Source organism: Sminthopsis crassicaudata, chromosome X, assembly GCF_048593235.1.
Source record: "Sminthopsis crassicaudata isolate SCR6 chromosome X, ASM4859323v1, whole genome shotgun sequence".
Classification (NCBI taxonomy): domain Eukaryota; kingdom Metazoa; phylum Chordata; class Mammalia; order Dasyuromorphia; family Dasyuridae; genus Sminthopsis; species Sminthopsis crassicaudata.
Genome location: NC_133623.1, coordinates 68,496,303 through 68,640,481, shown reverse-complemented (window position 1 = coordinate 68,640,481; position 144,179 = coordinate 68,496,303). Strand labels below are relative to the sequence as shown.

Here is a 144,179-nt window from a genome sequence, read left to right as displayed (position 1 = left end):
AATAGATGCTACTGATAAATTTAAGGAAAAGTCCATTTATTCCTATCTCTAGTGTTTTTAATAGGAATGGGTGTTGGATTATATCAAATGCTTTTTCTGCATCTATTGAGATAATCATGTGTTTTTGGTTAATTTGATTATTGATATACTCAATTATGCTAATAGCTTTCCTAATATTGAAACAGCCCTGCATTCCTGGTATAAATTCTTCTTGGTCATGGTGTATTATCCTGGGGATGATTATCTGTAATCTCTTTGCTAATATTTTGTTTAAGATTTTTGCATCAATATTCATTAGGGAAATTGGTCTATAGTTTTCTTTCTCTGTTTTCATCCTACCTTGTTTAGTTATCAGTACCATGTCTGTGTCATAAAAGGAATTTGGTAGGAGTATTCATTCCCTATTTTTTCAAATAGTTTATAAAGCATTGGAGTTAATTGTTCTTTAAATGTTTGGTAGAATTCACATGTAAATCCATCTGGTCCTGGGGATTTTTTCTTAGGGAGCTGATTAATTGCTTGTTCTATTTCTTTTTTTCTAAAATGGGACTATTTAAGTAATTTATTTCCTCTTCTGTTAATTTGGGCAATCTATATTTTTGTAGATATTCCTCCCTTTCACTTAGGTTGTCAAATTTATTGGCATAAAGTTGGGCAAAGTAATTACTAATTATTGCTGTAATTTTTTCTTCATTAGTGGAAAGTTCTTCCTTTTCATTTCTGAGACTAACAATTTGATTTTCTTCTTTCCTTTTTCTAATCAGATTTACCAAAGGTTTATCTATTTTGTTGGGTTTTTTTTTTCATTAAACCAACTCAATTTTATTTATTAATTCAATAGTTTTTTTTAGTTTCAATTTTATTGATTTCTCCTTTTAGTTTTAGAATTTCAAGTTTGGAATTTGATTGGGGGTTTTTAATTTGTTCCTTTTCTAGATTTTTTTTTAGTTGTAAGCCCAATTCACTGATTTTCTCTTTCTCTATTTTATTCATGTAAGCCTCTGAAGATAAAATTTCCCCTTATTGCCACTTTGTCTGCATTCCACAAATTTTGGCATGTTGTCTCATTATTGTCATTCTCTTGGATGAAATTATTGATTGATTGTGTATATGATTTGCTGTTTCATCCATTCTTTCTTTAGAATGAGATGATTTAATTTCCAATTACTTTTTGGTCTATTTTCCCCTAGCCTTTTATTGAATATAATTTTTATTGCATCATGATCTGAGAAAAATACATTACTATCTATGCCTCAATGCATTTAATTTTGAGGTCTTTATGTCCTAATTTATTGTTAGTTTTTGTATAGGTTTCATGAACTGTGGAGAAGAAAGTGTACTCCTTTCTCTCTCCATTCAATTTTCTCCAAAGACCTATCATAGCTAACTTTTCTAGTATTCTGTTTACCTCTTTAACGTATTTCTTATTTATTTTGTGGTTTGATTTATCTAGTTCTGAGAGTGCAAGGTTGAGATATCCTGCTATTGTAGTTTTGCTGTCTATTTCTTCTTGCAACTTTCTTAACTTCTCCTTTAGGAATTTAGATGCTATATCAGTTGGTGCATATGTTTAATATTGATATTGCTTCATTATCTATGCTACCCTTTAGCAAGATATAGTTTCTTTCCTTATATCTTTTAATTAAATCAATTTTTGCTATCCTTGCTTTTTTTACTTCACCTGAAGCATAATAGATTCTGCTCTAGCCTTTACTTTTATTCTGTGTGTTTCGCTCTGCTATAGAGGGTCACAGTCAGTGGTGAAACTCTGCATAAGGTATAAGACCCTTCAGCCCAGAGGGAACCTGCTAACAATGTCTGGTTCAGTTCCCCATCTCCCCAAAGGGCTCTCAGCCTTCTTGAGAAGTCAGGGTGTGGTGACAACCTGTGTTGAGATTGAAGCAGAGTGATAGCAAGTGGAAGAGTGATAGTAAGTGGAAGAGTGATACCAGGTGGCAAACTACATAGCAAGTTGTTTATGTGATCCTAAGTGCTCAGAGTTGTTTTTGTTACATAACAAAAAGGGGAAAGCCCTTGAAATAAATGGACTCCTTTTCCCCACCATCCTCGGGAGTCCTCCCTCATCACTTCTCCACTAGGAAGGTATATTTTAATCATCCTGGTATGGGGGCTCCAGAAAGCAATGGCATGCTTTGTGACCCCAGCTAGAAAGCAGAACTCAATATTTTAGTCACCCCAATTTGGAACACAACACTCTGCTTTAAATGTGTTTCTTGTAAACAACATATTGTAGGATTCTGGCTTTTAATCCAGTCTGCTATCTGCATTTCCTTTATGTAAGAGTTCACCCCATTCACATTTATGGGTAAAACTACTAATTCTGTATTTCCTGCCATCTTATTAACCCCAAATTATTCCTTTCTCTTTCCTTTTCCCCTTTCTCTCCTCCCCAGTATTTTTCTTATGAGCACTAAGTAGTGCCTCAAGCAGTCTTCCCCCTTTAGAGACCCTCCCTCTTTCTTATATCTTTCTTCTATTATTTCTGTTTTCCCTTCTATTTAATCTGCCCCTTCCCTTTTCCCCTTTCCCCTTCCACTTTTCTATAGTATGAGAGAAGTTTCTCTGTGAAACCAAATAGGTCTAAAATTCTTTCTTTGTGCCAAATTTGATGAGAGTAAGATTCACACAATGCTTATCATCCTCCTTTCTTTCCCTCAATTATAAAAGGTTTTCTTTGCCTCTTCCTGAGATGTAACTTCCTCATTTTACCTCCACTTTCCCTTTTTTTCTGGTATAATCCTCTTTTCACCTCTAGTTTCTTTTTTATGTTATAACAGTAAAATCAAATTATACATGCACTCTTTATAACAGAATAACAGAAATACAGTTCTCAAGAGTTCTTTTCTTTTTACCTTTTTGTTTCTCTTGAGTTCTATAATTGGAGGTCAAAATTTTTGTTTAACTCTGATCTTTTCATCAAAAATAAATGGAATTCACCTATATCATTGAGTGTCCATCTTCTTCCCTGAAAGATAATGCTCATTTTAGCTTGATAGCTTATTCTTGGCTATAATCCCAGTTCCTTTGCTTTTTGAAATATCATATACCAGGCTCTTTGACCCTTTAAGGTGGAAACTGCAAGGTCCTAGGTAATCCTTATTGTGGCTTCTCAGTATTTGAATTGTTTCTTTCTGGCTGCTTGTAACATTTTTTCTTTGGTCCTATAGTTCTGAAATTTATTTATGCTATTCCTTGGAGTTTTAATTTGGGTGTTTCTTTCAGGAGGTATTCAATGAATTCTTTCAATGGTTATTTTACTTTCTGATTCTATGACATCTAGGCAGTTCTCTTTGATGGTTTCCTGAAAAATAGTGTGTAGGCTCTTTTTTTCATCATGGTTTTCAGGGAGTCCAATAATCCTTAGACTGTCTCTCCTAGATCTATTTTCCAGGTCAGTTGCTTTCCCAATTAGGTATTTTACATTTTTTTTCTTTTTTTTTTCATTTTTTTATTTTGTTTGACTGATTCTTGTTGTCTCATTTAATCATTCATTTCCATTTGTTCAGTTCTGAATTTTAGTGAATTATTTTCTTCATTTACTTTTTTTGTTTTCTTTTGTATTTGTCCATTTGAAGTTTTAAATGAGTTGTTTTGTTTTATGGAATTTTTTTCCATTTCACAAATTCTGTTTTTTAAGGAATTACTTTCTTTTTCTGTTTCACAAATTCTGTTTTCTGGGAGTTGTTTTCTTTTTCCATTTTATTAAATCTATCTTTTAATGAGTTATATGCCTTTTCCAAACCCTCTTGCAAAGTTTTTATTTCCTTTCCCCATTTTTCTTCTAGCTCTCTTTTAAGATCCTTTTTCATTCCTTTTAGGAGAGCCTTGTGTGATGGGGACCAAGTTATATCACCTTTTGGGGCTTCACCTGGAGGCAATCTACTTTTAGTCACCTTGGGGTTTGAAATCTGTTCTTCTCTTTCACCATAAAAGCTATTGTCAGAGTTCTTGTTGTTTTTATGATCATTTTTTTTAATGTTAAGGTCTGCTTTTAGGGCAGGGGAGGTTTTCCAAGCTTCCTCTGTAAGCTGTCTTGGCTTCGTGCTGGGTCAGTGCTGACTCTCTCCAGGTGCTGGGTAGGCATGGCCAGTTTTCCTGAGATTCTGGTGTTTCAGAGTTCGTTATTTACCTTTTGTGTTTGTGTTAGATGTTTTATAACTTCTCTGCTTATCTAAATGGCTTGCAACAAGGGCAGAGTAGCCAACACTGCTGCTGTAGATTTCTCTCCATAGATTCTCCACCACATGGAGTCTGCATAGCCCTGCAGGATCTACACCACCCCACAGAGTCCTCACCCCTTTGGGACTCTGCACTCTCTGCGCTGGCATCTGTTCTCAGCCTGCTTTTTCTTGGCTGCCTTTTTCCATTTCTGCTTGAAACAGACCTTTTCTGGCAATCTTCTAAATTATCTATCTAAATTCTCCTAAATTGTTACATTCTCACTATTTGTGGATTTTGCCAGTCCAGAGCTAATTCAGAGGCTGGATTTGCTAATTAATCTGAAGGTTGTAGGAGAAAGTCAGAAGGAAACGTGTGTCCTCTCCACCATCTTGGCTCCATGCCCCTGTTCCATTTTTTTAAAGAACAATAACATTCTATTACTTTCATATAGCATAACTTATTCAGCCATTCCTCAATTGATTGGCATCTACTCAATTCCAAATTCCTTGACCCCACAAAAAGAGTTGCTACAAATATTTTTGTACATGTGTGTTATGGGAGAAACCTGCTAGTGGCTGCTGGGGATCTAATTCTGATCAAAAGAATAGATCCCTTCATGTTAAGAGGATGATAATGATACAAGGAGACTGAGAAGCAGTTGCATTCTCTGACTTCTCTTCCCTCTTGCCTCAAATTTATTTCATTTCCAATTCACAAGCATCACCTGCATCTGTAAAGACTGATTTGCAATTCCTTCAAGTGTGTTATGATTCACAGCTGTGGGAGGCTTGGGCTTTTGGAGAATTGACCCACCCCTTCACATTTACCTGTGGTCCTTAACACATGTGAATCTTTCTTCCTCTTTTATGTCCTTTTTAGGATACTGAGGCAGTAGGGGCTCTGCTGGATCAAAGGGTATGCACAGTTTTATAGCCCTTTGAGCATAGTTCCAAATTGCTCTTCAAAATAGTTGAATCAGTTCACAACTCTGCCAAAAATGTATCAGTGTCCCAGTTATTATTCATTATATATAAAATATAAAATTATATATGATATATAATTTATACTAATTATTATTCATTATGAAGTTTTCTTAATTTTATTTTTATTAATATCTCCTTTGATTTTTAGAGTTTTTAATTTGATATTTAATTAGGGGGGTTAAAATTGCTTTTAATCTAGAATTTTAGTTGCATGTCTAATTCATTGCTCTCCTCTTTTTCTATTTTATTCATGTAAGAATTTAAAGATGTAAAATTTTCTCTAAGAACTGCTTTGGCTGCATACCATAGGTTTTGGTATGTTGTCCCATTATTGTCATTCTCTTAGATGAAATTATTGATTGTTTTGATGATTTGTTGCTTGATCCACCCATTCTTTATAATTAGATTATTTAATTTCCAACTGCTTTTTAATCTATCTTTCTCTTGAAAGAATTTGAATGTAATTTGTATTGTGTAATGATCTGAACAGAATGCATTTACTATTTCTTCCTTTTTCCATTTGATTGTGAAGTTTTTGTGCCCTAATACGTGATAAATTTTTATGTAGGGGCTTTGTATTGCTGAGAAATATATATATATATATATTCCTTTCTATCCCTATTCAATTTTCTTTAGAGGTCTATCATATCTAAGTTTTCTAATATTCTTTAACCTTCCTAGTTTCTTTCTTGTTTATGTTGTGGTTAGATTTATTTAATTCTGAGAGGGAGAGGTTGAGGTTCTTTACTAGTATAGCTCTCCTGTCTATTGCTTTTTGTAACTGGCTTAACTTTTCTTTTCTTTTTTTTTAATAATTATAACTTTTTTATTGACGGTATATATGCATGGGCAATTTTTTACAACATTATCCCTTGCACTCACTTCTGTTCTGATTTTTCCCTTCCCTCCCTCCACCCCCTCCCCTAGATGGCAAGCAGTCTTATACATGTTAAATATGTTATAGTATATCTTAGATACAATATATGTCTGTAGAACCAAACACTTCTCTTGTTGCACAGGAAGAATTAGATTCAGAATGTAAAAATAATCTGGGAAGAAAAGCAAATGCAAACAGTTTACACTCATTTCCCAGTGTTCCTTCTCTGGGTGTAGCTGATTCTGTCCATCATTGATCAATTGGAACTGAATTAGATTTTCTCTTTGTTGAACATATCCACTTCCATCAGAATACATCCTCATACAGTATTGTTGTTGAAGTATATAATGATCTCCTGGTTCTGCTCATTTCCTTCAGCATCACTTCGTATAAGTCTCTCCAAGCCTCTCTGTATTCATCCTGCTGATCATTTCTTACAGAACAATAATATTCCATAACATTCATATACCACAATTTATCCAACCATTCTCCAATTGATGGGCATCCACTCATTTTCCAGTTTCCCATCACTACAAAAAGGGCTGCCACAAACATTTTGGCACATACAGGTCCCTTTCCCTTCTTTAGTATTTCCTTGGGATATAAGCCCAGTAATAGCACTGCTAGATCAAAGGGTATGCACAGTTTGATAACTTTTGGGGCATAATTCCAGATTGCTCTCCAGAATGGTTGGATTTGTTCACAACTCCACCAGCAATGCATCAATGTCCCAGTTTTCCCACATCCCCTCCAACATTCATCGTTATTTGTTCCTGTCATCTTAGCCAATCTGACAGGTGTGTAGTGGTATCTCAGAGTTGTCTTAATTTGCATTTCTCTGATCAATAGTGATTTGGAACACTCTTTCATATGAGTGGAAATAGTTTCAATTTCATCATCTGAAAAATTGTTCATATCCTTTGACCATTTATCAATTGGAGAATGGCTTGATTTCTTATAAATTAGAGTCAATTCTCTATATATTTTGGAAATGAGGCCTTTATCAGAACCTTTAAGTGTAAAAATGTTTTCCCAGTTTGTTGCTTCCCTTCTAATTTTGTTTGCATTAGTTTTGTTTGTACAAAGGCTTTTTAATTTGATGGAATCAAAATTTTCTATTTTGTGATCAATAATGATCTGTAGTTCTTCTTTGGTCACAAATTCCTTCCTCCTCCACAAGTCCGAGAGGTAAACTATCCTATGTTCCTTATCTCTTTTAATTATATCTATTTGTATTTGCTTTATCTGAGATCAGAATTTCTGCCCCTGCTTTTTTTGCTTTGGCTGAAGCATAATAAATTTTGTGCCAGTCTTTTACCCTTACTCTGTATGTATCTCTCTGTTTCAAATGTGTTTCTTGTAAACAACATATTGTAGGATTCTGGTTTTTAATCCATTCAGCCATTTGCTTCCATTTTGGGGGAGAATTCATCCCATTCACATGGGATGATAATCAGTTGTGTATTTCCCTACATCCTATTTTCTCCCCTGTATATACTTTTCTTCTTTCTTTCCTTTCTCTGTCCTTTAAATAATTTTTTTTTTCCTTTCCTGTTTACCTTTCTTGAGTCCTGTATTTGAAGATCAAGTTTTTTTTTAGTTACTTATATTTTTTTCAATAGAAGTGTTTGAAGGTCCTTTACTTCATTGAAGACCCATCTTCTCCCCTGAAAGCTGATGCTTAGTCTTGCGGGGGTTTTGATTCTTGGTTGTCATCACAGATTCTTTGCCTTCTGGAATATGGTATTCCAGGCCCTCTGATCTTTTATTGGATATTCTGGAATTTTGCAATGGTGTTTCTTGGAGTTTTCCTCATGGAATCTCTTTCCAAAGGCGATTGATGAATTCTTTCAATGACTTTTGTCCTCTGGTTCTCGTATATCAGGGCAATTTTCCTTGATGAGCTCTTAAAGAATGCTGTCCAGGTTCTTTTTTTTTTTTTTTGGTTGTGGCTTTCAGGTAGTCCAATAATTTTTAAATTATCTCTCCTGTGTCCTGTTTTTCCAATGAGGTAATTTATATATTCTTCCATTTTTTTACATTCTTTTTAGTTTGTTTCATGGATTCTTTATGTCTCATATGGTCATTAGCTTCCATCTGCCTGATTTTTAATGTATGATTTTTTTAAAGTTAGCTTTTATATCTCCTTTTCCTTTTAAAAGATGTTTTCTTCAGTGGATTTTTTTTTGCATTTAGCCAATTGTATTTTTTAAGGAATTGTTTTCCTTTTCTAAGCTATTAACTCTCTTTTGCATACTTCTCTTTTCTTTCCCCAAGTTTTCTTCTACATCCTCTCTTACTTGATTTAAAAAATCTTTTATGAGCTCTTCAAAAAATGATGTTTTGCATGTGGGCATTTTGTCCTCTTCTGAATTGGTGGGAAAAATGGAAAACTGTATGACAGAAACTAGGCTTAGATCAATATCTCATACCCTCTACCAAGGTAAGGTCAAAATGGTTTAGATTTTAAACATGAATTTAGACATAAAGGGTGATACTATAAACATATTAGAAAAGCAAGAAATAGTTTGCCTGTCAGATCCTCGGAGAAGGGAGAAATTTATGACCAAACAAGAAATAGAGAACATTATGAAATGCAAAATGAATTATCTCTACTGTATTCTAAACAGTATTAATCAATTAAACAGAATTATATCAAACTTCTGCATATAAGTCCCCAAAACTGTGAGTTGCAGATTTTAAGTTTACTTGCTTAATTATAGGAAGTTAGCTAAAGACCCTCCACCCTTGTTTTGCTTTGTCATTGTGAATAAGCCCAGGGTGGCAGAGATCACAAGATCACAACGACATCAAAATTATTTTTGTAGCTCTGAACTAAAGGATAGTCCCTGCTCTAAAGTACCTTATGATTTAATTTCAGAGACAACATACATAAAAACTATATACAAACAAGACATTTGCAAAAACAATACAAAAAATCCCCACCAACTTGGTGATAATTAATAGTAAAAAGCACTAACATTTGTGATCAGGAGTGGTTCCTTGTAGAAGATGGGCTTTTAATTGGGACTTAAAGGAAACCAGGAAAGCTGGAAGGTGAATATGAGGAGAGAGAAAGTTCCAGACATAAGGGATAGCAAATGAAAATGCCTGGATTTGGGACATGGAATGTCTAATCCAAGGACATCAGAAAGTCCAGTCCATGGAGAGGGGGATTAAGGAGGAGAAAGATAGAGAGACAAAGAGAGATAGAGACAGAGAGGCAGATGAAAGAGAGAGAGAGACAGAAACATATAGAGAAAGAGACAGAGACAGATGAGAGAGACAGAGATATAAAGAGAAGGAGATAGGGAAGCAGATGAATGAGACAAAAAGAGAGAGATAGAAAATACAGAGAAAAAGACAGAGACAGGATTAAGGACACATGAGAGATAAAGGGAAAGACAGAGACAGAAAGATTTCAAAATTACTTATTAAGTGTGTCAGGAGCTGCAATATCAAGGGAAATAAGGAAAAAAAAGTTAGGAAGGAAATAACTCAAATTCTATTCTAAAGTCCCAGTCATCACATATTTAGCATTAGTTAAAAAATAAAGCAGTAGCTCAATGAACCAGACTAAACAAGCAAGAATCGGCAACAACAGATTTTCATATCCTATGTTCGATAAACCTGAAAATATAAATTACTTAGGAATGAAATCATTATTTGATTTTAAAAATTACTGGGATAATTGTCACAAGCAAAATAGATAAACTAAGATTAATTATAATCTTAATATAGATGCAATCCATTTTTATAAGCATAAAACAAGAAACAGAACAGAAAACAAATAATTGGTTATTAAACTGGCCATACCATGGGGTCAAGGAATCATGATTGGTCGCATTGAATGAAGGTGAGTTTGCACACTACTGAGATGAAGATCACCTCTCTCTGTTTCTAAAGAATGTTTATGTAAATTTATGGGTCCCAGATGAATTCTGAGGTTTTAATTTTTTTTTTCCAAACACAAATTTTAATTTAGAAGATATTCACAATGTCAATATACATTTTATTGAAATAAATGCTGCTAATTGGAAGTATGTTTGGTTATTGTTTTTAAAATTATCCTCTTGGGAGTTAGTAGGACCAAGAGAACATTATATGTAGTGCTTTCTTCTCTAAAGTATAATGTTCTCTGAGAGCAGGTTTCTTGGGGAACTTCTGGAGGCAGCCTTAGTTTCAGTTCAGTTCAATAATCCCAAATGCAGCCAGGAGTTAAATAAAGTCCAGATCCTTTATTTTCTCCTTCAAAATCTTGACTCTTTTCCTGGGGCCCAGTTAATTTTAGTGGAGGCCTATCTCTCTCCTTGATTCCTGAGAGCTCTCTCTGAATATGTCCATCCAACACAAAGGTGGAAGTTGGAATGAATCTTGACTCCTCCTCCCAGAGAGTGAGCTTGTGGGTTTCTGTGTGCTTGGCCTGGAGAGCTTCTTGCTTATATTTCTGTCCAACTTGTGAATCCCCTTGACTTGTGAATCTCCTCCTTGTATATGCTCTCTTAAAGGTGTGAATCTTATGGAATTATAGTAAGTACTAAGTACATGTAAACTAGAGAATCGTTATCTCATCAATTCCATTGAGTACCTTGTTTCAAGTTCTGTCCCACAACATCTCCTTGTAGGATCAGATCAATCATACTGAACCATGCTAAATTAGATAATTATTGTCTCTATCAATTTCAGTGACTTAGCACCTTGTAAGAATCCTAACAAATATACATAGCAACAACAAGATTATGTGATGATCAATTGTGTCTCTTTTCAACAATGAGGTAATTTGGGCCAATACCAGTATACTTGTGATGGAAAAAGCAATCTGAATCCTGAAAAAGGACTGTGTGGACTGAATGTAAATCCCAACATAGTATTTTCATCATTTTTGTTGTTGTTATTTGCTTGCTTGTTTTTTTCTTTCTCATTTTTTGCCTTTTGATCTCATTTTTCTTGTGTAACATGATAAATGTAGAAATAAAACTTCACATATTTAACCTATACTGGATTGTTTGCTGTCTAGGGGAGGGGGAAGAATGAGAGGAAGGAATAAAAATTTGGAACACAAAGTTTTGCAGGAGTGAATGTTTAAAACTGTCTTTGTATGTATTTTTTAAAATAAAAAGATATTATTATAAAATAAAGATTATTAAAAAGAAAAAAATTTTCCTAGGGGAGGCAGAGCCAAAATGGAGGGGAAAAAAGGCAAGAGTTCACCTGAGGTCTGCCCCAAACCCTTCCAAATATCTTAAAATACTGACTCTAAACAAATTTTAGACCATCTTATCCCAAAAGATGGAATAAAACAATTTTTCATGCAAAGATAACCTTTGTAATGCTATGTCAGCAGGAAAGATCTATTGTAACAGAGTGGGCGTGCAGCACAATCTAGTCCAGGTTGCACCAGCAGAGTTTTTGTGAGAGCAAACCAGGAAACCAAAACAAAATTTTAGACTATTGTGTCTTGTGAACCTAACCTATTCTACTGATCCACTATTCTGTTTCTTAGCCAGTACCAAATGGTTTTGATGATCACTGCTTTATGATATAGTTTTAGGTCTGGTACAGCTAGATCACCTTCATTGGCATTTTTTTTTCATTGCTTCCCTTGAAATTCTTGACCTTTTGTTCTTCCAAATGAACTTTGTTATTATTTTTTCTAGGTCTGTAAAATAATTTCTTGGAAGTTTGATTGGCAATAAGTAGACTAATTTAGGTAGAAGTGTCACTTTTATTATAATATCTCAGTTTACCCATGAGCACTTGATATTCTTTCAATTGATTAGATGTAACTTTATTTGTGTGGAAAATGTCTTGTAATGGGTATTCATATAGTTCCTGACTTTGTCTTGGCAGGTAGATGCCTAAATTTTTTATATTATCTATAGTTATTTTAAATGGAATTTGTCTTTGTATCTCTTGCTGCTGGACTCTGTTGGTAATATATAGAAATGCTGATGATTTATGTGGATTTCTTTTGTATCTTGAAACTTTCCTAAAGTTGTGAATTTTTTCTAGTAGTTTTTTAGTTGATTCTCTAAGTGTACCATTATATCATCTGCAAAAAGTGATAATTTGGTTTCCTCATTACCTACTCTAATTCCTTTAATTTTTTTCTTCTCTTATTACTAAAGTTAACTTTTCTAACACAATATTGAGTAATAATAGTGATAGGGGCAATCTTATACAATTACATTTCTTTAAAATGTTATACTCTTTTCAGACAACGGACTTCACTAAGATCACTGCAACTCAAAACTCTTGAACCAAAGCCACCCACTAGCTTCAACCTCCCCAGCAGCAAAGATTACAGGGATGGTGGACTAACATAGCTAAGGAAATTTACAAATTATTGTGGCAGTTCAATTAAGTAGAATAATATTACAAAAAGGCTGATATAAAAATACTTTTTAAAGGAAAAGGAAAGAAACAGTATACTACGGTTGAAAGAGTGATGGAAACATACATGAGATTTGAGGAAGTTGTCAAATTACATCTGACATTTAGCAGCTACAAAACCAAGGGTATGTCACCAAACTTGTCTAAGCCTCAGTTTTTCAGATTTAAAGCAGAGATAATAACACCATCTCAGGGAGATTATAAGGTTCAAGTGAATTATGAATGAGTAGCCCACATGAAGCTCTTAGCCAACTTTCACTCACACTGGGGCAGATAGGGTCCCAATAGGCATCTGCTTTTATTTCCCCTTCAGTGTAGTAGACATAAAACTTAAGCGTTTGGGACATTGTCATGACTAATGAATTTCCCCCATGAACATCAGTTGATATCATTTAGCTAACCTGGCATTCTTAATATTCAGAAATATGTATTAAATGCAGTGGTAGAATTGGCACAAAATTAACTCCAACCCCCAGAGTCACCCTCTAGTACACAAAGAGTTTAAGAGAAAGTAAGCTCAAGAGTAGAGAATACAGATGGAAAACAGATTAACACCCAGTTGCTTGAAGACTTTTTGCAGAATCCTCACGTGGAATCTGCCCTCTCCTCCTGATGCTAACATTCCCTGCTACCTGGTGGGATTCTGCTAGGATACTAATGAAGAATACAAATCCGCTGGTCTTTTATAATTCACAAGGCCCTACTTTGATTAGAAGTATAAGGGGACAGGAGATGAGACTGAGAGGATGTATCTTCATACCCCCACCCCAAGTTATTCCTTCTGAAAAACTATCAATGAATTGCTGGAAAATGAAGTGCCCTGAAACAAAATGAAATCTGAGTTTCTCAGACCTGCCAGGAACTGGACTATATTCTTCAAGTAATGTGGATGGACTTCCTATCACACTTAGTAAAACTTCCAGAGATGATTCCCAGGTTTGCTTCATATCTAGTTAATACATCTGGATTTCTCATTCAGTTTACATGGATTCTTACCTGATGAAGATAAGACTATGAAATAGTTTCTATATAGTTTCTATAGGATAGAAGATTGATGGACTTAATTCACATTCAGAGTTACACACAGAGGATGTTTTCCTAGCCTTAAAGTGCTAGGTCATATTAACTGGTATCCCAGAGCTGTAAAGATTTGGAACCACTTGGCTCAGAACAGCCCTTAAAAGGAGGTAATAAATTTATGCTTAACCCATTTTACAATTCAGAAAATAGAGAGATGAAGTGACTGCTGAAATGTACTAGCAAATTTCTATCTATACATATGTTTGATTTTTACTAATGTTTCTATACCACTTTTTCAAGCCTAGACAATGAACAAGACTAGAATTTTAGCACTTTCTCTGAATATTTAGTTGGCAAGAAAGTTTACAAAGATTTCAGCGGTAAGATCCTAAACTTTTTTTGAACTCTTCCCAGGGAAGAGGACAAAGTGATAGCTAAATTGTCTGCCTGCAGAGGAAGGGAAGCACCACTTGGTTTGGGGAAGGCCAAATGTAGTGGATTAGATGAATTTTGCTTACTCATCAAGGAAGCTGGGCAGGGAGAAGTATTTCAACAGAGTAAGATTGAAATCCCCAAAGGTATTTTCTCTGGAGTTTGGGGGACTGAGTGCTGAGATGAGGAAAGTGGAAACATTGAGTGACTTAACGCTACTCCCATGGCCATCCCCATAACAACTCTCTTTCCAGGCAGATCATTTCCCCTGTCTGGGCCTCATTAATTCCACTGCAACAGTGAACACCAAAATATTTGCACTTACCATTTTGAAATTAAGGTGAGAGTTCTTACAAGGGTCTTGTGAAGATCAAATGGGGCATGGGAAAGGTGCTTTGGTGGTTTTTTTTTTGTTTTGTTTTGTTTTATTGTAAAGCTTTTATTTTTAAAACATATGCACAGATAATTTGACAACATTGACGCTTGCATAACCTTGTGTTTCAGATTTTCTCCTCCTTCCCCCACCCCCTCCCCTAGCAATTCAATATATGTTAAAAATGTTAAAATGTGTGTTAAAACTAGCATGTATAAACATATTTATACAATTCTCTTGTTGCAGAAGAGAAATCAGATCAAAAAAGAAAGCAAATGAATAAGAAAAAATGCAAGCAAACAACAAGCATGAGAATGTTATGTTGTGATCCACATTCCTTCCTACAATCCTCTCTCTGTGTGTAGACAGCTCTCTTCATCACAAGATCACTGGAACTGGCATCAATCATCTCATTATTAGAAAGAGTTACATTCATCAGAATTGATGGTCCTATAATATTGATGTTGCCATGTACAATGATCTCATGGTTCTGCTCATTTCACTTAGCATCAGTTCATGTAAGTCTCTCCAGGCTTCTCTAAAATCATTTCTTATAGAATAATATTATTCCATAATATTCATATACCATAACTTATTCAACCATTCTCCAACTGATGGGCATCCACTCAGTTTCCAATTTCTTGCCACTACAAAAAGGGCTGCCACAAACTTTTTTCTACATGTGGATCTTTTTCCTTCCTTTAAGATCTCTTGGGATATAGGCCCATTAGAAACACTGCAGTTTGATAACTTTTTGAACATGGTTCCAAATTTTTCTCCAGAATTGCTGGATCTATTCACAACTCCACCAACAATGTATTAGTGTCCCAGTTTTCCCACATCCTTCCAACATTCATCTGTGTCTTTTCCTATCTTAGCCAATCTGAGAGGTGTGTAGTAGTATCTAAGAGTTGTCTTAATTTGAATTTCTCTGATTAATAGTGATTTAAAGCACCTTCCCACATGATTAGAAATGTTTTAATTTCTTCATCTGAAAATTGTCTGCTCATATCCTTTGACCATCTATCAATTTGAGAATGGCTTGGATTCTTATAAATTTGAATCAATTCTCTATATATTTTAGAAATAAAGCCTTTATGGTTCTGATAAAGGCCTCATCTCCAAAATATATAGAGAATTGATCCTAATTTATAAGAAATCAAACCATTCTCCAATTGATAAATGGTCAAAGGACATGAACAGACAATTTTCAGATGATGAAATTAAAACTATTTCCACTCATACAAAAGAGTGTTCCAAATCACTACTGATCAGAGAAATGCAAATTAAGACAACTCAGATACCACTACACACCTGTCAGATTGGCTAAGATGACAGAAACAAATAACGATGAATGTTGGAGGGGCTGTGGGAAAACTGGGACACTGATGCATTGTTGAAAGAATGCAACCATTCTGGAGAGCAATCTGGAATTATGCCCAAAAAGTTATCAAACTGTGCATACCCTTTAACACAGAAGTGCTTCTCCTGGACTTATATCCATCCCAAGGAAATACTAAAGAAGGGAAAGGGACCTGTATGTGCCAAAATGTTTGTGGCAGCCCTTTTTGTAGTAGTGGGAAACTGGAAAATGAATGGATGCACATCAATTGGAGAATGGTTGAGTAAATTATGGTATATGAATGTTATGGATATTATTGTTCTGAAAGAAATGGCCAACAGGATGAATACAGAGAGGCTTACAGAGATTTACATCAACTGTTGCTGAGTGAAATGAGCAGAACTAGGAGATCATTATACACTTCAACAATGATACTGTATGAGGATGTATTCTGATGGAAGTGGATATCTTCAACATAGGGAAGAGCTAATCCAATTCCAATTGATCAATGATGGACAGAATCAGCTACACCCAGAGAAGGAACACTGGGAAATGAATGTAAACTGTTAGCATTTTTTGTTTTTCTCCCCAGGTTATTTTTACCTTCCGAATCCAATTCTTCCTTTGCAACAACAACAACAAAATTCAGTTCTGCACATATATATTGTACTTAGGATATACTATAACATATTTAATATGTATGGGAATTTCTACCATCTAGGGGAGGGGGTGGAGGAAAGGATGGGAAAAATTCAGGACAGAAGGGAGTACAAGGGATAATGTAAAAAATTACCTATGCATATGTACTGTCGAAAAAAATGTTATAATTATAAAATTAATTTAAAAAGAAATAAAGCCTTTATAAGAACCCTTAAATGTAAAAATGATTTCCCAATTTATTGTTTCCCTTCTGATCTTGTCTGCATTAATTTTGTTTTTACAAAAAACATTTTTAACTTAATATAATCAATATAATATAACCTTCTGTTTCAACTTTTCCCCTCCTCCCCACCCTCTCCCCTAGATGGCAGGTAGACCAATACATGTTAAATATGTTAAAGTATATGTTAAATACAATATCTGTATACATATTTATAAAGTTATCTTGCTGCACAAGAAAAATCAAATCTAGAAAGAAAGAAAAAACCCTAGAAGGAAAACAAAAATGCAAGCAAACTATAACAGAAAGGGTGGAAATGCTATGTTGTGGTCCACACTCAGTTCCCATAGTTGTCTCTCTCTTTGTAGCTAGCTCTCTTCATTATTAAACAATTGGAACTAGTTTGAATCATCTCATTGTTGAAGAGAGCCACATCCATCAGAATTGATCATTGTATAATTTTGTTGTTACCGTGTATGATGATCTTCTGGTTCTGCTCATTTCACTTAGCATCAATTCATGTAAATTTCCCCAGGCCTCTCTTACATCACCTTGTTGATCATTTCTTACAGAACAGTAATAATATTCCATAACATTCATATACCACAATTTATTCAGCCATTCTCAAATTGATGGGCATCCACTCAGTTTCCAGTTTCTAGCCACTAAAAAAAGGGCTACCACAAACATTTTTGGACATACAAGTCCCTTTCCCTTCTTTAATGTCTCTTTGGTATATAAGCCCAGTAGAAGCACTTCTGTGTTAAAGGGTATGCTCAGTTTGATAACTTTTTGGGCATAGTTCCAAATTGCTCTTCAGAATGGTTAGATTCATTCACAATTCCACCATCAATGTATCAATGTCCCAGTTTTCCCACATCCCCTAACATTTGTCATTATCTTTTCCTGTCATACTAGCCACTCTGAGAGGTGTGTAGTGGTATCTCAGAATTGTCTTAATTTGCATTTCTCTGATTAATAATGATTTGGAGCACCTTTTCATATGACTAGAAATAGTTTCAATTTTTTTCATCTGAAAATTGTTCATATCTTTTTACCATTTATCAACTGGAGAATGGCTTGATGTCTTATAAATTAGAATCAATTCTCTATATATTTTGGAAATGAAACCTTTATTGGAACCTTTGAATGTAAAAATATTTCCCCAATTTATTGCTTCCCTTCTAATGTTGTTTGCATTAGTTTTGTTTGTACAAAAACTTTTTAACTTAATCTAATCAAAATGATGCATTTTGTCTGGGACACTGATACATTGTTGGTGGAGTTGTGAAAGAATCCAGCCTTTCTGGAGAGCAATTTGGAGCTATGCCCAAAAAGTTATCGAGCTGTGCATACCCTTTGACCCAGCATTGCTGCTATTGGGATTATATCCCAAGGAAATACTAAAGATTGGAAAGGGACCTGTATGTGCCAGAATGTTTGTGGCAGCTCTTTTTGTTGTAGCTAGAAACTGGAAGATGAATGGATGTCCATCAATTGGAGAATGGTTGGGTAAATTATGGTATATGAAGGTTATGGAATATTATTGCTCTGTAAGAAATGACCAGCAGGAGGAATACAGAGAGGCTTGGAGAGACTTACATCAACTGATGCTGAGTGAAACAAGCAGAACCAGAAGATCGCTGTACACTTCAACAACAACACTGTATGAGGATGTATTCTGATGGAAGTGGAAATCTTCAACATAAAGAAGAGCCAACTCACTTCCAGTTGATCAATGATGGACAGAGGTAGCTACACCCAGAGAAGAAAGAATGGGAAGTGAATGTAAATTGTTAGCACTACTGTCTATCTACCCAGGTTACTTATACCTTCGGAATCTAATACTTAATGTGCAACAAGAAAATGGTATTTATACACATATATTGTATCTAGGTTATATTGTAACACATGTAAAATGTATGGGATTACCTGTCATGGGGGGAAGGAGTGGAGGGGGGGGATAATTTGGAAAAATGAATACAAGGGATAATATTATAAATAAATAAAATAAATAAATAAATAATTTTTAAAAATAATGCATTTTGTGATTAATAATGATCTCTAGTTCCTCTTCGGTCACAAATTCCTTACTCCTCCACAGATCTGAGAGGTAAACTATCCTAGTTATTCTAATTGATTTATAATCTCATTCCTTATGTTTAGATCATGAACCCATTTTGACCTTGTCTTGGTATACAGTGTTAAATATGGTCAATGCCTAGTTTCTGCCATACTAATTTCCAATCTTCCAGCAGTTTTTGTCAAATAGTGAATTCTTATCCCAAAATCTGGGGTCTTTGAGTTTGTCAAACACTGAATTACTGTAGTTATTGACCATTTTGTCCTGTGAACCTAACCTATTCCACTGATCAACTAGTCTGTTTCTTAGCCAATACCAAAGGGTTTGGGTGACCACTGCTTTACAATATAGTTTCAGATCTGGTATAGCTAGCCCACCTTCATTTGATTTTTTTTCATTAGCTCCCTTGAAATTCTTGACCTTTTGTTCTTCCAGATTAATTTTGTTGTTATTTTTTCTAGGAAAGTAAAATAGTTTCTTGAGATTTTGATTGGTATAGCACTAAAAAATAGATTACTTTAGAAATGAGCAGAACCAGAAGATCACTGTACACTTCAACAACAATACTGTATGAGGATGTATTCTGATGGAAGTGGAAATCTTCAACATAAAGAAGATCCAACTCCCTTCCAGTTGATCAATGATGGACAGAGGTAGATACACCCAGAGAAGAAACACTGGGAGGGGAATGTAAATTGTTAGCACTAATATCTGTCTGCCCAGGTTGCATGTACCTTCGGATTCTAATGTTTATTGTGCAACAAGAAAATGATATTCACACACATGTATTGTACTTAGACTATATTGTAACACATGTAAAATGTATGGTATTGCCTGTCGTCGGGGGGAGGGAATAGAGGGAGGGGGGGTAATTTGGAAAAATGAATACAAGGGATAATATTATAAAATATATATATATATATATATAATAAAAAAAAATAGATTACTTTAGGTAGTATTGTCATTTGTTCCTATACTCTCTAGTGTTTTTAATAGGAATGGATGTTGGATTTTATCAAATGCTTTTTCTGCATCTATTAAGATAATCATATGATTTTTGTTAATTTGGTTATTGATATAGTTGATTGTGCTGATAGTTTTACTGGTATTGATCCAGCCCTGCATTCATGGTATAAATCCTGCTTGGTTATAATCTATTTTCCTGGATTCCTATTTTTCTATAATCTTGTTGCTAATATTTTATTTAAGAGTTTTGCATTAATATTCATTAGGGAGATTGGTCTATAATTTTCTTTCTGTTTTCACTCTACCTGGTTTAGCTATCAGCACCATATCTGTGTCATAAAAATATTTCATAAGATTTATTTGGGAAAGGTTCTTTGTAATTCTCAAAGCACAGGTTATCTCCAAAGTATTTCTTAGCATTCATAGATTGTCTTTGGGAAATTCAAGATTTCAGACATGTATTTGGCCTAGGGACAGACTTATGGGCACCTGAATATGAAGTCTTTGAATGAAATTATGGATTCCATGTTTGTTCCTTCTCCTGACTCAATTGCTTTAACCACATCTTGTTTTACACATTGTTATTAAGTTAGCTTCCATCTCTCCCCCTTTATATTATTTCCTCCCTCCTTATTCTCTTTATCTTTATAGACAGACAGATACATAGATAGAGGTATATATATATATATATATATATATGACCTAAAAATTGGTTATTCGGAGCAAAGGAGGAAAGAATATCCCCTTATTGAATACATCTATTCTGAAAATTCATCTGTGCTTTAATCTATTACAATTTAGAGGTGTATATTGAAGAACAGAGATTTTAAAACAGCCCTTCAATTACAGATAACTTCCATAAGTGCAACTCAGACGTTAAAATTGTTTTGTTTTCAGTTTTGTTGTACTCAAAATAAATGAATACATTTCTATATCTCTCTTTTTATATATTCATACACTTGTATGTTTCCATATGTAAGTACATATATACATATATGTATTTTCATATATGTTTATGTATGCCCATATGTGTGCCCATCAACTTTCTCCTCAGATGATTCAGACTTCCATTGTCATTCACTTCCTTTATTAGAATGTTAAAAAGGGAATTGGGGAAGAAAAATCGAACCCACTGTCTGGCTTCTACTTTGTCCATTGCTCTGGTTTATTCCTGTTGTCAAGACTGTCCAAAACAATATGGCTCATGCTCTAAATGTTAAACTAATTACATCCATATGTTTGTATTTTCGTTTCTGACATTTATTTGCAAGGTGCTAAGGGAAATTAAATTATCACAAAATTAGAAAAAATAAAGCCTCTTAAAAAAAAAAGAAGAAGAATGCTTCCCCCCCTCCCACCAATGGCTGAGGGATACTTATAAAATTGGTCTACTAAAGAGTTATTACTAGAATCAGTAACTCAGGATAAGATTTCCTTGGTAACAGACAAGTTGCCATGACAACCAGAGATGAGGGAGCCTAGCTGATGCAGCTTTCAACAACACAATTGTTCCTCTGCAGGGTCCACAGCCCGAAGGGAGGGGCTGCAGCTAGAGCCCATTTTGAGATTCTGTCCTCCTTCAAAGACTTTGCTGGCATTCTGCTGCCCTCCATCCCCACAGGCCAAAAAAAGAGAGAATTATGATAAAGTAAAATCAGTATTAATTGACACAGAAGAAGCATATTCATTTTAAAGCACTCCCTTTAGTCCTCCTCCCCCACTAGCACCCATATTTCCAGGAAGGTGAGGTGTGGCTTCCTAAGACCTATGTTGATTTTTTCCTTGCTGTAGAGACTTTGTCACATCTCCTTTCAATTAGCAGCAGAAATGGCTTCTGTACAATCACTTCAGAAAGAAAAGGTGGGAGATGGGCATTGAAAACTTGTTCCTTTCTGTCTGGGACCAGTCCTTGGTTAGAGAGTCTTGGTTTTGCAGAGATTATATCAAATTATACTTTAGAACTTTCCCATCTTGACCCTTCAATGACCATAAAACATAGCAGATCTTCATTCAACCAAGACAGAGAAGGGAAAGTGTGCCAAGGAAGGACTTAGGTAGGATGCCAAGCTTGTTGTCCTGTCATCCCAGTGCTTGTACCAGGCCAATACTTGGTACATAGGAGGTGTTTAATAAATGTTTATTGATTCATTGATTCAAGTCCAAAACCAAAGACCTTTCATCTGAATCACAATGAATGAGTGGAATTTGCAGGGTGAGAGCAGAAGGAACATAGCTTGGTATGGGACTGGCTAGCTACAGTGGTCTAAATGAATTTTTGCTTACCCACCAAAGAGGGAAGATCAAGGTGGTGGATGGGGGGAGATTCCAAAACTGCAAGGATTAAGTCCTCTCTGGAGGTCAGGAAAGTGAATGATAAGAATAATTAGAATAATAGTAATAGATAGAGTAATTTGGGTTTAAGGCAGAAATCTAGTTGGTAAACCTCAAGATATTTTGGGAAGTTTCAGCAATCCAACAATAGCAAAGATCATTACATTTATTTGGGCAGAACATCAACAGGTAAAGAAAGAGGAAAACAGGAATACAGTGTTGCCCTATCCTCAGTGGGGAAGTGCTTTCAAAGAGCTCACAATCTAACGAAGAGAGAGAAAAGAAGGAAACCAGTTGAAAAACCTTTTCTATTAAGGGTCTAATATGTGCCAGAATGGAGATACAAAGGAAGATGAAAGAGAGTCCTTGGCCTCAAAGAACTCAATATAATCAGCTAAAAGAATTCATTATAAGATTAAGTTTAAGAGCAGGAAAAGAAAGGAGGACAAGGAATTATGAAGCTCAAAAGACTCTTATCAGGTTAGAGTTTATAAGGTGACAGTCCTGGGTGCTTTCTGGCCCTTAAGATAGGAGGATACTAAAGAGGTATGAGTTTTAGGAGGTAATATGGTATTGCAGGATAATAAGATTTCTAAAATCATGTTGAGGGAAAAGGGAGAAAGGAAGGAAAGGCAAGAAAGGAGAGAGAAAAGGAAAAAAAAAAGGAGGGGAAGGGGAAAAAAAGGAGGGAAGGGGAACAGAGAGAGGAAGGACTTATTAAGACTCTCTTCTGTGCCCGATGCTGTGCAAACCATTTTATGGTGTTTTTTTTTTTTAATAAATTTTTGATTTTATAAATTTTTTTATCTTATTTGATCTTGGGGGTCGGTACTTTTATTATCTCCATTTTACAGTTATGGAAACTGACACAAAAGATAAGTGATTTACTCAGAATAACACAGCTAGTAAGTATATGAAGCTGGATTTTAACTCAGATATTCCCTAACTTCAGGCTCATAAATTTAAACATTTAACCATCCAGCTGATCAACAGGAGATACAACATACAAAAGACTATATATAAACAATATCCATATACAGGATAAATTGGTAGATAATTACAGAATGAAGCCACTAAACATTAAGGGGAATGTTTTTCAGAAAGTGGGGTTTTAGCTGAGAACTGACAAATGCTTTATTTTTTGCCCTTTCCTGTGATTTCACAAGTGTGGATTAATTCCCCATAACTAAATTCTATCAAATCAGTGTGCTAGAGTAAGGTCAAGTCTCTGCAGAGAGTGACTAACTCAGGATATCAGATTTCCTTGGTAACAGACAAGTCGTCATGACAACCAGAGATGGGGCCCAGCTGATACAGCTTTCAACAACATAATTGTTCCTCTGCAGGGTCTCACAGCTCGAAGGGAGGGGCTGCAGCCTAGAGTCCATTTTGAGATTCTGTCCTCCTCCAAAGACTTTGAAAGCATTCCCCTGGCAAAACAAAAAAGGAGAATTAGGATAAAGTAAAATCAGGATTAATTGACACAGGAGGAACACATTCATCTTTAAAGTATCCCCTTAGCCCTCCTCTCACCATCATCCACATTCCCAGGAAGGAAAGGTGTACCATGTGACTTGTGGCTTCCTAAGATCTATGTTGACTTTTTCCTTGCTGAAGGGACTTTGTCACATCTCCCTTCAATTAGCAACAGACATGGCTTCTGTAGAGTCACTTCAGAAAGAAAAAGTGGGAGGTGGGCATTGAAAACAAGGGCCAGTTCTAGGTTAGGGAGTCCTGGGTTTGCAGAATTATTCAGTGCCTTCAATGACAATAAAGCATGGCAGATCTGTATTCAACCAAGGCAGAAAAAAGAAAGTGTGCCAAGGAAGGACCTGGATAGGATGCCATGCTTGTTGCCCTGCCATCCCAGTGCTTAGGCCAATGTGTGGTACATAGGAGGTGTTTAATAAATGTTTATTGATTCATTGATTGAAGTCTAAGACCAAAGAATTTGCAGGGTGAGAGCAGGAGGAACATAGGTGAAGCTGGCCAGCTGCAGTGGTCTAAGTGAATTTGTGCTCACCCACCAAGGAGGGCAGCTCAGGGTTATGGGTAAGGGGAGTTTCCCAAACTGCAAGGAGGTCAGGACCTCTGGAGGTCAGGAGGGTGAGTGATGAGATAGGCATGGAATGAAGCAACAACTGGCTGTGTGACCCGGCCTTAGCCCCCTGGTCATCCCGAAAACAACATTTTTCCAGTCAAGACATTTCCCTTCTCTGGGTCTCTGTTCCTTCACCTGGGCAATGAATACCATAATACTTTCACTTTTTATTTAGGAGTTAGGGTGAAAACCCTCCCAGGAGGCTTGTAAAGATTGAATGTGGCATGGGAAAGGTGAGTTATAGTCGTGAAAATGCTTATGATCTGTAGGATATTCTTTAATATTCAGATATTCTCTTAGAAAAATCAAGATTTGCAGACAAGATTTCAGGATCATGGGCAGACTTATGTGCACCTGGTTAGGTGATCAAATGGCTTGAACAGAATGATGGACAGCATAATTCTTCCTCATGACTCAATTCTTGCAGCCAGAACTGGTTTGTTAGTCTTTGTGAATTTATCACTGACTTGGTTTTTGCTTTTTTTCTTTCTCTAGAGAAATAGAATAGGGAGCTATTTCTGTCTGTTTCTGTCTCTTTTTCTCCTTTTCCTCCATTAGATTGTGAGCTACTTGAAGAGTTCACTTGATTGTCTTTTTACATTTTTTCAGCACTCACCACTGTGCCTGTCATAAGGCACTTAACAAATGTTTTTGATCAATTTATTAATATAAAATATATTGATTTTACTGACAAAAATAGGTATATTTTTATGATTCTATGGCTTCCAATAGATTCCGGGGGATTGGCCAGCTTATAATCAAGAAGTAGTAAATGTTACATTTTTCCTAAATGTACTTCTCTTTCTGACTCAGTAATACCTGGGCCTCCCAGAATAGAAACCTAATCAGAATAAAAAGTAAAGTGGATTGGGGGAGTGAGTCTATTAAGATGATGACCCCAGGTTTTCATGATGGTTTTGATAATCAGCAGTGTTTCAGGGATCAAAACAATGGGACTTCTTTTTGCTTATGCCAGGTATCAGGAGATATCGAGGTAAGCTGCTCATCATTCCTTACAGTACAGTTCCACTGTAATCATATACCACACCCTGTTCAGCTATTCCCCAATTGAAGAATATATCTGCAACCTCCAGATCTTTGCCACCACAAAGAAATATTTTAGATCATATAGGTTCTTTTCCCTATTCCATAACTGTCTTTGAAAATAAACCAAGTAATGGTATTGCTGGATCAAAAAGCATAGGTAAATTTAATTATTCTTTGACATAATTCCAGATTGCTCTCCAAAATAGTTGGTCAGTTCACAATTCCATCAACAATGAATTAGTGTCCCAATTTTTCCACATCTTCCCCAACATTTGCCACTTTTCCCTTCTATCATTTTAGCCAATCTTCTAGATATCTCAATGTTGTTTTAATTTGCATTTCTCTAATCAAGAATGATTTAGAGCATTTCTTTCATATGACTATAATTGTTTTGATTTCTTCATTGGATATTGCCTGTTCATAGCTTTTTGACCATTTATTAATTGGAGAATGATTCTTATTCTTATAGATTTAACAAAGCTTTTTTATATGTTTTAGATATGAGACATTTCTATGATAAATTATATAGGAAATTTCCCCCCCCAAAAAAAATTTCTGCTTTCCTTCTGATCTTGTCTACATTTGTTTTATTTGCACAAAACTTTTCAATTCAATGCAAGCAAAATCACAATTTCCCACTGATTTCAATGAGATTTGTCAAGGTTTTTATAAGAAAAGAATCCCAGTTAAAACTTTTAATAAATTATACTTCATTAGAAATGTTTGCATTTTATTTTGTTTTATTCTGAATTTCACATCCAGAAAAAATAAAGAATATTGGCACATAGAAAATAGAACAAAATATAGAACTTACCTTATATAAAAATTCATTCAGTGCAGGTGTTTAGTTTAGTTTGGTCTTGGGGGAAAATTTTTCTGCAAAATCACTTATAGAAAGAAAATAATGGGATTGTAGCCAATGATCTCCAAGTTTTCCTTCTCCTTTAATATCTTAAAATTCTAAGACCTTAAACCCTTTCCTCCCTCCATGCACTGCAGTCAGGGAAGGTTTCCTTCAGATTTTTTGTGAAGGACTCCAGGTACTCAGTTTGAAGAGGACCTGTTTGACAGGGAAACTGGATTTTGTTTGGGATCCTGAGAGGCTGAGGAGGTGACTAAATGAACTGAGAACAGTGAGCTTACAAAGGAAAATTGGGCTTTTAGAGTCCTGAGCCAGCAAGGGCATCTAGTAGCTTGATATGAAGAGCACTGGTTTGCAAGTTAAAGGTCCTGCCTCCTACTTCAAGGCTCCCTTCCTAAGCCTCCCTTTGTTCCTCTATACAATGAAGGGAAGAGTTTTCCTGGAAGATCTGAGACCCTTCCAGCTATGGAACCTATGGCCTTCATTCTGAGCCTGGACCTTTCAAGTCACTTCAGTAAGCATTCACTGAGTTTCTACTGGGAGGTGACAGGGCTCTTGTTGCTTCCTGATATGATTTATCATAAAAAGTTAACTATATGATAGCCTTTGAGTAGGGAGAGATGATTAAGTTTGTAGGAATAGAGAGGCAAAAAGGGAGAAAAAGTCAATATAAAATAAAAATAAACAAGAAAAGATCAAAAGATCAAAAGCAGGAATGGAAACAAATTAGATAACTTCTTTAATAAATATTTTAAACCTAGATATTACAGAAACTTAGTGTATTACTTATGCTTCTCTTTTTTTCTTTTTTGTATGTTTGAGTTTTTCAGTGATTGCTAAATCCATAATCCAAACATAAAACGCTGAATTGTTTTTAAACCCTTAGCTTTAATGACTTTAGTCTACTGGGGGTTGTGAGTGGGGAATGGAAGTAAAGTGGAGTGAGGACAAAGATGATCCAATGGAAAACTCCAGTGATTATGCAACGCCAAAGTTATTAGTCTGTGTGAAGGGGGTGAAACTGTGTCCCCTTTAATCTGTAAAATAATCACTCTGCCCCTTTGATTCCTGGCCTCTCAGACTCCATAGAGTCTGAGAGAGGGCATATTTTCCAGGCTGGGCTTTTCTGAGGCAAATCACATCCCTCCCCATTGATCTTTTGGGGATGCCGACCCTTTTCAGGAAATTACAAATTCTTTCAAGCCTTCAAAGGGAGTTTCATTCAATTGGGAGATGTGGGTCTGATATTGAGTGGCTTGAAACTCCCAAGTATTGAGGCCTGAGAGCATTGGCTTTCTTTTCAACTGGGAGCTTTAGCCTCAGACTCCTATAAAGGACAATTCTGAACCCCACATTTTTGCAGCAGTCTGAAGTAGAATGCTTTGCTCCTTGGCATAGCTGCCTGCCAGTACTCCTGCCCGCTGTGAAAAGACCCTCTTCTCAGTGCCAATAAACGTCCTTTTTGCCACTAATATTTCGGGTTCATGAATTCTTTCCCATAGGACCTACACCGACCAGAAGGGGATTCCCACCTCGACTCTCTGCACTGCCACTAGAACAGCATCATGTGGAAGAAGCAAATGAGGAATCCAGGAAAGAAGGGACTTCAGTTAAAGCACATGGAGAATCAAGGATTTCCAAGCATGGGAGCCTGTGTGAGTAAAGGCATGGTGGTGGGAAAGAGCAAGGAGAGAGGAAATAGTTCCATTCAGGGCTAATATAGAGCAAACAACTGCTGCTCAGCAATGAAAATGCATTTGGTTAATTAGTACAAGGGGTAAACACAGGGGCAGCAGGAAAAAGTGGACACAGAACAAAGGTTTGAGAATCAGAGAGCTTGAGTTCAAATTCTAACTCTCCATGACTCTAGGAAGTGAAATCTTCTGAAGACTCATTTTCCTCATGTGTAAAATGATGGGATTGGACTAGTTGACCTCCAAAGTCCCCTTGCTATTATGATATTTATATTCTAATATCCTCCCAGATCTAATTCACATAATGTGAACATTCCACATCCACATCCCCCCTCCAAAAAAGGAGGGTCAAACCAAGGGCCTGTCACTGGCATCTTTATCCTAATCTAAATCCTAATTCTGAGCTGCTGAATTTGACAATGACCTCTCTTGTCTATAGGGATCTTTGTTTTTTATAAGGCTTGAAGCATGTTGCCCTTGCTTGTTTGGCTGAGCCAGATCATTAGTTGCCATAGTGACTGGTCTGTCTCCAAGGTTACTGTCAATACTGAGTTGCTGACCCTCATGCCAATTCTGTATAGGGCTTGTGTTATAATCTCTAAGTCAAAAACAAAGGTGGGCACAGATATCAATTACTTGGTGCCACAAAATAACAGGAGACGTGTGTGCACACCTAGATACTTCATAAACCCTTCTACATATACTGAGAGAAATAGGCAAAAAAAATAGAGACAGAGATAGAGGAATACAGAAGCTCCTTTAAAAAATATGTAAATCAGCTGTGGCTACAAGACTTGAGAAAGGAGAAGTAACAAATGTGCCCATCATGAACCCACCAAAATTCATGGGTCATCTCCTAGCCACGTGCCAGAAAGTCTGTCCCCAGCCTAAATCCATAACAGAAATCTTACCTTTCCCTGAATTGTTGATGGTATATTAAGCAATTCACAAGTGCTTTAACATTTTACAAAACCTTTTTCATGGGTCTCATTTAATCCTATAAGACCCTTGTGAAGTAGAGCATTTGAGTATTATTTTCCATTTTCTAGTTGTCGTTAAGTCACAAAGAAGGATTTATGAGATGCTATCTATGTGGTAGGCACAGTGCTAAACTCTGGGAATACAAATAGAAGTCAAAAGAAAGAGTCCTTGCCCTCCAGAGCTTACATTCTAATGGAGAAACTCAGCACACCAGAAGAAAGTGTCAAGTAGGGCATGAGTGGGGGAGAGGTTAGAGAGAAGATGTGTGGGAGCATGGCAGAAAAGGAAGTCCTGGGACCTGGAGCAGGACCTGAGAAGAATGAAGGCGTGAAAATGACCTTTCCTTAAAGTAGAAGTGAAGGCAGGAACTGAGTGATCAGAGGAAGGGACTGCAGAGTGGAGGAATGTTCCAGATGAGAAGACTGCCAGGTGATGGTGGAGAAAGATGTCCAGAGACTCAGCAGCAACACTTGAAGCTTTTAGTCTCTCCCTTCTGTACAAAGAGGAAGGGACACTTATTAGGTATTGGTACACTTCAAGAATGCAATGTTTTATGAGTGCATGTAGTGAAAGAAAATCATCTCAGTGAACCACCTTCATTCAGCCTGCACTTCAGAAGGCTTAGCGAAAGATCTTAAAGCTAGAGCTGGAAGGATTTCAGGGCTATGAAGTCCAACTCTCTCATTTTGCAAATGAGGTAAATAAAGCTCAAAATGTGAAATGGTGTCAAATGTGGTGCTGTGGTAACAAACGTGAGAGGCAAGATTTGTTCTTTCTACTGTCTAACTGTCTCACAGGGAGCTTTCGGCCCCATACTCATGGCTTCCCCGAGAAATATCAAAACTTGGAATCTGCCTAAGTCACCAAAACAATAAATAAATAAAAATAAAAGACTCTAGTTCCCAATAAGTATAACAACACTGAAAACATAGAACAGGCTTTATTTCACCTGATGGAAAATATAAGATTCACAGGAGTTGTGCTTCATTACAGCTCCTGACACTGAGTGGGCAGCCAATAAATGCCTGTTTGATTGATTGGGTCCATAATAGTCAAGAGGGCGCTTCTTTCCTTTCCAAGGGTTGAGGTTCCCCACTGAACAAAGAGAAAGCACTTGGGGTAAGTAGAGTCCATCTAGCCCTACCTAATGGGCTCCAACTTCTTAAGGACTTCTTTCTCTAGACTGATAGTACTCATCCGTCCCACTCAGCCCAAAATAAACGTTGGGTGACCTACTCTACAGAATTGTAGGGGAAAAGAACGTTGCAAATCCGACAATTTATACTGATGAAAGGTAATATTAGCTTTTTCATTCTCATTAGGCCTTTGTTGTTGCATGATCATTCTTGGAAGTGTTTTGCTCACTGATGGAAAGGCAGATCCTGATTTATATTCTGTCGCCAGAGACCTTGAGTACCATCTGTTGAGTGAGGCTACACTGCCATCTAGTGGCCAAAAACCTAATTCCACCATTTGCCAATACTATCCATTCCAATCAATAAGCATTTATCGAGTACCTACTGTATTCCAGGCAGTAGGGCTACAAAAAAAAAAAAAAAAAAAAAAAAAAAAAAAAAAAAAGAATGTATCAACCCCTATTCACAGGAGCCAAAAAATATTTCTTAAATATTGACAGTCTGACCTGCAACTCTGCCATTTCAGAGAGGAAGATTATTTATCTAAAGTAGGGACTGGGATGGCAAATGGGGATGTCCCAGGGAGCCCATCCCCACAGGTGTAAGAACACAAGGAGAGCCCACAACCTCCTTTGGCACTGAATGATCCCTGTGTATGTTCTGGTTCAGTAACTTCATTCCTGTAGCCTGGTTGGGGGCAGAGTAAACTACTGAACTATGCATTTCTTGAGAAATGAAATGTTTTCCCATTGGACACATCCTGATAAAGGCAACAGTGAAGCTTGTTTATAGGGCTGACCTTTTCAGGGTGTGAAATGTGATTTCAGAGACACAGAAAGTGCTCTATCCTCTATCACAACCTGGAGGTCCCTATTCTAGGGAGAAAACAGTGTATTTTCAGTTCTCTCCTCCCTCTTTCTGAATAAAAGAACAGAAATCAGTGTCTGTTGCTTATTGTAGAACAGTATGGGAGTGGAACAGGGGCAATGTCTTGCCAAAGAACATGTTAGCAAAATCTCTGAAGCAGGAAAGAAGTCCCAAGGTGATCTCAGGCACAAATCAGCAGGTGGCTCCCTGATAGAAAAGGGGAGATTGGTAAAGAGGGGTTCTGAGTGAGTTTTGTAATGAATTACTGCACTCTTTCGGTTTAGATTCAGCCAAATTTTGCATTGTCCAGTTTCTCTCTATTTTATTCTGTGGATTTGAATGTAATTGCTCTAGATCTGGTGCATAATTCAACTTTACTGTAGATTTAGGGATTGAATAGGGTCTGGAGAAAAATATTTAATTGGAAATTTTGTGTGATTGAATGACCAAAAGGTGTTCTGTTCCACTTGAAGGAGGTATAATATGCCCTTGACACAATAATCCCATCCCACCAAGTCTTGATGATATCTCCTGTATGAGGCCAAATTTGCCTCCTTGAATTAGGTTACTCTGTCTATTAACCTCATTTTTGTATATTTTAGTTGACCATATGTGAACAGGCCTTGATTGTTATCTATCTATCTTCTTAGGTATCAATCTCCTGGAAATTACTGGTTCCCTTGACTTTAGTGCTATGATTTGAGATTGGAAGTCAGGAAAGAATTTGGAGTTGGATACATAAATTTGAGGATCATCTTCATGGAGATGATTATTGAACCCTTGGGAGCTGAAAAGTTCACAAAATGAGAGTATATAGCTCAAGAAGAAAAAAAGATCAAGTCAAGACTCTTAGGAGATACCCTGGCTTGATGTGACCTGGATCAAGGTCCAGGAAAGGAAACTTCTAAAAATAATTAAAGCTATCTTTATAATAATATTTCTGTTGTTGTGTAGATCCTCTGTCCTTCATCTTTTTTCCTACAGCATTACAGTATTGTATCATATCATTTGCCATAATTTGTTCAGCCATTCTTCAGTTGATGGATTCAGTTGTTGATTTCCCCACATCCCCTCTAGTATTTATCATTTTCCATTTTTACTATTTTATTTAATCTGATAGATATGAAATTTTATAGGAGTTTAGGGCTGTTTTAATTTACATTTTTCTAATTCTTAGTGATTTAGAACATGTTTCCATAGGTTTTTGATAGCTTAGATTTCTTCCCCTGAAAACTGTCTATTGATTCATCCCCTTTGACCATCTATCAATTGAGGAATGGCTGTTATTTGTGTAAATTTGACAGTTTATTCTTGGGGATTTGAGAGAGAAGAGTTTCAATTGAAGATTGAGGTGGGATACAAGGGAGCTTTTGATGAATGATCTCAATTTATAGAAGTGGAAACTCCTGTGAGAGAATTAGGCTCTACAGATAGACTCTACAACTACAGGTTGTAACCTTTGTAGTACTCAGCCAAGAGGGAATCAGGGAAAGGCCTGAGTTACATCCAAAAAAGTGAATCCCAAGGGATGATGTAATGATGTAATCATGGATGGGTGATTCACACTCATGTGGAGTATTAGGTGCTCCAGATAGGCTGTGCCCTCTGTGGTACTAGACAGTGAGGAGTTGGGGAAGGGACTTATATTTCAGTTGACAAGGTATAAAAAGACATCTCTATTGATTCCAAGTATGTCTATTCTATAGTCACCTAACTTCTGCAGTTCTGTAATTAAAAATGTTTAACTTCATCTTTCCCAAGTCCAAGGGAGTTATTTCTCACAGTTATTTCTCTGAAAGGTTTTGTTGGGGTTTTTTTCTTTTTAGTTGACACTAATATGTTATATTTTGGGCTATATAAGGCACACTTTTACTTGACTACATCCTTATCCTGGTAAGATTAATTGAAATAATATTTATGTTGGAATTGGAAGATTTTATAAAACGTGTTCATTCTAATCTCAACTATAATTGGTGACTATTTAAAAGTTGAGCTTAAGCAAGGTTTGACAACCACATTTATATATTGATATATTGATGGAATATCCTGAGAATCATCTGATAAAAGTAATGGTTGCCAAACACATGGTCATATATTCGAATGACTTTTTCATGAGAGGTCAATTACATTTATTAATTATGTGTACAACATTGTACTAACTACTATGAGATGAACAAAACTAACTTACTTAAACAGGACTAGCACTTATTGCATAAATTAAGTGGCAAGCACTTATTGCATAAATTAGGGCTAGGAAACACTCAAACCCTTGGATTTTGATCAGGATCTGTTCATTCTTTCTCTTCTTTCATTCTTTCTCTCCCTTTCCTCCCTTATATTAGTAAGCAATATGATTGACCATCAGTTGTCTAAGAAGGTGGGGGTTTTTAAGTGGGGAGGAAATGTTTTCTGACCTCCAAAATTAGGGACGAAGATGCATAAGTAATATTTTTTGAATTATAAACTCTAACTTGGCAATGACAAAGTTGTTTTACTGCTAGTTTAATCTAGCATGGTTTAGGTTCCAAATAATAGTTGGAAATGAAAAATATCTTAACTGGGATGTTTAGTATAGCTTAATATATGTGCTAGTTTGTGTAGCTGTTTCCATATTCTGAGTTCATTGTATATTGTTCTTTTGTAATTGAAGATCACACTAATGATGATGAAAACTGAAGAAAACAAATATGAGATCTGTATAGACTTTATCACACTGGGAGGTGAGGGGTGGGGAGGACAAGGATGGCTGCAAGCTACCTATCTATCAGATTGCCTTCTTTTCCCTAGAGCCAGTCTTCAAGGTTTGATTTACTCTACTTTACTATACTAAACAATAGTTAAAGTAATGGTAATAATATGCAATTATGTAGCATCTATTCTCCAGACTCTGAGAGTTGTTTGAATTATTATCTCATTGACCTATCCATGATATATTTTTGTTTTCAGATTGGTAGATAAAAATCCCCATGAGGACATTTTCATCAATACTTATTATACAAACTTCATTTAAATTTGTTAATATTTATTGACTAGTGAGTGCTGGGTTAAGTTCAGAATAAAGAATACTTAGAAGTCAGCTAAGTATTTTTGTCCCAACTCACAATCAAATCTGTTTTTATTGTTAACTTTTTGAATGTGCTTTTTTGACCTTGTTCCAGCATTATATGTGCTCTTGTAAATGAAACTTGATATATTTTAAGTTTTCTACAGGACTTCTAGCAGTGCTGCTTTATTGTTTACAGATTTTGCAGAATTTAACACTGATTTTGAACAACTATGAAAGTTGAATATTCCCAAGTTACTCTTTTTTTTTTTTTTTTGGTACCTATAAAGTGGTGAGTTGACTTTGAGCTAACTCCATTTGGCTTTCAAAACACAACAGAATGAAAAAGAAATTAATTAGAAATACAAATTTATCATTGGCTTACAGTATAGCCTTTCAAACCTAAAGGCAGTTCCTTGTCTTTCTACTTGGGAAAATAAATACTTAGATCCCTGAAAAGATTTTTAAAAATAATATAAATACAGGGGTCCATTTCCCAGTCTGGCTAAATTCTACTTAATTCAAGTAGTATTCATAGAATCATGACACTTAGTTCTGGAAGACCCTCCAGATTAATTTGATGTACTTTTATTTACTTTACCTCATTTTGTTTCTTTTTTTCAAAACAGCATTAATTTTGTAATACTTAGAATTTAAGCTCCTTGAGGTCAGGGAGTGTTTGCTTTCTCTTTGTATCGTGTTTAGCTTTGTGTCTTTTTCTTTAAAAAAAAATGTATTTATTGCATTGAAAACAAAGTAAGAAAAAAACAGAATAGAAAAAAGAAAGACAGAAAAGACAAATAAACAAAACAAAGCATTGTCATGTTCCCAGCAGAACATCAGGGAGGATTCAAAATATATAACAATAAATTTCCACTTCAAGAAAACATAAAAAATAATAGAAGAAATTACATTCATGAGTGTCCATCTTTTCTTTGCTTCCTTATAGGTTATTCTTTTGCTCTCTGACATGTACTTTTTTTTTACTTTATTCCTTTTTTACCTCTTTCCTCCCTCCTACCTCCCCCAAGCAGGTTGGAACCTGCTTGTTAAGCACAGATATATACACATATAGAGATATATACATATATAGAGATCTATACATGCACACTACACATACACACCCACCCACAGACCCACCCAAATATACATATATCTATATATACACATACGTAGAGCAGCAAGCATACATACTTACACTCAGACAAGACACACATATATGTACATATACATGCATTTACCTATATGTAAACATGCATCTAAAACAATATTAATGTGGCTGACATATAATGTAGATTTCTCTCTTCATTGAATTTTTAACTTTGACTTAGGGTCAATGATTACTAGACCTACTTTTTTTTCTAATAAATTCTGCTCCTGATGATTGATATAGTATTTGTACATATCTCATATTTCCCATCCCTGCTAACTCTTCTATTTTAATTCTGCTCCTTAACTTGCCTTGCTATTACTTAATCTCCCCTCACCCATGGATCCCACCCTTGTCTTCTTCCCCTACCCTTTCCTTCCCTCTATTTCTTGCTCATTAATCCTTGTCCCTCCTCCCCTTATTGACTTATAGATTTTGGAGGGTACTATATCTTTCATTACATGTCTGGGTATATATATCATTTCCTATTTAACCCAATCCTGATGTGAGTGTGTTTTCAGAATTACAAACTCTCCTTCCCTCACCCTAATGCCTCTGAATTGATTCTTTCTCTCCCTCATTTGTATAACATAATTACTATTTTTATATTTTCCTAGATAGTATTGCTTTTTAGAGTCAGACCCTATTCAACTCTGCCCTAGTCTTTCTTTTGAGCTATCAGTATTAAATATATGGTATACATTTCCATGTACAACACATAAACAATTTGTTCATATTGACTTTCTTGGAATTGTAATCTTTGATATTGGCTTTTATGTTGAATTTTCTATTAAGTTCAAGTTTGGTTGAGACAAAGTCCTGAAAATCTGCAAGTTCTTTCAATATTCATTTTTTTCTTATTTTGATGATATGATACTTTTGGCTGTAGGTCTAGTTCTTTTGATTGCTAGCATATATTATTCCAGGGCCTGTAGTCTTTTATTGTGGTTGTTGATAAGTCTTGTACAATTCTAACTGTATGTAGCTCCAGCATATTTGAATTTTTGTTTGTTTGTTTCTGGCAAAATTTTCTCTTTGATCTGGGGGTTTTGAAATTTGGTAATAATATTCCTATATATTTTCCACAAAGAATCTCTTTAAGGTGGTGATAGGTGAATTTTTTTCCATTTATACTTTCCCCTCATGTTCTATCACTCCAGGACAATTTTCTTTGATTATTTCTTGCATTATTTTGTCAAAGTTCATTTTAAAGTCACAGTTTTCAGGTAGAGGTAAAAGAGGCTTTTTTTATTTCACTGTCCTCTGAAAATGAACCCCAATCTTCCCTTTTCCCAAGTTTTTATGGTTGGGTTCTTTCTTATTTGTTCATTTTTTAAAAAAATAAAAATGATTACTATAAGCACTCTAATCTTGGGGTGGAGGGATAGTCCCTCTACCTTCACTTCAGCTCTCCCCTCTGACATGGACCTTCAAACCAAGAGCTCCCCCCCTCCAGCAAGTGCCCACAGTCAACAGCATTTCTGCCCCACTTCCTACCAGAAGTTCCAGAATCATGCCCATTTATGCTGGGGCTTTCTCACTGAGATTTCCCTACTCAGATAAAATCACAAGTTAGGTCAAAAAATTACTAAGATATATATTAACCCAATTATCCAACATAAAATTGAGAAGTCAGGGGCTGGCTTTAATCAAATTACAGAAGGAAGACCTCAAATATTTACTCTTGGTGAAAATGTTTGTGTTTTGTCTTCTACCCTCTCCCTCCCAATGTGCTTCAGAGAATTTCTGAATGCAAGGAATGACCAGAAGTTCAAATAACTCAAAGTGAAAAATTGGTTAATTCTATATTCTCCCCTATAATTAGAATTAATTATAATTATCATTCTATAATTTTATAGAACTAATTCTATATTCTCCCCTCAAATATCATAGTGATATGCTGATAAGCTATTTCTGGTACACTAACTCAAACATCTCCCTCAAACTTGTCTAATAATTTCTTGCTTCTATTGGTAGGATTACCATTCTCCTACTCATAGGATCTAGAAGAATTTCATAATTGGAAGGTAGTCAGTCATGTAGCCTAACCCAGACTGGAAAAGGGTCCCCAGTATAATACAACCAACAAGTAGCTCTTTAGCCTCGTCTTAGAAAACTATGCGGAGGAAACTGCATCATCTCCTGAGGCAAATCCTTCAAACCATTCATTCATGGTTCTAAATCTAAGGAATTTTTTTCTGATATTAACCCAAACTTTTTTGCTTTACAATTTTTACCCATTTCTCCTAGTTCTTCCCTCTGAAGTAAACCAGGACAAATGTAATAATCCTATCCAATCCTTTAGATACTTGAGCATATCACACAGCTTCCTTGGGTCTTCTCCAGGCTAAACATCTACAGTTCCTTTAACACCACTTTCTTCATATTTTATAGACTCTAGCCCTTTCACCATCCAGATTGTTCTTCTGGAGGCTCTTAATCTTCCTAATGTTCTTCATAAAAAGAAGGCTGAACAAATTATTCTGGATGTAGTCTGACCAGGGCAGAATCCATTGGGATTTGAAGCTCCTTATTCCTAGGAAGCTCACCTACTCAATACAGTTTCAGGTCCCATTAGCTTTTTAGATTGCTGTATTATACTGACTCATAATGATCAGCCACTCTACTAAAATCCTTAGATCTTTTTTCACATAAACTACTATCTAATCAAACCTTTCCCCATTTTGTACTTGTAAAGTTGATTTTTTTTTTTAAATCTAAGTTTAAGATTTGACACTCCTATCAAAGTTCAAGTTAAATTGATCCTATAATAGTCCTAAAAATTCTTTCTGGGTCCTATTGGGTTATTTATCCCTTTCAGCTTTGTATCATTTATAATTTTGATTAAATTATTAAATAGAATAAAACCAAGGATTCTTCTGCACTTACTACCAATCTGATGTTCAATCATTAATAACTTTTTGAGTCAACCCTGGTGCAATTAAGTCATATAGGCTTAAATCTTCAGGTCATTTCTTTAAAGGTAAATTTTTATTGATATCCACTTTTTTGTGGATTTGATTCTGTCATTGTCTGAATTTTCCCCATCTCCCTCCCAGAGAACCATCTCTTAAAATAAAGAAAGTGAAAGAAGAAAAGAATCAAGCAAATCTCTTTGCATCATTGCAATTGTATATGTTGTTCTGCACTTCATCAGTTCATGCATCTTCCCAAACTTTTCCAAATCCTTCAAACCAATCATTTCTCATAGCAACACCAATAAAATAAAAATACTTAATTTTCAGATTTAATGCTATATTAAATTACCAAGTGAATATTTTAATGGCACTAAAGAAAATAGTTAGCAAAAAGATTTTCAAATCACAATGCAATAAAAATTATATTCAATAAAAGGCTAGGGGGAAATAGATTAAAAGAAATTGGAAACTAAATAATCTCATCCTAAAGAATGAATGGATGAGACAGCAAATCATAGACACAATCAATAATTTCATCCAAGAGAATGACAATAATGAGACAACATACCAAAATTTGTGGGATACAGCCAAAGTGATAATAAGGGGAAATTTTATATCTCTAGAGGTCTACTTGCATAAAATAGAGAATATAAATTGAGCTTGGAACTAAAAAAGGTAGAAAAAGAACAAATTAAAACCTCCCAATCAAATACCAAACTTGAAATTCTAAAAATAAAAGATTAATAAAATTAAAAGTAAAAAACTATTGAGTTAATAAATAAAACTAAGAATTGGTTTTATGGAAAAAACCAACAAAATAGATAAACATTTAGTTAATTTGATTAGAAAAAGGAAAGAGGAAAATCAAATTGTTAGTCTCAAAAATGAAAAGGGAGAACTTTCCACCAACGAAGAGAAAATTAGAGCAATAATTAGGAGTTATTTTGCCCAACTTTATGCCAATAAATTTGACAACCTAAGTGAAATGGAGTAATAACTATAATATAGGGCTTGCCCAGATTAATAGAAGAGGAAATAAATTACTTAAATAGTCCCATTTTAGAAAAAGAAATAGAATAAGCTATTAATCAACACCCTAAGGAAAAAATCCCCAGAACCGAGGACCTCACTAAACCATCGAATCAGTAGTAGCGATCGGGCGGTGTGTACAAAGGGCAGGGACTTAATCAACCCAAGCTTATAACCCACACTTACTGGGAATTCCTTGTTCTTGGGGAATAATTGCAATCCCCGATCCCCATCACGAACGGGGTTCAACGGGTTACCCGCGCCTGCTGGCGTAGGGTAGGCACACGCTGAGCCAGTCAGTGTAGAGCACATGCAGCCCCAGACATCTAAGGGCATCACAGACCTGTTATTGCTCAATCTCAGGTGGCTGAACGCCACTTGTCCCTCTAAGAAGTTGGGACGCCAACTTACATGTGGATTCTACCAAACATTTAAAGAACAATTAACTCCAATGCTATATAAAATATTTGAAAATATAGGGAATGAAGGACTCCTATCAAATTCCTTTTGTGACACAGACATGGTACTGATACCTAAACCAGGTAGATTGAAAACAGAAAAAGAAAATTATATACCAATATTCCTAATGAATATTGATAAAAAAAATCTTAAACAAAATATTAGCAAAGAGATTACAGCTAATCATGTCCAGAACAATACACATGACTAAGTAGGATTTATATCAGGAATGCAGGGCTGGTTCAATATTAGAAAAAATATTAGTATAATTGACTGTATGAATAACCACATTAAGAAAAACCATATGATTATCTCAATAGATGCAAAAAAAAAGCATTTGATAAAAATCCAACACCCATTCCTATTAAAAAACACTAGAGAGTATAGGAGTAAATGGACTTTTCCTTAAAATAGTCAGTAGCAGCTATTTAAAACCATCAGCAAGCATCATATGTAATGGGGATAAAATTAGAATCATTCCCAAAAAGATCAGGAGTGAAAATAGGCTGCCCACTATCACCATTACTATTCAATATTGTATTAGAAAAGCTAGACTTGGCAATAAGAGAAGAAAAAGAGATTAAAGGAATTAGAGTATGTAATGAGGAAACCCAATTATCACTCTTTGCAAATGATATGATGTTGTACTTAGAGAACCCTAGAGAATCAATTTAAAAGGTATTAGAAATAATCCACAATGTTAGCAAAGTTGCAGGATACAAAATAAATCCACCTAAATCCTCAGCATTCTTATACATCACTAACAAAATCCAACCACAGGACATACAAAGAGAAATTCCATTTAAAATAACTGTTGATAATATAAAGTATTTGGGAATTTATCTGCCAAGGGAAAGTCAGGAGCTATATAAGCAGAACTACAAAACAATTTCCACACAAATAAAGTCAAATCTAAGCAATTAGAAAAATATCAAGTGCTCATGGATAGGTTGAGCAAATATAATAAAGATGACAATACTACCTAAACTAATCTATTTATTTAGTGCTATACCAATCAAACGTCAAGAAACTATTTTATTGAGCTAGAAAAAATAACAACAAAATTCAACTGGAAGAACAAAAGTTCAAGAATTTCAAAAGAATTAATGAAGAGAAAAGCAAATGAAGGTATCCTAGCTATACCAGATCTAAAACTATATCATAAAGCAGCAGTCATCAAAACCATTTGGTATTGGTAAGAAATAGACTAGTTGATCAGTGGAATAGGTGAGGTTCACAGAACAAAATAGTCAATGACTAGAGCAATCTAGTATTTGACAAATCAAAAAGCCCTACCTTTTGGGATAAGAAATCACTGTTGGACAAAAATTGCTAGGAAAATTGGAAACTAGTATGGCAGAAAGTCAGCATAGACCCACACCTAACACCATATACCAAGATAAGGTCTAAATGAGTTCATGATCTGGACATAAAGAATGATATTATAAACAAATTAGAAGAACATAGGATTGTTTACCTCTCAGATTTGTGGAGGAGGAAGGAATTTATGACCAAAGAAGAATTAGAGATCATTATTGATCATAAAATAGATAATTTTGATTATATTAAACTTAAAAGTTTTTGTACAAACAAAACTAATGCAGACAAGATTAGAAGGGAAGCAATAAACTGGGAAAACATTTTTCCATCCAAAGGATTTGATAAAGACCTCATTTCTAAAATATATAGAATTGTCTGTAATTTATAGGAAATCAAGCCATTCTCCAATTGATAAATGGTCAAATGATATGAACAGACAATTTTCATATGAAGAAATTGAAATTACTTGTAGCCACATGAAAAGGTGCTCCAGATCACTATTGATCAGAGAAATGCAAATTAAGAAAACTCTGAGGTATCACTGTATACCTCTCAGATTGGCTAAGATGACAGGAAAAGATAATGATGAATGTTGGAGGGGATATGGGAAAACTGGACTAATACATTGTGGGTGGAATTTTGACTACATCTAGCCATTCTCGAGAGCAATTTGGAACTATGCTCAAAAAGTTATCAAACTGTGCATACTCTTTGATCCAGCAGTGTTTCTACTGGATTTATATCCCAAAGAGATCTTAAATGAGGGAGAAGGCCTTGTATGTGCAAAAATGTTTGAAGCAACCCTTTTTGTACTGGCAAAAAACTGGAAACTGAGTGGATGCCCATCAGTTGGAAAATGACTGAATAAGTTATAATATTTGAATGTTATGGAATGTTATTGTTCTGTAAGAAATGATCAGGAAGATGGTTTCAGAAAGACCTGTACAGACATATATGAACTAATGCTAAGTGAAATGAACAGAACCTGGAGATCATTGTACACAAGATAATACAATGATCACTTCTGATGGACATGACTCTTTTCAACAATAAAGTGATTCCAGCCAGTTCCAATGGTCTTGTGATGGAGCGAGCCATCTGCATGGGGTCTGAGTGTATATCACAGCATAGTATTTTCACTTTTTTGTTGTTGTTTGTCTGCATTTTGTTTTCTTTCTCATTTTTTCCCTTTTTGATATGATTTTTTCTTGTGCAGCACGATAATTGTGGAGATATGAATAGAACTGCACGTTTAACATAATATTGGATTTCTCACCATCTAGAGGAAGGGGTGACAGGAAGGGTGGGAGAAAAAATTGGAACACAGAGTTTTGCAGGTGTGAATGTTGAAAACTATCTATACATGTGTTTCAAAAATAAAAAGCTTTATTAAATAAATAAATGAAAATTTTAAAGCTTTTGTATAAACAAAAGAATACAACCAAGATTAAAAGGAAAACAGAAAGCTAAGAAACGATATTTATTGCCAGTGTTTCTGATAAAAGCTAAAATATAGAGAGAACTGAGTCAATTTTTTTTATTTCTTTAGGGAAAAATAATATTTTTAAATTTTTTAATTAATTTTATAATTATAACATTTTTAACATTACATATGCATAGGTAATTTTTTACAACATTATCCCTTGTACTCCCTTCTGTTCCGAATTTTTCCCCTCCTTCCCTCCACCCCCTCCCCTAGATGGCATTCCCATATATATTAAATATGTTATAGTATATCCTAGGTACAATATATATGTGCAGAACCGAATTTTGTTGTTGTTGTTGTTGTTGTTGTTGTTGCAAAGGAAGAATTGGATTCAGAAAGTAAAAATCATCTGGGGAGAAAAACAAAAAATGCTAACAGTTTACACTAATTTCCCAGTGTTCTTTCACTGGGTGTCGCTGGTTCTGTTCATCACTGATCAATTGGAACTGATTTGGATCCTTTCATTACCAAAGATAGCCACTTCCATCAGAATACATCCTCATATATTATTATTGTTGAAGTGTATAATGATCTCCTACTTCTGCTCATTTTACTCAGCATCAGTTGATGTAAGTCTCTCCAAGCCTCTCTGTATTCATTCTGCTGGTCATTTCTTACAGAACAATAATATTCCATAACATTCATATATCATAATTTACCCAACCATTCTCCAATTGATGGACATCCATTCATTTTCCAGTTTCTAGCACTACAAAAAGGGCTGCCACAAACATTTTGGCACATACAGGTCCCTTTCCTTTCTTTAGTATTTCCTTGGGATATAAGTCCAGTAGTAGCACTGCTAGATCAAAGGGTATGCACAGTTTGATAACATTTGGGGCATAATTCCAGATTGCTCTCCAGAATGGTTGGATTCTTTCACTCCCAGTTTTCCCACATCCCCTCCAATATTTATCATTATTTGTTCCTCTCATCTTAGCCAATCTGACAGGTGTGTAGTGGTATCTCAGAGTTGTCTTAATTAGCATTTCTCTGATCAATAGTGATTTGGAACACTCTTTCATATTAGTGGAAATAGTTTCAATTTCATCATCTGAAAAATTGTTCATATCCTTTGACCATTTATCAATTGGAGAATGGCTTGATTTCTTATAAATTAGAGTCAATTCTCTGTATATTTTGGAGATGAGGCCTTTATCAGAACCTTTAACTGTAAAAATGTTTTCCCAATTTGTTACTTCCCTTCTAATCTTGTTTGCATTAGTTTTTGTTTGTACAAATGCTTTTTAATTTGATGGAATCAAAATTTTCTATTTTGTGATCAATAATGATCTCTAGTTCTCCTTTGGACATAAATTCCTTCCTCCTCCACAAGTCTGAGAGGTAAACTATCCTATGTTCCTCTAATTCATTTATGATCTCGTTCTTTATGCCTAAATAATGGACCCATTTTGATCTTATCTTAGTATGTGGTGTTAAGTGTGGGTTCATGCCTAGTTTCTGCCATACTAACTTCCAGTTTTCCCAGCAATTTTTGTCAAATAATGAATCCTTATCCCAAAAGTTGGGATCTTTGGGTTTGTCAAACACTAGATTGCTATTTTTATTCATTATCTTGTCCTGTGAATCTAACCTATTCCACTGATCAACTAGTCTATTTCTTAGCCAATACCAAATGGTTTTGGTGACTGCTGCTTTATAATATAGTTCTAGATCAGGTACAGCTAGGCCAACTTCATTTGATTTTTTTTTCATTAATTCCTTAAAATTCTCGACCTTTTGTTCTTCCATATGAATTTTGTTGTTGTTTTTCTAGTTCATTAAAATAGTTTCTTGGGAGTCTGGTATAGCACTAAATAAATAGATTAGTTTATGGAGTATTTCATCTTGATTATATTCGCTCGGCCTATCCAAGAACACTGAATGTCTTTCCAATTATTTAAATCTGACTTTATTTTTGTGGCAAGTGTTTTGTAATTTTGCTCATATAATTCCTGACTTTGCTTTGGTAGATATATTCCCAAATATTTTATACTATTGACAGTTATTTTGAATGGAATTTCTCTTTGTATGTCTTGCTGTTGGATTGTGTTGGTAATGTATAAAAATGCTGAGGATTTATGTGGATTTATTTTGTATCCTGCAACTTTGCTAAAGCTCTGAATTATTTCTAATAGCTTTTTAGCAGTCTTTGGGGTTCTTTAAGTATACCATCATATTATCTGCAAAGAGTGAAACTGAGTCAAATTTATAAGAATACAAGCCATTCTTCAATTGACAAATGGTCAAAGATATGAACAGGCATTTTTCAGATGAAGAAATTCAAGTTATCTATAGTCTTATGGGAAAAAGTGGTCTAAATCACTGTGGATGAGAGTAAATTAAAACAACTCTGAGATATTACCTCACACCTATCAAATTGGCTAATATAACAAAAAAGAAAATCATACATGTTAGAAAAGATGTTGGAAAGTGGATGCTAATCACCTGTTAGTTGAGTGATGAACTGATCCAGTCATTTTGAAAGTGATTTGGATATGTGTTGGAGTTCCAGTTCCTGTAGCGATGAAGGATGTGACATACAGGGGTCAAGTGGAGAAGTCCTGTTTATAGACTCTTCAAAGTTTATTGATCAGACACAAACACACACACACACACATACACACACACACACACACACACACACACACACACACACACATATATATATATATATTGATTAATGATTAAACCCCCTTAAGCCCCGGATCTTGGGTACTTAGACAGAGATGTGAATAGTTGAGATGCGCATCAGAGTAAAGTGTATTATACCATTATCTCAGGTATCTTTCTCCCAAATACCTTTAATCTCCTTGTGGACATTCCTTCCTGTCCTAAATTCAAAGGTTTAGTTTTTAATCCAAAGAGTAGTGTTTGCATTTTGCTTCAGTTGCTAGATTATTAATTTATTATATTGACAAGCAGTCTCTGCTATTTCAATAAGGGAGTTTTGGTGAGCCAAGTTACTGTAAGACTCAAAACCTGGAATGGAGCCTTACCTCCTGGCGCTCTACAGATATGTGCCTCAAGGAATAAAACCGAAATACCATTTGATCCACTAATACCACTTCTAAATCTGTATCACAAAGAGATCATTAAAAAGGGGGTAAGGACCTGCATATACAAAAATATTTAAAGCAGTTGTGTGTGTGTGTGTGTGTGTGTGTGTGTGTGTGTGTGTGTGTTGGCAAAGAATTGTGAAACTATGCTCACAAGATTTAAAAAGGAAGCAAGCTGATTTCAGAAAAATCTGTAAAGACTTATATGAACTGATGTAAAGTGAAGTGAGCAGAACCAGGAAAACATTATACACAATAACAGCAATATTTTGTGAGGATTGATTATGATTGACTTAACTCTTTTCAGCAATACAGTAATCTAAGACAATGCCAAAAGACCCATGATGGAAAATTTTATCTGCCTTCAGTCTGAATGCAGATTGTAGCATAATATTTCTACTTTAATTTTTATATTTTTCCCTTTTGTCTTGATTTTTCATTCACAACATAAATAAGAAAATATGTTGTATTGAACAGATATAACTTACATCAAATTGTGTCTTAGAAAAAAAAAGTGTCTTAGAAAAAGGAGAGGAAAGGGAGAGAGAAAATTTGAAACTCAAAATTTTATTTGAAAAGATGAATCTCAAAAAGTGTCTTTAAATATAGTTGGAAAAAATTAAATACTATTAAAAACAATATTCATACAAAATCAAGTATCAATGTAATTGTGTATTTTTTTTGTTTTGTTAGTAATGTACCTTTTTGTATTTGTAATTTTTATAACATAGAACCAGGATAAACTCAATCAGGCCATGGCAACTATGTATTGTATTAATTCCTGGACTAGAAAAAAGAGGCAAAAACAGTCCCAGCAATAAGCAAAAAAAAAAAAAAATGTATATATGAGCTGTCTATGGGATACATAAGAAATAATTAACAGGGAAAGAATTCAGAGGAGTTGGGAAAAGCTTCCTGTAAAAGATGGGACTTTTAGGTGGGACTTGAAGGAAGTCAGGGAACCCAAGAAGCAGAGATGAAGGAGAGGAAAATACCCAAGGTCAGAGATGGACTGTCTAGGTGGTGGAACAGCCAGAAGGCCAATGTTAAAGGACTGAAGAGTACATGGAAGGGAGTCAAGTGTAAGAAGATTGTGAACATAGGAGTAAGCTAGTTTAGGAAGGGCTTGGAATGCCAAATAGAGGATTTTGTGCTTGATCCTGGAGACAATAGGGAATAATTGGACTTCAGGAGTGTGTGTGTGTGTGTGTGTGTGTGTGTGTGTGTGTGTGTGTGTGTGTGTGTGTGTGTAGGGGGAGAGGGTTGCTGAATTTTGGAGGGGAGAAAAGACCTGGAACATATGAAGTAAAGGAAAGTATTAATAGAAACTCCTTTGCCAGATTTTATGCCAATAATACTGACAGATGAGTATTTACAAAAATGTAAAGTACCCACATTAAGGAAGTTGAAGCAACAACCACAGATGAACAGGTTGGGCTGGGGAAGGTAATCCAAGGAATGTATTGACAAAGGAATTCTTGCAACTCTTTAAAGAAAAAACTAACTTCAGTTTTACATAAATTATCTCATAAACTAGGGAAACTCCTCTGAGAAAAAATATGCCTTTCAATACTAAGTACTTATTAAATGTTAATTGACTAATCTTCATCCCTTTGTTCCATTTAAAAAATATATAATCTTAACAATTTATTTGGCTGTCTTTTTTATTTAAAAAAAAATCAATTAGCTGTTTGTTTAACCCCAATTTTATTCCTTTCTTGTTTTATTTTTCAGAATTTTTTATATGTTATATTATATATTTTCTTTTTCTATCTATTTCTCATCCAGGTTTTGTTTATTTGTCTTTCCTTTTGGTCTTTCTGTTTTCTCTTTTATTCCTGAATGTATTTGGAAAGATAAAATGTGCATAAGCATTGCTTTCCCTGAATCCTGAAAATATGGGTGTGTTGAGCCATTTTGTCAGTTAATTCTAGAGATGATTTTTTTTTCCTAATACATCTTGTGTCTATGAAAATTTCCAGCTCTCACCCAGTGCCTGAAACATAGTAGGAGCTAAAGAAATATCGATTGTCTGACTGATCAGATCTGCCGGGCAACACCCCCGCACTGCGTCACGATCTGCGTCCCATTGGCTGAATCAAGCCCCGTCTCCCAACGTAATGTCACAGGTCTCCTCCTTTCTGCGGTTTTTCAGCTGGGCTGGGGCATCCAATATTCTGTGAAAAGGGGCTGCTGGCAGCTCAAGCTCCGGTCGCTTCCTGCCCCCCCCCCCCCCGATCGCCCGCAGCTCAAGTTCCAGTCGCCTCCCCCCCCCCCGGATCCCCAGCATCCAGCCCTTGGTAGAGGCATCGTGGGAGTGCCCTGTGTGCGGGAGGTAAGACCCGTGGGGCATCTCTTTTGCTCCCTTCCTCCCCTCCCCAGAATCCCTAAGGGCGTCTGCCTGCACCCCAGACCCTCCCCCCAGGGCCTTTTGGACTGCCCCTATGGATGGATCCGTAGCTGGATGTGTCCAGATTTCTGTCTGTCTAGAGGGGTGGGGTCCTCCGGGAACACATCCAGTGACACCCCCTCCCACTTTGGGCGTCCGCCTCTCCACCGTGCCCACCCCTCCTCCCCCTTTCCCAGCCTTTCTACTGAGCGAGACCCCGAAGTTAGGACTGATGGGGGTGGGGAAAAAATCCGGGCTACTAAACACCTCTTATTTTGGTACCTTTTCATTTCATTCATTCATTTATTATTCGAGACTCCACAAAATCCCGATCAAATAAGCATTCCCATACATCACACTTCAGGAAAAAAGGGATTGTCCATGCACCTGTTGATCTGTGTAGTCTATTCATAGCTAAGGTTTTTGTTTTAATATTTAATAAATTTAATCTGTATTTTTCAAAGCTGCTATTGTTTCTTTGTGGCCTTCCTTCTCTTCTCCTTTGTTTAGTTTTTTCTTTTTTTTAAGATGCCTTAGTGATAGTCTTCCCCCCCTTTTCCTTCTCCCTCCTCCTCTTCTCCACCTTCTCCTCCCACCTAATTAAAAAAAAAAAAAGAGAAGAAAAGGCCTTTAAAAAATAAATATGTATAGTCAAGAAAAACAATTCTCCATTTTAGCTATGTCTGAAAATGTGTCATTTCCTCACCTGTCACGATATGGATTTCATACCTCGTAATGGGTCTTTTAGGCTCTTAATTGGTCACTGCATTGATCTGAATTTTGAAGCGTTTCACAAGGGCAAAACCCACCTCTTTTAGGCCTACTGAACTGGATGCAGAGATAGTATAGCTTTATGAAGCCAACCAAATATTGGCAACTCCCTATTTTAAACACTTAAAAATGCAAAAAAAAGGATGGTTCTTATATAAGACATCTAACCAAAATGGGAAGAGTAATTCTCTTATTTTAAAGATATTTTAAATTTCTTTTTTACAAGCCTTTGTCATTTCCTCCCAACAACAATATTGATGGCAAAACCCTCAAATAAAGCTGTATATTCCAGCAAAAGCAATTCCCATCATCATCATGTTCAAATAGGCAGGTATTCTGGATTTTCAGTCCATCACCTCTCTGAAAGGAGGTGGGTAGCATGATTCATCTATAATCCACTGGACTGCATTAATTAGGCCTCTAAAAGTTTTAAACATTCTTTCTGTATAATGTTGTCATTGTGCAAGTTATTCTAGTTCTCACTTCAATGTGTGGCAGATTTTTTTTTATTTTTATTTTTTGCTGAGGCAATTGAGGTTAAATGACTTACCCAGGGTCACATAGGTAGAAGTGTTAAGTGTCTGAGACCAGATTTGAACTCAGGTCCTCCTGAATTAAGGGCTGGTGCTCTATCCACTGTGCCAATCTGTGGCAGATCTTAAGAGTTCTTCCCAGTTTTCTATGAAACTGTCCACTTCTTATGGCACAATAAAATGTAATCCTGTCATTATATTCACAGACCAAAGTTTATTTAGTTAGTGGACACACCCATAGTTTCCAGTTTAGGGCTATTTCAAAAAGCACTCCTATAAATATTTTTGTATGTATAGGTATTTTCCCTATTTCTTTGCTCACTATGTGGTCCAAGTCCAGTGATGTTTCAGTTGGGCCACAATTTTGTAATTTGGGGGACACAATTACAAATTATTGCTCAGTATGTGTGGACCACACATCTCTACTAGCAATGTTTTCTCTGTGCCTATTTTCCTGCAGCTTTTGAAACATTTGTCATTTTGTTCATTAACAGTCAGAAGATATTTAAGATCTACTATATGCCAGCCACTATGGTAAGCACTAGGAATAGCCATACCAAAAAAGCAAAAAACGCTCCCTGTCTCAAGAATTTACAATCTAATGGAGGAAAGTAACACACAAAAGAAAAGGAAGAAGTGGGGGGAAGGGGTGTGTGTGTCATTTTTCATTTTTTGCCAGCCTGTTTGATGGCTGAGAGGTGGAATCTCAAAATTGCTTAACTTACATTTCACTAATTATTAGTAACTTGGAGCCTTGTATCATATAGTTTTTGATTGCTGAGATTTCTTCCTTTGAAGCCCATCTCCTCTTTATAGCCTTTAACCATTTATGTATTGGTGAATAGCTTTTAGTCTAATAAATTTGAAGTATTTCCATATATATATATATATATATATATATGTATATATATATATATGCCATTTAAAGCAATTCCATATATATATATGTATTATATATATATATATATGGAATTGCTTCAAATTTATCTGTATATGTGTATATGTACATACACACACATGTGAAATCTTTAATAGAGAAGTTTGCTACAATTTTTTTTCCTTATTAACCTGTTTCCCTTCTCATTTTAATTGCATAAGATTTATTTGTGCAAAAGATTTGTCAATTTTATACAATGGAAATTGTACATTTTCTTTTCTGTGGTTGTCTGTAGAGCTTTTTTGTTCCAAACCCCTTTCCTTATCTGTAGATATGAAAGGTAATTTCTCCTCCTTGCTCCTCTAATTTTTTCATACTAAAATGGGCTTGCTCTCTTTGCCATAGTGATGGACACCTCAGACTTTTTAGAATGCTACAAGATGTGAATGATGTTGCCACATGTATTTCAATGGGACAAAATACATATTGATAGCCAAAAACAAAAGGTACTGCCCATTCAATTCAGGATTGAAAAATCTCAAAATTTCTGTAATGACAGAGGATACTTGCCTCAACTTCAGAATGTCTATGGGTTATACACTATATATTCACCCCATGGTGCTCTACTCATTATAGCATTCAATTTGTATGTAATGAACTGGGCACCCTCTCCTAACCCAGGGGTAGAAATGTGATGAAGTGAATACCTCTATTATACCTGTGTCTCTTTTTGTTTAAGAATGATGCAATCCTCACGAATACCCTCAGGCTCTTGGATTGAACAGTTGAAAAGAATGGTAAAAGATAGTTGTATTTCTCTCAAAGAGCCAGCCTTCCTGATGGATTATTGGTAATATACAAAAATGCTGAATATTTTTCTGGGTATATTTTTTATTATGCTATACGACTGAAGGTGTTCATTTTTTTATTAGTTTTTTACATTGATTTCTTAAATAAACCATTAAAATACAAAGTTGTTTTTTTCTTTGCCAGTGCTTATGTCATTTCAAAATGTTTTGTTTTATTGTCTTATTTCTATGCCTTGGTACTTTTTGTCATTTTAAGGAAGTCTGCAGTTATTCCTATGCTTTTCTATTTGTTTGTTTTCAAATAGAAATTGGTATTGTATTTTATCAGAACCTTTTCCAGCATCTATTGCCATTCCTGGCATAAATGCAGCCTGATCAAAGTATGTATTACATAGTATTGCTAATATTTTATTGAACATTTTCATATATTCTTATATATATAATAAATTGTAATATAATATATATATAATATAAATGTTAGCTTATATTATTATATAAATATAATATAAATATTATCAAAATTGGACTACTCTTTTTGAAAACCTGAATTTAGTTACAAAGATCATATCTGTGCCATAGAAGGGATTTTGTAGCATCCCATCTTTACCTCTTTTCTTCAAACAGTTTATGTAGAATTGGAATTAATTGTTGTTTAAATGTTTGGGAGAAATCACTATTTTTGCTGAATTAAAAAAAACAACGTTCATTTTTGTTTTCAGTTCTAAATAATCACCATCCCTACATCTCCTCCCTACTCATTGAGAAATGCAAGTAATATGATATCAATTACATACAACATATTTTTGTTTTAGTTGTGTTGCAAAATAAGAAGCAAGAAAAATAAAGAAAATGAAAAAATATGCTTCAATCTGTACTGAGAGTTGACCATTTCTCTCTTTAGAAGTGATCAAGAGTGATTTAGAGAATTTTTATATGCCTATTAATAGCTTTGATTTCTTCTTCTGAATACTCCTTGTTAATATCAGTTGAAGAACGGTTTTTATTTTTCAATCATTTGCCTTAGTTACTTTATCCATATTTCTGACAGGTAAATTTTTCCATTCTCTCCTAGTTTTTCTAGATCCTTTACTGATTTTTGACCTGATGTTAGCATATAGTATGAGATGTAAATTTCTGCCTAGTTTCTGCAAACTGCTTTCCAGTTTTCCCAGCAACTATTTTCAGATTCTGAGTTTTTGCCCCCAAAGTTTAGATCTTTGGATTTCTCAAACACCAGGTTACTGTGGTCATTTACTATTGTGCATTTAATCTATTCTGTTGATCCACGACTATTTCTTAACTAGTATCAGATAATTTTTTAATGATTATTGCTTTGTAACAGTTTTAAATATGGCACTGTTCAGCAGCCATTCTTCATATTTTTTTCATTGTTTTCCTTGGTATTTTTGACCCCTTATTCATGCAGATGAATTTTGTTAATTTTTTCCTATCTCTATAAAATAATTTTTGGTAATTGGATTGGTATGGCATTGAATATCTAAATTGATTTAGACAGAACTGTCATTTTTATTATATTGACTTGGTCTATCCATGAGCAATTAATATTTCTCCAATACTTTAGATCTATATTTATATGAAAGGTGTTTTGTAATTGTGTTCATATCCTTCTTAGTTTTGTCTTGCAGATAGACTCTCAAGTATAAATGGAAGGATTTTTTTTTCTAGTTTTTCCTATAGATTTATGGGGAGAGGGGATATAGAAATGAAGTTAATTTTTGTTGGTTTATTTTATATTGTAAAACCTTGCTGAAGTTGTTTCATTATGAAATAATAGTGGGGAAATTGAGCATCCTTTTTTCCTTTCTGTCATTAAATAAAAGATTCTAGTTTCCCCTTTGTATATTATGTTTCCTTTTAGTTTTAGATAGACACTTTAGGAGAATTTTTAAAATTTTGTAAGCTATACTTTGTATGGGTTTTACCATTTATAAGTGTTGCACTTTGTCGCAGATTTTCCCCAAAATTCTTGAGATAATCATGTGGTTTTGGATTTTTTTATAGGATTGCATTATTTTTTTTTCCTAATGTGAATCATTCTTGTTTTGCATATATAAATCCAACTTGATCATAATGAATGATTTCTTGGATACATTGCTGTAGTTTGATTTTTATTTTAAAATCTTGACTCAATATTTATTAATGAAATTGATTTGTAGATGGCCTATGTTTTATTCTTCTTTGGTTTATGTATTTGTCATAAAATGATTCTGGTATAAAATGCTTTTTCAATATGTGAGAATAATTTGTATAGTATGAGCACTAATTGTTCTTTGAAAGTTTGCTAGAATTATCCTGTGAATCACTGAATTACAGTAGTTGTTCTCTCTCCTCACCTTTACATCCTTTACATCTAACTTTATTTCTTTTTCAGAGAGATTTCATTATTTAGGAAGTCTATTTGATCCTCTGATAGTTAAGTATTAAATATTTGTAAAAATATTCCTCTATTTCTTTTTTCTTAATTTTGGTTAGCCTAAATGTGAATAATATGTTTTGATTAATCTTTTAATTTCATATAATTTTGTTGTGATTTGCCCTGATTCTAATTTGTTGATTTGATTTGATGCCTAAAGATTAATTGGTAAATGTAAAGTTTATTAATTACATTTTAATTATATCTGTTTGGTTTTATTAATCTTTTCTTTTTTTAAATTAAAAAAAATTTTTGACAAGGCAGTTAGGTTTAAGTGACTTGCCCAGAGTCACACAGCTAGTAAGTGTTAAATGCCTAAGGCTTGATTTGAAGTCAAATCTTCCTGACTTCAAGGCCAATGTCATCTAGCTACCCCAATCTCTTTAATCTTTTCAAACAACCAAATTTTAGTTTCATTTATCATTTCTAAAGGGTTTTTTGGTTTCTACTTTGTCTATTTCTCTTCTAATTTTATTACCTCCCCATTTTTGCTTATTTTAGATTTGTTTATTTGGTGGATTTTTAATTTTAAAGCACATATTCAGTTCATTAATCCTATCTTTTTCTATTATGTGAATTTCTATTTATAGGAATATTTTTTCCTGTATTTTACAGGGCTGCTTTAGATATATACTGGAAATTTCCATGTGTTCTTTTAATTGTTACCAATTTTTTTTAACATATTTATTGGTTTCTATGATTTTTTTTATTAACCCATTCATTGTTTAGGATTTCATGATTAAGTTTTCATTTGACTCTGTGCTTTTGTTTCTGCTTCCTAAACCAATGATTATTTTTATTGTACATGACATATTAACTATTTCTATTTTTTACATTGGTTTGCTGTATTTCTGTTCCTAATACTTGATCAGTTTTTATTAAAATTCCACAAGGACCTGACAAATATTTCATTTCTTTTGCAGTCACATTTAGAAAGTGCTTATAAGTCTTTCAGCCCTGGTTTCCCCAGAAATTTGTTTAATTCCCTATTTTATCTTTTGTTTCTAGAAAACCAGGAGAGGGACATTCCAGTATACTGTCATTGTTGTGTCATTTGTGTGTGTGTGTGTGTGTTTTCTCATAGTTCAATTAATCTTTCCCTTATGAATTTGGATGGTAAAGCAATTAAGAATATAACTTTATTGTTTAGTATGGTTTGTTGCCTATTATTCCTTTCATCAAAATATAGTTTACTTGTTTGTGTCTTTTCATTTTTTCAATGTTTGCTTTTGTATTGTCTGATAGCATGCTTGAAAGTCCTGCTTTTTTTGGATTTATTCTATGTATAAACAAATGTTTCCTGTAATACTAATTTTATTCTGTGTATGTGTTAGTCTTTTAAATGTTGTTTCTTATCAGGAAAGACAAATCTATTATTCTTAAATTATGATTCCCCCATAGATCTACTATAAACACAAAATGATATCTCTTCAACTCTTGTAAATTAATTTTTAAGTTAAAAATTTATTCTAAAAAATTTGGACTTTAGAAACATTCCTACTAGCCCCACGATAAATTCATGAGTGAGAAAAAGAGAATTTAAAACTCAGTTAAAAAAGAATGCTAAAAATTGTTTTTACATATAATTGGGAGAAATAAAATAATATTAAAAACAGGAAAAAAAAGTGGAATGGAATCTTAGATTATCAAATTTGCAATTAGTTTCCACTTCAGGATTAACATGCTTATTCCAGGATAAAATCATGACCAAAAATATCAGACACCTGGAGATTTCATCAGCTTAGGTACTCAACAGTTTTTAAGAATCCTAAATTGACTCTTTCTTTCTCTGTTGCTAATCAGAATTGTAGCAAAACAAACAAAAACAAAATTTATTTCAAAGCCGCTGACCTTGGAGAGCTCAGAATTTCCAACTCTTCCTTCCTTACTTTTTGCTCTGTGTGGTTAAGATACAAAGAAGATTCAACTTCCTCCAGAATGAGGAAAATTAATATGATGTTCTATTATTTGACAACATGTGTTGTCAATCAGAGTAATATCATAAGCAAATGAAGAGAGTATGGAATAGTTTATCAGATTTGTGGATAAGGAAATTTATAAAAAAAAAATAAATGTTCAAAGGATATGAACAGGCAGCTTTCTGACAAATCAGTCATCTAAAAAATGCTCTAAATCACTATTGGTCAAAGAAATGCAAATTAAAACAACTCTGAGGTACCATCTCACACCTATCGGGAGTGGCTAATATGAAAGAAGTGGGAAAATGCTAGGTGTTGGATGGGTTGTGGGAAAACTGGGACATTAATGCATTGTTGGTGGTATTGTGACCTGATTGGGCCTTTTAGGAGACTGAGAGAAATGCTGAAAAGATGTTTCCACAGTATTGAAAGCTTTGAGGTAACGTGGGATAATGGGTAACACTAAGGAAGAGGCTTTCACATTGTGAGGGGTTAAGGAAGGTTAGGATTCACAGAACAATTAAGTGATCAATAGAAGCCTTGAATAAACAAGGAATTGGGGGGCTAAGAAGGCACAAGTAGATTCAGCCAATCAGAAAGGGTATTGTGGTTTTGAGAAAACCACAAACTTAAGATAATAGCCCATTCAGCCCAAACTAGTTAGGGGTCAATGACAGGACTTGACCCAATCACTACTGCCTGCTTAATAGATGAATTGAATATTAAACAACACACCCCATAGGAGGAGTTTTCCACCATTTTTGAACATGGGATGTATGATGGGGAGGGAACATGTTTTATACATCTTAAGGGGAAACATGTAGTGGGCATATCAGAAAGGTTGTAACCTGGATGAAATGGACTAATCCATTCTCTGAAAGGAGGGGATGGACCCCACTAGCAATTATAAAGGTTCTCCCACTTCTGTACTCAGAGCTCCTTCTTAAAGAGGAGTAGGCCCCACTTCTAGCCAGAAACATTAAGACTATTCCTTAAGATTCTTCTTTAATAAATTTTCTTTAATATTTGATTTTCAATGCCAGCAAAACTATATGCAAAGGGGTATTAAACACTGAATACCCTTTGATCCAGCAATATTATTACAAGGACTATATCCCAAAGAGATCATGAAAAAGATAAAAAGGATTTATTTCTACAAAAATATTTATAGCAGCTCTTTTTCTGATGCCTAAGAATTGGAAATACAAAGTGACCCCCATTATTTGGAGAGCTAAACAAGCTGTGGTATATGATTTTAATGGAATATTATTATCTATAAGAAATAAGCAGAATGATTTCAGAAAAAAATCTGGAAAGGCTTGCGCGAACTGATGTTGAGTGAAGTGAGTAGAACCAGGAGAATAATGTACACAGTAACAGCAATACTGTTCAATGAAAAAATGTTAGTCTCAGTCTAGTCTCAGAAATACAATGATCCAAGGACTAATGTTGAAGCATACTGTCCAATTCCAGAAAAAGAACTGATATTGACTGAATACAGACCGAGCATACTATTTTTTTCTACTTTCTTTCATTTTTTTTCTTAATAAAATCTTCTTGGACAAAATAACTAATACGAAAATATTTTACATAACTGCACATGTATAGCCTATATCTGCTTACAATCTAAGGGAGGGGGAATAGAAGGAAGGGTAAATTTTGGAACTCAAAGTTTACACAAAAATAGTAAAAAAAAATTTAAAAAGAAAAAAAGAGATTACACAAAATAAGTATTTATGGTTCATATGTAATTTCATCTTTAATATTTTACAAGATGGAGTAGCAAATATAGCCACCATCAACCAAAAATTTTTCATTTATGTTATTTAATATTTTAATTTTTCCCCAGTTACATTTAAAACAATTTTTTACATTCATTTTTAACATTTTGAATTCTAGTTTCTCTCCCTTATCGCCACTTCCAACCCCCATTAAGAAAGCACATGGGAAGTTTGCAAAACATTTCCATAAAAGTCATTCAATTACCAATTTTTCATGGAGTTTCCCATATCCTGGTCTAGGGAAGTTTGGGAAATACTATTCTATACAAAGAAAGGGAAAGAAGGAAATTGAAACACCTAAAGACCAGATTGCTATGAGAGTAACATGGCACTCACTGGCTCACCACAAAAAAATATTACTATATAATCCATCTCAGCACCTATTTTGTCAAAACTCTCTAGTTCAAAAGACACTCAGTCTGAACTGTAGGTATGATTATTTAATCACTGTAGCCTCTGGGGTATTTATTTGTTAACCTGGGACCCTTACTATTTTTTTTAACAGATAAGCAAGAACCATCTTGGGCTGGGCCCTTCCTTGGTGGTGGCAGGGAGTAATCTGTAGGTGGTGGATCACAATTTACATGGTTCTGATTTTCTAGACAAGATTACTGGAGGTACCTGATGTCCATCAAGAAATTATCTTTTAATTGTCAGAGAAGGGCATGATCAACCATACCTGAAGGCCAACCCACTTTCCCCAGCTAAGTATAAAGTAATAGGTAGGAGCTGAGGTAACTCTTAACACCTCCTTCTGTTTACAGTCTGGATTCTTACCTTTGCCTGGCCAGGTCCAAGCAATGCAAGGTCAAGCCAATCAGAAGGAAAGTTCACCTAGGTTTAAAAGACCTTGTGAGTCTTCACTTGGAGTCTTTGGTCATCAAGATAGGCCCCTGATCCTTTTTTTTTTTTTTTTTGTGGTTGCCAGTCTTAATCATGCTCTCAACTTTGACTTTCTGACTGAGATGCTCAGTGTAACAATTTATGTGTTACTGTTAATAAAATGTTTTCTTTTTCTGGAGAAAACTATGCTTCAGCATCTCTTTATTGCAATTTACTCACCATGGTTTTAAGGGCTCCCCAAATTCCTCAGCAGAACCCCTCCCTTCTTTGGGCCTTTGTGAAATTTTCCACAGAAGGAGTTCTCTGCCAAGAACTTGTGTCTGAATGCATTATTCCTCTGAAAACACGAGATCTTCTCTAGGCGAGGAGGTAAGGACCCCATTGGAAATAACATTATATTAAAAGTTGTAAGTTTGGACGTATATTTGGAAAAAATGGCAATGAAAACCTGGGTTTCTTTCCTGTGGCCAATCCTTTGAAGGAATGTTATCACCTTCAAGGAACATCTTCCCAAATAGAATTGGGAAGGTCATGGGTTCCCTTGAAAGAATTGTGTGATTTTTGTTGTTTTTCCAAGCCTGAAGGAATGAGAAAAGTCCCATCTTTCTACCCCAGATGTGATATCATGTGTTTTCATCATGGCCCTTCAAAATTTGGAGAACTGAAGGGACATATTGAAATATTTCACTCTGGCCCCTTAGCTGTGTTAAGGAGCAACCAAGAAATTGATTTCTATCCCACTCTTGTCACAAAAGGGACTGTTGTTTTTGTGTGTTTGAGTATGAGTGGACATAAGGCAAGCTGCTTTTCCCTCTCTTGGTCTAATCACCCTGGGGTTATGGCAGCAGCCTGCTTATTTTTGTTCTCCTTAGCAGCACTCAGTGAAAACATTTCTTGAATTTATTTAGGGAGAAAAAGAGACAGTGTTTGGTTAGAGGTCTGATACTGCCCTCCATTAGCTTAGTCTCCAAAGTACTGACCCCATTGGCAGCCACATTTATGTTGGGTGAATATGGCATTGTGAACTCCAGACTCATTGGGGGAATTCTTTCTCCTCCCAGGAGGTTTCATTTCATACCAAAAGCACTGACATAACCCATGGGCTTTTCCTTAGTCATTAATTAATCCTCAATTCTGATGCTAAAAAACTGATATCTAATTATTTGATAACTTGACCAATCAGAAAGGAATTCCTGCCAGGGTCTCTTGAAACACAATTCGATCCATAACTGAGCAATCGACCTGTGGCAAGGTTGTTCATCTAAGCGTGTGGTCTCTCGAACAGGTTTCTTGAAATTATTCAAACCTTAATCAGAGAATTCTGGAAGATTTTCTTCATAAATATTTCCCCTATACTTCAAATTGGTTTCGTGAAAAAAAATCATTTTAATGTCTCCAATGAGAATGGATGCTTTTCCTGATAGGAAGTAAAATCCAGAGGCTATGATTGAACCCTCAAATTAAGAGCTAGAGAGAAAACCTCACATTCATTATCTTTCAGTGCATGTGTGTTACGCAGATTCTTTTTAATCATATTTAAGAATTTTATATGAATGCATACATTTGCATGTATAAATACTTAAAGGAGAAAAAGAGAGAGAGGGAACGTTAGAATAAGCAAAAATAATATGCCAGCAGAATCTCCTTTAGGGAGAAGAAGCTACTCAAAGCAAGGGAGAATGCAGACCTCCCAACTGAGGCAGAAATGACCAAAAAATTAAGTGTTGCAATATCTGGTTTAAAACAGAAAAATTTAGCTTATGAATTTAATTATCATAAGCTGAATGATTTAAAAAGAGTCTTAGTATATAGAAAGCCAAACAGACTATTGCTATTTGTGGAATGAATTAATTGATCCTTTAAATAAATTTAAATCATCTAATGACATTTTTCCTCTTTAAGAAGTTGTAAGTCATAATTTAAGGGGGGATAGTTTTTTATTAAATTTTTTCCTCAATTATGTCTAAAAATGATTTTAACCTTCATATTTTTATAATTTTGAATTCCAAATTTTCTTCTACCTTCCTTCACCTGGCACATCATTGAGAAGGCAAGTAATTTGATAAAGGTTACATGTGCAGTCATGCAAAGCATTTTTATATTAGTCATGTGAAAGAAAACACGCATAAAAGCAGCAAGGAAAATAAAAATAGTTTAAAAAAACAGTATGTTTCAATTTGCATTCAGATTCTGTAAATTCTTTCTCTGGAGATAGCATTTTTCATCATCAGATTTTTGAAAATGTCTTGGATTCTACATGTATGTGCCTTTTCTCCAGTTGTAATGCATGTCTCATGGAATTGTGATATTGTGGTTAACAGGGTTGGAATGTGATGAGAGAAAGTGACTCAGACTGGCCAGAGACTTCAGATGCAGAGTTGCTTTCCAGTTTGGGACCCTTTTGTGTCCCATCTGTATTAGATCTCTGGTATGGGAGATTTCATCATAGACTCCTATCTCTTCCAGCTGAACACCATATCAGAAGAGAAATCAAGTTGTCCATGTTTAAGGGGTAAAAGATAAGGCCTTTTATTTTTGAAGGGTATTCTAGGTGATGCAAATTTGAATATCCAGTCTGGATATTTTGGCTACATGATAATAGTCTTCTTAGCAAGGATAGGATTGGGCTTCTGCATTACAAATTTTGGTTGTTGCTAGCTGGAAGACTTGGTCAAATAGAGTTCTGGCTCTCTTTGTAGGTATTGCTGGCCTGAGTAGTGCACAAAGAAGACTTGGGTGAGCCCAAATCTGTGTGCTCCAGTGTGCCAAGGTGAAGTAAAAGATGGGTCACTTAATATTTTTGCTTATCCAAACAAAAAATAATAATAATAAATAGTAGGTTTGAATTGCAAATATAAAAATGTAGGCATTGTTGTTGTTGTTGTTATTGTTGTTGTTGTGTTCGTGTATGTGTGTGTGTGTGTTCCCCATGGGTAATAAAGCCAAAGATGGCTTTATCGTCACTCCCAAGGGTACTACCATGGACCAAATGATACTACATGATTCTCAAAACCTGCAGGTTGCTGGGAAAAGGTTAAAATATCTAGAATTCCAATCAAATGCACATCTTAAACGTAATTTGTAGATATATAACCTAAGCAAAGATGAAAACTTTCAATGCTGTTAATAGGGTCCTTGGAATGGCAATTGCCCTCTGTACCATAGGTTAAAGAATAGAGAGAAAGTTTCTCTTTTTCTTTTTCAGTCTCCCTCCATCCCTTTCTGACTTTCTGACACAAAGGGGACAGGAGAGAAGCAGAGAAGGAAAAACAGTAAAGTAAAAATCATTTGTGATATAATTGATAAAAGAAGTGTCAGGTAAGAATATTCAAGAAGAAGACACAATTTTAATAATTTCTTAGACTATATATGTGTGTGTGAGATAGAAAACATGGCCTTTCTGATGATACATAGCAAGAAAGGCAAAACTAATATATTTTACCAGTATGTTTGCGTTTCTTATACCATGTGTCTCTCAAAGTCTGTAATTATCTTCATGGAGTTTACAAGGAAAAAAAATTTGAAAGCAAAACTGAGTGTCTTGTTAGCTGAGCTAGGTTTTTAGAAAGATTCTGTTCTCTTCCTTTGCATTTATGAACTGAGGTTGAGTCCTTTCCACTACCCTCTACAGTTACACAGCTTTGAAAGGGAGGTCTTAATGCGTCATTGTGTTTAACAACAATATGTGCTAAAATTATGAAAGAAAGTATACAGTGGAGTGAATATAGTTTGAACATGGATGAAATGTAGTGTTTGAAAAAGGAAGAGTTGCATAGTCAGAATAATTGGCTTGGAAGATTTGGAAAGACAAATAAAGGCTAGTAAGAAAATATGAAAGGTAGATGAAAAGTTGGGGGACAAATTCTGTCCTGGGCTCCAGGTGCTCTTGTGTCAACTTCAGAAGGATTAAGCATTTTGAACATGTTTGATTGTGTTGAAAGAATAGGGTTGAAAAAGGTTTCGTTTTTTAAGTGGAAAAGTTGTGTTTCATGTGTTTATCTTATTGGAAACTATAGTAACATAAAGTTGATGTTTGTTTCTCTATTCAGTTCCAAATCAATTACAGAGAAATGGGAATAAAGTTATAAGTAGTGTATTCTTTCTGAGATTAACCCAGATTTGACCTAATTAAAATGTGACCTTAAGTATGATAATGAAGGTAGATTAAAATCTATTGTCACACACTGCCTCTTTTAGGATCTTTAGCAGTGGATTGGCTGGAAAGAGTGGAACCCATAATATGAAATGCTTAGAATAAATACATTGTGCAAAATACAGTATTACATAAATTATGACTTGAGATTGATTACCATTTGGAAAATAGATTTAGTTATAATCAAATTTATTCTGGCCTTATTTTAAGTGAAATTTGTCTCTTCTAATATGATTATGATACATCAGAATTTATTATGCCATTTGACATTAGGAATAACGGGAAAAATGCATGGATCTGAAATTTTAGCAAAGTAGGTGACTGAAAGTTAACTCATGGTTTTTCAAGGGGAAATGTTAAGGAATTGTCCATGCATATGTTTTGAAAAATAAAAAGCTTAAATAAAAAAATCAAAGAAAAAAAATGTTCCTCGAGGCCAGGGATTTGTTATTCTCCAGGCAAGCACAATGCCTCTATCAATAAATGATTATTGATTGGTTAAAAAAATAAATTCTTCTGCTATCCATAAAAAAGAAAGTTAACTCATGTCTCTTTACCTCAGTTTATTAATCTGTAAGGGGATAATAACAGCACCTATCTCCCAGAGTTATGAGGATCACATGAGTGTAAAACACCACAATGCCTACCATAGCTCAAGCACTACATGAATGCTACATATTGTTATTTCTTTAGTTAAATGTAATTATTTGATACTTGACACTTATTACAGAATGTGATTGAAATACAGTGCCAATTATGTTAAAAATTATTTTCTGTGGAAGGTAATTAGGAAATGCATTTAACTGAAGTGAGGTCACTGATTGTTAATGGATTTTTTTTCAAGTCTCAAATATATACTGTTGTTTATGGCATTTTATGCTTGTAAATTTTCTTATATTGTGAAGTTTTAACCTGTTGTATCTATTATGCTGTTAGAAGAACGACTTTTCATGATTTGGATGTTGTCAACTGGACTGGAACTGGCCTCTAATCTGTGGGTGACTAACGCCACACAAAACAGGCTGGAGACAGGAGAATCAGGTCACAAACAGAAGTTTAATAAATTTCAGATTGAATAAAATGCTACCTGCAGGTGAAAGTCCACCTCCTAAAAGAAAGGCTTAACATAAATGCTGGGACCATTTATGTATGAAAGGGGTGAGCCTACAACAGAAGCATTCTTAGATCTGGGATCTTGACATAGTTCTTGAAGCTGGCCATTTCTTGGGAATATACAGGTGTTCTTGGGTCCTGTGTAAATATTTATTGTCTTAAGTTTCAGGAGGTCATGACCAACCTGCAGGGTATAGAAGCAGAGTCAAGTGACAGGGGCAAGAGGGCAGTACCTATCAATAACAAGGAATAGGAATTGTGAACATGTGATGGACAGCCATGGGAAATAAGGGGAGCTACCTCAGGGAACACCTGATAGTGGCCCAAGCAAAACATTTTGCCCAAGATGATATCATCCTCAGCTTAAAGAATTATTGGTACACCAAGCCCAGGTCACAGCCTGCTTGCTAGGCCTTAGCTCTGGAAAACAGATTATGGCCAAAATATTGTCTCAATGTTTTTAGAGTATAAATTGAACAGCTAAGAGAAGGTGAAAAAAATTGTTTGAAAACTGTTATTTTTAGCAACCCTGCTAATGTTGTTTTATAATGTGTGGTAATGCAATTTACAAAAACTGGACATTTCCATCTTTGCCTATTGTTCAAAGGAAGTTACAGCTAATACCATTTGGTGATCACTTTTGAAAGTTGTAAGAATGTTGATTGGGATTATGTTATAATGTTAAACCCGAGCAAGTATTTTCATAGGGACTTTAAAAAGGAAAATTGCTCATTGATTAATGTGTGAGAAACAATAAAGAAGGTCTTTTCTTTGTTGTTTCTCACACATTAATCAAACCTTGTAGACTCTTCTTATATTGTAAACTTGACAGGTTCTTGGAAACCATCTATATATGGAAGGTCGTCAGCTCTCTAAAAAGAACTTGTTGTGGGTTATGGAATGCCTAAAATATGAAATTGACTTATTTAAAATTTACAAGTTTGTATATAATACAAAAGTGATTTCTAACCATCAATCCTTATTACCAGGATGTATCTAAATTCAAGAAGAAGAAGAAAAAAAGAAAAAAGAAGTGAAGACTGTTAAGTGAAATCTCTCACGTATGTGTAAATCCTGGTAAAGTTTTATTGATTATTGACACTTCATGAACATAAAAAACAACTCTCTAGCACTAATCTGTAATAAGTAAGATTTGTCATTTGAAATCAAAAGCTTTTGGGACTGTAACTGATACTGTTTTGAGTTTTGAATTCAGGTATAATTGTCTGATGGAACATTAAATCAGTAATCCACCATTTGAAAGAAATGCCACAAACTACTCAGGGAGTGTAACCCTGAACTGTTAAAGGTGGAGGTGTGTAACTGGGAAAAAGCCATGAAGACAAGCTTGCCTAGCCTAAGGTAGGATCCTTCTGGCTAAGTTTCTCTCTTGTATTACTTCCTTTTCAACAGGAATGTTTCCTACCTGGCAATTCCTGAGTCTGGCTATGAGGTGGAATTGTTACTGCATGATTGCTTGTCAAATCCGACTCAACCATGACTCTTATCTGAAGTCAAAAACACTGAAGGATGCTTTCTTCTGCTGTATTTGTATGGAATCATTAAGGAACAGTGGTGATGCTGGCTTTTTGACAGAAAGTTTTTTATAATCAGAGCAAGTGGTCAGTAGAAGATAGCACCATACAAGTATGTAAAATCTTACTGCTGGCAGTCTAAAGGTGTAGTCATTCCATATCCCAGACAACTAAGTAACTTAGTACTTGGGCACTTACATAATCATGATAAGATTAATTCCCTCTAAAAATAGCATTCTTCAAAGTCATTCAAAAGAGAAATCTTAAGTCTATGAAAATTCTGAGTAGACCACATTACAACATGTAGGCAGATGGGTAGCACATTGATTTAATCAATCAGTATACATATCTTCTTTGGATAATGCAGATTAACAATGGGATGGACATAGAATTGAGTGGGAAGCTATTAAAACTAGAAATTATAAAAGAAATTACACATATTTACTTAGCCCAAATGTCTTTGTTTTATAAAAATTAAAAGACACTTGTGAAACAAGGATACAAACAAATTATTAAATCATTATCCCATAAGCTAATACAAAGAACACACGTTAGCTACTATATGATCTGAACTATTTATTCAGTCTGATATTAGAGTCCTTTCTGTATCCTAAACAACTTAGAAAATGAATATTTGGCCTTGTCATCTGCCTATTACTAGATATATATTTCTGTATAAAATGAGGTCCTTAAGTATTTCAAAATAATGTAAGAACAATTGAGTGTTTTTGCAACAGTTTATGGGATGAAGGTATTATTTAAAATAAAATCAGAAACATCTTCATTGTGGTTTGGAAGAAATTGATTTTAATGTAATCAGTTCTCCTAGAGGAGAGTAACTTATGGAACAATTTGGGTAAGATAAATGAAAAATTCAACTTTATTTAAGATTCTTAATTAATGTAGAAATAATACTTATTACCTATGACAAAAGTATGTTTGATGATCAACAACTTATTTGAAGTACATTGTCGTGAAATTGATAACTGAAGAGTATCTCCACATGCTATCCCAAGACTTTTGCAACAATGGAAGTTAACTTGGTAATTTTTATGAAACTTCAGTATCATAGGTCATATTAACCAAAGTGTTTTGTAATACATGTTTTTACTTGAGGAGTGGATCCTTATCTATCCCTACTCTTCCTAAGGAGAAAATTGAATAATTGAATTGGAATTAAATTAAAATTTAATTTAAATTTAAATTTGGAGTACTGAAATAATACTTAAAATAAAAATTGTAAAATAAAAATAACTGAATAAAATATTAAGAAAACAACAAGATCAAATGTAATATGTAAATATATTATGGAAGGTTTTAATAGTTCTGCCTTCTGTGGTATTTAAAATACTTAGTGTCTATTTGAATGTCTTACATATATCATTTTAACAATAACCTTTTAGCTTGTTAACAATGTTTATGTCAGGTACAAAAGGTAGAAACAGCACGGGTATTGATTAACCTAAATTCCCTGAAATTTCAGGTGAATTATGAGTTCCTAATTTGATGTTCCCCTTATAGCTCTGTTACTGATTTGATCAGAACCACAAAGGTTGAACTGTTTTCTACCACATTTGATAGTTGTTAGAGAAGTAAACTTTGTGACTAGTATTGAAATCTGTCTTGTAGAAGCTTTCAGCAAAATGTCTAAGGAATATTTACAGTTAACTTGCAGCCAGAAAGGAAGTCCCCTGAAGTGGTGCCCCAGAGGATATGATATTTTTCACACTGCCCCAGGAAGAGATATGCCAGGGATTGGTTGACTGCATGGGATGGCTGAGGTCCAAGATGAAATATCTTGACTGAATGGATATTGGGAAGGGTTACTAATCTGCAGGGAGACTTAATGTTTGGTAATATTGATCTCCGTTATTTTACTCGTTTGGCTTTTATTTCTATATCTGTATATTAAGTTCTCTTGATTTTTTTGATGTTGTATGATTTTCCCCTCGGAATTAGTCCCTGTTTTTGAACATTTTTACTATGACTTATACTGTGCTTTTTGGTTGTTCTGGTTCTGATCTCACATTGTAATCGGAACTCTTCTGTGCCCAAGATCTCTTGTTAGCTTTCTGTCAATTGACCATTATCTTTGTGAAATGTTTCTTTCTCTTGTCTCCAGAGATCCTTCCTGGGTAATATCTACTGGAATGTTTTGCTAGAAGTCACTGATATACCCAGGGGTTGTCTCTGAGTGCTGAGAGCATGAGGGGGAAATTAAAGGGTCCCCTGGACTTGTCTCTTAAGTTGCCATATTTTGCAGAAACACTGGACATGCCAATGATGCCCACTCTTAGCTGACACTATTGATTGCACTCCAAGCTCAGCTCCCTGTGTGCTTTAGAGTTGGAAGTCACCAGTCAGTTTGCAACAGATTAAGAAACTGTTTTTACAAGTAGGATCCTTATAGATGATCAGAACATCTCATCTTCATGATCCAGCACTTTCCAAGGGAAAAGAATGCTCTTTTTGCTATTTTTCTCATTCCTAATTTCTCCTCTCCTTTGAGAGGGGATTGATCTTTTCCACCTTCCATATGACTTCCTCCTTTCCCTGTAACTTAAATATCAAAACTTTCCCTTCATTCCTAGGTTCCTTAGTATAGGGAGTTCCCATATTCAAATGCCTTTCTCTTTAATAAATCCAGTTGCACTGCAAGTCACATGGATTTGTGATGTTGTTTTGGTTAACACTGTGCATAATAGGCTGATTATTTTTTCTGGTTTTATTGATATTTCACTTTGCTATTGATTTGATTTGACTTGATTTTTGCCCTCTTCTTTTTAATCAGATTAGCTAAAAGTTTATCAATTTCATTAGTCTTTTCAAAGAACTAACTTTTGGTTTTAATTATAATTTCTTTAGAGTATTTTTGTCTTCAATTTATCTCATTCTCCTATATTTTAAAAATATATTTGTGCTTATTTTAAGCTTATTTATTTGTTGAGTGACTGATGTTTTCAATAAATATTCAATTCATTTACATTCTTATTATCTGTGTTGATAATATGTTTGTAAAGATATGATTTTTTTTCTTTCCTTAAAATAGCTATTTTTACATCCTGCAAATTGTTGTATGTTTCATAATCAGAATCATCAACACCATTTTTTTCAATAACTACATTTTTAAAAAATTATTCTTTGAAATTCTCATTATTTAGGATTTCAGTTTTTAAGTTGCCATTTGTTTCTGTCTTATGTTTGTGATGTCAGAACCAATTACCATTTTTATTAAGCTATGGTCTGGGCAGAGAGGTGAGGTAGGGAGTTGACAGCACCCTTCTTCTCACTCATCTTCCCCCTCTGCTTCCCAGTTTCTCCTTCCAGAGTCCACTGAACAAACATCACAACCCTGACTCTTCAAATCATGAATTCCTACTCTACCCATATGGCCACTGGCAGCACTGTCCACAGCCCGAAGTACCGGGTTCTAGTCCGGGTGTCTGAGAACTGCCCTAGAATGGAGAGGAAGTTGCAAAAGTATTTCCAGAACCCATGGAGATCCGGAGGAGGCAAGTGCAAAGTCAAACTTGGTCCTACAGAAGGCACTTTCTGGGTAGAGTTTTATAAAAAACAAGCCAAGGAAGGTGTCACAGCAAAAAGAGATCACTCTGTGGTTGTCAGTGATACATCACATGTGGATGTCTTCATTGAATCAAGTGAAAACCCAGAAGAGAACACCACTTTGGAGCTAAGCCAGCCTTCCCCTCAGACTCAATCACTCCCACAGCAAGTTCCATATGTGAAGCACCCAGAAGCAGGAGGTGCAGCAAGCTCCTCTAATTCCTTCATTCAAAAGGTATTTCTTTATGTGGAGGCCCAGCTCAACTTCAAGCTTTCCTCAGAGCAAAGAGAGAGAATTATTAACCTCTGCCCAAATGTCAAAATAGAGGGAGGACAAGATGGAATCGAGAAAGTGATTGGTGACTACCAAGATATTGAAAAAATTTATCAATTCTTAAATGAGAAGATCCTGGGAAATGACCAGAAAGAGGATTTTTCCTACTCAGCTTCGGCAAGAGAAATCGAGCACATCATGTCAGATGAGTGTGACGTTCCTATTCTTCCCTCAAACCCTACACAGACAGCAGAAGAGTCAGATCCTATTACAGTTCCTTCGCATTTGTATGAATATTTTAAATATTTCTTTGCCGAAACTCTAGACAGGATAGAAAGTGAACATCAAGTACGTATCAACAGTACTCTGGTGTATCCTACAGGCAATGTGTGTTTAGAGTTTGAGCCAGCTAAGTCAGGGGACAGAAAGGCAGCTCAAGAAGCTTTTACCAGAGAATTTCAGAGGGAAATGCAGAATGTGTCCCGTCAGGATGTTCATTTCACAGATAGTAAGCTGGCATTTGATGTCCAAAAAACACTGTCTGACATGTTTCAAAACCTCCACGTTAAAGCTGAAGGAAAAGTCTTAATGCTCTGGGGAAATCCACAAGATATTTTAGGAGCTCAACATTTCATTGAAGCAAACTTCTCCCGCACACAACCTGAGGAAATGATGGCTTCCCAAAACATGATGAGGAATGGAATTGAGGTTGATACTGCTCACTGGCGTCTTCTGTGTCAAGAAATCACAGAAATAGAGAAAACATATGATACTGCAATGGAAGTGGTGAACAATCCCCAAACTCGGAAAACCTTCATTGTGTTTAAACCAAAAGACAAAGGCTTAGACCTCTCTGCACATGCTTATGAAGATTTCCTTGATGTCTTTCAGATGCTTTCATCTCAGATCGTCAAAGAGGTAGTGAACCTGAAATCATTGGACCAAGAGAGAAAATGTTGGCCTGAAAAGACATTCTTTGAAGACTTTGAAAGAAAGCACCCCCATGTGAACCTGGAGTGGAATGGACAAGAACTGACATTGGCTGGCTTGCCCAAGTACTCTGCAGAAGCAGTGAAACATGTTAAAAGATATTTTGGTATTGAAGATCCTGCCCAGCAGAGACAAGGACTCGGTTTTTCCTTTGGAGGGAATTGGAATAGATTCTCCAAGTCTCCCTTGGACAACATTGTTGATGATTTCAGAATGGCTTTACCTGACATTGAGGGATTGCCTAGGTATGGGGACTTAAGGAAAGAGGAGAAGGAGAAAGAAGAGGGAGAGGAAGAAGAGGATGAAGAGGAGGAGGAAGAAGATGAGGAGGAGGAATGTGTCATCTGTATGGAAGTCATTCATTACAAAGAAGTCCTCCCAAAGTGCAAGCATGCATTCTGTGGTCCTTGTATCAGAGAGGCCATGAAACATAAGCCAGTGTGCCCTGTATGCCAGACCTCCTATGGAATTCTGAAAGGAAATCAGCCAGACGGAACGATGACAACGTCCTATAGAACTTCTTCACTTCCAGGTTACAATTCCTACGGCACTATTGTGATTCATTATGACATGCGGGGAGGCATCCAGACAGAAGAGCATCCCAACCCAGGAAAACGCTATGAAGGAACAAGGCGGGTGGCGTACTTGCCCAATAATGAGGAAGGACGGCAGGTTTTACATCTCCTCAGAAGAGCATTTGACCAAAGGCTGATTTTCACAGTAGGACAGTCTCGCACATCTGGAGTCAAGGATGTGATCACCTGGAATGATATTCACCACAAAACTCTACAGTTCGGTGGCCCGGAAAACTTTGGCTACCCTGATCCCAGCTATCTGCAACGAGTCAAACTGGAGCTAAAGGCAAAAGGAATCGAGTAAGAATGCAGACTTCAAGGATGCTTAGAAAGCTGAGCTTGCAAAAGCTGTAGCTGTAAATGTGGGGGGGGGGAATCAGAAAAATAAGAGAATTTAAGAAAAAATTAATTTGCTTCAGAGCAAGTGCAAAGAACTGATACCTGCTAGCCTGTCTAATTTCTTGGAGTTTTTGGTTTTTTCCTTTTTATTAAACAAAATGTGAGCCCAGTAGAAATGTCCAAATTGTCTTAGTGAAAACCCAAAGTGTAACTACTCCATGCTTTGCTGCTTGTCTTCATTTTGCCATTACCAGGGAGATGGAAGTTAAGGAATCTTCTATTGCACCCTTTGTAGGAGGTGCTGACTGTCTCTCGGGTGCATTCACATTATTTATGCTAAAATGTTGGTGGCCTCGGAATTCCCCAGAGTTTGCTCCCTTCTAACTGGAATGGTAGCCAGGAACATTAAAAAGAATGGAAGACATCTTGAAGAAAATTAGTCTCTAAATACTTCATTTGAGAAAGAAACTATCTGCCCTTGGAGCTCTGACAAATTGAATGTAAATCGAGGAGTGGGGAACGATATTTTCGTATTCAGTAAAGTCCAGTAACATCCAATTAGAAACTTCTGTTTGTCATTCAGAGTCCCTTAGAATTTTTCTCCTTCCTTTATTCTACCACTATGGACTCTGATTCTGTAAACAGGCCTCTGATTTTCCTTGCAAAAGAAACTCCATTTCTCTGGATTGTACATCTTTACCAAATATTCTTGGAATTTCCTTCCTTAATTCCACCTACTACATTTCCTGACTTCTTTCATCCCTACCTAAAATCCTGTCTTCTACATGAAGCCTCTTCCAAACATTGCTAGTGACTTTCCTCTGTGGATTATCTCCAAATTGGTGTATATATAGCTTGTTTATACATAGTTGTTTGAATAGTGTCTTTCCTATTAGAATATGAGCTATTTGACAGCAGAGAACTGTCTTTTGTCTTTCTTTTGTATCCTTAGTATACTTAGTATAGTGCCTAGAATTTAGTAGGAATGTGTTAAATACTAGTTAACTACATGCAGACTCATTAACTTGACTGAGAATCAGAATTTCCAGATTAATAGGCAATGGCATGGACTTTTGTGATGCCCTGGTTCTCTTATTCTTTTGGGGGGTCCACCTAGTGGCAGTTGCTCTGTTTGTTTGCCCTTGGTGAGAAAACATCCATACCCAAATATTTTCTGACTTTTATCCTCTAAAAAATTATCTACTCAATTTGCCATTATCATAGATACCCCCTCACAAGTGTAGTATTAGGGCAATAGATGAAATGCCCATTCGTCTCTGTGTGAGTCCAGCTTTTGTATTTGCTACAAAAACTAAGCAAAAATATTAGGAGCTTGCATTGCTTGGGAAATGAAATAGAACTCATGGTTGAGAGAGGTTCCTTTCCCACTTACAAATAATTATTGGTGACAATGCAACATCTTGGTGGCATAGAGCAACTATTGTTATTTAAGTGATCTTTAGTTGGAGATTCTCTAAATAATTTAATCATCTAAATCTGACTCTATGCTTATGTTAGGAGAGGCATGTTAGGGAGGTTAATGACTGTGTCAGATGCTTCTAATAAAGTCAAAACTATCTCGTGATCAGAAAAGAAGTTATGATCTGTAAAAAAAACTTATTAACTATTTCTGTGTTTTTTCCATTTGTTTGCGATATTTCTGTGCCCTAAAGTGACGTGGTCAATTTTTGCAAAAGTTCCATGTGCTACTGTGAAATATATATATTCTTTTGTGCTCATATTTAGAATATGCCAGATGTCTTTCCGATATATATTCTCCAATTTGTTCAGTTCCTTATATTATTTTTGTTTATAATTCTATTAAAATCATTCCAAACTGAGAAAGAGATGTTGGTGCTTTGTTATGTGTCAAATTCATCTATACTCTTACCTTTTTCTGAGGTACAAATCTACAGTTTCCTCATGTGAGCCAGGAGGATACTTGCTTCTCAAGTGTGGAGAATGCAGGAGCCAAAATTATTGGGGACCCACGTACAGCATGAAGGCTGGGAAGGTTCAATGAACTGAGATGGATTCTTTAACTTTTTTTCCAAATATCTACAAAAGATAGTGGGTGAATCACAGGAATGCTTCAATTTGGATAAACCCAATACACAAGTGAACTTTATTTAGTTTTCCTTCTTTTCTTACCAGTAAAATTGTGAACTACACATTCACTGCCTCCATTTGGTGAGTCTTTATTTTTCTATGTCTTCAATTACTGACTGATTTCCTTCAATCTGAATTTTAGACAGAGTATTGCTTAATACTGGCCACATCTTATCCTTAAATTACTGATTATAATTTATAATTTATCAATCAGAACCATTCATAGTCTTAACTCATAATACAGAATGAGTTTCCTTGACTTTGAAGTGCTTTTCCAGCATGGAGTAAAACTATCACTTTCCCTTTTCATTTTCCTGAACCTGAAGTTACATAATACCCAAATCAGACTGTTCCTACTGCCATTCCAATGACATCCCCTCATAATTTACACAGATGTTCTCTTCTCAAGAAATCAACAAGCAAGTGATAGTACAGATAAAAAGTATGATTTTCAATTAAAGGATCTATTTAAACAGTGACTTTGGAGACACTAAGAGAATTTTTAACTGTCTTGTCTCTTCTTTCATTTTCTTCCACTATTTTCCTCTGGCTATTCAAATCCTTGTGTTTGTTGGAGGCTAAATACCCACTTCAAAGGTACTATTAATCCATTTGTTTTTGATACTGTGTTTCTCAAAATTCCACAAAGCATACTAATTTAACCTACTTCAAAAGAACCTTCCTCTGGCTACTAAAAATTTGACCTTTTAGAAATACAAGCTTTTCCCACATGACAGAAGGATATTAACGTCTTAAGATAGAGACCTGACAGCAATGAAGAAAGCCGCCAATATTTGTTTACCCTTTTAGCCAAGGGGAGATCCAGATAGACTGTGCAGTGCCCATTTTTTAGTTTACAACACTTAGTCTCAAATTTTGTCACAACTCTTTAGTTCCCAAGGCATTGGTTGGTGGGGTCCTGCAATGGAGACTTATCAGAAAGTCAGACTCAGTCACTTACCTGCTAGAAAGTGGCCATGGATACTGACAGGGATGTCATTCACCACTCCTACAATACCTAAGAATATTGCCCAGTCAACCAAATTTTCAGGTTAAAATGAGTTTCTGTAGAAATGAAAAATGGACTGTCAGAACTCGATTGATGGTCTGTTGCCGATCTCAGGATATTACTGATGAGGAGTAAACTGAGGTTCTAAACCAAGATAGGTCAGTTCCTTTTGGGATGTCTAATTATCTCTCTCCTTTCAACGTCCCAAAGGGCAGGTCCTTTAGTGAATGAGTTTCACTACTCAATCAATGCTGTGTAGAAACAAATTCTTTATTGATTAGAATTGAAACACCAAAGTGTGGGAGGGCAAAATGCCTGCAAGGCTCCTTTGTTGCTAAAATCCTCTGGTTAAGATGCTGCCTTAGGCTCTGTTGGTAATCTTCCAATAAGTATTTGACAAGAAACTGTGATAAAAGGTGATAGAACACTGAGGAAAAACTGACACACAAATTACCAAAAATAATTCCAAATATACTCAAAGTACCAGTTGAATTTTATATAAATGGATTTATTCATATATGCATTGATGCATTTATTCATACATATATGCACGTGTGCATGTGTACATATATACATGTGTGTAATGTTCTCTTCTTTAAAAATATCTTTCTCTGTGAGCAGGTTTCTTGGGGAGCTTCTGGAAGCAGCCTTAGTTTCAGTTCAGTTCAAAAATCCACTTCAATTCATCAGTTCAAAAATAATGCAGCCAGGAGTCCAAATCCTTTACTGCCTCTTTCTCCTTCACTTGGGGCTCTGCTAGTTTTTGGAGGCCTTCCTCTCTCCTTGGTTCCCGAGAGCTCTTGCTGCTAGTCCTTTGTCTCTGCCAGCTTCAGGCTCTCCTCTTCCCTATGTCTCCAGGCAGCACAAAGGTGGAAGTAGGAATGAATCTTGACTCTGAATCTCCCCAAGTTCTGATCCCTGGGGCGTCCAGGTTTTCAAATGCACCCTATCACCTAGATAAAAAAGCAAAAAGGAATCTTGAGTCCTCATGCAAAGGAATACAGGAAAAAAAAAAAAAAAAAAAAAAACATCTTTAAGGTCCAGAGTGGAGAACCATTGTGTATCCCCTGGGATCTGCTTCAGAATTGTATATGAATTGGGCACCATAGGATGAATGGAAATATCAGCTTCATTAATCACCCTAAGGCCCTGCACTAGATGGTAATCTCCATTTGGCTTTCTAACAGAAAGAATTGCCAGGGAAATGGCAAGGAATCAAAAGTTGAAATTTAAGAAACTTGTCAATTAGAGGCAGTGACCTTATTCTGTCTTCCTGCTTAATCAGGTATTGGCGCCTATAAGGAAATACTGAACAATTACAATTACAAAGGATTCTGTTAGGGAAATAGATGAGAGAGATAAAGAGGGAGTAACTCTGAAATGAAAATGTCTTCTCAGCAGTCAGATGACCCCAGCCATGCCCAGGGGAGAGAAGTTCCCTGGCAGGATTCCTGCTTTTAGGTCCCCTGCAGGGAATTGAGCTGAAGGAAGCTTGTTATATGGGTGGCTCTTGGAGGGGGCTGAGAGCAGTTTGAATTGGAATCAGAAGAGAGAATCTCCTAATTGAGTGAGTGTCCCTGGACTAATCTCCAACTCCAGAGTGCTGGATAGAAACCTCAGTCTCTAGCTCAGGCTGAGGAGGAGTGGTCCTGGACTCAATTACTCCCACCCAGGTAACAGAATGAAAGCACTTTATCCTGATTCCCTGGGGCGGGGCTCTCAGGGGAGGACTTCTCTGAGGGAGTTTCCCAACCCTTCCCCCCAAAGTCTGAGAGAGTGAGAGTTTCAGGAAATGATTACAACAGTACTTACACAGTGCTTTAATTTGTATCAAATGATTTCCTGACAACAATCTCAAGATTATATCAAGGGAAAAAAAAAATCTGAATTTCAGAAAACTAAAGCAACTTGTCTATTGTAAGAGTTAATTGTGGAGAGAGATTTCAACTTAAGGGTCTAATGGCTCCAAATCTATGCTCTTTCAATTGACCAGCAGAGTGGACACATGTTTTTCTCTTTATTCAAGCAAATTCTAGGGATTCTGAATGGCAAGTTATTTAGCTGCAACTTCCTGTCATTCTTGACTATGCACACAGTTTGACTAATCACAACTCATATTTATATATCGATTATACATCCATTAGTGTTGGTGTCAAACGTTGGGCTGGGATCCCCACAATGTCTACCCTACTTCCCTAACATGACCCTACCCCTCTTAGTCTCTCTGTCGAGATTTCTCGGCTGGATCTTTCCTTCTCTGCCGGATCTTTCCTTCTCTGCCGGGACCTTGCCACTAAGGAAGTCAGCCTGCAAAAGCTGACGTCTCAGGTGTAATAACAAACTTCTCTTGCCAGTTTTCTGCCTGGATTTTTTTTTTTTTTAAGTCCCAACTAAAACCAGAACTCCAGCAGGAAGTTTTCTCCTCCCACTCTTAGTTCTAGTACCTTCTATCAAGTGGAGATTTCCTGAATTTGTTGCATTGAGGAGGTCGACAAAATTACCCAGCGGAGCGCAGGACTCCCGGGAAGGGGCCGCTCCACGCAGCCAGGAAAACCCCGGGAACTCCAGATTTCCTGAATGAACCGAAAGCCTCCGGCTCTTTTCTCTGCACAAACTTGTTGAACCGAGTCCAGCCTCGAAGGCGCCAGCGCTGCCTGAGGCTCTCCATGCCCGAGGGAATCGGGGGCTCCCTAGAACCCACTTAATTCTTTGCACCTCCTGCATTCTCCCTTAGCTCCCACACCGACCCCGCCCCTCCCTAGCCATCCCTTCCCCCACGGAGAACTGATACAGGAATGCAAGGAAATGTTAACTCTCCCCGCCCAAAGGCCCCTCTATGCCCAAGTCCAGCGCTACTCCGAGGGGGCCCCTGTGGGCCCCAGCCGGGTTCTGACCAGGCCCGGCCACTCCCTAGTTATCGGAGGGTCAGAGGACGACGTGCAGGAAAACCAATGTGAGTCCCCGGTGTGGTCAGAGTCCCGACTGAGAACTAGCAAGACAAGAGGGAGGGTGGTCCAGCCGGGCCGGCCCCTGCTCCCTTCCCTGGGCCGCGCACCCAGAGGCCGAGGCTGGCGTTTTCTCGAACTTTCAATTGCTCCCGCCCGCCCAAGCCCTCGCCTTGGACCAGCGCCAACGCCCCAGCGCTGCCGCCCGCGGGGGACGCTTTCCCCCCACGCTGCCCCCGGCCGCCTAACCCAGGGGCTGGTGGCGGACCAGGGCGTGCGGACAGTCGGTCCGGTCCGGGGGGAGGGGGGGAGGAGTAGAGAGTCCAGTGAAGGTGCCGGCCCCGGACGGCATGGCTGCAGCTTGGTTGGCTGCAGCCTCTGTGAGCGGCCCCCCCTCCTCCCGCCGCTACACTTATCCAGGTTTCGCGCTCCTGCGATAGGCTCATTCTGCTTGGGGGCGGAACCGCCCAGGCCCTATCCCCTTCCTGCCGCCGGGCCCGTGGCCAATGGGGCCGGGCCTCAGGGCCGCCTCCCGCCCCTGCCCCTGGACCCCCCCTCCTTCTGCTCCCTCGCAACTCTCCGCTCCGCGGGACCCGAGGGCTGCCTGGTGCTCTGAGACTGGCTGTTCGGGGCCTCCAGTCCAGGTCCGGGGTCCGGTCCTCCCCGTGAGCCCAAGAGGAGGCGGCCCCAGGCGCTCCCGGTCCGCACCCGGAGCCCGCGTTGTGCCCCGAGGGGACAGCCCCGGAGGGCGAGCGGGAAGAAGGGCAGGGCTGGATGGGAAGCGGTGGCTGCCAGCCTGCGGCCCGGGCGCGGCCGTCTACCTGGAGGCCGGGGCTGGACCCTTGGACCGGGACTAGTTCGGGGCCAGGACCTGAGCAAGTGACTGCCCTTGGGTGTGGAGCAGCAGCGGAAGTGGGAGCGGCTTTCGGAACCGCTCTGAGGTCGGGGGTCCCCGCTGTGGGACCTCCGCCCGGGCAACTCCCCGCCCTCAGGTTAAGTTCCCCAGCCCAGAGCTCCCGTGGGGAGGGGCCTTGTGGGGGAGGGGCTCAGCCAGCGACGGCCACGACTTTTCCCACGCGGGCCTTGGCCGGAGTAGTGGAGTGGAAGGGAGGGGGCAGGGGGGACTCCGAGTGAGGGACGTGAACACTGAGTCCCAGCCGCCTGGAACTTTCTTGAACCAGGGGACTGAAAATGCTCAACTCTCCAAAGGGGACTCAGGATTCCAAAATGTCATTTTACAAGTTTTGGGGTTTTTTTAAATTATAAACTTATGAAGTCAACAGCCTGGACTAGGAAACGCTTGGAAGGGGGGAGAGTTTTGAAAAATGACTTACCTTCCCCCACCTCCCCTCCCCCCCACCTTACCTTTAGAACAGAGGCGGTTTCCTGAGCAGCTCTGCAGGGACTTGACCGGTCCTTGGCCGAAGTCCCGGGAGGGCCTGCTGGCTGTTCAGAGGCCTGGAAACAGCGCCGTTCTAGTCTTGTCAGAAAGCATGAGTGCAACTTGTGAGGGGTTTTTGGAATCACTTGATGCATGGGAAATTTCCCCCCTCCCATTAGATTCATTTTGTAGCTGTTTTTATTTATCAATATGTTTCTTGTAAACTACAGATTGTAAGATCTTTTCTTCTCCATTCTGGCCTTAGTTTTTGTTTGCTTAATTATTTATTATCTTTAATCCATTGATATTTAAGTCTATGGAAGTTAGGTTCTTTCCTTTTTCTATTTGCCTCTACTCTTATTGTCATGTTTGTGTCTCTTCAGTTGCTTTAGCTTTATCTTTTAAAAATCCTAATAGCTTTTTATTTTCAAAATACCTGCAGATAATTGTCAACATTCACTCTTGCAAAACCTTGTGTTGAATTTTTCTCCCTCTCTTCCTTTCCCTTCTCCCCTACCCCCTCCCAAATACAGCAAGTAATCCAGTATGTACTAAACATGTGCTATCCTTCTATACATATTTCCATATTTATCCTAGCTTAATCTTTTTAAAAGTACCTATATTCCCTCTGGCAATCTTCCTCCTTCCCATTTGTTATTATTTTAATTTTTGAAAAAAAAATTTAATTAAATTTTTTAATTAAATTTAATTAAAAATTTAAGTTCCTTTCCAGCTTTTTGACTAGGGGAAAAGCAGACAGCCCAGTATGTAAATCACATCCTCTAGAGAAAAATTCCTTTCTTAGACAAACTTACCTTCTCTGGAGAAACTCCTTTGTTATACAAACTTCTCCATATCCCAGGGAAGCTGAAAAGTCTTATCAGATACACATCCTGTTCTATATAAAATAAAGATCTCAAGCTATGCCTCATTGCAATATGGGAGATATTGCCAGCCAAGACATCTTGTTGTTCCTTTCCTAATCAATAAAGTCTTTCTTTTCACAGCTTTGATATAAATTATCAAATTATATTAAATTAAATTACAGTATAAATTCAAAAACTGTGTGAAATGAATGAATAAACTGAGTTGTTTTGCTTGAGGGTTTTTTGACCTTTAAAAATCTCTGTTTTATAGGATGACTTCTTGAGTAGGGTAAGGGGGAGAAATGTCTTCAGAAGCTAATTGCTATTTGGGATAGAAGGATCAAAGGAGGAGCTTTCCTAGAATCAGAAAAGCTATAGTCATACTTCTAGGGAGTAGGGAATGTCAGGAGAGAGGGAGAGGTCAAATGTGAATGAAAGAGGGAAGATGCCAAAGGAGGATTGCTTCTGTTGGAGGAGATGCTGTGGAATGAGATGGTTTGGACAGGCAGAGGGGTCAGCTTTGATAAGGAGCAAGGGAACTGGATCTTGGGACACCTGGAATTTCCCCACCTAGAGAAGCAGGACTGGTTTGGATCTCTGAATTCCCATTCCAAGTCCCATACCTGATGCATCATAGGTGCATCTTACTGAATTGTAAAGAAACTTCAGGACCTTAGAACTCTCATTCTAAAAAGTATGTCCACCTTCTCAATACAGAGCCAAGGCAAAAAAAGTAATCAAGGATCCATTTAGTTGGGTCCTTGCTAAAAGTTGGGTCCTAAGCTAAAAAGCTTTAATTAAAAGGCAGCCCCATCTGGAGCAAGAACCATTGACCAGACCGAGCCTTGGGGTTGGCCATCCAAACCTGGGAGGCACTCTTTTTTTCTTAACCTGGATGGTTGATTTTTCAGAGAAATTTTCAGGGCCAAACACAGCAGCTCACACTTTTTTTAAAGCTTTTTATTTTCAAAACCTAATTTTCAATGTTCAAGCATGGAAAACCTTGTGTCCCAATTTTTTGCCTCCCTTCTCCCCACTCTCTCCCCAGACGACAAATAATTCAATATGTTAATCACGTGCAGTTTCTTCTATACATATTTCCACAGTTATGCTGCACATGAAAGATCAGATAAAAAGGGAAAAAAATGAGAAAGAAAGCAAAATGCAAGCAAATAACAAAAAAGTGAATAATTTCAACATTTACCCTAGCAAAACCTTGTTCCCATTCTTTGCCTCCCTTCCCCCCCTCCTCAAATGGCAACGAATTCAATATATATTAAGCATGTGCAATTCTTCAATACATTTTCTACTATTGCTGCAATGAATTATCATAAACGATCAGATCAAAAAGGAAAAAGATGAGAAAGAAAACAAAATGCACGATAACAAGAACAAGTAAGTGAAAATACTATGTTGTCGTCCAAAGTGAAAAATTTCAACATTTATCCTAGCAAAACCTTGTTCCCATTCTTTGCCTCCCTTCCCCCCCTCCTCAAATGGCAACGAATTCAATATAACATGTACAATTCTTCAATATATTTTGTACTATTGCTGCAATGAATTATCATAAACGATCAGATCAAAAAGGAAAAAGATGAGAAAGAAAACAAAATGCACGATAAGAACAAATAAGTGAAAATACTATGTTGTCCTCCAACTTGGTTCCCATAGTCTTCTCCCTGGTTGCAGATGGCTGTCTTCACAAGACCATTGGACCTGTCCTGAATAATCTCATTGTTAGGAGGGCCAATGTCCATCAGAATCAATCATTGTATGTTGGTGCGATGTACAATGATCTTTTGACTGCACATTTCACCTAGCATCAGTCATTTTAGTTTGTCCAGGCCAATCTGACAGCATCCAGAAAATAAAATGCAAGATAACAAGAACAAAAAATTGAAAATACTATGTTGTAGTCTAACTTAGTTCCAGGTCATTCTAACTTCTCCAGGCCTCTCTGACAGCATCCTGCAGAATCATATTGTATGGGAAAATAATATTCCATAACATTCGTATATCTCAATTTATTAAGTCATTCTCCAACTGATGGGTATTCATTCAATTTTCAGTTCTTTTCCACAACAAAAGGGGCCACCTCAAACATTTTTGCATATGTGAGTCTCTTCTTCCTTTATGGTCTATTTGAGATAAAAGCCCATTAGAAACTCTGCTGGATCAAATGGTATGCACGGTTTGATTGTCCTTTGGGCATAGTTCCAAATTACTCTCTAGAAGGGCTGAAATAGTCTACAATTCCATCAACAATCTCTATTAACAAGTCCCAGGTTTCCTAAGTCCTTTCCAACATTAGCCATTATCTCTTCCTGGGATATTAGCCAATCTGAGAGATGTGAAGTGTTCCCTCAGAGTTGTCTTAATTTGCATTTCAGAAAAAGCTGTTTTCATCAAAACACATCTTGAGATAACTTTTATTACTTTTTAGGTGGTACGCTCAGTAGTTGTATTTATTTTTCAATAGTATTTTATTTTCCCTAATATATTTGAAGATACTTTTCACTATTCATTTTTGCAAACCTTTGTGTGCCAAATGTTTCTCCCCCACAACTCTTCCCCAAGAAAGCAAGCAATCTGATATCATCATCAGTGTCCACAGTAATGTATATGTTTCTCTGTCATCTGCCAGGAGTGGGGGACTTTCCCTTGGAATTTCCTGATCACAATTTGGTGTAGAGGTAGTTTCTAAATCTTTAGGAAGGAGCTTGGGGGTGGGGAGGTAACATGTTGAACTTCTTCCTGCTACACTTCTGTCTTGACTCTGCCTTCCTGGAAATATGTTGTGAAGTAGAAACATTTCTCAAGTTACCAAGTTGATGCTTTGAGAAAAACAAACAAGCAAACACACAATGAACAGAAAACACAATGACTTTAAAGATTTATTGACTTTCTTCTTCTGAACTGACTTCTTGGGGAGGCAGGGTTACCTCTCTTTCAGGCTCTGGTATTTGGACTATTTCAGCAAGTGAACTTGGAGGAAGACAGTGCATGTCTTGAGGAATGAATAAGAGGAACTGGTGGTGTGGTTGAGAATGGGCTACCTGAAGGATCATGTCCAGGGCGATTTTTCTTTGGTTTCTGTCCATGTAGATGTCAAATGAGTCAAAACATCTGAAAGGTGATTCTGTGATGGACCATAAGGCAAGAATGAATAAAAAGTTTGACAAAGCATGTCTGTCATTTGAGAAGGGGTTCATGGCATCCACAGCTACTCCACTCCCCTCTGCAGGCTGGATAGTTATAGAAAGGGTCTCATTCTCATAATCCACGTGTATTTCCCCAAAGAAAGACCACTGAGATAGTAAGCTGTCAAAGTAAAACTTGCATTGCTTAAAAAGACTTCTTCTCTGTCTGTTGTATGACCCAAATTTCTTGGTTGCCATTTTATTCAGGTTTCTGACAAATTTTTTCGAATTCTTCACTTGACCATTTACTTCTGCACATCTTTCTTTGACCTCTATGTACTGGTCCCTTATTTGTTCTCGGTTTCCATGAGTATAGGTATTTGATTTTATAATCTCTTTTAACATATTGATTTCTTTATAAAGAAGAGAGGGCATTCTTGTAACTTCCATACGCTGAGGACATATGTATTCGGCCAGAGGGGTCTCTTTCTGGAGTTCTCTTTTCTTCATGTCCACCTCCTCTTTAATGTTTTGGATGTAATATAGTTGTTGCTGAAGCCTAGTTGCACAATGCCTCATGGAATTGTGTCGGATGCTCACTTCCAAACCAGCATCGTTTCGTTCTTCCGTAAATGATTCTGATAAATTTGAAATTTGATTAAATTTGGACTCAAAATCTTTCAGTTTCTCTTCACTATTTATTTTCACTTGTCTTAAATTCTCCATCTCTGCCTCTCGAGACTGAATTGTTTTCTCAACTTCTTTTATACTTTCTTTCATGTCCTGAGCTATAGTTTCCAGACCTGAGATTTCTTTTGAATGGTTTTCATTTTGATGCTCAAGATCTTTTATTTCTGAAGTAATATGTATTCGTTCAACCCTCATTTCATTTAAAGTTTTGTAATGATTGTCAATAGTTTCTTGATTCCTCTTGAGATCATTTTCAAGTAAATTCATATGTTGGTGTATTGAAGACAGCTGTGTTATTTTATTTTCCACTTCTTTCTGCAAATTATTTATTTCAATGTCCATATCACCCAAGTAAGTAGGTCTGGGTTTTTCACATGGGGAATAGTGTCCTTCAAACACTTCATCACCACTGGCTGTTAAAATTTTGCAACAGTTCTTGGGAAATTCCTCACCCTGCATCACTGCATGGGCCACAGAGTTACTTTTAATGAGCAGCACAGACTGTATGTCCTTGATATCAATCAAAGTATTGGCCACCACTGCATCACGTATTTCTAAGGCTTTGAGAACTGTTGGAAATTCTGGGTGATCCACTGCTCTGCCTGTGACATCATACACCTCACAGTCAAATGCTGACACGATTATCTGTGGTCCTGGAGTGCCTGGTGGATAAATGTTTTTCATCAGCCCCTGAAGAATCAGCTCATCATTGTGGTTGTCACAGAAAAAGTGAAGAAGAAGGCCCTGCAAGCAGCACTCAATAGCCAAAGCAAATTCAGGATCTCGGAGACGAATGCAAGCTCCTAGTGGGCCTAGTGGTTTGTGAGTAAAGTGCCCTTGACTATGGGCATGGTCTACTGCTTCCACAAGGGCTGCAATCTGGGGTCCGAACCTTTTCAGTGGCTCAGATTTACAATCCTTCCACTGGCTTAGCTGGTTTTGCTCCTCATGCAGCATTTCCTGTATATCAGACTCTTCTCTCATAAGTCGAAAATGTTCTTCATCATCTTTTTCTACAGTTCCGTAAATAAGGTTTATATCTTGTACAAGTGAATATTCTTGCTTTCTGAGGGCCTTTAATCTTTCTCTCAGCGTGGAAATGTTTTTCTTTCTTTCCAATTCTGCTGGTTCTAGATTTGTTTTCTTGTTTTCAATTTCATCATGAAGCTGTCTTGAAACTTTTTCTAATTTATTCAATTCATTTTGGGAAGAATTATATAAAGACCTCATTTGAGAATAGGCCATATCTATTTTCTTGGTGTTTTCTTTTGCTTCAGTATATTCCTGCTGTAATCCAATGTGGTCCTTATTTAACTTGCCAATATTTTTTATGATGTCTTTGAGCCTCTTTTCTGCTTCATTTAATCTGGACTTGGAAAGCTCTAGTTCCTGTCCTAATTCTATGCTATATTGTTCTCCAATGTTTATCTGTCTTATCCTTTCATTAATGTCTCTCTCAGTTTCATTTACACTTGCCCAAGCCAACTCACATCTCAAGTTTTCTAAGTCATCCATCATAGAAATCATATTCTCATGACGACTCTCTAATACTGTGAGCTCATCATTGAGTCTCTGAAGCTGCTCATTCCCTTCCTCTATGCTCTGCTCGTTACTTGCTTTTCTCTCTAGAATTTCTGAATACTCTTCCCTCATCCCCTCAAGCTTGGTTGCTTTCAGAAATAATCTGTATCTGTCACCATCATCTCTGATCTGCAGTAACTGCCCACCCACCTCTTGGTGTAAAACGGTCACGGGATTGTCTACTCTGATCTTAAAATGGTCAAGAATGGCTGGCAGATCATCTCCCTCACAAACAACTAGGTTTCCTGCTTGGTCTTTTAGTTGGTGACTTGGATTCGTATCTACCCAGATGCATTGCTGTACAGTTATGGAATCCCCAAAAACCTCAGCCTTAAAAGCCTTTTCCCCTGTGTTCCTTAAAGTAATGGAGATGGTAGCGGAAGTCTCTCCTTCTTTCACAAACTGTCTGAGAGACAATCCTAAGGATTTCCCGCCCAGACCCACTATCAGGGCTGCCAGCAATGCGCTCTTCCCGCTGTGTCCCACCACCAAGTTGACACTGGACCCAAATTTCACGGGCCCGAGCTTGGAATAGCTCATGAAATTCTCCAGCTGAATACTCTCAATGATACCCGCTTCCCCTGGGGCTGACTGAGAAACAGAACGTTCAGGAGACACGTTCTGGAAGAGGACCAGCGCCATGTCCTCACTCATGCAACCCGCTGGCCCTGGCCTCTCTCTTGGCTCCTCCCCTGAGGTAGAGGGTACTGCAAAATCCAGTTTCCTCTTTGCCATTTTGTCAGTGACAGAAAAACCCGCCTGGGTGGGAGGACTCTTCCAGAGTCACTTGCTGCTCCTTCCCTGCCCCACCCTTTCCAAGGAGGCACAATGTGCCTCTATGGAGTCTCTAAGCCCTTAGAACTACACTCTGGCCCCAATTTCCTGTTCTACATCAACAGAGACAGACAAGTCAGGCCCTACCTAAGATTTCCGGGATGGCGGGAAAACGCCACCAGGGAAAAACGCCCAAGCGGTTGAGGCTCAGCAGAGGCCCCAACAGCGGGAAAAGCTCTCTATTGCCTTCCAGCCCAGTCCGCCCGCGCCACGCGGCCCACTCACGGCCACACGAGTCCTCGCCACTGCCTGCCCGACCTGGCCCCGAGACTGCGACCCCCTCAGCACTCAACCCCTCATGGTCAACAGCTACAAGGCACAGACCCAAAGATGTCTACCGAGCTGTGACAGGGAGTGACAGGGAGTAACAGGAAGTAACAGGAAGTGACAGGGAGTTACAGGAAGGAAAGGGGCGGAGTCAGAGTTGTGGAGTGCGCCTGCGCCTACACCTGCGCACTACCTCCTGCCTTGTGCCCTCCCCCACCTAACGGTTCTCACACCCTGGGGTGGCCTAAGGAGCGCCAAAATCAGGTTTCCAGTGGGCAGGGAGGGACGAGTGCCTCCCGTGGCTCTCAGAGGAAGTTCATACTAATGGAAAACAGACTTTCAGCTAAACAACACTTGCAGAAAGCATGCCCTGAGCTCCCACTCTTGGTCATTAATAAAAGGCAATCAACCAGCCACAGTTCCCACACTCAGAAAGCACATCTCTGACCCTGTCACTGTGATGGTCTAGAAGATTCCTTGGCTCTACTGGCCCCTTAAGATGAAATACAAACGGTTCGGTTTGCTTTTAAAGCCCTGCACAGTGTCCATCAGGTTTCCCTTTACAGGCTGACTACCCCGTCCTTCCCTGCACACCCTCAAGGCTTCAGGCCGGCTCCTCACTTTGTCATGGGAGTATGTGCTCTGCATGGACATGACAGTCATCTGCCTCTCGCAAATGCAGTGAGGGAGCAGAGCATTCACCCTGAAATCCCGGAGACGTGAGTCCACATATGGTCTCCGGCTCAGTAGTTGTGTGCGCCTGAGCAAGAACTTCCCGACCCTCGTCTGCCTCACTTTCCTTCTCTGTAAAATCAGGAGGCCAAGAGCCCCTGCTTCCCTGGCTTGTTGTGAAGGGTAAAGGGAGTCATTTTGGGAACATGCTTTGCAGTCCTTAAAGGATTGTGGAATGGTCATGGCTGTTCCCTCTTATTTCAATCACCATCAACCTGAGAAAAAAGGCCAAAGTTTGCAGAAAGCTATAAAGTAACCAGAATGAGTGTAGCCTCCAATTAAAACTCCCCTACCATGACCTAAAATCTGTTATGGTCAAAGGGGGGGGATTGGCAAAAGAACCCACCTACAAATGGTTTTCATATAGAATTTGAATGGGTGTAAATGCTTTACACAAGGAAAGGCACCAAAGGGATCCTGAAAAGGGCTTGAAACACCATTTGACATGTAAGAAATGATGAGCTAATGGATTCTAGAAAACATGGAAAGACCTGCAGGAAACAGTGAAGAGTGAAAGGAGCAGAACCAAGAAAATGCTATGGACAGTAATGGCGATATGAGTCCAAACCAATGTGAGTGACGGAGTTACTCTCACTATGTCAGTTCTAGAAACACTAAATACAGGGAAAGGAAGTTCAGCAGGAGTCTCATGGAGCAGAGTGGGAGGAGCCCGCCTTCTCTCCTAGCTCCAGAGGCTTGAGACGAGGGAAACTTCATAGAGCTCAGGGAGAATACATGTGGAGACTTTTACTTCCCCCTAAGCCTCCTTTCCTCTCCTCTACCTGAACACCAGCTAGAAAATTCATGCAGACCTGGAAGGAGACCATTGAGCATGATGGAACGTGTCTAGTTCCCCTCTTTCCACTGTCATTGGAGACTCAAAACCAGACAGGTTCATCATAGAAACCAGAGGGGAGATGCTGCAAAGCATTCAGACAATTAAGACACTACTGCCCCATTGCTGAAATTTTAAACTGATTCACCCATTCTAGAGAACAATTTGGAACTATAAAAAAGGGTTGTAAAACCACTCATAGCCTATGAGCAGGAAATACCACTCTAGATATTTATCTTAAAGAGAGAAAAACAAAAAAGAAAAAGTTCCTGTAGGTTCAAAAAGATTTACAGCAGCTTTTTTGAGGTGGTAAAGAATTGGAAATGAAAAGGATGTCCATCTATTGGAGAATGACTGAGCAAGTTGTTGTGTATTATTGGTTTTTTTTTAATTTTTTTAGTTTCAAAATATATGCACGGGCAATTTATCAACATTGACTCATAGCCTTGTGTTCCAAATTGTCCTCTCCTTTCCCCTACCCTTTTCACCTAGATAGCAAGCAATCCAATATATGTTATACATGTTAAAGTATATGTTAAATCCATATTGATAAACATATAAACTTATTTATACAATTATCTTGCAGCACAAGAAAAATCAAATCAAAAAGGAAAGAAAGTGAATAAGAAAACAAAATGCAAGTGAACAAAAAAAAAAAGAGTAAGAATGTTACCTTTTGATCCGCATTCAATTCCCACAATCCTCTCTCTCTGAGTGTAGATGGCTCTCTTTATCACAAAATGGTTGAAACTGATTTCAATCATCTCACTGATGGAAAGAGTCATGTCCCTCAGAATTGATCGTTGTATAATATTATGTTGCCGTGTACAATGATCTCCTGGTTCTGCTCATTTCACTCAGTATCAGTTCATGTAAGTCTCTCCAGGCCTTTCTGAAATCATCGTGGTGATTGTTTCTTATACAACAATAATATAACATAATATTCATATACCATAACTTATTCAGCCATTCTCCAATTGATGGGCACCCACTCAGTTTCCAGTTTCTAGCTACTATGTAAAGGGCTGCCACAAACATTTTTGCGCATGTGGGTAACTGTCTCTCCTTTAAAATCTCTTTGTGATATAAGCCCATTAGAAACACAGCTGGATCAAAGGGTATGCAGAGCTTGATGACTTTTTTGAGCATCGTTCCAAATTGCTCTCCAGAATGGCTGGATCTGTTTGCAATTCCAACAATAAGTGTCCCAGTTTTTGAACATCCCCTCCATTATTTGTCATTATCTTTTCCTGTCATCCTACCAATCTGAGAGGTGTGGGGTGGAATTTCAGAGTTGACTTAATTTGCATTTCTCTGATCAACACTGATCTAGAGCACCTTTTTCATATGACTAGAAATGGTTTCAACTTCTTCATCTGAAAATTGTTTATTCCTATCCTTCGACCTTTTATCAATTGGAGAATGTCTCAAATTTATAAGTTTGGGTTATTTCTCTATATAATTTAGAAAAGAGGCCTTTATCAGAATCCTTAAAGGTAAACATGTCTTCCCAATTTATTGCTTCCCTTCTAATCTTGTCTGCATTAGTTTTGCTTGTACAAAAACTTTTTACCTTAATATAATCAAAATTATCTATTTGGTATTCCTTTATGAGTTCCAGTTCTTTTTATTGGTTTATTTTGGTCTCACATTCCCTCCTTCTCCACAGATCTGAGAGGAAAACTATCCTATATTCTTCTAATTTGCTTATAACATCACTCATTATGTCTAAAATTTCGACATTATTTTGATACGACATGGGCCGATCACTAGTTTCTGCCATACTAGTTTTCAGTTTTTCCAATAGTTTTTGTCAAATAATGAGTTCCCATCCAAAAGTTGGAGTGTTTAGGTTTGTTAAAAACTATATTGGTATAGTTATTGACTATTTTGTCCTGTGAACCTGACCTATTCCACTGATTGAAAACACTATTTCTTAGCCAGTACTAAATTGTTTGGATGACCATTGCTTTATAATACAGTTTTAGCCCTGGCACAGCTAGGTTATCTTCATTGAGATTTTTTTCATTAATTCCCTTGAAATTGTTGACCTTTTGTTCTTCCAGATGAACTTTGTTATTGTTTTTTCTAGATCCGTAAAATAATTTCTTGGGAGTTTGATTGGTATGGCATGAAATAAGTAGATTAATTTAGGTAATGTTGTCATTTTTATTATATTTCCTCAGCCTACCCATGAGCACTTAATACTTTTCCATTGATTACATCTGACTTTCTTTGTGTGAAAAGTGTTTGTAGTAGTGTTCATACAGTTCCTGACTTTTCCTTGACAAATAGATTCCTAAATATTTTATACTATTGACAGTTATTTTGAATGGAATTTCTCTTTTTATCTCTTGCTGCTGAACTTTGTGAGTAACATATAAAAATGCTGATTCATGTGGATGTATTTCATATCCTATAACTTTGCTAAAGAAGTATATTACTTCTAATAGCCTTTTAGTTGATTCTCTAGGGTTCTCTAACTATAAGATCATATCATCTGCAAAGAGTGATCATTTGGTTATCTCATTACATACTCTAATTCCTCTAACCTCTTTTTCTTCTCTTATTGCCAAAGCTAACATTTCTTTTTTTGTTTTGTTTTGTTTTGTTTATTTTTATTTTATTTTATAATTATAACTTTTTTTTTGACAGTACATATGCATGGGTAATTTTTTACAACATTATCCCTTTCACTTACTTCTGTTCAGATTTTTTTCCCTTCCTCCCCCAACCCCCTCCCCCAGATGACAGGCAGTCTTATACATGTTAAATATATTACAATATATTCTAGATACAATATATATGTGTAGAACCAAATTTCTTGTTGCACAGGAAGAATTGGATTCAGAAGGTAAAAATAACAGTTTACACTCATTTCCCAGTGTTCCTTTTCTGGATGTAGCTGATTCTGTCCATCATTAATCAATTGGAATTATATTAGCTCTTCTCTATGTTGAAGATATCCACTTCCATCAGAATACATCCTCGTACAGTGTCATTGTTGAAGTGTATAATGATCTCCTGGTTCTGCTCGTTTCACTTAGCATCAGTTGATGTAAGTCTCTCCAAGCCTCTCTGTATTCCTCCTGTTGGTCATTTCTTATAGAACAATAATATTCCATAACATTCATATACCGCAATTTACCCAACCATTCTCCAATGGATGGACATCCATTCATCTTCCAGCTTCTAGCTACAACAAAAAGAGCTGCCACAAACATTTTGCCACATACAGGTCCCTTTCCACTCTTTAGTATTCCTTTGGGATATAATCCCAAACAGCAATGCTGGGTCAAAGGGTATGCACAGTTTGATAACATTTTGGGAGATTGCTCTCCAGAATGGTTGGATTCTTTCACAACTCCACCAACAATGCATCAGTGTCCCAGTTTTCCCACAGCCCCTCCAACATTCATCGTTATCTGTTCCTGTCATTTTAGCCAATCTGACAGGTGTGTAATGATATCTCAGAGTTGTCTTAATTTGCATTTCTCTGATCAATAGTGATTTGGAACACTCTTTCATATGAGTAGAAATAGTTTTAATTTCATCATTTGAAAATTGTCTGTTCATATCCTTTGACCATTTATCAATTGGAGAATGGCTTGATTTCCTATAAATTAAAGTCAATTTTCTGTATATTTTGGAGATGAGGCCTTTATCAGAACCTTTAACTGTAAAAATGTTTTCCCAATTTGTTACTTCCCTTCTAATCTTGTTTGCATTAGTTTTGTTTGTGTTGGTGTAATCAAAATTTTCTATTTTGTGATCAATAATGGTCTCTAGTTCTCCCTTGGACACAAACTCCTTCCTCCTCCACAAGTCTGAGAGGTAAACCATCCCATGTTCCTCCAATTTATTTATGATTTCGTTCTTTATGCCTAAATCTTGGACCCATTTTGATCTAATCTTAGTATGTGGTGTTAAATGTGGGTCCATGCCTAGTTTCTGCCATACTAATTTCCACTTTTCCCACAAAGCTAACATTTCTAATACAATACTGAATAGTAATGGTGATAGCAGGCAAACTTGTTTCACTACTGCTCTTATAGGGAATGTTTCTAGTTTGTTCCCATTATATATGATTCTTGCTCATGGTTTTAAATTTATGCTACTGATCATTTTAAGGAAAAGTCCTTTATTCTTATACTATCTGGTGTTTTTAATAGGAGTGGGCGTTGGATTTTATCAAATACTTTCTCTGAATCTATTGAGATAATCATAAAATTTTTGTTAGGTTACTTATTGATATATTCAATTATGCTAATAGTTTCCCTAATATTGAACCAGTCCTGAATTGCTAGCATAAATCCTACTTGGTCATAGTATATTTTCCTGGGGATAACTTTTTGTCATCTCGTTGCTGATATTTTATTTAAGATTTTTGCATCAATATTCATTAGGGAAATTGGTCTAGAATTTTCTTTCTCTGTTTTTGCCCTCCCTGGTTTTGGCATCACCACCAAAACTGGGTCATAAAAAGAATTTGGTAGGCATCCTTATTTCCTTATTTTTTCAAATAGCTTATAGTATAGGAATTAATTGTTCTTTAAATTTTTGGTAGAATTCACATATAAATCCATCTGGCTTGGAGATTTTTTCTTAGGGAATAGGCATGAGACTTGTGGGGATCAGGAAGGAAATGCACAGGGCCCTATGGAAAGTACCTAGTTGTCATCGTTCTCTGACCAAAGGCAGGAAACTAGGGAAAATAATCATGAAAATCAGGCAGGAAACTCCCAGAAGGTACCTGAGTCTCCTCTTTTCTTCTGTCATCTTAACTATGGAGACTGGGGATTCGAGCAGAAGATAGACTTGGCACAATGGAACATGCCCATCTCTCCTTTTTGTTCCAGAGACTAGAGACCATGCAGGAAGCTTGTGGAAATCAGGATGGAGAAGCACAGGGCATGATGAAACACACTCAGCTTTTCTCACTATCAAGCAAGACTGGAGACATCAGTAGACTCATGGAATCAGGCAGAAGATACATGGGAATGGTGAAATGTGTCCACCTTTTCTCTTCTCTTCTTTGCAGAGGCTGGAGATCAGACCAGAAAAGGATGGAGTGCACTGGAAGGCACTTGATTCCTCTATTCCCTTTCCATTAGCGTCTAGACTCCAGGAGGGAGACTAATGAAGATCAGGCAGGAAAATTCTGGAGCATTCTGGAAAGCACTGCCTCTTCTCCCTTCCTTTTATCTCCTCTTCACTTTGGAGGTGGAGATGAAACAGGAGCCAAGAAGGGCACTGTGAAAAGCACACATCTCTCTGCCATCTATAGGCTGGAGATCCTAGGAGATGTTCTGGATGCAATGGAAGGTTCCCATTTTTCCTCTTTGATACTGAAAGTGGATCTCATGTAGGATGCTCATTGAGATGAGTCAGGAGATAGGCCTGGTGAAAGCCATTCTCTCATCTTCTGGCTTTCACTAAAGGCAAGAGACCATGCAGAAGACTTAGGGAAAACAGGAAGGAGATTAGGGAACATAAAGTAAGGTACTGTCATTTCTTCTGTCCTTTGTCTTCTGTTTAAAGATGGGAGATCTGGTAGAAGCCTCATGCGTCACAATGGAGGATGCTCACCTCTTCTCTTAGATCCAGAGACTTTAGAACTAAAGGAAAATTCATAGAGATCAGGCAGAATACATGAGGAGGCATTTACTTCTACCTACTTCTCCTTTTCTCTCCTCTTCCTTTTAGAGCCTGAAAACCACCTAGAAAACCCATGGAGATCAGGAAGGAAAGAAGTGAGCCTGATGGAAGATGTCCACCTACCCACTTTCACTTCCTGGGAACTAAAAACCAGACAAGAGGCTCATAGAAATCAGACGGAGGTGTTGGAGGGAATGTAGGACAATTAAGACAGTAATGCATTGTTGGTGATGTTGTATACTGATTCATTTATTCTCAAGAACAATTTGGAAGTGTGGCCAAAGGGCCAAGGAACCATGCATAGCCTTTGATCAAAAAACACCACTTTAGATATTTATCTTGAAGAGAGAAAAAAGAAAAAGACAAAGGAGCTATAGGTCCAAAAAGATTTAGAGCACCATTTTGTTGTAATGGGAAAAAAACTGAAAATTGAAAGGATACCCATCTATTGGGGAATGACTGAGCCACTTGTTCTTTATTATTGTTGTGGAACACTATTATGCTACATGAAATGACAACCAGGATACTCTGAGAATCTTCTAGAAAGACTTACATAAAGTGATGGAGAGTGAAATGAACAGAACCAGAAGACACTCTATAGTAACAGCAGAATTGTAAAATGATCTAATGTAAGTTACTTATGTGTTCTCAGCAATGCAATGATAAAAAACGATTTTAGAGGTCTTACCATGAAAAATGCTCTGCATTTCTTGAGAAAGGATTGATGAAATCTAAATGCAGAGGGACACTTTTTCTCACTTTATTTCCTTTGTGGTTTTGGTCTGTATTTTCTTTCATAGAAAGATTTCCATGTTTTGAGAAACTGCACTCTATAGTCGTTATGAAAAGGGTTGCCTTCTTAATGAGGGAGCAAGTGAGCGTATTTGAAACTCAAAATATGAAAAGTAAAAATAGAATGTTAACATCATCTTGATATGTATCTGAGTAAATAATAGAATACTAAAGGCAGTTTAAAAAAGGAAATCACAGGGGAGATCCATGGACCATGTCACTCTTTCCTTCTTCCCCTTTCCCTTTGGTGGTTGTAGATTAGCCAGGAAACAGGCTGGAAAGAATGGAAAGTCATCCCTTTCCCTCTTTGTTCCAGATCCTGGAGGCTCCATGGGAAACCCATGGTATTCAGGATGGAGAAACATGGAGCATGATGTAATGTACTCACCTTTTCTCTTCTCACTTGCAAGGAAGACTGGAGATCGATCAGAAGATCAAGCAGGAGATACATGGGAATGATGAAATGTGCCCACTTTTTATCTTCTCTATTCTCCTCCTCTTTTGAGAGGCTGGAGATCAGACCAAATGGAGTCCAGTGGAGGGCACTTGACTCTCCTATTCCCATTTCTATGGGAGTCCAAAGAGTCCAGGCAGGAGACACATGAACTTCATTCAGGAGCTTCAGGAAAATCAAGCAGAGACTCCTGGAACACTCTGGGAGGCACTGCCTCCTCTCCCCTCCCTTTGTCTCCTCATCCCTCTGAAGGCTGAACTTGAGACAGGAGCCAGGATAAGCTCTGTTAATGACACATATCTCTCTTTTATACAAATGCTGAAGGTCATTCAGAAGATGGTCTGGATGCACTGGAAGGTTCCCTCTTCTCTTTGATCCAGAAATTGGAACTCCTTGAGTCATTAAGGACATTCATTGAGATCTGCTAGAGATAGACAGGGTCTGGTGAAAAGTATTTTATCATGTTGCTTTCAATAAAGGCAAGGGAAAATGCAGAAGACTTATGGAGAGCAGGCAGAAGATGCAGGGGGCAGGAAGTAGGGTGCCTTCTTCCTCTTTTCTATCCTTTGTCTTACATCCAGTGATAGATCTGGCAGGAGCCTCACGGGTCAGAGTGGAGGGTGTTCACTTCTTCTCTTAGGTCCAGGAGCTTGAGACCAGAAGGGAGAATCTTAGAAATCAGGCACAATACATGTGGAGGCATTCACTTCTCCTGACTCCTTCTTTCCTTTGAGCCTCCTTCTGGAAGCTAAAATCCAGCAAAACCTCGAGGAAATAAGAAGTAGGGGAATGGATATGATTGAACATGGTCACCTCCCCTTTCCCCACTCTCACTGGAGTCTGAACAATAAGCAGGATACTCATGGAAATCAGGGGTGAGATCCATGGAGCATGATGTTACTGCCTTTTTTTCTTTCCTTCTCTCTTCTTCCCTTGTAAGGCTGAAGATCATGAAGAGAACAGACAGGGCAGAATGGAAAGTGTCCACTAATCCTCATGGAGGCCCAGGCTAGAGAAGAGGTAGGAGACTCGAGCAGATCAGGAAGGAAATGCCAAGGAGAAGGCATCCACTTCTCTTCCCATTTTGACCAGAGCTGGGAAACCAGGAAGAAAGCCCATGAAGATCAGGCAGGAAACCTGGGGAATGAACCTGACTTTACCCTCTCTGTCTCTCTTCCCTTTAGAGGCTGGAGATCAGGCAGGAGCCAGGCAGGGCACAATGGTCAACTGCCACCTCTCCTCTTTGATTCAGAGTCTGAAGATTTGGCAAGGTACTCAGGGAAAACAGGAAGGAGGAAAATGGGGCATGATGGAAGCCATCCCACTGTCCTCTTCTCACTCCCACCAGAGGCTGGAGACCAGTCAGTAGGCTTATGGGGATCAGGCAGAAGATGCACAGGAAACAGGGGAGAATGCCCATTTTTCTTCTTTTCACTTCCATAATTCACTGGGATGCTGGACAGGAGTCTCCTAGCAAGGAGAACGGATTCGTGTAATGAAAAATGAATTGTGCCCATTTCTCTTCTTGTTTCTAGATCAGAGATTCCTAGAGCTCAGACAGGATGAATGTGGAGTACGATGAGGTCTCTGCTTCTCCTTTCTCTTCCCCTCCTCTGCTCATCCCAGCCAAGGTAGAAACTCTTAAATTTAACAAGGAGCAGAATGAGTTTGATGAAAGGTAAAGACTGAAAACCGGACAGGAGGCTCACAAAAATCAGAGGGGAGATGCTGAAGAGGACATAGGACTATTAAGACATCAATGCATTGTTGGTGAAGTTGTATACAGTTTATCCATTCTGAAGAGCAATTTGGTACCGTGCCCAAAGGGCTATAAAATCATGTATAGCTTTTGAGCAAGAAATACCACCCTAGATAGTTATCTTAAAGAGAGAAAAGACAAAAAGGCAAAGGACCTATGGATCCAAAAAGATTTAGAGCACCGTTTTTTTGGTGGTAAAGAAATGGAAATTGAGGGGCTGCCCATCAGTTGGGGAATGGCTGAGCAAGTTGTTGTATATTATTGTTATGGAGTGCTTATGCTGGAAGAAATGACAAGCAGGATGTTCTGAGAATCTTCTGGAAAGACTTACATGAAGTGATGCACAATGAGATGAGCAGTTTGGAAAACACTCTATAGGAACAGCAGTATTGTAAAGTGATCCAAAACTTATCTGTTCTCAGCAAGACAATGATTCCACACAATTGTAAAGGTGTTAGGATGAAAAATGCTATCTGTCTCCAAAGAAAGAAATGATGAAGTCTAAGTGCAGAGCAAGGCTCATTATTTCTTTCCTTTATTTTCCTTGTGTTTTTCATCTGTGTTTTCTTTTCATAACATGACTTACATGGGAAGGTTTTGCAAAAATGGGCATGTATAGTCTATTATGAAAAAGGTTACCTTCTCATGACAGGCAAAGATAGTGATAAATGTTGTAGAGGATGTGGAAAAACTGGGGCACTAATTTTTGTTGGTGGATTGTGAAATGATCCAACCATTCTGAAGAGCAATTTGGAACTATACCCAAGCGATGAGAAAACTGTCCATATCATTTGACCCAGCAGTGTCTCTACTGGGTCTGTATCCCAAGGAAATCATAGAGGAGGGAAAAATCAAAAAGGAAGTACACCCATCTGTACAAAAATGTTTTATGGTAGCAAAGAACTGGAAAGTGAGAAGAAAAAGGTGTCCTTCTTAATGAGATTTGGAGGGAAGGGAGGAAGGGAGAATATTTGGTACTAAAAATCTCAAAAATAAAAAAGAATGTTCAAACTGTTTTGATATGTAATTGGGAAAAGAATAAGACATTAAATCAAGTTTTTGAAAAAAAGAAATCAGAAGGGAAACCTATGGAGCATGATGAAAGTTACTTGTCACTCCTCTTTCCTTCCTTTTGGAGAGTGGGAATCAGACAGGAGACAGAATGAAAATGGAAATCTGCCCCCTCTTCTCTTTGATCCAGAGCTTACAGACGTGGTAGAAGTCTCATGAATATCAGATGGGAGACCCATGGAGTGTGATGGATAGTACCTGCTTCTCTTTTGTTTTTCATCTTCCCTTCAAAAACTAGAAATTGGATGGCATATCAAATTAGTAACCCAAGGCAGCCTGCCTCAGACACTAAATTTCAGTAATGAGCAGTCCTAGGTACAGTTATTATTATTATTATTTCTCTCTTTTTATGAAAGAGTTTAGCAGGTCTTTAAAAAAAGAATCATTATTATTGAAAACCAATTAAATTATAAAAACAATAAATATTATAGTAGGTCTATACAATATGAAATAATGTCAAATTAGAATCCCAAGAGATCCCATTTCAGACATCAAATTTCATTAATCACCAGGGCTAGATTCAGTTATTATTATTTCTCTCATTTTGATGCAATAAAAGTTAATGAAAAAGTTTAACATGTCTTTAAAAAGAATCATTACTACTTAAATAAAACAACCATCATATTATCAAAATAACATTCATCATATTCTGTGTTTATAATGTGTAATAATATCAAATTAAAATCCTAAAACATCCTACTTCAGATAGGAAGTTTCTTGCATCATCAAGCCTTGATACAGTTATTAATATTATAATTTTTCATGTTGATGCAATAAGATTAAATGAAAAAGTTTAATAGCTCTTTACAAAAAGAATCATTATCAATAAACAAAACTAACATTAAATTATCAAAAGCAATAAATTTTAGAATAACTATAATATGTAAAATAATATCAAATTAAAATATAAAGAGATCCTATGTCAAGCAGCAAGTTTCAGAAATCAGCAGGCCAAGATATATTTAGTATTATTTCTCTCATATTCTTGCAATAACAGTTCATAAAATGGTTTAACAGGTCTTTGAGTAAGAATCACAATTATTAAAATCACAAATAATAATTGTTATTATATGTGTGTAATATATGAAATAATAACAAATTAAAATCCCAAGGGATCTTGCTTCAGACACCAAGTTCACCAATCACCAGGGCTAGATACAGATATTATTTCCCTCATTTTGATGCAATAACAGTTTACAAAAGGATTTAACAGGTCTTTTAAAAAGTATCATTATTAACATAAAACAACCATTATATTATCACAAACGATAATTTTATAGTATGTCTCACAAGATATAAAATAATATCAAATTAAAAATTGCAAAAGATCTCTGGCAAGTTTCACTAATCAAAAGGCTTAGATACAGTTCTTATTATTTTTCTCATATTAATGCAATAAGGCTTAATTGTAAAGTTTAACAGGTTCTTTAAAAAAGTCATTATTAAAATAAAACAATGATAAAATTATCACAAATAATATCTATTATTGTATATTTCCATAATAAGCAATAATATAAAATTAGAATCCCAAAAACATCCTTCCTCAGAAAGGAAGTTTCAGTAATGAGCAGGCCTAATTATACTTATTATTTCTCTCATGTTGATGCAATAACAATTTATGCAAGAGTTTAAAAAGTATTTTAAAAAGAATCATTATTAAAATAAAACAAACAATAAATTATCAAAAACAATAATTTTTAGTAGTTCTCTACAATATGAAATAATAGCAGATCAAAATCCTCAAAGACCCTACCTCAAAAAGCAAGTTTCACTAAGCACCAGGCCTAGATAGAATTATTATTATTATTATTATTTCTCATGCTAATGCAATAAAAGTTAATGAAAAAAGTTTAAAATGTCTTTACAAAGGAATCATAATTATTAAAATAAAAACCATTAATTTATGATAAATAATATAAATTATAGTTTAACTATACAACATGAAATAAAATCATCTTAAAATCTCAGAAGACCCTACTTTATACAGCAAACTTCACTAATCCTCAGGGCTAGATACATTATTATCTTAATTTATGATATTCATGCCATAACACTTAATGAAAAATTTATCAGGTGTTTTTAAAAGAATAATTATTAATAAAATAAAACAACCATTTAATTATCACAAATAGTGTTCATTATAAAGTCTATATAATATGAAATAATATCAAATCAAAATCCCAAAAGATAATACTAAAGTTAGTATATTTTACTAATCACCAGGCCTAGTTACTGTTATTATTTTACTCATTTTGATGCAATAAGACTTAATGAAAATAAGTTAAGAGGTTTTTAAGAAAGGAATCATTATTATTAACATAAAATCATTAAGTTATCACAAAGTAATTATTATAGTATGTCTACATAATAAGAAATGATATCAAATTAAAATTCCAAAAGATCCTACCTCAGACCATAAGTCAAAGTAATCAATAGGCCTATATGCAGTTATTATTACTTGTTTCACATTGATGCAATAACAGTTAATTTAAAAGTTCAACAAATCTTTAAAAAAGAAAAATTATTATTAAAATTAAACAACCATTAAATTATCACAAATAACATTCATTATAGTATGTCTATAAGACATGAAAAAATAACATAAAAATCCCAAAGATCCTATTTGACACAGCATGTTTCACTAATTTCCAGGGCTAGATGCATTAATAATTATTTCTTTTATATTGATGTAATAACAGCTAATGAAAAGGTTCAAAAGGTCTTTTAAAAAGAATCATTAAACAACTATTAAAATATCATACATAATACTCAGAATAATATATTTATATAATGTGCAATAGCTTGAAATTAGAATCCCACGAAATCCTTACTGAGAAAGTTTCACTAATCAGCAGGTCATTATAATATTAATTCCCTCAATTTGATGCAATAACAGTTAATGAAAAAGTTTAATAGGTTTTTTAAAAGAATCATAATTATTAAAGTAACACAACTATTAAATTATCACAATCAATAATTGTTATAATCTGTCTATACAGTGATATATTTAGTTAATATCCCATAAATTCTTCATCAGACAACAAGTTTCAGTAATCCTCAGTCCCAAATACATTTATTGTTATTAATTCTCATGTTAATGTAATAACTGTTAATGAAAGTTTGATGTTTTTAAAAATAATAATTATTGTTATTATTTTAAAAAATAATTAAATAATCATGAATAATATTCAGTAAACTATTTCTATACGATATTAAATAATATCAAATTAGAATCCCCAAAGATCCTTCCTCTGACAGAAAGTTTCACTAATCACCAGGCTTAGATAGGTATTATATTTTCCATCATTTTGATGGAATAACAGTTAATGAAAATGTTTAACAGGCCTTAAAATGAATAATCATTATTAAAATAAAACAAGGATTAAATTATCACAGAAAATAGTCATTATAGAATGTCTGTGTAATATGAAATAGTACAAATTAAAATCCCAAGAGATCTTACATCAAAGCATAAGATCCATTATTTTTTAAAATAAAACAACCATTAAATTATCACATAAATAATCATTATACTATGCTTATATAATATGATATTATATCAAATTACAATCCCATACATCCTTTCTCACACGGAAAGTTTGACTAATCAGCATTTCCAAATCCATTTATTATTATTATTTCTCATGTTGATGCAATAAGAGTTAATGAATAAAGTTTAACAGGTCTTTAAAAAAATGATCATTATGAGTATAACAAAAAAAGCCATAAAATTGTCACAAACGATATATGAAATAATATCAGTGTAAAATCTCAAAAGTTTCTACTTGCAACAGCAAGTTTCACTAATCATGTGATGTAGTTATCATCATTATTATTACTATAATTATTATTTCTTATGTTGATGCATTAACAATTAATATGAAAGTTTTAATGGGTTTTTTTAAAAAGAATAATTATCAAAATTAAACAACCATTAAATTATCAAAAATAATATTAATTATAGAATGTCTATATAATATGAAATAATATCAAAGAAGAATTTCAAGACATCTTACTTCAGACTAAGTTTCAGTAATGAGAAGGCCTAGATACTGTTATTACTACTTCTCTCACGTTGCTGCAATAACAGTTAATGGAAGGGTTTCACAGGTCTTTAAAAAGGAATCATTACTATCAAAATAAAGCAACCATTACATTATCACAAATAACATTTATTATTATATTTCTATATAATATGAAATAATATCAAAATATAATCCCAAAAGATCCTACCTCAGACAGGATGTTTCACTAATCACTAGGGCTAAATACAATTATTATTAGTTCTCTCATGTTGATTCAATAATAAATAATGAAAAATTAAGCAACCTTTAAATTATCCCAATAATATTCATTATAGTATGTGTATAAGGTATGAAAACATATCAAATTAAAATCCTAAGAGATCCTACCTCAGACTGCAAATTTCACTTATCACCAGGGTTAGAAAGTTATTATTATTTTTCCTATATTGATCCAAAAACAGTTACTGAAAAAAGTTTAACCAGTCTTTAAGAATTAATCATAATTATTAAAATAAAATAACAATTAAATGATAGCAAATAATATTCATTATACAAAGGTCTATGTAATATGAAATAATATCAAATTTGAATCACAATCCATGCTACATCAGACAATAAGTTTCAGGAATGAGCTGGCACATGTTCTGTTATTATTGTTTTTTCTCACGTTGATGCAATAAGAGTTACTGAATGGTTTTTACAGGTCTTTGAAAAGAATCACTTTTATTATAAAACAATCATTAAATTTTCACACACTGTAATTATTTTAGTATCTCTAGAAGATATGAAATAATATGAAATCAAAATCCCTAGTTCAAAAAGGAAGTTTCAGCAATGAGCCTAATTACACTTATTATTTCTCTCATGTTGAGGCAATAACAGTTTATGCAAGCGTTTAACCAGTATTTTAAAAATCATTATTACTAAAATAAGACAAACATTGAATTATCAAAACTAAAATTATAATAGTATATCTATTTAATATGAAATAATATTAAATTAAAATCCCCAAATACTGTACCTCAGACAGAAAGTTTCACTAAGCACCAGGTCTAGATACACTTACTATTATTTCTCATGCTAATGCAATAACAGTTAATGAAAAAACATATCTTTTAAAAAGATGCATTATTATTAAAATGAAACAACCATTAAATTATCGCAAACAATAATTATTATACTATGTCTATAAGATATGAAATATCAAATTAAAATCCCAATAGGTCGTACCTCAGAAAGCATTGTAGTAATAAGAATGCCTCAATACAGTTATTATTATTTCTCTAATGTAGATGCAATAAGAGTTTATGAAAGGATTAAAAAGGTTTTTGAAAAGAATCATTATTATCAATATAAAACCATTAAATTATCACTAATATTATTAAAGTATGTCTGTAAGGTACAAAATAACATAAAATTAAAATACAAAGAAATTCTATTCAAATAGAAAGTTTCAGTAATCAACAAGCCTAGATACATTTATTATTATTTTTTTTTCAGGTTGATGCAATAAAAGTTAACAATATATGTCTATAGGGCTAGTGCATTCCCAGGGCAATTTTGAAATGGCCTCTTTCCATAAACAAAAAAAATTATGGATTTTAAAAGCATAACACAATTTGGACATGCATTTCCAAATAACATAAATTAATTTGAATGCATCTCTCAATTTTTTTTACAAAGAAATCACTTCATTTGATCACTGTTAGCACTTTACACTGATCATATTTAAAACCTTGTTTAAAGTTATCAAGTATGGAGCAATTCTATTTAATTAAAGAAATAATATTAAAAATAATTAACATTTATATAGTGTTTGCCATATGCCAAGCACTATGTAAAACACTTTACAATCCTAAGAAGTAGGTGCTATTATTTCAGTTTCTTCTTTACAAATCAGGAAATTGAGGTAAACAGAGGTGAAATAACGCAGACACTAAATTTCTGAAACCAGATTTTTTGACTCATGTTTTTGTCATCTACAACCATTTTTTCTTCTGCCTTAATGCTGAATATTAAAAAATGAATCTTTGGACTAAGTTCTGATTTAGCACAATTATCAATAGGAGAACAAAATTATTAATGAGACCACATGATGTTTCAAGATGAAATTAAATCTAGATTTGTAAGTCTCAATTCATCTAAGGGCCATTTACTGTTAGCACTTTAAATTATAGGACCAGCTAATTTTAGGTAGTCTATTGCCAAAGATTTAAAGCAATAATCTTGTATTTTCACCTCTCTTTAAGAATCCATGACATTTCTCTGAAACATACAAATTGTGAACATAATCTCTATTATTCAATAATGAAATTATCAATGCATATTATTCACATATACACTAAAATAGACCCTGCTAATGCTGTGCTATACCCAAATAAGTCCATGCTGCAAATATATTTCTATATTTTCCATATTATGTAGAATAACCAAATAAAGTTTCTCATATGCTTCTTATTGGAATGAGATAAAAAAAAACTTTTTTCACTTCTCTTTTCAAATTTTCACAGTGTTTTACTTTCAACCTTCTATTCATACTATCATTGTAAAAGGGATTACCTTTTTTCCTGTAACTTTCTATCTACTTCTTTTCTCTAATTTTGTTAAACTTTATTTCATCTTTTTTTCAAGCTCACATTAAAGCCATTCACAACTGCACATAGTAGTTTGGCTTCTTTCATATTCTGACCAGATACTTCCTTGCTAATCATATCGCAAACTATCTAGAAAAATCATTTTCACTTTACTGAATTTTTTTCTCATTCTCTTTCTCTTGTCTGCCCCTCTAATTTGGTCATAGTAAAAAAGATTGTCGCTTTTTATGTTTCTATTTAAAAGTCTTGAATGTTCTACTACAGCCTTTCCAAAAGTATTCCGTACCTAAATTCTCCTTCCCTAATTGCTGTTCCAAAGCCTCTCTCAAAAGCACTGAAGATCCATTGTTTGCCTAGGCTATAGATGTTCAAATTACATTTAGAATGTATATCAGACCGAATTCAATACCTAAGGTCTCATCCTTTATTTTGTCGAAGTATTTTTTTCTTTCTGCCCCATATCCTCAATGTTCCATTGTAGACCTATCAGGCAGGATGTGTCCCAAGGTTTTGCTATCAGTCTTTGTTTGAGTCCCCAAAGGCTCACTCCTCTAATGTCTTTTATGAATATTGGTATTCCCATGCAAAAGCATGCAAGGCCTTCTTAGTGAGCCTTTTTACATTTCCTTCTGTGTACATAAATGAAAATAAAATCAAAATTTAATTATGGACCTTATTTCTCCATTTTCCATCCTAGTTTTAGGGAGCTAAATTCTCTGCCCTTCACAGGGCTGGCATGAGGCAGTACCTGATTGCTGGATCCAGGGGTGGAGCAGACCTGTCCACAGTGATAGCCCAGGGTGAAAATCCCCAAAAGTTCCTCATGGCTCTTCATTTAATAGGAAAATTCTTCATTGAGCTTTTCCCTCCCTGGATATTAAAAGGAGTTCATTAAAAATACATCAAGATAGCAACATACTGACCGGTTGATCCCTAGAGATAAAGCTAAATTTTATTGATAACATTCATAATGAAATAAAAACAGTTCAAATATGTCAGCAAATGTGTACAGGATATTGCATCTCAAATGCAGCTAGGTGGTCAGTGACCTAGTCCTTAAGAGAAAGGAGGAAATACAAAAGTTACAGACTGGGTGATGCTTGCCAAATAGAACCTTTCCAATGAGATTGACAAACTGTGATGTGATTACCATCATATAAAAAGTATTCTAAATCACTATTGATTAGGGAAATGCAAATTAAAATAACTCTGAAATACTACCTCATACCCTTCAGGTTGACTAATAAAAGGAAAATGACAAATGTTGTAAAGGATGTGGGAAAATTGGATATCAAAGCACTGTTGGTGGAGTTGTGAACTGATCCAACCATTCTAGAGAACAATTTGGAAGTATGCCTGACATATATGCCTAATATTTGACACACTATCACTACTAGTCTATATCCCAAAGATATATATATATAAGCTTTTTATTGTTTCATGGCCTCTCTGATACAAGGACCACAGAATGCATGCTTGCACTTTGGGAGGACTTCTTTGTAATGAATGACTTCCATACAGATGACACATTCCTCCTCCTCATCTTCTTCCTCCTCCTCTTCATCCTCTTCTTCCTCTCCCTCTTCTTTCTCCTTCTCCTCTTTCCCTAAGTCCCCATACCTAGGCAATCCCTCAATGTCAGGTAAAGCCATTCTGAAATCGTCAACAATGTTGTCCAAGGGAGACTTGGAGAATCTATTCCAATTCCCTCCAAAGGAAAAACTGAGTCCTTGTCTCTGCTGGGCAGGATCTTCAATACCAAAATATCTTTTAACATGTTTCACTGCTTCTGCAGAGTACTTGGGCAAGCCAGCCAATGTCAGTTCTTGTCCATTCCACTCCAAGTTCACATGGGGGTGCTTTCTTTCAAAGTCTTCAAAGAATGTCTTTTCAGGCCAAAATTTTCTCTCTTGGTCCAATGATTTCAGGTTCACTACCTCTTTGACGATCTGAGATGAAAGCATCTGAAAGACATCAAGGAAATCTTCATAAGCATGTGCAGAGAGGTCTAAGCCTTTGTCTTTTGGTTTAAACACAATGAAGGTTTTGGGAGTTTGGGGATTGTTCACCACTTCCATTGCAGTATCATATGTTTTCTCTATTTCTGTGATTTCTTGACACAGAAGACGCCAGTGAGCAGTATCAACTTCAATTCCATTCCTCATCATGTTTTGGGAAGCCATCATTTCCTCAGGTTGTGTGCGGGAGAACTTTGCTTCAATGAAATGTTGAGCTCCTAAAATATCTTGTGGATTTCCCCAGAGCATTAAGACTTTTCCTTCAGCTTTAACGTGGAGGTTTTGAAACATGTCAGTCAGTGTTTTTTGGACATCAAATGCCAGCTTACTATCTGTGAAATAACATCCTGACGGGACACATTCTGCATTTCCCTCTGAAATTCTCTGGTAAAAGCTTCTTGAGCTGCCTTTCTGTCCCCTGACTTAGCTGGCTCAAACTCTAAACACACATTGCCTGTAGGATACACCAGAGTACTGTTGATAAGTACTTGATGCTCACTTTCTATCCTGTCTAGAGTTTTGGCAAAGAAATATTTAAAATATTCATACAAATGCGAAGGAACTGTAATAGGATCTGACTCTTCTGCTGTCTGCATAGGGTTTGAGGGAAGAATAGGAACATCACACTCATCTGACATGATGTGCTCGATTTCTCTTGCAGAGGCTGAGTAGGAAAAATCCTCTTTCTGGTCATTTCCCAGGATCTTCTCATTTAAGAATTGATCAATTTTTTTCAATATCTTGGTAGTCACCAATCACTCTCTCGATTCCATCTTGTCCTCCCTCTATTTTGACATTTGGGCAGAGGTTAATAATTCTCTCTCTTTGCTCTGAGGAAAGCTTGAAGTTCACTGGGCCTCCACATAAAGAAATACCTTTTGAATGAAGGAATTAGAGGAGCTTGCTGCACCTCCTGCTTCTGGGTGCTTCACATATGGAACTTGCTGTGGGAGTGACTGAGTCTGAGGAGAAGGCTGGCTTAGCTCCAAAGTGTTGTTCTCTTCTGGGTTTTCACTTGATTCTATGAAGACATCCACGTGTGATGTATCACTGACAACCACAGAGTGATCTCTTTTTGCTGTGACACCTTCCTTGGCTTGTTTTTTATAAAACTCTACCCAGAAAGTGCCTTCTGTAGGACCAAGTTTGACTTTGCACTTGCCTCCTCCAGATCTCCATGGGTTCTGGAAATACTTTTGCAGCTTCCTCTCCATTCTAGGGCAGTTCTCAGACACCCGGACTAGAACCCGGTACTTCGGGCTGTGGACAGTGCTGCCAGTGGCCATCAGGGTAGAGTAGTAATTCATGATTTGAAGAGTCAGGGTTGTGATGTTTGTTCAGTGGGCTCTGGAAGGAGAAACTGGGAAGCAGAGGGGGAAGATGAGTGAGAAGAAGGGTGCTGTCAACTCCCTACCTCACCTCTCTGCCCAGACCATAGCTTAATAAAAATGGTAATTGGTTCTGACATCACAAACATAAGACAGAAACAAATGGTAACTTAAAAACTGAAATCCTAAATAATGAGAATTTCAAAGAATAATTTTTTAAAAATATAGTTATTGAAAAAAATGGTGTTGATGATTCTGATTATGAAACATACAACAATTTGCAGGATGTAAAATAGCCATTTTAAGGAAAGAAAAAAAAGTCATATCTTTACAAACATATTAACAACACAGATAATAAGAATGTAAATGAATTGAATATTTATTGAAAAAATTAGTCACTCAACAAATAAATAAGCTCAAAATAAGCACAAATATATTTTTAAATATAGGAGAATGAGATAAATTGAAGACAAAAATACTCTGAAGAAATTATAATTAAACCCAAAGGTTAGTTCTTTGAAAAGACTAATGAAATTGATAAACTTTTAGCTAATCTGATTAAAAAGAAGAGGGCAAAAATCAAGTAAAATCAAATCAATAGCAAAATGAAATATCAATAAAACCAGAAAAAATAATCAGCATATTATGCACAGTGTTAACCAAAAACAACATCACAAATCCATGTGACTTGCAGTGCAACTGGATTTATTAAAGAGAAAGGCATTTGAATATGGGAACTCCCTATACTAAGGAACCTAGGAATGAAGGGAAAGTTTTGATATTTAAGTTACAGGGAAAGGAGGAAGTCATATGGAAGGTGGAAAAGATCAATCCCCTCTCAAAGGAGAGGAGAAATTAGGAATGAGAAAAATAGCAAAAAGAGCATTCTTTTCCCTTGGAAAGTGCTGGATCATGAAGATGAGATGTTCTGATCATCTATAAGGGTCCTACTTGTAAAAAGAGTTTCTTAATCTGTTGCAAACTGACTGGTGACTTCCAACTCTAAAGCACACAGGGAGCTGAGCTTGGAGTTCAATCAATAGTGTCAGCTAAAAGTGGGCATCATTGGCATGTCCAGTGTTTCTGCAAAATATGGCAACTTAAACTGCTTGCCATCTGGGGGAGGGGGTTGGGGGAGGAAGGGAAAAAATCTGAATAGAAGTAAGTGCAAGGGATAATGTTGTAAAAAATTACCCATGCATATGTACTGTCAAAAAATGTTATAATTATAAAATAAAATTTAAAAAAAAAATATGGCAACTTAAGAGACAAGTCCAGGGGACCCTTTAATTTCTCCCTCATGCTCCCAGCACTCAGAGACAACCCCTGGCTATATCAGTGACTTCTAGCAAAACATTCCAGTAGATATTACCCAGGAAGGATCTCTGGAGACAAGAGAAAGAAACATTTCACAAAGATAATGGTCAATTGACAGAAAGCTAACAAGAGATCTTGGGCACAGAATAATTCCAATTACAATGTGAGATCAGAACCAGAACAACCAAAAAGCACAGTATAAGTCATAGTAAAAATGTTCAAAAACAGGGACTAATTCCGAGGGGAAAATCATACAACATCAAAAAATTCAAGAGAACTTAATATACAGATATAGAAATAAAAGCCAAACGAGTAAAATAACGGAGATCAATATTACCAAACATTAAGTCTCCCTGCAGATTAGTAACCCTTCCCAATATCCATTCAGTCAAGATATTTCATCTTGAACCTGAGCTATCCCATGCAGTCAACCAATCCCTGGCATATCTCTTCCTGGGGCAGTGTGAAAAATATCATATCCTCTGGGGCACCACTTCAGGGGACTTCCTTTCTGGCTGCAAGTTAACTGTAAATATTCCTTAGACATTTTGCTGAAAGCTTCTACAAGACAGATTTCAATACTAGTCACAAAGTTTACTTCTCTAACAACATCAAATGTGGTAGAAAACAGTTCAACCTTTGTGGTTCTGATCAAATCAGTAACAGAGCTATAAGGGGAACATCAAATTAGGAACTCATAATTCACCTGAAATTTCAGGGAATTTAGGTTAATAAATACCCGTGCTGTTTCTACCTTTTGTACCTGACATAAACATTGTTAACAAGCTAAAAGGTTACTGTTAAAATGATATATGTAAGACATTCAAATAGACACTAAGTATTTTAAATACCACAGAAGGCAGAACTATTAAAACCTTCCATAATACATTTACATATTACATTTGATCTTGTTGTTTTCTTAATATTTTATTCAGTTATTTTTATTTTACAATTTTTATTTTAAGTATTATTTCAGTACTCCAAATTTAAATTTAAATTAAATTTTAATTTAATTCCAATCCAATTATTCAATTTTCTCCTTAGGAAGAGTAGGGATAGATAAGGATCCGCTCCTCAAGTAAAAACATGTATTACAAAACACTTTGGTTGATATGACCTATGATACTGAAGTTTCATAAAAATTACCAAGTTAACTTCCATTGTTGCAAAAGTCTTTGGATAGCATATGGAGATACTCTTCAGTTATCAATTTCACGACAGTGTACTTCAAATAAATTGTTGATAATCAAACATACTTTTATGATAGGTAATAAGTATTATTTCTACATTAATTAAGAATCTTAAATAAAGTTGAATTTTTCACTTATCTTACCCAAATTGTTCCATAAGTTACTCTCCTCTAGGAGGACTGATTACATTAAAATCAGTTTCTTCCAAACCACAATGAAGATGTTTCTGATTTTATTTTAAATAATACCTTCATCCCATAAACTGTTGCAAAAACACTCAATTGTTCTTACATTATTTTGAAATACTTAAGGACCTCATTTTATACAGAAATATATATCTAGTAATGGGCAGATGACAAGGCCAAATATTCATTTTCTAAGTTGTTTAGGATACAGAAAGGACTCTAATATCAGACTGAATAAATAGTTCAGATTATATAGTAGCTAAAGTGTGTTCTGGGTATTAGCTTATGGGATAATGATTTAATATTTTGTTTGTATCCTTGTTTCACAAGTGTCTTTTACCCTTATCTAATTTTCTCCATAGCATTCAGAAAGAATGCTGTTTTTAGAGGGAATTAATCTTATCATGATTCTGTAAGTGCCCAAGTACTAAGTTACTTAGTTGTCTGGGATATGGAATGACTACACCTTTAGACTGCCAGCAGTAAGATTTTACATACTTGTATGGTGCTATCTTCTACTGACCACTTGCTCTGATTATAAAAATTTTCTGTCAAAAAGCCAGCATCACCTCTGTTCCTTAATGATTCCATACAAATACAGGAGAACAAAGCATCCTTCAGTGTTTTTGACTTCAGATAAGAGTCAGAGTTGAGTCGGATTTGACAAGCAATCATGCAGTAACAATTCCACCTCATAGCCAGACTCAGGAATTGCCAGGTAGGAAACATTCCTGTTGAAAAGGAAGTAATACAAGAGAGAAACTTAGCCAGAAGGATCCTACCTTAGGCTAGGCAAGCTTGTCTTCATGGCTTTTTCCCAGTTACACACCTCCACCTTTAACAGTTCAGGGTTACACTCCCTGAGTAGTTTGTGGCATTTCTTTCAAATGGTGGATTACTGATTCAATGTTCCATCAGACAATTATACCTGAATTCAAAACTCAAAACAGTATCAGTTACAGTCCCAAAAGCTTTGATCTCAAATGACAAGTCTTACTTATCACAGATTAGGGCTAGAGAGTTTTTTATGCTCACGAAGTTGCAATAATCAGTAAAACTTTACCAGGATTTACACATACGTGAGAGATTTCACTTAACAGTCTTCACTTCTTTTTTCTTTTTTTCTTCTTCTTCTTGAATTTAGACACATCCTGGTAATAAGGATTGATGGTTAGAAATCACTTTTGTATTATATACAAACTTGTAAATTTTAAATAAGTCAATTTCATATTTTAGGCATTCCATAACCCACAACAAGTTATTTTTAGAGAGCTGACGACCTTCCATACATAGATGGTTTCCAAGAACCTGTCAAGTTTACAATATAAGAAGAGTCTACAAGGTTTGATTAATGTGTGAGAAACAACAAAGAAAAGACCTTCTTTATTATTTCTCACACATTAATCAATGAGCAATTTTCCTTTTTAAAGTCCCTATGAAAATACTTGCTCGGGTTTAACATTATAACATAATCCCAATCAACATTCTTACAACTTTCAAAAGTGATCACCAAATGGTATTAGCTGTAACTTCCTTTGAACAATAGGCAAAGATGGAAATGTCCAGTTTTTGTAAATTGCATTACCACACATTATAAAACAACATTAGCAGGGCTGCTAAAAATAACATTTTTCAAACAATTCTTTCACCTTCTCTTAGTTGTTCAATTTATATTCTAAAAACATTGAGAAAATATTTTGGCCATAATCTGTTTTCCAGAGCTAAGGCCTAGCAAGCAGGCTGTGACCTGGGCTTGGTGTACCAATAATTCTTTAAGCTCAGGATGATATCATCTTGGGCAAAATGTTTTGCTTGGGCCACTATCAGGTGTTCCCTGAGGTAGCTCCCCTTATTTCCCATGGCCGTCCATCACATGTTCACAATTCCTATTCCTCATTATTGATAGGTACTGCCCTCTTGCCCCTGTCACTTGACTCCGCTTCTATACCCTGCAGGTTGGCCATGACCTCCTAAAACTTGAGACAATGAATATTTACAAAGGACCCAAGAACACGTGTATATTCCCAAGAAATGCCAGCTTCAAGGACTATGTCAAGATCCCAGATCTAAGAATGCTTCTGTTGTAGGCTCACCCCTTTCATACATAAATGGTCCCAGCATTTATGCTAAGCTTTTCTTTTAGGAGGTGGACTTTCACCTGCAGGTAGCATTTTATTCAATCTGAAATTAATTAATATTCTCCAATTGATAAATGGTCAAAGGATATGAACAGACAATTCTCAGATAATGAAATTGAAATTATATCCACTCATATGAGTGTTCCAAATCACCACTGATCAGAGAAATGCAAATTAAGACAACTCTGAGATACCCCTACACAAATGTCAGATTTACTAAGATGACAGGAACAAATAATGATGAATGTTGGAGGGGATGTGGGAAAACTGGGACATTAATACATTGTTAGTGGAGTTGTGAAAGAATCCGGCCATTCTGGAGAGCAATCTGGAACTATGCCCCAAAAGTTATCAAACTGTGCATAACTTTTGATCCAGCAGTGCTACTACTGGGCTTATATCCCAAAGAAATATTAAAGAGAGGAAAGGGACCTGTATGTGCCAAAATGTTTGTGGCAGCTCTTTTTGTAGTAGCTAGATACTGGAAGATGAATAGATGTCCATCAATTGGAGAATGGTTGGGTAAATTATAGTATATGAATGTTATGGAATATTATTGCTCTGTAAGAAATGACCAGCAGGATGAATTCAGAAAGGCTTGGAAAGACTTGAATGAACTGATGCTGAGTGAAATGAACAGTACCAGAAGATCATTATACACTTCAACAAAAATACTGTATGAGGATATATTCTGATGGAAGTGGATATCTTCAACATAGAGAAGATCCAACTCACTTCCAGTTGATCAATGATGGACAAAAACAACCACACCCAGAGAATGACCACTGTGAAGTGAATGTAAAATATTAGCACTACTGTCTATCTACCCAGGTTACTTATACCTTCGGAAGCTAATACTTAACATGTAACAAGAAAATTAGATTTACACATATATTTTATCTAGGTTATACTATAACACATATAAAATGTATGGGATTGCCTGTCATCTAGGGGAGGGAGTAGAGGGAGGGAGGGAAAAATCTGGAAAAATGAATACAAGGGATAATGTTATAAAAAAAATTACTCATGCATATATACTGTCAAAAAAATGTATAATTATAAAATTAATAAAATCAAAAAAATCTGAAATTAATTAAACTTCTGTTTGTGACCTGATTCTCCTGTCTCCAGCCTGTTTTGTGTGGCATTAGTCACCCACAGATTAGAGGCCAGTTCCAGTCCAGTTGACAACATCCAAATCATGAAAAGTCGTTCTTCTAACAGCATAATAGATACAACGGGTTAAAACTTCACAATATAAGAAAATTTACAAGCATAAAATTCCATAAACAATAGTATATATTTGAGACTTGAAACAAACCCATTAACAATCAGTGACCGCACTTCAGTTAAATGCATTTCTAATTACCTTCCACAGAAAATAATTTTTATCATCATTGGCACTGTATTTCAATCACATTCTGTAATAAGTGTCAAGTATCAAATAATTACATGTAACTCAAAGAAATAACAATTTGTAGCATTCATGTAGTTCTTGAGCTATGGTAGGCATTGTGGTGTTTTACACTCATGTGATCCTCACAACTCTGGGAGATAGGTGCTGTTATTATCCCCTTACCGATTAATAAACTGACGTAAAGAGACATGAGTTAACTTTATTTTTTATGGATAGCAGAAGAATTTATTTTTTTAACCAATCAATAATCATTTATTGATAGAGGCATTGTGCTTGCCTGGAGAATAACAAATCCCTGACCTCGAGGAACATTTTTTTCTTTGATTTTTTTATTTAAGCTTTTTATTTTTCAAAACATATGCATGGATAATTCCTTAACATTTCCCCTTGAAAAACCATGAGTTAACTTTCAGTCACCTATTTAGCTAAAATTTCAGATCCATGCATTTTTCCCATTATTCCTAATGTCAAATGGCATAATAAATTCTGATGCATCATAAACATATTAGAAGAGACATATTTCACTTAAAATAAGGCCAGAATAAATTTGGTTATAATTAAATCTATTTTCCAAATGGTAATCAATCTCAAGTCATAATTTATGTAATACTGTATTTTGCACAATGTATTTATTCTAAGCATTTCATATTATGGGTTCCACTATTTCCAGCCAATCCACTGCTAAAGATCCTAAAAGAGGCAGTGTGTGAACTAGATTTTAATCTACCTCCATTATCATACTTAAGGTCACATTTTAATTAGGTCAAATCTGGGTTAATCTCAGAAAGAATACACTACTTATAACTTTATTCCCATTTCTCTGTAATTGATTTGGAACTGAATAGAGAAACAAACATCAACTTTATGTTACTATAGTTTCCAATAAGATAAACACATGAAACACAACTTTTCCAATTAAAACGAAACCTTTTTCAACCCTATTCTTTCAACACAATCAAACATGTTCAAAATGCTTAATCCTTCTGAAGTTGACACAAGTGCACCTGGAGCCCAGGACAGAAGTTGTCCCCCAATTTTCTTATCTACCTTTCATATTTTCTTACTAGCCTTTATTTGTCTTTCCAAATCTTCCAAGCCAATTATTCTGACTATGCAACTCTTCCTTTTTCAAACACTACATTTCATCCATGTTCAAACTATATTCACTCCACTGTATACTTTCTTTCATAATTTTAGCACATATTGTTGTTAAACACAATGACGCATTAAGACCTCCCTTGCACAGCTCTGTAACTGTAGAGGGTAGTGGAAAGGACTCAACCTCAGTTCAGAAATGCAAAGGAAGAGAACAGAATCTTTCTAAAAATCTAGCTTAGCTAACAAGACACTCAGTTTTGCTTCCAAAGTTTTTCCTTGTAAACTCCATGAAGATAATTACAGACTTTGAGAGACACATGATATAAGAAACACAAACATACTGGTAAAATATATTAGTTTTGTCTTTCTTGCTATGTATCATCAGAAAGGCCATGTTTTCTATCTCACACACACATATATAGTCTAAGAAATTATTAAAATTGTGTCTTCTTCTTGAATATTCTTACCTGATACTTCTTTTATCAATTATATTCCAAATGATTTTTGCCTTACTGTTTTTCCTCCTCTGCTTCTCTCCTGTTCCCTTTGTGTCAGAAAGTCAGAAAGGGATGAAGGGAAAGAGAAAAAGAAAAAGAGAAACTTTCTCTCTATTCTTTAACCTATGGTACAGAGGGCAATTGCCATTCCAAGGACTCTCTTAACAACATTGAAAGTTTTCATCTTTGCCTAGGTTATATATCTACAAATTACATTTAAGATGTGATTGGAATTCTGGATATTTTAACCTTTTCCCAGCTACCTGTAGGTTTTTAGAATCATGTAGTTGTACCATTTGGTCCATGGCAGTACCCTTAGGAGTGGGCATAAAGCCATGTTTGGCTTTATTACCCATGGGGAACACACATACACATACACACACCCCAACAACAATGCCTAAAATTTTATATTTGCAATTCAAACCTACTATTTATTATTTTTTTGTTTGGATAAGCAAAAATATCAGGTAACCCATCTTTTACTTCACCTTGGCACACTGGAGCACACAGATTTGGGCTCACCCAAGTCTTCTTTGTGCACTACTCAGGCCAGCAATAACTACAAAGAGAGCCAGAACTCTATTTGACCAAGTCTTCCAGCTAGCAACAACCAAAATTTGTAATGCAGAAGCCCAATCCTATTCTCGCTAAGAAAACCATTATCATCTAGCCAACATATCCAGACTGGATATTCAAATTTGCATCACCTGGAATACCCTTCAAAAATAAAAGGCCTTATCTTTTACCCCTTAAACATGGACAACTTGATTTCTCTTCTGATATGGTGTTCAGCTGAAAGAGATAGGCGTCTATGATGAAATCCCCCATACCAGAGATCTAATACAGATGGGACACAAAAGGGTCCCAAACTGGAAGGCAACTCTGCATCTGAAGTCTCTGGCCAGTCTGAGTCACTTTCTCTCATCACATTCCAACCCTGTTAACCACAATATCTCAATTCCATGAGACATGCATTACAACTGGAGAAAAGGCACATACATGTAGAATCCAAGACATTTTCAAAAATCTGATGATGAAAAATGCTATCTCCAGAGAAAGAATTTACAGAATCTGAATGCAAATTGAAACATACTGTTTTTTTTAACTATTTTTCTTTTCCTTGCTGCTTTTATCCATGTTTTCTTTCACATGACTAATATAAAAATGCTTTGCATGACTGCACATGTAACCTTTATCTGTGCCAGGTGAAGGAAGGTAGAAGAAAATTTGGAATTCAAAATTATAAAAATATGAAGGTTAAAATCGTTTTTAGACATAAGTGAGAAAAAATAAAATATTAATAAAAAACTATCATTCCCTTAAATTATGACTTACAACTTCTTAAAGAGGAAAAATGTCATCAGATGATTTAAATTTATTTAAAGGATCAATTAATTCATATTCCACAAATACCAACAATCCTTTTGGCTTTCTATATACTAAGACTGTTTTTAAATCATTCAGCTTATGATAATTAAATTCATAAGCTAAATTTTTCTGTTTTAAACCAGATATTGCAAAACTTAATTTTTTTGTCATTTCTGCCTCAGTTGGGAGGTCTCTCTTCTCTCTTGTTTTGAGTAGCTTCTTCTCCCTAAAGGAGATTCTGCTGGAATATTATTTTTGCTTTTTCTAACATTCCCTCTCCCTCTTTTTCTCTTTCCCTCCTTCAAGTATTTATGTATGTAAAGGTATGCATTCATATAAAATTCTTAAATACGATTGAGGACAATCTGTGAAACACACATACACTCAAAGATAATGAATGTAAGGTTTTCTCTCTAGGTCTTAATTTGAGGGTTCAATCATAGCCTCTGGATTTTACTTTCAGGAAAAGCATCTATTCTCATTGTAGAAAATAAAATGATTTTTTCACTAAATCAATTTGAAACATAGGGGAAATATTTGTGAAGAAAATCTTCCAGAATTCTCTGATTAAGGTTTGAATAATTTCAAGAAACCTGTTCGAGAGACCACACGCTTAGATGAACAACCTTGCCACAGGTCGGTTGCTCAGTTATGGATCTAATCGTGCTTCAACAGACCCTGGAAAGAATTACTTTCTGATAGTTCAAGTTGTCAAAAAATTAGATATCAGTTTTTTAGCATCAGAATTGAGGATTAGGGGCAGCTAGGTAGTGCAGTGGATAGAGCACCAGCCTTGAATTCAGAAGGACCCAAGTTAAAATATGGTCTCAGACACCTAACATTTCCTAGCTGTATGACCCTGGGCAAGTCACTTACCCCCAGCCTCAAAAAAAAAAAAGAATTGAGGATAAGTTAATGACTAAGGAAAAATCCATGAGTTATGTCAGTGCTTTTGGTATGAAATGAAACCTCCTGGGAGGAGAAAGAATTCCCCCAATGAGCCTGGAGTGTACAATGCCATATTCACCCAACATAAAGGTGGCTGCCAATGGGGTCAGTACTTTGTATGGAGACTAAGCTAATGGAGGGCAGTATCAGACCTTTAACCAAATACTGTCTCTGTTTCTCCCTAAATAAATTCAAGAAATGTTTTCACGCAGTGCTGCTAAGGAGAACAAAAATAAGCAGGCTGCTGCTGCCACAACCCCAGGGTGATTAGACCAAGAGAGGGAAAAGCAGCTTGCCTTATGTCCACTCATACTCAAACACACAAAAACAACAGTCCCTTTTGTGACAAGAGTGCGATAGAAATAAATTTCTTGGTTGCTCCTTAACACAGCGAGGGGGCCAGAGTGAAATATTTCAATATGTCCCTTCAGTTCTCCAAATTTTGAAGGACCCTGATGAAAACACATGATATCACATTTAGGGCAGAAAGATGGGACTTTTCTCATTCCTTCAGGCTTGGAAAAACAACAAAAATCACACAATTTTTTCAAGGGAATCCAGTACCTTCCCAGTCCTATTTGGGAAAATGTTCCTTGAAGGCAATAACATTCCTTCAAAGGATTGGCCACAGGAAAGAAACCCAGGTTTTCATTCATTGCCATTTTTTTCCAAATATACGTCCAAACTAACAACTTTTAATATAATGTTATTTCCAATGGGGTTCTTACCTCCTCGCCTGGAGATCTCTTGTTTTCAGAGGAATAGTGCATTCAGACACAAGTTCTTGGCAGAGAACTCCTTTTGTGGAAAATTTCACAAAGGTCCAAAGAAGGGAGGGGTTCTGCTGAGGAATTTGGGGAGTCCTCAAAACCATGGTGAGTAAATTACAACAAAGGGATGCATGCTGAGGCATAGTTTTCTCCAGAAAAGAAAACATTTTAGTAACAGTAACACATAAATTGTTACACTGAGCATCTCAGTCAGAAAGTCAAAGTTGAGAGCATGATTAATTTATTAAGGCTGGCAACAACAACAAGAAGGATCAGTGACCTCTCTCTCTGACTAAAGACTCCAACTGAAGGCTCACAAGGTCTTTTAAACCTAGGTGAACTTTCCTTCTGATTGGCTTGACCTTGCATTGCTTGGACCTGGTCAGGCAAAGGTAAGAATCCAGATTGTAAACAGAAGGAGGTGTTAAGAGTTACCTCAGCTCCTACCTATTACTTTATACTTAGCCGGGGAAAATGGGTTGGCCTTCAGGTATGGTTGATCATGCTCTTCTCTGACAATTAAAAGATAATTTCTTGATGGACATCAGGTACCTCCAGTAATCTTGTCTAGAAAATCAGAACCATCTAAATTGTGATCCACCACCCACAGATTACTCCCTGCCACCACGAAGGAAGGGCCCAGCCCAAGATGGTTCTTGCTTATCTGTTAAAAAAAAAAAATAGTAAGGGTCCCAGGTTAACAAATAAATACCCCAGAGGCTACAGTGATTAAATAATCATACCTACAGTTCAGACTGAGTGTCTTTTGAACTAGAGAGTTTTGACAAAATAGGTGCTGAGATGGATTATATAATAATATTTTTTTTGTGGTGAGCCAGTGAGTGCCATGTTACTCTCATAGCAATCTGGTCTTTAGGTGTTTCAATTTCATTCTTTCCCTTTCTTTGTGTAGAAGAGTATTTCCCAAACTTCCATAAACCAGGCTATAGGAAACTCCATGAAAAATTGGTAATTGAATGACTTTTATGGAAATGTTTTGCAAACTTCCCATGTGCTTTTTTAATCGGGGCTGGAAGTGGGGAAAAGGGAGAGAAACTAGAACTCAAAATGTTAAAAACAAATGTAAAAAATTGTTTTAAATGTAACTGGGGAAAAGTTAAAATATTGAATAACATAAATGAAAAATAGGTGGTTAGTGGTGGCCATATTTTCTACTCCTTTTTTCTTTTAAATTTTTTTTTACTATTTTTGTGTAAATTTTGAGTTCCAAATTCTACCCTTCCTTCTACTCCCCCTCCCTTATTTAGTAAGCAGATATAGGCTATACCATGTGTAATTATGTATAATATTTTCATATTGGTTATTTTGTCCAAGAAGACTTTATTAAGAAAAAAAATGAACGAAAGTGGAAAAAATAGATGCTCGGTCTGTATTCAGTCAATATCAGTTCTTTTTCTGGAATTGGACAGTATGCTTCATCATTAGTCCTTTGGTATTATATTGGATTATTGTATTTCTGAGACTAAGTCACTGACATTTTTTCATTGAACAACATTGCTGTTACTGTGTACAATATTCTCCTTGTTCTACTCTCTTCACTCAACATCAGTTTGTGTAAGCCTTTCCAGGTTTTTTTCTGAAATCATTCTCCTTATTTCTTATAGACATTAATATTCCATTACAATCATATACCACAGCTTGTTTAGCTCTCCAAATAATGGGCATCACTTTGTATTTCCAATTTTCCAATTCTTTTTTTTTTCTTTTTTCTTTTTTTTTTTTTCTGAGGCTGGGGTTGACTTGCCCAGGGTTACACAGCTAGGAAGTGTTAAGTGTCTGAGACCACATTTGAACTCGGGTCCTCCTGAATTCAAGGCTGGTGCTCTATCCACTGCGTCACCTAGCTGCCCCCAATGTATTTCCAATTCTTAGCCATCAGAAAAAGAGCTGCTATAAATATTTTTGTAGAAATAAATGCTTTTCTCTTTTTCATGACCTTTTTGGGATATAGACCTAGTAGCAGTATTTCTGCATCAAAGGGTATTCAGTGTTTAATACCCCTTTGGGTATAGTTTTATTAGAAATATACTCTTAACATTGAAAATCAAATATTGAAGAAAACTGATTAAAGAAGAATCTTAAGGAATCATCTTAATGTTCCTGGCCAGAAGCGGGCTCCTCTCCTCTTTGAGAAGAAGGAGCTCTGAGTACAGAAGTGGGAGAACCTTTATAATTGCTAGTGGGGTCCATCCCCTCCTTTCAGAGAATGGATTGGTCCATTTCATCCAGGTTACAATCTTTCTGATATGCCCACTACATGTTTCCCCTTATGATGTATAAAACATGTTCCCTCCCCATCATAAATCCAAAATGGTGGAAAATTCCTCCTATGGGGTGTGTTGTTTAATATTCAATTCATCTATTAAGCAGGCAGTAGTGATTGGGTCAAGTCCTGTCATTGACCCCTAACTAGTTTGGGCTGAATGGACTATTATCTTAAGTTTGTGGTTTTCTCAAAACCACAAGACTCTTTCTGATTGGCTGAATCTACTTGTGCCTTCCTAGCCCCCCAATTCCTTGTTTATTCAAGGCTTCTATTGATCACTCAATTGTTCTGTGAATTCTAACCTTCCTTAAACTCTCACAATGTGAAAGCCTCTTCATCAGTGGTACCCACTATCCCACACTATCTCATACTGTGGAAACAACTTTTCAGCATTTCTCCCAGTTTCAAATTGCTCTCCCAAAAGGCCCAATCAGTTCACAATTCCACCAACATTGCATTAATGTCCCACTTTTCCCACAACCCACCCAACATATAACATTTTCCATTTCTTTCATATTAGCCACTCCTGATAGGTGTGAGATGATATATCAGAGTTGTTTTAATTTGCATTTCTCTGACCAATAGTGATTTGGAGCATTTTTATATGACTGATTTGTCTGAAAGCTGCCTGTTCATTTCCTTTGAACATTTAGGGAATGATTTCTATTTTTATAAATTTCCTTATCCACAAATCTGATAAACTATTCCATACTCTCTTCATTTGCTTATGATATTACTCTGATTGACAACACATGTTGTTATATAATAGAACATAATATTAATTTTTCTCATTCTCGAGGAAGCAGAATCTCCTTTGTATCTTAACCACACAGAGCAAAAAAGAAGGAAGGAAAACTTGGAAATTCTGAACTCTCCAAGGTCAGAGGCTTTGAAAGAAATTTTGTTTTTCTTTGATTTGCTACAATTCTGATTAGCAACAGAGAAAGAAAGAGTCAACTTAGGATTCTTAAAAACTGTTGAGTGCCTAAGCTGATGAAATCTCCAGGTGTCTGATATTTCTGGTTATAATTTCATCCTGGAATAAGGATGTTATTCCTGAAGTGGAAACTAATTGCAAATGTGACCATCTAAGATTCCATTCCCACTTTTTTCTGTTTTTAATAATATTTTATTTCTCCCAATTATATGTAAAAACAATTTTTAGCATTCTTTTTTTGACGGAGTTCTAAATTCTCTCTGTTTCTCCCTCATGAATTTATCATTGGGCTAGTAGAAATGTTCCTAAAGTCCAAATTTTTTGGAAAAAAATTTTAACTTAAAAAATTAATTTAGAAGAGTTGAAGAGATATCATTTTGTGTTTATAGTAGATTTCTGGGGGAAATCATAATTTAAGAATAATAGATTTGTCTGTGCCTGATAAGAAACAACATTTAAAAAACTAACACATACACAGAATAAAAATAGTATTACAGAAACACTTGTTTATACATAAAATATATCCAAAAAAGCAGGACTTTCAGCCATGCTCTCAGACAATACAAAAACAAACATTCAAAAAATGAAAAGATACAAACAAATAAACTATATTTTGATGAAAGGAACAATAGGTAACAAAGCACAATAAACAATAAAGTTATATTCTTAATTGCTTCAGCATCCAAATTCATAAGGGAAAGATTAACAGAACTATGAGAAAACACAAAAAAATGGCACAGTAATGACAGCATACTGGAATGTCCTACTCCTGGTTTTCTAGAAACAAAAGATAAAATAGGAAATTGAATAAATTTCTGGGAAAACCGGGGCTGAAAGACATAAGCACCTTCTAAATGTGACTGCAAAAGAAATGAAATATTTGTCAGGTCCATGTGGAATTTTTATAAAACTGATCAAGTATTAAAAACAGACATACAGCAAACCACTGTAAAAATAAAGAGATAGTTAATATGTCACGTACAATAAAAATAGTTATTGGTTTAGGAAGCAGAAACAAAAGCATAGAGCCAAATGAAAACTTAATCATGAAATCCCAAACAATGAATGGGTTAATGAAAAAACCATAGAAACCAATAAATCTGTAAAAAATTGGTAATAATTAAAAGAACATATGGAAATTGCTAGTATATATCTAAAGCATCCCTGGAAAATAAAGGAAAAAATATATATTCCTAGAAATAGAAATTCACATAATAGAAAAATAGAGGAATAATGAACTGAATATATACTTTAAAATTAAAAATCCACCAAATAAAGAAATGTAAAATAAGCAAAAATGGGGAGGTAATAAAAAATTAGAAGAGAAATAGACAAAGTAGAAACCAAAGAACCCTTTAGAAATGATAAATGAAACTAAAAATTGGTTCTTTGAAAAGGTTAACAAAATTGGGGTAGCTAGATGACATTGAAGTCAGAAAGATTTGAATTCAAATCCAGCCTTAGACACTTAACATTTACTAGCTGTGTGACTCTGGGCAAATCACTTAAACCTAACTGCCTTGTCAAAAAAATTTTTTAAGTTAAAAAAAAGAAAAGGTTAACAAACCTAAACAAATATAATTAAAATATAATTAATAAAACTTTACATTTACCAATTAATCTTTAGGCATCAAATCAAATCAACAAATTAGAAAAGAATCAGAGAAAATCACAACAAAATTATAAGAAATTAAAAGATTAGTCAAAACTTATTATGCACATTTAGGCTAACCACAATTAAGAAAAAAGAAATAGAGGAATATTTTTTACAAATATTTAATACTCAAGTATCAAAGGATGAAATAGACTTCCTAAATAATGAAATCTCTCTGAAAAAGAAATAAAGTTAGATGTAAAGGATGTAAAGTTGAGGAGGGAGAACAACTCCTGAAATTCAGTGATTTACATGATAATTCTAGCAAACTTTCAAAAAACAATTAGTGCCCAAACTATACAAATTATTCTCACATATTGAAAATGCATTTTACACCAGAATCATTTTGTGACAAATACATAAACCAAAGAAAAATAAAACGCAGGCCATTTACAAATCAATTTCATTAATAAATATTGAGTCAAGATTTTTAAATAAAAATCAGTCAAACTACAGCAATGTATCCAAGAAATCATTCATTATGATCAAGTTGGATTTATATATGCAAAACAAGAATGATTCACATTAGGAAAAAAAATTAATGCAATCCTATTTTAAAAAATCCAAAACCACATGATTATCTCAAGAATTTTGGGGAAAATCTGCAACAAAGTGCAACACTTATAAATAGTAAAACCCATACAAAGTATAAGCTTAGAGAGTTTTAAAAATTCTCCTAAAGTATCTATCTAAAACTAAAAGGAAACATAGTATACAAAGGGGAAACTAGAATCTTTTCTTTAATGACAGAAAGGAAAAAAGGATGCTCAATTTCCCCACTATTATTTCATAATGAAACAACTTCAGCAAGGTTTTACAATATAAAATAAATCAACGAAAATTAACTTCATTTCTATATCCCCTCTCCCCATAAATCTATAGGAAAAACTAGAAAAAAAATCCTTCCATTTATACTTGAGAGTCTATCTGCAAGACAAAACTAAGAAGGATATAAACAAAATTACAAAACACCTTTCATATAAATATAGATCTAAAGTATTGGAGAAATATTAATTGCTCATAGATAGGCCAAGTCAATATAATAAAAATGACAGTTCTGTCTAAATCAATTTAGATATTCAATGCCATACCAATCCAATTACCAAAAATTATTTTATACAGATAGGAAAAAATTAACAAAATTCATCTGGATGAATAAGGGGTCAAAAATATCAAGGAAAACAACGAAAAAATGTGAAGAATGGCTGCTGAGCAGTGCCATATTTAAAACTGTTACAAAGTAATAATCATTAAAAATAATCTGGTACTAGTTAAGAAATAGTCATGGATCAACAGAATAGATTAAGTGCACAATAGTAAATGACCACAGTAACCTGGTGTTTGAGAAATCCAAAGATCTAAACTTTGGGGGCAAAAACTCAGAATCTGAAAATAATTGCTGGGAAAACTGGAAAGCAGTTGCAGAAACTAGCCAGAAACCTACATCTCACACTACATGCTAACATCAGGTCAAAAATCAGTAAAAGATCTAGAAAAAAACTAGGAGAGCATAGAAAAATATACAGATAAAGCAACTAAGGCAAATGATTTAAAAATAAAAAGCGTTCTTCAACTGATATTAACAAGGAATATTCAGAAAAAGAAATCAAAGCTATTAATAGGCATATTAAAAATTCTCTAAATCACTCTTGATCACGTCCAAAGAGAGAAATGATCAACTCTCAGTACAGATTGAAGCATATTTTTTCATTTTCCTTATTTTACTTGTTTCTTATTTTGCAACATAACTAAAATAAAAATATGCTGTATGTAATTGACATCATATTGCTTGCATTTCTCAATGAGTAGAGAGGGGATGTAGGGATGGTGAGTATTTAGAATTGAAAATTAAAAATGAATGTTTTTTTTTAATTCAGCAAAAAAAAGTGATTTCTCCCAAACATTTAAAAAACAATTAATTCTACTTCTACATAAACTGTTTAAAAAAAGAGGTAAACACTTAACACAATATACCAAGATAAGATCAAAATGGGTCCATGATTTAGGCATAAAGAATGAGATCATAAATAGATTAGAGGAACAGAGAATAGTCTACCTATCAGACCTGTGGAGGAGGAAGGAATTTATGACCAGAGGAGAATTAGAGATCATTATTGATCACAAAATAGAAGATTTTGATTACATCAAACTAAAAAGTTTCTGTACAAACAATACTAATGCAAACAAGATTAGAAGGGAAGTAACAAATTGGGAAAATATTTTTTAAAGTAAAGGTTCTGACAAAGGTCTCATTTCCAAAATATATAGAGAACTGACCCTGATTTATAGGAAACCGAACCATTCTCCAATTGATAAATGGTCAAGGGATATGAACAGACAATTCTCAGATGATGAAATTGAAACTATTTCCACTCATATGAAAGAGTGTTCCAAATCACTGCTGATCAGAGAAATGCAAATTAAGACAACTATGAGATACCACTATACACCTGTCAGATTGGCTAAGATGATAATGATGTTGGAGGGGATGTGGGAAAACTGGGACACTGATACATTGTTGGTGGAGTTGTGAAAGAATCCAGCCATTCTGGAGAGCAATTTGGAACTATGCCCAAAAAGTTGTCAAACTGTGCATACCCTTTGACCCAGCATTGCTGTTATTGGGATTATATCCCAAAGAAATACTAAAGAGTGGAAAGGGACCTGTATGTGCCAAAATGTTTGTGGCAGCTCTTTTTGTTGTAGCTAGAAACTGGAAGTTGAATGGATGTCCATCAATTGGAGAATGGTTGGGTAAATTGTGGTATATGAAGGTTATGGAATGTTATTGCTCTGTAAGAAATGACCAGCAGGAGGAATACAGAGAGGCCTGGAGAGACTTAAATCAACTGATGCTGAGTGAAATGAGCAGAACCAGAAGATCACTGTACACTTCAACAACAATACTGTATGAGGATGTATTCTGATGGAAGTGGATATCTTCAACATAAAGAAGATCCAACTCACTTCCAGTTGATCAATGATGGACAGAAATAACTATACCCAGAGAAGGAACACTGGGAAGCGAATATAAATTGTTAGCACTACTGTCTATCTACCCAGGTTACTTATACTTTCGGAAGCTAATAATTAATGTGCAACAAGAAAATGGTATTTACACACATATATTGTATCTAGGTTATATTGTAACACATGTAAAATGTATGGGATTACCTGCCATCTGGGGGAGGGTGTGGAGGGAGGGAGGGGATAATTTGGAAAAATGAATTTAAAAAAAAAAAGAGGTAAACATGGGATGCTACAAAATCCCTTCTATAAAACAGATAGATCTTTGTAACTAAATACAGGGATTCAAAAAGAGTAGTCCAATTTTGATAATAGTTATATTATATTTATATAAGAATATAAGATAATATTTATATTATATAGATTATTATATTATACATATATAAGAATATAAGAAAACTTTCAATAAAATATTACCAATACTATGTAATACATACTTTGATCAGGCTGCATTTATGCCAGGAATGGCAATAGATGCTGGAAAAGGTTCTGATAAAATACAATACCAATTTCTATTTGAAAACAAATGGAAAAGCATAGGAATAACTGGAGACTTCCTTAAAATGACAAAAATTACCAAGGCATAGAAATAAGACAACAAAACATTTTGAAGTGAAATAAGCACAGGCAAAGAAAAAAACAACTTTGTGTGGATACCATAATGGTTTATTTAAGAAATCAATGTAAAGAACTAATTTAAAAAATGAACACCTTCAATCATATAGCATAATCAAAAATATACCCAGACAAATTTTCAGCATTTTTGTATATAACTAATAATCCATCAGGAAGGCTGGCTCTTTGAGAGAAATACAACTATCTTTGGCCATTCTTTCCAACTATTCAATCCAAGAGCCTGAGGGAATTCGTGAGGATTGCATCATTCTTAAAAAAAGAGACACAGGTATAATAGAGGTATTCACTTCATCACATTTCTACCCCTGGGTTAGGAGAGGGTGCCCAGTTCATTACATACAAATTGAATGCTATAATGAGTAGAGCACCATGGGGTGAATATATAGTGTATAACCCATAGACATTCTGAGGTTGAGGCAAGTGTCCTCTGTCATTACAGAAATTTTGAGATTTTTCAATCCTGAATTGAATGGGCAATACCTTTGGTTTTTGGCTATCAATATGTATTTTGTCCCATTGAAATACATGTGGCAACATCATTCACATCTTGTAGCATTCCACAGTGAGAGAGCAAAGGACAGTTTGGCTTTCAGTGTTTTAAAAGTCTTAACTTGCTCTGGTCCCCATTCAAGAAGAAGATGATCAGGACCTTGATAAAATCATAGAGGGGTCTGGCAATCATTGCAAAATGAGGGATCCATATTCTACAAAAACTGGCCATGCCTAGAAAACTTTGAATCTGCTTCTTTGAGACTGGATCTGGGAGGCTTAAAATAGCCTCTTTTCTCTCTGTTAGAGATCAAGAGGTGGGGGTGAGATTGAGACCCAAATATTTGACTGACTGACAGGAAATGTGGGTCTTTAGTAGGGAGACCCTGTATCTTCTTGATGCTAGAAAGTTTAGAGTCTTTGCCAGTGGTCCTCAAACTTTAAGTAGGGGGCCAGTTCACTGTCCCTCAGACAGTGGGAGGGCCGGACTACAGTAAAAACAAAACCTCACAATCTGTCTCCTCTCCTCAGCCCATTTGCCATAAACATCCTCAGTGGGCCGAATCTGGCCTGCGGGCTGTAGTTTGGGAACCCCTGGTCTTTGTGGGCGCCATCAGGGACTCCTCTCTGGTGAAGCTGCCCAGTAAAATATCATTGACATGATGTATGAGACTGCTCTCTGACAGTATAAGGTCTTGCAAATCTTTCCCTCGGGCTTGCCCAAACAAATGAGGGCTGTCATGAAAAGCCTGGGGCAAGACAGTCCAAGTTAGTTGGTGAGGGAGTTCCCCTGGCTTAGCCCATTCAAAAGCAAAAAGGAATCTTGAGTCCTCATGCAAAGGAATACAGAAAAAACCGTCTTTAAGGTCCAGAGTGGAGAACCATTGTGTATCCCCTGGGATCTGCTTAAGAATTGTATATGAATGGGCACCATAAGATGAATGGGAATAACAGCTTCATTAAACTAAACATTTCTGCATTAACAGAGTCCAGCTCTGGTGGGGAGGAGAGTTGGATAGTGTAGGATCTGTGATCCCCCTGTTGGTGAGGGGGCAGCTCTGGAGGACAATCAGGAGGGTCCTGCTGAGGGCTACCAGGGGGTACAGACGCCCCTTCCTCCCCAAAAGAGTGGAAAAGACAGGGTCATTCATGGGATCAGCATCCATCCCTAGTTACTCCAGAGTAAACTTAACCTGCAACATCCTGCAAATTACCTGTAGCGAGCTGTCGTCTCCAGAAGCTGCCGATAGCTCTCTGGGAAGAGATCTGCTGTGTCCACTCAAATCTCTCAGACAGAGTCTTCTTTTTGTAGTGAACCGTTGTCTCCAGGCAGTTGCTGTTAACTCTTGTCCAGAGAAGTGACTTCCCTTCCTGCAGAGAGCCCCGTCAGGCCTGATGTAATGCAGAGACTTCTCCTATCTCTGGAGTGGTGTCCTCTTTTATCCTCCCAGAGAATGGGCGTGGGATAATGCAAGGGCTTCTGGGAAGAACCACTTCAACCAATGAGCTTGCTCCTTCTAGGATTCCTAAGGTGTAAACTCCCTTTACAGGTCTGAGCCAGAGAACTGTCAAGTCAACCTGAGTTTTCACCTTGTAATTGTCCAGACAACCTGAGTTCTCACCTAGTAATCCTAACAATTACCCACAGTTTCAGATCCTGGGAGAGACCCATAAAGGCCTGAACATAAGGGACCTTCGTCCATTTGCCTTGTTTCCTGCAAAGTAAATCTAATTCCCTAATAGTAGCAAAATTGATGGAGCCATTAATAGGTCACGTCTCATGGTTGTCGAACTTATATTGAGGCTAAACCGCATTACAAAAGTGAATAAGCCTTTTCCTTTTGAAATCTTTGAGGCCGAATTTGTCCCTATTTCTCAAGAGTCAGCAGAATGATGAATCTTTAGGGCTTGAGGAGAAGAGCTGACCCATCTTTGCCACCACACAAGCTCAAAAACTTCTTAATTCTATAGGTCCACCTGAACAGACCTCTCTGTCGTCAAAACCATTTAGTACTGGCTAAGTAATAGTGTTTTCAATCAGTGAAATAGGTTAGGTTCACAGGACAAAATAGCCAATAACTATACCAATCTAGTTTATAACAAACCTAAACACTCCAACTTTTGGATAAGAACTCATTATTTGATGAAAACTATTGGAAAAGCTGGAAACTAATATGGCAGAAACTAGGGACTGGCCCATGTCATACCAAGATTATGTCGAAATTTTAGACATAATAAGTGATATTATAAGCAAATTAGAAGAATATAGGATAATTTTCCTCTCAGATCTGTGGAGAAGGAGGGACTTTGTGACCAAAATAAACCAATAAAAAGAACTGGAACTCATAAATGAACACCAAATAGACAATTTTGATTATATTAAGCTAATTTTTTTTACAAACAAAACTCATGCAGACAAGATTAGAAGGGAAGCAATAAGTTGGGAAGACATGTTTACCTTTAAGGGTTCTGATAAAGGCCACATTCCTAAATTATATAGAGAAATGACCCAAATTTATATATTTGAGACATTCTCCAATTCATAAATGGTTAAAGGATAGGAACAGAAAATTTTCAGATGAAAAAGTTGAAACCATTTCTAGTCAAATGAAAAGGTGCTCTAGATCACTGTTGATCAGAGAAATGCAAATTAAGTCAACTCTGAGATACCACCAAGCACCTCTCAGATTGGCAAAGATGACAACAAAAGATAATGACAAACGATGGAGGGGATGTGGGAAAACTGGGACACTAATATATTGTTCTTGGAATTGCAAACAGATCCAGCCATTCTGGAAAGCAATTTGGAACGATGCTCAAAAAAGTCAACAACCTCTGCATACCCTTTGTCCCAGCTGTGTTTCTACTGGGCTTATATCATAAAGAGATTTTAAAGGAGAGACAGATACCCACATGACTAAAAATGTTTGTAGCAGCCCTTTACATAGTGGCTAGAAACTGGAAATTGAGTGGTGCCCATCAATTGGAGAATGGCTGATTAATTTATGGTATATGAATGTTATGGAATATTATTGTTCTATAAGAAACAACCACCACAATGATTTCAGAAAGGCCTGGAGAGACTGACATGAACTGATGCTGAGTGAAATGAGCAGAACCAGGAGATCACTGTACACTGCAACACAGTATTATACAACAATCAATTCTGATGGACATGACTCTTTCCAACAATGAGATGATTGAGGCCAGTTTCAACAATCCTATGATGAAGAGAGCTATCTACCCTCAGAGAGAGAGGACTGTGGGAACTGAATGCGGATCAAAAGATAACATTCTTACTCTTTTTTCGTTGTTCATTGCCATTTTGTTTTTTTCCTCATTTTCTTTCCTTTTTGATCTGATTTTTCTTGTGCTGCAAGATAATTGTATAAATAAGTTTGTATGTTTATAAATATGGGTTTAACATATACTTTAACATGTATAACATATATTGGATTGCTTGCCATCTAGGTGAAAATGGTAGGGGAAAGGAGAGGAAAATTTCTAAGAAAAGACTGTAAGTCAATGTTCATAAATTGTTCATGCATGTGTTTTGAAAATTAAAAAAATAATTTAAAAAACCCAAAAATATAAAACAATTTGCTCAGTGATTCTCCAATAGATAGACATCCTTTTAATTTACAATTTTTTACCACCTCAAAAAAGCTGCTGTAAATCTTTTTGGACCTACAGGTCCTTTTTCTTTTTTGTTTTTCTCTCTTTAAGATAAATGTCTAGAGGGGTATTTCTTGCTCATAGGCTATGAATGGTTTTATAGCCCTTTTTGATAGTTCCAAATTGCTCTCCAGAATGGGTGAATCAGTATAAAATTTCAGCAATGGGGCAGTAGTGTACTAATTGTCTGAATGCTTTGCAGCATCTCCCCTCTGGTTTCTATGATGAACCTGTCTGGTTTTGAGTCTCCAATGACAGTGGAACGAGGGGAACTAGACACGTTCCATCATGCTCAATGGTCTCCTTCCAGGTCTGCATGAATTTTCTAGCGGTGTTCAGGTAGAGGAGAGGAAAGGAGGCTTAGGGGGAAGTAAAAGTCTCCACATGTATTCTCCCTGAGCTCTATGAAGTTTCCCTTGTCTCAAGCCTCTGGAGCTAGGAGAGAAGGCGGGCTCCTCCCACTCTGCTCCATGAGACTCCTGCTGAACCTCCTTTCCCTGTATTTAGTGTTTCTAGCACTGACATAGTGAGAGTAACTCCGTCACTCACAGTGGTTTGGACTCATATCGCCATTACTGTCCATAGCATTTTCTTGGTTCTGCTCCTTTCACTCTTCACTGTTTCCTGCAGGTCTTTCCATGTTTTCTAGAATCCATTAGCTCATCATTTCTTACATGTCAAATGGTGTTTCAAGCCCTTTTCAGGATCCCTTTGGTGCCTTTCCTTGTGTAAAGCATTTACACCCATTCAAATTCTATATGAAAGCCATTTGTAGGTGGGTTCTTTTGCCAATCCCCCCCTTTTGACCATATATTATAACAGATTTTAGGTCATGGTAGGGGAGTGTTAATTGGAGGCTACACTCATTCTGGTTACTCTATAGCTTTCTGCAAACTTGGGCCTTTTTTCTCAGGATGTTGGTGATTGAAATAAGAGGGAACAGCCATGACCATTCCACAATCCTTTAAGGACTGCAAAGCATGTTCCCAAAATGACTCCCTTTACCCTTCACAACAAGCCAGGGAAGCAGGGGCTCTTGGCCTCCTGATTTTACAGATAAGGAAAGTGAGGCAGACGGAGGGTCGGGAAGTTCTTGCTCAGGCGCACACAACTACTGAGCCGGAGACCATATGCGGACTCACGTCTCCGGGATTTCAGGGTGAATGCTCTGCTCCCTCACTGCATTTGCGAGAGGCAGATGACTTTCATGTCCATGCAGAGCACAGACTCCCATGACAAAGTGAGGAGCCGGCCTGCAGCCTTGAGGGTGTGCAGGGAAGGACGGGGTAGTCAGCCTGTGAAGGGAAGCCTGATGGAGACTGTGCAGGGCTTTAAAAGTCAAACAGAACCGTTTGTATTTCATCTTAAGGGGCAAGTAGGGCCAAGGAATCTTCTAGACCATCACGGTGACAGGGTCAGAGATGTGCTTTCTGAGTGTGGGAACTGTGGCTGGTTGATTGCCTTTTATTAATGACCAAGAGTGGGGGCTCAGGGCATGCTTTCTGCAAGTGTTGTTTAGCTGAAAGTCTGTTTTCCATTAGTATGAACTTCCTCTGAGAGCCACGGGAGGCACTCTTCCCTCCCTGCCCACTGGAAACCTGATTTTGGTACTCCTGGGGGCACCCCAGGGTGTGAGAACCGTTAGGTGGGGGATGGCACAAGGCAGGAGGTAGTGCGCAAGCGCACTCCAGAACTCTGACTCCGCCCCTTTCCTTCCTGTCACTTCCAGTCACTTCCTGTCACTCCCTGTCACAGCTCGGTAGACATCTTTGGGTCTGTGCCTTGTAGCTGTTGACCATGAGGGGTTGAGTGCTGAGGGGGTCGCAGTCTCGGGGCCAGGTCGGGCAGGCACTGGCGAGGACTCGTGTGGCCGTGAGTGGGCCGCGTGGCGCGGGCGGACTGGGCTGGAAGGCAGTAGAGAGCTTTTCCCGCTGTTGGGGCCTCTGCTGAGCCTCAACCGCTTGGGCGTTTTTCCCTGGTGGCGTTTTCCCGCCACCCGGGAAATCACAGGCCGGGCCTGACTTGTCTGTCTCTGCTGGTGTAGAACAGGAAATTGGGGCCAGAGTGTAGTTCTAAGGGCTTAGAGACTCCATAGAGGCACATTGTGCCTCCTTGGAAAGGGTGGGGCAGGGAAGGAGCAGGAAGTGACTCTGGAAGAGTCCTCCCACCCAGGCGGGTTTTTGTGTCACTGACAAAATGGCGGAGAGGAAACTGGATTTGGCAGTACCCTCTACTTCAGGGGAGGAGCCAAGAGAGAGGCCAGGGCCAGCGGGTTGCATGAGTGATGACACGGCGCCGGTCCTCTTCCAGAACGTGTCTCCTGAACGTTCTGTTTCTCAGTCAGCCCCAGGGGAAGCGGGTATCATTGAGAGTATTCAGCTGGAGAATTTCATGAGCTATTCCAAGCTCGGGCCCGTGAGATTTGGGTCCAGTGTCAGCTTGGTGGTGGGACACAGCGGGAAGAGCGCATTGCTGGCAGCCCTGATAGTGGGTCTGGGCGGGAAATCCTTAGGATTGTCTCTCAGACAGTTTGTGAAAGAAGGAGAGACTTCCGCTACCATCTCCGTTACTTTAAGGAACACAGGGGAAAAGGCTTTTAAGGCTGAGGTTTTTGGGGATTTCATAACTGTACAGCAATGCATCTGTGTAGATAGGAATCCAAGTCACCAACTAAAAGACCAAGCAGGAAACCTAGTTGTTTGTGAGGGAGACGAGCTGCCAGCCATTCTCGACCATTTTAAGATCAGAGTAGACAATCCCGTGACCGTTTTACACCAAGAGGTGGGTGAGCAGTTACTGCAGATCAGAGATGATAGTGACAGATACAGATTATTTCTGAAAGCAACCAAGCTTGAGGGGATGAGGGAGGAGTATTCAGAAATTCTAGAGAAAAAAGCAAGTAACGAGCAGAGTCTAGAGGAAGGGAAAGAGCAGCTTCAGAGACTCAATGATGAGCTCACAGTATTAGAGAGACGTCATGAGAATTTGATTCATATGATGGATGACTTAGAAGACTTGAGTTGTGAGATGGGTTGGGCAATTGTAATTGAAATTGAGAGAGACATTAATAAAAAGATAAGTAATATGAGTGTTGAAGAACAGCGTAGCAGAGAATTAGAACAGGAACAGGAATTTTCCAAGTCCAGATTAAATGAAGCAGAAAAGAGCCTGAAAGTCATCATCAAGAACATAGAAATGTTAAATGAGGACCACATTGTATTACAGCAGGAATACACTGAAGCAAAAGAAAATACCAAGAAAATAGATATGGCCTATACTCAAATGCAGTCTTTATATAATTTGTCTGAAAATGAATTGAATAAATTAGAAATAGTGGCAAGACAGCTTCATGATGAAATTGAAAACAAGAAAACAAATCTAGAACCAGCAGAATTGGAAAGAAAGAAAAACATTTTCACGTTGACAGAAAGATTAAAGACCCTCAGAAAGCAAGAATATTCACTTGTACAAGATATAAACATTATTCACGAAACTGTACAAAAAGATGATGAAGAACATTTTAGACTTAAGAGAGAAGAGTCTCATGTACAGGAATTGCTTCATGAGGAACAAAGCCAGCTAAGGCAGTGGAAGGATTGTAAATCTGAGCCACTGAAAAGGTTCGGACCCCAGATTGCAGCCCTTGTGGAAGCAGTAGACCATGCCCATAGGCAAGGGCACTTTACTCACAAACCACTAGGCCCACTAGGAGCTTGCATTCGTCTCCGAGATCCTGAATTTGCTTTGGCTATTGAGTGCTGCTTGGGGGGCCTTCTCCTTCACTTTTTCTGTGACAACCACAATGATGAGCTGATTCTTCAGGGGCTGATGAAAAACATTTATCCATCAGGCTCTCCAGGACCACAGATAATTGTGTCACCATTTGATTGTGAATTGTATGATGTCACAGGCAGAGCAGCGGATCACCCAGAATTTCCAACAGTTCTCAAAGCCTTAGAAATACGTGATGCAGTGGTGGCCAATACTTTGATTGATATCAAGGACATACAGTCTGTGCTGCTCATTAAAAGTAACTCTGTGGCCCATGCAGTGATGCAGGGTGAGGAATTTCCCAAGAACTGTTGCAAAATTTTAACTGCCTCTGGTGATGAAGTGTTTGAAGGACACTATTCCCCATGTGAAAAACCCAGACCTACTTACTTGGGTGATATGGACATTGAAATAAATAATTTGCAGAAAGAAGTGGAAAATAAAATAGCACAGTTGTCTTCATTTCACCAACATATTAATTTACTTGAAAATGATCTCAAGAAGAATCGAGAAACTATTGACAATCATTACAAAACTTTAAATGAAATGAGGGTTCAACGAACAGATATTACTTCAGAAATAAAAGATCTTGAGAATCAAAATGAAAACCAGTCAAAAGAAATCTCGGGTCTGGAAACTGTAGCTCAGGAAATTAAAGAAAGTATTAAAGCAGTCGAGAAAAAAATTCAGTCTCGAAAGGCAGAGATGGAGAACTTAAGACAAGTGAGAATAAACAGTGAAGAGAAACTGAAAGATTTTGAGTCCAAATTTAATCAAATTTCAAATTTATCAGAATCCTTTATGGAAGAACGAAACGCCGCTGATTTGGAAGTGAGCATCCGACACAATTCCATGAGGCGTTGTACAACTAGGCTTCAGCAACAACTATATTACATCCAAAACATTAAAGAGGAGCTGGACATGAAGAAGAGAGAACTCCAGAGGGCGTTAATTCTGGCCGAACACACATGTCCTCAGCGTATGGAAGTTACAAGAATGCCCTCTGTTGTTTATAATGAAATCAATATGTTACAAGAGGCTATAGAATCAGAAACCTATGCTCATGGAAACCGAGAACAAATAAGGGACCAGTACATAGAGGTCAAAGAAAGATGTGCAGAGGTAAATGGTCAAGTGAAAAATTTGAAAAAACTTGTTAGAAACCTGAAGAAAATGGCAACCCAGAAATTTGGGTCATACAACAGACAGAGAAGAAGTCTTTTTAAGCAATGCAAGTTTTACTTTGACAGCTTACTATCTCAGTGGTCTTTCTGTGGGGAAATACATGTGGATCATGAGAACGAGACCCTTTCTATAACTATCCAGCCTGCAGAGGGGAGCGGAGCAGCTGTGGATGCCATGAACGCCTTCTCAAATAACAGACACGCTTTGTCAAACTTTTTATTCATTCTTACCTTATGGTACATCACAGGATCGCCTTTCAGATGTTTTGACTCATTTGACATCTACATGGACAGAAACCAAAGAAAAATCGCCATGGACATGATCCTCCAGGTAGCCCATTCTCAACCACACCACCAGTTCCTCTTATTCATTCCTCAAGACATGCACTGTCTTCCTCCAAGTTCACTTGCTGAAATAGTCCAAATATCAGAACCTGAAAGGGAGGTAACCCTGCCTCCCCAAGAAGTCAGTTCAGAAGAAGAAAGTCAATAAATCTTTAAAGTCGTGTTTTCTGTTCATTTTGTGTTTGCTTGCTTGTTTTTCTCAAAGTATCAACGTGGTAATTTGACAAATGTTCCTACTTGAAAACATTTTCAGGAAGGCAGAGTCAAGACAGAAGAGTAGCGGGAAGAAGTTTAACATGTTACCCCCCACCACCACCAAGCCTCTTCCATAAAAATTTAGAAACTACCTCCACACAAAATTCTGATCAGGAAATTCCAAGGAAAAGTCCCCCACTCCCGGCAGATGAGAGAGAAACATACATAACTGTGGACACTGATGATGATATCAGATTGCTTGCTTTCTTGGGGAAGAAACCTTTGGCTTGCAACATTTTGCAAAAATGAATAGTGAAAAGTATCTTCGAATATATTGAGGAAAATAAAATACTATTGAAAAATAAATACAACAACTTAATGTACCACCTAAAAAGTAATATCAGGCTATGTCAAGCTATGTTTTGATGAAAACAGCTTTCTCTGAAATGCAAATTAAGACAACTCTGAGGGACCACTACACATCTCTCAGATTGGCTAACGTCACAGGAAGTGATAATGACTAATGTTGGAGAGGACTTAGGAAACCTGGGACATTAATAGATTGCGGATGGAGTTGTAGAGCATTTCAACCCTTCTGGAGAGTAATTTGGAACTGGGCCCAAAGGACTATGAAACCCTGCATATCATTTGATCCAGCAGAGTTTCTAATGGGCTTGTAAATCAAATAGACCATAAAAGAGGAAGAGACCCACATATGCAAAAATGTTTGAAGCTGCCCTTTTTGTTGTGGCAAGGAACTGAAAACTTTGTGAATACCCAACAGTTCAGAATGACTTAATAAATTGCGATATATGAAACTTATGCAATATTATTGTTCCATAAAATACGATCCTGCAAGATGCTGTCAGATTGGCTTGGAGAAATAAAATGAACAGAGAGATTAAAGACCCTCAGAAAGCAAGAATATTCAATTATACAAGATATAAACCTTATTCATGGAACTACATAAAAATATGATAAAGAACATTTTTGACTTAAGAGAGAAGAGTCTCATGTACAGGAAATGAGCAGAGCTAGAAGATCTTTGAACATTGCACCCACATACAATGATCGATTTTGATGGACATGGCCCTTCTAACAATGAGATTTTTCAGGACCTTCCAATGATCTTGTGATGAAGACAGCCATCTGCAACCAGAGAGAGGACTGTGGGAACTAAGTTGGACAATAACATAGTATTTTCATTTATTTGTTCTTGTTATCTTGCATTTTGTTTTCTTTCTCTTTTTTTTTCCTTTTTCATCTGATCGTTTGTGATAATTCATTGCAGCATGATAATAGTAGAAAAATATTGAAGAATTGCACATGCTTAACATATATTGAATTAGTTGCCATTTTAAGAGAGGGTATGGGGAAGGGAGGCAAAGAATGAGAACATAAGATTTTGCTAGGGTGAATGTTGAAATTTTTCACTTTTTTGTTGTTTGCTTGCATTTTGCTTTCTTTCTCATTTTTTCACTTTATTATCTGATCTTTCTTGTGCAGTTTAACTGTGGAAATATGTATAGAAGAAACTGCACATGATTAACATATATTGCATTGCTTGTCTTCTTGGGAGAAGGTGGGGAAAAGGGAGACAAAAAATTGGGACACAGGGTTTTTCATCCTTGAACACTGAAAATTATCTCTGTATAGGTTTTGAAAATAAGAAACTTTTTTTTTTTAAGTGTGAGCTTCTGTATGTTTGGGCCTGAAAATTTCTCTGAAAAATGAACCATCCAAGTTAAAAAAAAAAAAAAAAAAAAAAAAAGAGTGCCTCCCATGATTGGATAACCAACCCCAAGGCTCAATCTGATCAATGGTTCTTGATCCAGATGCCGCTGTCTTTTAGTTAATGTTTTTTAGCTTAGTCCCCAACTTTTAGAAAGGACCCAACTAAATGGATCCTTGGTTACTTTTTTTGCCTTGGCTCTGTACTTTTTATAATGAGAGTTCTAAGGTCCTGGAGTTTCTTTACAATTCAGTAAGATGCACCTATGATGCATCAGGTATGGGACTGGAATGGGAATGCAGAGATCCAAACCAGTCCTGCTTCTCTAGGTGGGGAAATTCCAGGTGTCCCAAGATCCAGTTCCCTTGCTCCTTATCAAAGCTGACCCCTCTGCCTGTCCAAACCATCTCATTCCACAGCATCTCCTCCAACAGAAGCAATTCTCCTTTGGTGTCTTCACTCTTTCATTCACTTTTGACCTCTCCCTCTCTCCTGACATTCCCTACTGCCTAGAAGTATGACTATAGCTTTTCTCATTCTAGGAAAGCTCCTCCTTTGATCTTTCTATCCCTACTAAATAGCAATTAGTTTCTGAATACATTTCTCCCCCTTACCCTACCCAAGAAGTCATCCTACAAAATACCCTCAAGCAAAGCAACTCAGTTTATTCATTCACTTCACACAGTTATTGAATTTATACTAGTGTAATATTAACAATTTGCTATTAAATCTCAAAACCGACTGATAATGGGGATGCCCTTATAACTATAGATTATATTATTGAGTGTGCATTACAAATAGGGGGAAAATATTTCTGTATCGCCACGTTCCAAAATCATAGGGACAACTTTCAGTCCTTAAACCTGTAAGAGGTTAAAGTTTGAGGCTATATACCAAAATATTCGCAGTAACACTTGGTGCTCACAAAGAATCTGGAACAAAATAGAAGCCTGTCGATTGCAGAAATAAATGAATCAATTTTCATGAGGGAGAGAAAAGCATGTATTAAGTCTTCTCTGTGTCCTGGCGCACAGAAGGTGCTTTTCAATACTACAAAGCAAGCTCTGTGCAGAGACTCTACAAGAACCATCTCATCTATTGCACAGAATGGCACTGCCTTCTGATGCAGGAGTCCCCCCATCTCACGGGGACTGTCTGACCTCTGAGCCCAAGGGGGTGGAAGGACAAGTCCCTTAGGGATCTGTTGGGGACCAAAGGCCCAAGGCGAGGGCTTATGTTTTTGAGACCCTTGCCTCAGGAACCCTAAACGCAGGTGGGCTTGGGCTGGTCCCCTCCGTCCTCCTCCTCCCACTTCTCATCCCTGGGCCATTTATCTTTAGACTTCAGGTTACTCAGGGAACCACCAGGGAAAGCCCACTGATTTTGGAAAAGGTGGATCCCCCACCCCCTGCTGAGCACCAGTGCCGGGTCACATCAGATCCCTCCATGGGACCAACTTCCTTCACTGAGCACCTGCAGACATCTCCCTGCAGGCAGCCTCCCTCCTACATAAATCTTCTTGAGCACATTTCTCCTCCCCTCCCTTACTGCCTCCTGCTCATTTTCCTCCTGTCAACCAGCTTCTCCTTCTCACTTACCCCCCCCCACCACCACTACAGGTGGCCAGAGCTGCCAGTGGGGTTTACTGACGGTTGTCATGGTTTGACCAGGGCAGGGAGAGGGAGGACCCAGGGACCAGGACTTCTGCCCAGTGACCTCCTGCTGCCTGTGCAGATGATCCCCTGTGTAGCGGGCCAGGAGACAAGAATCCATTCCAGGCCCTGAATCTTACAGTAGCTTGGCTCACCCAAACTCCCTTTCCTCATTGAAATAGCAGAGAATGCTTCTTAATATAGTCAATTAATAGTCTAGCAATGGACCCAAATGCATACACGGCTCTTTGGATTAAAGGCAAACCTTTGAATTTAGGACTGGGGAAAAACAGCCCTTGATAGAGAGCAAAGGCATTTGGGAGAAAGTGACTTGACAATGATATGATAAACTTTACCCTGATGTGTATCTAAACTATTTGCATCTCTGTCTCATTAACCAAGATCCGGGTGTTGATCCTTTATATCTCAGTAGATCTTGTTTGTTAGAGAAAAGTATAGGACCTTCAAAGATGGACTTTGAGGTACATATATTGTCTCTGTGTTCAATAAACTGTGAAGAGTTCTGACTGAATTCTTTTGCCTGGATCCTTCACCCCCTCATTCACTTGGGGAGGGGGATTCCTACACTGCTGTCCCCTCTCCCCCAACCCTTGGGTTGTGTGCATGCATTCACATCATGCCCATGTCCACAGAGACTATTTGGTACTCTTATGTAGTAATGTAGAGAGAGAAGAAGGGGGCCTGTCCATCTAGGGATATCAACTGAAGGAGTACTCCTAAATGAGCTACTCCTGTCTGAGAATGGATTGAACCTCGAGGGAGGGGGAGAGAGGAAGGGAGATAGAAGAATAAAGAGGGAGGAGAGAGGGGAAAAGAGGGAGATTTAGACAAAGTCTTTAGGAGAATTTGAGAGGACACTTTTAACTGGATTGAATCGGTAGAGAAAAAGATGTCATCTGTGGTGAGCCTTGAAGAGAAAAAAAAACTTTGGACAATACCCTGGTACATCATAGCTGGAGGCATTAATATTATCCCATTTCACCTATGAGGAAGCCAAGGGGAGGAAACTAGCAAGAACCAGGGACAGAATTTGAGCCTAAGGTCTTTTCTAACTCCAGCCTTTGTTACAATAGGTCCATCTTTCCAATAATGCTTCCTAGTTCACAAAACATTTTGCCTCCAAATCCCCATTTTCCAGATAAGGCCACTACTATTTTTCAATCCTTAACTCCTACATAAATAAGAGCCTCATTTTGTAAAGGCTACACTTTACAAATAGTTCAGGAAAGATAGGAATCTGCGTTCAGCCCACCTTCTTTCCGCTACCTTATAAAATAACACCCCCCCCCAAAACCCAGCCCTCTACAAATCATACACTTAGAATTGAAATTAACCATACAAGCGAGGAAGGGGTTTTTTCAGGGGCTGGAATTAAAATCTGGTATAACTGTCTTAGTTGCAAGCAAGCAGTTTTTGTGCAAGGAAGATTTTTGTTTAGTCAATTGATTTCCAAAATACCTCCACTCTTCGTTTGAAGGTGTGATTCTATTTTAGGTTCACAATTTTTAAACAGCTTGTCCACACACATATGTACATCTGTTTATGTACGAAGATATGTATATACACATGGATGTATGTTTATATTGTTCTATTTCTCCTGTCTCCAATTGTCGCTCCTGTCCCAGGAGTGTGGGTTTCAGAAGGATGAGCAAAAGGCAGTGTGCTTGGAAAACTCTCAATGAATCAGTTTTGCAGATGGGACACTTTGAATCCAAACAGCCTGGGCGGGATTAAGCAGGGAGGCGCTGTTTCCAGGCCTCTGAACAGCCACCAGGCCCTCCCGGGACTTCGGCCAAGGACCGGTCAAGTCCCTGCAGAGCTGCTCAGGAAACCGCCTCTGTTCTAAAGGTAAGGTGGGGGGGGAGGGGAGGTGGGGGAAGGTAAGTCATTTTTCAAAACTCTCCCCCCTTCCAAGCGTTTCCTAGTCCAGGCTGTTGACTTCATAAATTTATAATTTAAAAAAAAAAAACCAAAACTTGTAAAATGACATTTTGGAATCCTGAGTCCCCTTTGGAGAGTTGAGCATTTTCAGTCCCCTGGTTCAAGAAAGTTCCAGGCGGCTGCGACTCAGTGTTCACGTCCCTCACTCGGAGTCCCCCCTGCCCCCTCCCTTCCACTCCACTACTCCGGCCAAGGCCCGCGTGGGAAAAGTCGTGGCCGTCGCTGGCTGAGCCCCTCCCCACAAGGCCCCTCCCCACGGGAGCTCTGGGCTGGGGAACTTAACCTGAGGGCGGGGAGTTGCCGGGCGGAGGTCCCACAGCGGGGACCCCCGACCTCAGAGCGGTTCCGAAAGCCGCTCCCACTTCCGCTGCTGCTCCACTCCCAAGGGCAGTCACTTGCTCAGGTCCTGGCCCCGAACTAGTCCCGGTCCAATGGTCCAGCCCCGGGCTCCAGGTAGACGGCTGCGCTCGGGCCGCGGGGCTGTCAGCCATCGCTTCCCATCCAGCCCTGCCCTTCTTCCCGCTCGCCCTCGGGGCACAACGCGGGCTCCGGGTGCGGACCGGGAGCGCCTGGGGCCGCCTCCTCTTGGGCTCACGGGGAGGACCGGACCCCGGACCTGGACCGGAGTCCCCGAACAGCCAGTCTCTGAGGACCAGGCAGCCCTCGGGTCCCGCGGAGCGGAGAGTTGTGGTGGAGCAGAAGGAGGGGGGGTCCAGGGGCAGGGGCGGGAGGCGGCCCTGGGGCCCGGCCCCATTGGCCACCCGGCCCTGCCTCTGAAAGGGGATAGGGCCTGGGCGGTCCCGCCCCCAAGCAGGACGAGCCTATCGCAGGAGTGCGAAGCCCAGATAAGTGTAGCGCCGGGAGGAGAGGGGGCTGTTCACAGAGACTGCCAGACTGCCAAACCGCAGCCATGCAATACCCGCTCGCCCGGCCCGGAACCGGCATGGGCTCCCCTTGTACGCGCCTGCTCCGCTGCTGCAGCCTGTGCACCCGACGGCCTTCTACGTCGCTAACATCCCGGGTAGGGGCCACGGAGCCCCACTGCCCCTCGCCGCTCCCACCCTGCCTCCCCCAACTCCGTCACCAGTCTCGTGTCCTCCTACCGGAGCCCCATCTACCAGCCCACGCCGAAACACCCGGCCGCACTGGCTGCCACCTACGGGACCGACACCTTCTCGGCCCGCTCTACTCCTCCCGCCGGACCGGTACCCACTACTCCCACGCCCTGCTCCGGCACGACCCCCTAGGTTGTCTTGCTAATTCTCCGTCGGTTCTCTGACCACACCGGGGACTCACATTGGTTTTCCTGCACGGCGTCCTCTGACCCTCCGATAACTAGGGAGTGGCCGGGCCTGGTGAGAACCCGGCTGGGGGCCCACAGGGGCCCCCTCGGAGTAGCGCTGGACTTGGGCATAGAGGGGCCTTTGGGCGGGGAGAGCTTAACATTTCCTTGCATTCCTGTATCAGTTCTCCGTGGGGGAAGGGATGGCTAGGGAGGGGCGGGGTCGGTGTGGGAGCTAAGGGAGAACGCAAGAGGTGCAAGGAATTAAGTGGGTTCAAGGGAGTCCCCGATTCCCTCGGGCATGGAGAGCCTCAGGCAGCGCTGGCGCCTTCGAGGCTGGACTCGGTTCAACAAGTTTGTGCAGAGAAAAGAGCCGGAGGCTTTCGGTTCATTCAGGAAATCTGGAGTTCCCGGGGTTTTCCTGGCTGCGTGGAGCGGCCCCTTCCCGGGAGTCCTGCGCTCCGCTGGGTAATTTTATCGACCTCCTCAATGCAACAAATTCAGGAAATCTCCACTTGAGAGCCGGGATCCGCTTTTCTGGTGTTGTTCATTTCCTCTGTGTGGGATGTGACTTCATGGCAGCTAAAATTCACCAGCTGCTTCCCTTTTTGTGGACGTTTTGCAGCAGTCTGCAGGCTGACACAAGCAAACTCTCCAAAAACAAGGCCAGATTTTTAGACGCAGGCGGACGGGACGGACGGACCAAGGGCACGGGGATCTCTGGACCCGAGCGAGGCCGGCGGCCGGGCGTCTGCGCGCCTCCGCGCGTGACATTTAATGTGGCCTGCTTACGGGTCCGGGCCATTTGCGGGCCAACTGGGCAGGGATTTCTCCTGAGTTCTAACTCGGGCCCAAGAAAGTTGCCCCAGCTTGCCTGGATCTATGCAACTTTTCGTGGCTGCGTTGTTAAAACGCAGCATCAGCCGCGGGGGAAACGGACTCACTTATCACTACTGGAACGGGAGTGTGTGGGAGGGGGTGTGGAGCCCTTCACTGGGAAGGGAAGATTAAAGGAGTGGATCCAGAAAGAAGCGCTTCCTGCGACCCCCACTCCTTCCCATCTGGGCTGCTGCAGAGGAAGCTCCTGGGTCAGAGCCGGCCTAAGTTAGTTAGGTTACGGGGCGTTTCCAGCCGCGCTGGAACGGGCTCCCGGGGATCTCTGGGGCCGTTGGCACAGTTTCCTTGGGTTACCGCTGTGAAAGAGCAGAAAGAAGCTCTTTTCTTCTTTGGGGTTTTCGAGATAGACCCACGGGAAACACCTGGACCGAAATGTCGCCATAACCCCAGGGGGGCCTTTAACTGGCCTCCTCAGAGAGCCGGGGGCGAAATCACCGAAGCCAAGAACCTCTTCAAGAGGATGGAAACTTCTCGGTGCGCCCCGGCCCAACAGCGAGCCCGATCTTACCCGCAGAGGGACCTGACCGGGAGAAGCTCTTTTTCATTCTCCACAGACGTCTTCCTTAGCCCCACGTGGAGAAATAGTGTTGAAATAGACAGAAACGAGATAGAGAGTTCTGACCAGATGATTAAATTTAAAGCATCATTTATTAGCTGTCCAGTGACTGACCCCACCAGACAGGCTAGTAGAGATCAGCCCCCAACCTTTAGTGAGGTACACTTTTAAGCACGTTTACCACATCCTTGTACAGCCTTGTGGTTACAAAATCACAAAAATCACTGACACAGCTTCTCCTATACTTCTCGTTTACAAAGGGGAAGTGTCTGGACATGAGTTAGCACACACAACAGACCCTTTCGACACCTTATGCAATATTGTCCCGTCTTTGTTAAGCTTACACCTCCTGGAAAGTTTGGCCTTTCAACACTTCTCAGAAAATCCAGGGTCTCATGCTCCGGAGGATGGAGCCCAGTCTATAGATAGCACTTCCCTAAATTGCCTATAAGCCTGAGGCCCCTTGACCTAGCAAGTGAGGGGGACAGCTTTTTGTCCATTTCATTCCCCCGTTTGTTTGGTCAAACTTGTGTTTCATCCGAGGCCAAAGGGGAACAGGTCATCCCCAGGGTAAATAACTTGACGGCCTGTATATGGTTTTGGACATTAGGTGACAAGGCACTTAATAACACAGGGGGCTATGAGGAGAAGGAGTAAGAAACAGGACAGGCCCCACAATTCCCGAGAGGGGAGTGGTCAGCCAAGGGGACCAGCTATGGAGCGATTGGCACCAAAGCAGTGAAGCTTTGAGAACAGCCTCACAGTCATCTAACCCCTTTCACAGGGAAGTCAGAGACTCCCTAATTACACCTGAGCAATTTACACAGAAACAACAAGATTCTCATAGGGCCATACACAAACCTCCCTGCTTCATGAACAGCAAATTTAACCCAGGGCAGTTCTGCACAACCTCCATCCACTGATTTTTCTAAATGGATGATGAGACTCTCTAGAGTCTGCATCTACTTG

The 144,179-nt window shown here is 37.1% G+C and overlaps 1 protein-coding gene, 2 long non-coding RNA genes and 2 pseudogenes across 4 annotated transcripts; 3 read left to right on the top strand and 2 right to left on the bottom strand.

Moving 5' to 3' along the window:
• The first annotated feature begins 47,247 nt into the window (after positions 1-47,247).
• Positions 47,248-73,196, top strand: LOC141549217 (E3 ubiquitin-protein ligase DTX3L-like). 2 transcript variants are annotated; one of them, XM_074278642.1, is made up of 3 exons: positions 47,315-47,349; positions 63,626-63,998; positions 67,486-73,196. In XM_074278642.1, the coding sequence occupies exon 3, from the start codon at positions 67,539-67,541 to the stop codon at positions 69,876-69,878; it is 2,340 nt and encodes a 779-aa protein (XP_074134743.1). In that variant the 5' UTR covers positions 47,315-47,349; positions 63,626-63,998; positions 67,486-67,538; the 3' UTR covers positions 69,879-73,196. The 2 variants fall into 2 exon arrangements, with proteins under 2 accessions (XP_074134744.1, XP_074134743.1); XM_074278643.1 differs by lacking the exon at positions 63,626-63,998 and having other exon boundaries at positions 47,248-47,349.
• An 84-nt stretch (positions 73,197-73,280) lies between these two features.
• Positions 73,281-76,369, bottom strand: LOC141549218 (uncharacterized). Its single transcript, XR_012484289.1, has 2 exons — positions 75,476-76,369; positions 73,281-73,984 (listed from the first exon to the last, which is right to left on the bottom strand). It is a non-coding gene; the product is annotated as an uncharacterized LOC141549218 (long non-coding RNA).
• A 272-nt stretch (positions 76,370-76,641) lies between these two features.
• On the top strand, positions 76,642-95,470 carry LOC141548234 (uncharacterized). Its single transcript, XR_012483852.1, has 4 exons — positions 76,642-76,968; positions 94,147-94,226; positions 94,393-94,472; positions 94,742-95,470. It is a non-coding gene; the product is annotated as an uncharacterized LOC141548234 (long non-coding RNA).
• An 8,615-nt stretch (positions 95,471-104,085) lies between these two features.
• On the bottom strand, positions 104,086-109,581 carry LOC141549055 (E3 ubiquitin-protein ligase DTX3L-like; annotated as a pseudogene).
• Positions 109,582-131,830: 22,249 nt separating this feature from the next.
• On the top strand, positions 131,831-135,082 carry LOC141549054 (structural maintenance of chromosomes protein 6 pseudogene; annotated as a pseudogene).
• Positions 135,083-144,179: the final 9,097 nt, after the last annotated feature.

Excerpts from the sequence above, each read along its gene's own strand:
- LOC141549217 (XM_074278643.1), top strand. The coding sequence starts at position 67,539 with ATGAATTCCTACTCTACCCATATGGCCACTGGCAGCACTGTCCACAGC.